At 43.4% G+C, this 144179-nt stretch overlaps 4 protein-coding genes, 1 long non-coding RNA gene and 1 pseudogene across 11 annotated transcripts in view; 3 read left to right on the top strand and 3 right to left on the bottom strand.

Moving 5' to 3' along the window:
* Nucleotides 1-6971: 6971 nt before the first annotated feature.
* On the top strand, nt 6972-7322 carry LOC115299502 (annotated as a pseudogene).
* A 17489-nt stretch (nt 7323-24811) lies between these two features.
* NDC1 (NDC1 transmembrane nucleoporin) lies at nt 24812-65540 on the bottom strand. 2 transcript variants are annotated; one of them, XM_029946165.1, is made up of 18 exons: nt 64865-65540; nt 63520-63640; nt 61189-61290; nt 58103-58277; nt 56814-56952; nt 51839-51947; nt 49419-49470; nt 46372-46507; nt 45497-45589; nt 43686-43767; nt 41682-41837; nt 39981-40226; nt 39765-39880; nt 37433-37483; nt 35638-35701; nt 34763-34863; nt 27939-28099; nt 24812-25551 (listed from the first exon to the last, which is right to left on the bottom strand). In XM_029946165.1, exons 1-18 carry the CDS (start codon nt 64919-64921, stop codon nt 25488-25490), a joined length of 2025 nt encoding a protein of 674 aa, XP_029802025.1. In that variant the 5' UTR covers nt 64922-65540; the 3' UTR covers nt 24812-25487. The 2 variants fall into 2 exon arrangements, with proteins under 2 accessions (XP_029802025.1, XP_029802026.1); XM_029946166.1 differs by lacking the exon at nt 64865-65540 and adding an exon at nt 63822-64677.
* Nucleotides 65541-71580: 6040 nt separating this feature from the next.
* Nucleotides 71581-107726, bottom strand: YIPF1 (Yip1 domain family member 1). 4 transcript variants are annotated; one of them, XM_029946167.1, is made up of 11 exons: nt 107590-107720; nt 107264-107336; nt 106823-106902; nt 102896-103059; nt 99737-99817; nt 99448-99535; nt 92661-92777; nt 89036-89202; nt 88497-88679; nt 83908-84005; nt 71581-72118 (listed from the first exon to the last, which is right to left on the bottom strand). In XM_029946167.1, exons 3-10 carry the CDS (start codon nt 106851-106853, stop codon nt 83916-83918), a joined length of 921 nt encoding a protein of 306 aa, XP_029802027.1. In that variant the 5' UTR covers nt 106854-106902; nt 107264-107336; nt 107590-107720; the 3' UTR covers nt 71581-72118; nt 83908-83915. The 4 variants fall into 4 exon arrangements, with proteins under 4 accessions (XP_029802027.1, XP_029802028.1, XP_029802029.1 ...); XM_029946168.1 differs by having other exon boundaries at nt 107621-107712; XM_029946169.1 differs by lacking the exon at nt 107264-107336 and having other exon boundaries at nt 107621-107726.
* A 523-nt stretch (nt 107727-108249) lies between these two features.
* Nucleotides 108250-109688, top strand: LOC115299908. Its single transcript, XR_003912405.1, has 2 exons — nt 108250-108365; nt 109304-109688. It is a non-coding gene; the product is annotated as an uncharacterized LOC115299908 (long non-coding RNA).
* A 13762-nt stretch (nt 109689-123450) lies between these two features.
* DIO1 (iodothyronine deiodinase 1) lies at nt 123451-140834 on the top strand. The gene is made up of 4 exons (XM_029948584.1): nt 123451-123814; nt 132205-132348; nt 137905-138104; nt 140089-140834. The coding sequence occupies exons 1-4, from the start codon at nt 123493-123495 to the stop codon at nt 140155-140157; spliced, it is 735 nt and encodes a 244-aa protein (XP_029804444.1). The 5' UTR covers nt 123451-123492; the 3' UTR covers nt 140158-140834.
* Nucleotides 140835-142423: 1589 nt separating this feature from the next.
* HSPB11 (heat shock protein family B (small) member 11) overlaps nt 142424-144179 on the bottom strand; it is a 34457-nt gene continuing 32701 nt past the window's right edge. For all 3 annotated transcript variants that reach the window (XM_029947855.1, XM_029947856.1, XM_029947854.1), the window contains exon 5: nt 142424-142717. In XM_029947855.1, coding sequence (XP_029803715.1) covers nt 142533-142717 — 185 coding nt within the window. In that variant the 3' untranslated portion in view covers nt 142424-142532. The remainder of the gene's footprint in view (nt 142718-144179) is intronic.

Below are 144179 nucleotides of genomic sequence, written 5' to 3'. Positions count from 1 at the left end.
ATGCCCAGGTCAATATTTTCCTTTAAAAAAAAAAAAAAGTTTATTTATTACTTTGAGAGAGAGCGCGCGGGGGGAGGGGCAGAGAGAGTGGCGACAGGGAGAATCCCAAGCAGGATCATGCAGTCAGCACAGAACTGGAGGCAGGACTCAGTCCCACTAACCTCGAGATCATGACCTGAGCCAAAATCGAGGAGGTGACTGAACCAACTAAGCAACCCAGGTGCCCCAATATTTTCTAGTTGAATCTGTAAATCTGTCTGGGGACAGAGCCCCAGCACCCAGATTTTCAGCAAGCTCCCAGATCTTTACAGCCTTGTAAACTCATTCCACTGAGTTCCTTCTGGGCCTGGAACCTGGTTCCCCTGCCTTCTGGGCTCCCCTCACAGACAGTAGTGTCTCAGGGATCCCTGTCCAATGTGTAGAAAGAACCCCACACAAAGAACAGGACTTCAGTACGACTGGTAGCAGTGGTTCGGTTCCCTTGTCTGAATTTGTTTCCTCCTGTACAAAGCCAGGTTGTTCAGCCTTGCTGGACTATTTGCCAGGGCTACTGGAAAGGTCCAGCAGGACCCCTGGGGTGGTCTCTGCATTTCATCTCAGTCTGCCCCCTCTGCACTGTTTGCTATGACCTGGGTGGGCTCCAAGGGACCTGTCTTCACACTCTCTGAAGGGAGAGGTCTGGCCTCTTTGGCCCCGGTCTCAAGTTGAAAAACATACACGGAGCCCCTCCCTGTGACACAAGTCAGGTCTCACAATAGAGGATTCTGTACAGAGTAAGAGACCTTGAGCAGCATCCCTGGAATCTTGGGAAACCATGATTTTAGAATCCTAGAATTCCAAAGTCTGATTTCCTATAATTGATTAAATATAGCATCTTACAATTAGAGATCAATAGGGGCGCCTGGGAGGCTCAGTCAAGTTAAGCATCCAGCTTCAGCTCAGGTTATGATCTCATGGTTCGTGGGTTCAAGCCCCATGTTGGGGTCTGGGCTGACAGCTAGCTCAGAGCCTGGAGCCTGCTTCGGATTATGGATCTCCCACTCTCTCTGACCCTCCCCTGCTCACGCTGTCTCTCAAAAATACATCAAAAACATAAAGAAAAAACAATTAGAGATCAATAATGCTAAAGAAGGACCATTCAAAGGAGAGAGGATGTGACTGGCCCACAGCAATACGGTGGGTGTGGCCTAGCTGGCACCAGCATCCAGGCTGCCTCACTCCCAGTCCAGTGCTCTGCTTTCATACCAGTCAGCTGCCTCTATTAGGTATAGGATGTCAACCAACCTGCCCATTACACACAGGTTAAGGGCCAAGGGCTGCATAGGGCATCTCAAGGTGTTATCTCTGTCCAGGGATTTGGAGTTGGGGATTGTTGCTACTTTTTTGGTAGGAGGGAAAGGGATAGAAAGGAGCAAGGGTAGCTCAGCAACCCCTCCAACACACCACTAGGTGCTCCTCCACGCCACACTCCTTCGGAAGTTCCAGGGCCAGCTGTGCCACCAATAGGCTACGTGGCTTTCACAAATCATAGTATCACTCCGGACCTCAGTGTCCACCTCAAAAATCAAGACAGTTGGAAGAAGATGGCTGGCCTTTCCAGTTCTTCCCTTCAGCCAAGTCCTCTGCCCTCCCTCCTCACCATACACACACACACACACACACACACACACACACACACACACACACACACACAGAGCACTGCACGCTTAGGACCCTGAAAACAGTTGCTGAATAAGTCACTTAACCAACTGGAACTTCAGGCAAAGGCTCTTCCAATTTCCAAGGTGCAACAAGAGCTCATTCAGTTATTCTTTACTGAGCACCTACCCTGAGCCAGCCCCCACACCTGAGCTATAGGAATGGAGATCCTGCCCTTGCCCCAGTGAGCTCACAGCTCTGCCTCATCAAAGGAAGTTGGGTTTGTAAAGCCCAGCAAAGCACTGAGAAGGTTAATCTGCTCAATATAACAGGTCTCTTAAACGCTTGTATACTGCAGGACCCCTTAGGGCATATACAGAATCCAATGGGTGCATGAGTTTTTTTTCCTAGAAGGAGATACAAGGAAGTGTTAACAGTGGTTAAGGGAATGGAGGACTTGGGGGGTGGGGTCCTGTACTTTTCATTTTTTACTTTTCTGAACTGTTAGTATTTTCCAAAAATATATATTATCCTCCCTCTCTTTCAGGAGGGGTTATGTGCATATTAAGATTATGAACTATATTTTTTCTTTATAGTTTTGGTATAAAAATAAAACGCATCCATATTTTAATTGTCAAGAATAAAACCAAGCAAAACAAATAAAACCTACTTCTCCCTTTAGCATGCCAGACAATGTTTTTTTTTATACTAACCAGTGTTCCAGCTCAAACGCACTTTTGCTCTTCTAGTTCCACGTACAGCCTAGATATCTACTAGATATCTCCATCAGGATCCATCTGCAAAAGCAGACGTCATGTCTTCTTCTCTGACTTGGGTCATCAGTTCTGTAACTACCTACATGAATGGCCCCATGATCAAGTCCCCCATGTCATAAGTCTGAGACTTGGTCTAGGTCCCTCCTCTCCCATACTCCCATATTTGATTTGCTATAAATCCACCTAACAACCCTCCCTGCCCCCACCCCACCCCACACACCAACATTTTTTCCCAACTCTTCTTCCTGCCTCAGCCTCATCTTCTTCCCTAGTATCCGTTTTCCCCACAGGTCTCTCCACCAGTCTCTAAGACACAGGTTTGACCACCTCATTTCCCTATTTAGGCCAATGATTATTCATAGATCCCAACAGCCATCTAAATAAAGTCAAACCATTTTCTCGCTGTACCACTTGGCCCTATCCTATGTTCCAGGCACCCTAGAATATTTTTCATCACCTAGAACTCAGAACATATATTCATGTCTTCATAGTTTTATATATGATGCTTCCTATGCTAACACTTTCCCCTCTGGTCCTTCTTTATACTCCTTCCTATGAATTGTTTGATACCTAGCTCAAGTGCCACTTTTACCCAGAAGCCTTCTTAGAATCCTCTGGCTAGAATTATTTTCTTCCTGTACACTCTTACAGAAATTCTACTTCATTCCATCTCAGAACTTATACAGTTTTCTAACTACCTATTTAACAGTCTCTCTCTTCCTCTAGAGTGAGAGCTCTCTGAGAGCAGGGGCAGCCTTTTGCCTTTGTAACTCCAGAACCTAGAACAGATTCTAGCACAAAGTGAGTACTAGGTGAGTGTTTATGGGATGCTGATTGAATATTTGAAGACTGACCACTACTTCATTTGCTTAAGTGTATTTCTAGCTAAGTGCTTCTTCAACCTGTCATGACTTCCCCACTCACCGTCTTTGTCCATGGTCATAAGAATATATTCAGCAAATAGTTGAGGCAAAAATATGCATTTTTGTGTATCTAAGGATCTCCTGTGTCCTGAAGATATGAAAAAGGAGAAGGAATAGAGATTTTAAATACTACACTGCTTACCCTGCCTCTGTTTCTTGCAGCAAGAGAATTAACATTCACTGGCGAATCTACTATGTGCCAGACAGCATGGCTGACACTCTCCATATGTGATCTCATTTTATCCTGAAAACTCCAAGAGAAAGAGATTATCTTCCCCATTTTATAGGCAGTTCAAATTAAGTGATTTGCTAAAGTTCTCAGTCAAGAGTGTCTGCCTCCCATACATCCATGATGAACTGATTTTCAATAAGAATGCCAAGACTAGTCACGGAGGAAAAACTAGTCTCTTCAACACATTGTGCTGGGACAACTGGATATCCACATGCAAAATAATGAAGTTGAATCCCCATCTCGTACCATCTACAAAAAGTACCTCAAATGTCCCTAAATGCAAGAGCTAAAAACCATAAAATGCTTAGAAGAAAATGTAGGGGTAATCTTTTGTTACCTTGGATCTGGCAATGGATTGTTAGATGTGAAACCCAAACACAAGCAACAAATTTTTTAAAAAAGGAAAGAGGGGCGCCTGGGTGGCTCAGTCGGTTAAGCGTCCGGCTTCGGCTCAGGTCATGATCACACGTTCGTGTGTTCAAGCCCCGCGTCAGGCTCTGTGCTGACGGCTCGGAGCCTGGAGCCTGCTTCAGATTCTGTGTCTCCCTCTCTCTCTGCCCCTCCCCGCTCATGCTCTGCCTCTCTCTGTCTCAAAAATAAATAAAACACTAAAAAAAATAATAATAAATAAATAAATAAATAAATAATAAAGGAAAGAAAAAGGACTTTATCACAGTTAAAAACTTTTGTGCATCAAAGGACATTAGGAAGATAGTGAAAAGACAACCTACATAATGGGAAAAAAATATTTGCAAATCATACATTTGATAAGTGTTTGGTGTCCAGAATATATAAAGAACTTATATAACCCCAAAACAAAAACTCAGTCCAGTCAAAATATGAGCAAAGGACTTGAACAGACATTTCTTCAAAGAAGATGTACAAATGGTCAACAAGTACATGAAAAGATGCTTAATCTTATTAGTCATTAGGGAAATGCAAATCAAAACTACGGTGAGGTATCACTTCACACCCACTAGGATGGCTATAATTAAAAAAAAACCAAAATAACAAGTCTTGGTGAGAATGCGTAGAAATTAGAATCTTCATACATTGCTGATAGGAATATAAAATGGTTCAGCCACTGTGGAAAATAATTTGATGGTTCCTCAAAAAGTTTAACATAGAATCACCATATGATCCGGCAATCCCATTCCTAGGTATCTACCCAAAAGAACATTGCTGTGGAAACAATCCAAATGTTCTCCAACGGATGAATGAACAAACAAACTGTGCACGCGCACACACACAATGGAATAATATTCAGCCTTAAAAGGGAATGAAGTACTGTTACATGCTAGAATCTGGATGAACCTCAAGACACTAAAGGTTACATATTTTAGGATTCCACTTATATGATATCTTTTTTAAATGTTTGTGTATTTTTGAGAAAGAGAGAGAGACCGGCTGTGAGTGGGGGAGGGGAAGAGAGAGAGGGGGACAGAAGATCTGAGGTGGGCTCTGTGCTGACAGCAGCCAGTCCAATGCTAGGCTCAAACTCATGAACCATGAAATTGTGACCTGAGCTGAAGTCGGACATTCAACTGACTGAGCCACCCAGGTGCGCCATATAATATATTCTTTTTTAATTTTTTTTTAACATTTGTTCATAGAGACAGAGAAAGAGCGCAAGCAGGGGAGCCGGGCAGAGAGAGAGGAGACACAGAACTGGAAGCAGGCTCCAGGCTCTGAGCTGTCAGCCCAGAGCCCAATGTGGGACTCGAACTCACGGACAGCAAATCATGACCTGAGCTGAAGTTGGACACTTAACTGACTGAGCTACCCAGGTGCCTCCTGTATGAAATATTCTTAATAGGTAAATCCATAGAGACAGAAAGCAGATTGGTGGTAGCCAGGGACTAATAGGGATTATCTGCTTAATGGCTACAAGTTTTCTTTTAGGCTGTAAAAAATTTTTGGAATTAGATGCACAACACTGTGAATATACTAAATGCCACTGAATTACTCACTTTTACGTGGTTAATTTTTTTACATGAATTTTACTGCAATAAAAAATTTTAATTTAATTAAAATTAAAGATTGTATGCCTGAGTACAAAGCTTGTGTTTCCTTCACTGCACTTTGGGGCTTTCGTTGAGGACAGTCCATAGAATGACTTCTTCAGTGGTTATAGCTCTGGTGCTGTTAAGCTGAGGGACCTGACCAAGTCACCATCCCTGGTTCCTTGATACTGCATCTGCCAAATAAAGAAGACAGTACCTGACCCACCAGGGCTTCTGTGGAGACTCAATGAGAAAGTGGGAAAAGATGAAATCACTAGAAAATGAGAGGTCATGATGCTGATAAATGAAATACCCAACATACTTGTCTCACAACTTCTAGACTTCATTTATTAACCTGACAATGCATTATTATTATTATTATATTAAGAGGGAGAACACATACACACATGAATGGGGGAAAGGGGCAGAGGGAGAGAGAGAAAGAATCCCAAGTAAGCTCCATGCTTGTGCATGGAGCTCGATCTCACAACCTCAGGATCATGACCTGAGCCGAAATCAAGACACTCAACTGACTGAGCCACCCAGGCGCCCCCAAGATGTTCTTTTTTAGAACAAAGAAAAACCCCTGAAGAATCCCAATACAGAACACAGTCACAAAGGACCAATAAAGATGTTCTAGATAAAATCTCAAATATGATTAGGGAGAATAAGAACCAACTTAAACTAGGGGTGCCTGGGTGGCTTAGTTGGTTGGGCCTCCAACTTGGGCTCAGGTCATGATCTCACAGTCTGTGAGTTCGAGCCCCACATCGAGGTCTGTGCTGACAGCTCAGATCCTGGAACCTGCTTCAGATTCTATGTCTCCCTCTCTCTCTGCCCCTCCCCTATTCGTGCTCTGTTTCTCTTACTTTCAAAAATAAATAAACATTAAAAAAAAGAACCAACTTAAACTAGGAATAGGAGGAACAGGAGCAAACTCTCTTAACTAGAAAAAGCGCACCTACAAAAACAAAACAAAACCTACAGCTATCATCACACATTTACACTATACTTAGTGGTAAAAGCTGAATGATTTCTCCTGAAGATGAGGAACAAATAAGGATATCTGCTTCCACTATTCCTATTCAGCAATCCCACTGGAGGTGCTAAGCAAGTGCAGAAAGGCAAAGGGAAAAAACTTCACACAGACAAGTTGGAAAGTAAGAACTAATATTCTCTATCAACAGGCAACATTCTCATCAATGTATAAAATCCCATGGAAACTACCTCCCCCCAAAAAAACCCTCCTAGAACTAATAAATGATGAGTTTATCAAGGTTGCAGGATACAAAGTTAATACAGAAAAATCCATCATATTTATATATACTAGCAATAAACCATTAGAATATTTTTTTATAGTTTGCCCATTCTCTTTTCCCCATCTTTCAATGCCCCCATAATGGTGCACATGAGCATCCTGGCAGACGCTCTCAAGAGCATTAACAATGCTGACAGCAGAGGCAAACACCAGGTCCTTATTAAGTCAGGCTCCAAAGTTCTAGTCCGGTTTCTAACTGTGATGGTGGAGCATGGTTACATTGGCGAATCTGAAATCACTGATGATCACAGAGGTGGGAAAATTGTTGTGAACCTCACAGGCAGGTTAAACAAGTGTGGAGTGATCAGCCTCAGATTTGACATACAACTTAAAGAAGACAAATGGCAGAATAATCTGCTCCCGGGTCACCAGTTTGGTTTCATTGTACTGACAACCTCAGCTGGCAGCATGGACCATGAAGAAGCAAGATGAAAACACACCAGAGGGGGAAAAAAATTCTGGGATTTTTTTTTTCCAGGAATGGAATACATACATGCAAATAAAATGCCTCAATGGACAAAAATTAAAAAATTAAAAAAATTAAAGTACCATTTATAATAGCACTTAAAAAGATATAGTTAGGGGGCACCTCGGTAACTCAGTCCATTAAGCGTCCGACTTCGGCTCAGGCCATGATCTTGTGGTTCGTGAGTTTGAGCCCCGGCGTCAGGCTCTGTGCTGATAGCTCAGAGCCTGGAGCCTGCTTTGGATTCTGTGTGTGTGTCTCTCTCTGCCCATGACAGCTCTATCTCTCTCTCCTTCAAAAATAAATAAACATTAAAAAAAATTTTAAATATAGTTAAATATAAATCTAACAAATAAATGCAAAATATAAATGCTGAAAGCTATAAAACTCTGATTAAAGAAATTAAAGTAGATCTAAATAAACAGAGGTATATTATATTCATCATTTGAAAGACTAAGTATTAAAGATGTCATTTCTCCCCAAATTAATCTATAAATTCAGCACAACTTCAATCAAAATCCCAGCAGGAGTTTTTTCGTTTGTTTGTTTGTTTGTTTGTTTTTTAATAGAAAGCAATAAGCTAGTTTGAAAACTTATTTGGAAAGCCAAAGGAATTAGAATGGCCAAAACAACTATGAAAAAGAAAAAGATGGAGGACTCACTACCTTATTTTAAAACTCACTATAAAGCTACAATAATCAAGATAGTGTGGTAATAGCAAAAGGAAATTCACATAGATTAATGGAACAGAATATTCCATATTCTAGGGAACCCACATGTGGCAAAGAGATTTTGTCAACAGCACAAAACAATTCAGTGGAGACAGGATAATCTTTCAGCAAACAGTCCTGGAGCAGCTGCACATATAGATACAAAAAAACGAACTTCAGCCCATACTTCACTCACTGTGCAAAAATTAACTCAAAAAGATCAAAATGCAAAGCTGCGACTTCTAGAAGAAAATAGAGAAGAAAATCTTTGTGGCTTCAGATTAGGTAAAGAGTAATTAGATATGATTGTGCCAAAAGCACAATCCATAAAGGAAAAAAAATACGTTAAGTTGGACTTGATAAAAAGTTAAAGTTTTTGCTCTGCAAAAGCCACTGACTATTATGAGAGTGAAAGGACAAGCCACAAACAGGGAGAAAATATTTGCAAATCGTATGTCCAACTAACGACTTGCATTCAGAATATCTGAAGAACTCTTACAACTTAATTAAAAGAGAACAATCAAAGTTTTTAAATGGGCAAAGGATCTGAACAGATTCCTCACCAAGAAAATATGCAAAATAAGTTCCTAAAAAAGATGTTCATCATCATTAGTCGTTGGGGAATGCAAACTATAAACACACTGCAATACCATTACACATCTATTAGATGGTTAAAATTTTTAATTTAAAAATAAAATTAAAAAATATCAACTGCTGGCAAGGATGTGAAGCAAGTGGAACTCGCATAAATTGCTGGTAGAAATACAGAAAGGCAAAGCCGCTTTGGCAAAGGGCTTGATATTCTCTTACAAAGTTAAACATAATACTTACCATACGACCCATACAAGCCAGCAACCTCCTTCCCAGTATGAAATGAAAATCTAGGTTTACATAAAAACCTGCACACGAAGATTTTTTAATAACATTATCTGTAATCCTCAAAAGTAGAAAACCAAATGTTTCTCAACTGCAGAATGGATAAACCATGGTAAATGCACAGAAAGAATACTATTCAGCAATAACATAAAGTTGATTAGTGATATACATAATGACATGGATGAATCAGATGCATCATGCTGAGTAAAAGAAGCCAGACTCTGGGTGCGGGGGGTGGCTCAGTGGCACCTGGGGTGACCCTTGATTTCAGCTCAGGTCATGATCCATACTCATGGCTCATGAGTTCGAGCCCCACGTCAGGCTCTGGACTGACAGAAGCCCTACTTGGGATTCTTTTTCTCTCCCTCACTCTCTCTCAAAATGAATAAATGAACCTTAAAAAAAAAAAAAGAAGAAGAAGAAGAAGAAGCTAGACTCAAAAAACTACATCCTGTATGATCCCATTGATGTAACATTCTGGAAAAGGCTAAATTATAGAGAAAAGATCAATGATTGCCAGGAATTAAGGATTAGAAAAGATCTGACTACAAGAAATGAGGCAATTTAGGGGAGGAAGGGCCATGATAGAACAGTTCTGTCTCTTGATTGTGGCAGTGTTTACACAACTCCATGCATTTATCAAAACCCGTAGATCTGTACACTCTGAATTTTGAGTCAATTTGGGTTATTCCTAAAAGTAGAGTCTCTTCTAAGTGACGCCTCACGTTAATCAGTCTCCCTAGAAACAGAAACTGATAACTGGCTTGGGAAGGCAGGCTTCTCCCTCTCTCCTCTCCTTGCTCTTCTCCTGTGTTTTCTCTTACACGAATGATCACATGACCAAGCTGGCATCCCAGGGGTTAGCCGAGGCTCCTTCTCTCCCTCCACCCACATCTAGACCTCAGGGCCTAGGATGCCTACCTCCGTGTACTTCCTGTAAGCGCTCCTGCTCTCCAGCTCCACACTGTGGCCTCATCATCTCTAGTCTGAATCACTGGACCAGCTTCCCATCTGGGTGTCCTGCCTGGCCTCTCCAGTCCATCTTCCTCCTGGCAGCCAGCGTGGTCTTTCTAGATTACTTATCCCACCATGTTGCTCTCCTAGCTGAAAGCCTTCTGAGTGCCCTCAGCTCTTTGGAGGCAGGAATTTTTTTTTATGTGCTGGTGTCCTGGTGGCCATGCACACTCAGTGGATCATGGTTGTATAGATGCATAAGTTAATAATAAGTTAATAAGTGAATTAAGGAGTTACTAAAGGATGTGAAGACCCTCCAGAAACTCATGCAGAGAGATCAGAGATAGTAGCCTCCATCTTGAACAATACTGATTGAGCACCTACCATGCCCAGGAGCTGTTCTAAGGAGCCAGAGATTCATGGAGTTTCCAACTGGTTGTGGACACAAAGTATGCAACTAATCATACAAATCCATGCACATACATGAATCATACCAATGAACAAAGATCCTGAAGGTCCCATGTGATGAGAGGCTGTGAAGTAGGCAGAAGGGTCAGGGGCCTGATGAAGTCTAAAGGTCACAGAAGGCTTCCCTGAGGAGGCGATGATTCAAATGGAATCTTGGAGGACACACAAAGTCGCTGGTCTCAGAGCTGAGGAATGGCTTCCAGCAGATGGCCGAGCATGTGCAAAAGGCCCGGAGAGGAGAGGAACAAAGATCCCTTCCAGGCAGCAAAAGAAGGGCAGTGTGAATAGAAGCCAGTGAGTGAGGGGAGGGGAGGCCCCGGATGAGGCTGGGGAAGGGAAAGTGCTGGATCCAAAGTTAATGAAGAATTTTAGGCTGGAGTCTGACATGATCAGATCTGTTCTGAAAATACCATTTTGCCTGTTGTGTGGAAAGTGGAATGAGAAAGAGGCAAGTGCGGATCCTGTCAGAATCATCAGGCCAAGTCCCAGAGAGCAGTGATGGGGAGCCTGACTCAGGTGGCCAGGGTTGGTGGGCATGGACCCAAGTGGCCCAATGCAGGTTTATTTAGGAAGTAAACTGGACAGTCCTGGGTGATGGAAGGGAAGGAGAGGTCGAGCATCAGGAAGTTGCAATTTTCAACTTCAGAACTTCCCCCCGGTGGCCCAAGGCATCCCTCATCCTTAATGGTGGCTTCTGGAAGCAAAGTTGCGGTAATTACCAGGCCACTAAGTCACACCCCTTCCTCACTCTCATTACTAGGCAACTGCTCTCCCATAAAAACTTTACTTGGCTTTCAGCACATCATTGTATTTGTCAGGAAACAGAACCAGACAATATAGTAAGTAGCCTCTTAAGTCGTCTCCCTGCTTTCATTCTTACGGGCCACCTCCTCTCCACAGTCTACTTTCCACAGAACAGACAGATTGAATTTTGAAAAAACATAAGTAGGCCCAAGTTACTCCTTTTCTGAGAACTTTCCAAGGGTTGCCTCTGACTGAGAGTAAAAGCGAAGCCCTTATTGTAGCCTACAAGGCCTGACACAAATCAGTCCCCTCCTACGTCTGTGACCGCACCTCCCCCCTCCCTCCACCGGCTGTACCTGCCACTCTGCCCTCTTCAATATCCCTTGAACTTCTCAAGCATGCTCTGGTATTAGGGTCTTGCTTTCCGGGACTCTCCCCATATTCTGTCTCTTACACCATTCAGGCCTCTAGCTAAACATCACTTTACCAGGAAGGTCTTCCCTGAGCACCCCGCCTAAAATGGCACCCCACTCTACTTACTACCTACCTGCTTTATCTACCACATGACGTTGCTTTATATTCATCTCCCCCAACTACAGCCTTAGTCTGCCTACTCTGAGCTACTTGCTATCCCTGTGAAAACGTGTTAAATATTTGCTGACAAAGAAAATAAGCCAGCTCCATCTTATTATTTAATTAAGAAGATCTAAAAGGGTAATATGGTCTTCTGTTCTAATAATAACAATAATTGTTATTATTATCATAGTTGATAGCAACCACAAAAACATTAAAATTTTTGAAATAAGAATGATGGACTTCAGTATTCCAGGCCAATCTGTAAGGCTGACTCCAGATCCCAGTGTCCTTTTATAGAGCCCAAAAGATACAAAGCCTTTTCTTACTGTTCTCACATGACCTCTTCAGTGAGAACGAGGCGGGGCGAACTGACCACTCATTATCTGGTGATGGACACAGCTGTCCTCTCATAACTGTCGAGCTTTGTGGAAAACCCTGGTGACTTATTCATGTTTTAAAACACGAATAAATAAAAGTCCACTAAAACAGATTTATCTTTTCGTTCATAAACAGTACTTCTTTCCAAAGTTGGGAAGTTTTCCATTGGACTTGTACATTGAAATAAGCAATCTTTTTTGTAAAAGTTGATTCAACTAAATAAGTCTTAAGCTTGAGAACTATTTGGAGACAATGTATTCTAATGTTGCATATGCAGGAGGAGAAGGAGCGAAGCCTGACAGAGCACCCGGTTCTGGTTCCGTCTCAAACAAGACAAGGAGTAAAGTCCAGCTTCAAGAAAACCACAGGCTGAAATTTGCGAAGGAAAAAGAGCAAGCTGTTTCTAAGGTTTTGCTTTAACAATACATACTCCTCTGACATATTCTTGGGGATTGTTTCTTCAAGATAAAATATTCTTGGGGGGGAGGGGAGGGGAGTACAGCTCCCAAGAAAATTAAGAGCCTGGCTTTGAAGTCAGATCTCCCTGCATCTGAATCCTATCTCTATTAGCTGTGTGTCCTTGGGCAGATCACATCACCTCTTGCCTCAGGCTCCTCTCTTGGAAAACGGAGGTAAACAACACGACCCTGGCAGATAAATGGCTATTAAAGATAATGTGGATAGAGTGTGGAACCTGGGGTCCGGCACCCAGCAGGTGCTTAATAAATGGTAACAGTTAAACTCACTCTATAAGCATCTATCTACAGAAGCCCACTAAGCCACCAGCACTTTTAAATATAAGATACTAAAACAACTGATTTTAAAAGAACATTTTAGAAAATACAGTGGGAAAAAAATCCCATCAGTACTACGGGTAGTCTCTCCACCCCACCCCCCACACAAATGAGAAGTGGTGTGGACTGCAGACAGCTCTCCCCTAACAACTTTGAAATAGTGACCTCTGCTGGTCAGTGGAAAACCCGAGCTTTCCAGCCAACTCTTTCACGATTGAGCAAGGGTTGAGTCAGCCAGGCTTGGTCCCTGTCCCTGGAACAAAAACCAGGTGTTGCATTACAAGGGACAGAAATCGTCACAAGGGTTACCACGATGTAATTGGGATGTTAACAAAATTAAAGGCCGGCCTTTCCATTTGCTCATCTGCCCAGAAGATTCTTTTTTTCAAACCCCGTGGTCTCCTATTTTTAAAATGTCATAATTGCATGCAAATGTTACAGCTGAAAAACAACGCAAGGAGCATTAAAAATCAATCTTCCATGTAAGCCTCAGATTTTCCAGCATGAAGATCCAAAAGCAGAAGTGGTGACAAATGTGTAGAAAACAGAGTGAAAAAGTCAGAATGCATCATTAAGAATATTACAACAAAAGGAGGGAAAAAAATCTTTGGGAATGAATACATGTCTGATTCAGCTGGGGTAAACAGTCAACTACAAAGACGGCTTTAAAGAATCCTGCAAACTTCTTACAGATATGACCCAGAAAGCCAATTAGGAAGCCGCCATGTCCCTCTGTTCAGTCAGAAATACACTTGATGGAAGAACCTACTTAAGCGTCTGTTGGCTGGAACATTTAGACACGAAACACATTCCTACTGCTTAAGGTGTGAAATAAAACAGAGGTTGAGGGATGCCTGGGTGGCTCAGTCGGTTAAGCATCCGGCTTCGGCTCAGGTCAGATCTCACGGTTCGTGGGTTCGAGCCCCGCGTCGGGCTCTGTGCTGACAGCTAGCTCAGAGCCTGGAGCCTGTTTCAGATTCTGTATCTCCCTCTCTCTCTGACCCTCCCCTGCTCCAGCTGTCTCTCTCCGTCTCTCAAAAATAAATAAAAAGCATTAAAAAATTAAAAAAAAAAAAAACAGAGGTTGAAAACTGGCAGCCATAGGGCCGTATGATTGGGTTCGGCGCTTGCTCTTCTTTTTTAATTAATTCGTTTCCAACGCTTTAAAAATGAAGATTTCACATCAAAATTTGAATTTCTGCCTTCTTGTAAGCAACAAATGGAGAGATCTAGTCCTCTCAGGCCAACATTCTCTCACAGGGACAACCACCTAGAGCCAAGCAGCCGCAATCCTCCCTCCAGATGGGGCGCGTGCTCTCCGGTTTGCTGTTTCCGCTTCCGGTCCGCCTCGCTCATCACATCACCTGCTTAGCTTTTGCAAGAGCTTCAGTCTGACGCCCTGGATTTCTAAAAGCCCAAAGGCACTGACGATGAACCCAGTTCAATTCAAACAAGTATCAACTACATGCCAGGTAATTAATATAGACACTGGGGTTATAAAAGATAAGACACCATCCCTGAACCCCAGCAACTCACGGATTTCAGTTTCCAGTGAGAGCTAGTAAATTGGAAATTATGATACATTTCCACATGTGCACTAAAAAAGGCATAGGAGTGTTAAAGACTAATGTGATTAAATTCACTTTCTAGCCTCTTGAGATGGTACTTAGCTCATTGATTTCAGTCTTTCTTCTTTTCTAATACATGCATTTAAGGGTGTAAGTTTCTCGCTAAGCATAGCATTAACTATACTTCGTAAGTTCAACATGTGTCTTTATTATCGCCCATTTAAAATAATTTTTCCTACCCATGCGGTTTCTTCTTTGACCTATAAGCTATTTAAAAGTGTAGTTCTTAATTTCCAAATATATGGAGTGTTCTAATTATCACTTTGAACTGATCTCTACCTTAATTGTCCTAGGGCCAAACATACTCTAAATAATTTTAATCCTTTGAAATTTGTTGAGACTTGCTTTATGGACCCACGCATGACCAGATTTGTAAATGTTCAATGCAAGCTTGAAGATAATGTGTGTTCTTCAGTTGTTACGTGTCATGTTCCATATGTGCCCATTGAGTCAAGTTTGCTTTGCTGATCATGTCATTTAAATATTCCGCATCCTTACTGATTTCTAAAATCCACTTGTTCTATCAGTTACTAAGAGAGGTATGTAAATTACCTTGTTATACTGTGGACTGATCTTTCCCTCCTTGTAAGTGGTTGTGTCCATTATGTATTTTTTTAATTAAGGTATAACATACACAAAGTACAGAAATCTTATGTAGATAGTTCAATGAATTTTCATATGTATACACCCACATAATCCAAATCAAGATACAGAACATTTCTAGCACTTCAGGATTGCTCATGACTTTCCAGGTCAATATGCTGCCCCTCTCCCCATTATTCTTAGGGTGAAAACATTATTTTATCAGTGCTTGAAATGCATATAATCACAATTTATATTCCTTTATATCTGGCTTCTTTTGCTTACTATTAGGTCTATAAACTTCACTCATGCTGCTTAACACAGCAATAATTAATTCTATTTTTTTTTTAATTTTTATCTTATTTTTGAGAGAGAAAGAGAGAGAGCGAGCGAGAACGAACAAGGGAGTCAGGAGACAAATCCGAAGCAGCTCCAGGCTTCAAGCTGTCAGCACAGGGCCCCATGTGGGGTTTGAACCCACGAACTGTGAGATCATGACCTGACCGGAAGTCAGTCATTCAACCAACTGAGCCACCCAGGCACCCCTAGTTCACTCTTTTGATTGCTCTGTAAAATTGCGTTGTAAAAGTACAGCACATTTATCCATTCTACTAGTGATGGACATTTGAATTGTCTCTAGTCTGCGGCTATTGTGAAAAATCCTACTAAGGATCCTACAAGCATCCTTAGAAAATGAATTTTGGTGAAGAGATGCACTAATCTTGAGATATGCACTAATATCAATTAGTGGGACTGATAGATTCTAGGGGAGGCAGATGCTTAGCTTTAGTAGTTAGTGCCCATTTGTTTACTCTTTCCAGCAAGTCTATGGAGTTTTAGTTGCTCCACATCCTCATCAACACCTGTCATTGTCAGTCTTTTTTTTTTTTTAAAGCCCTTCTGATGGGTGAGTAGTGGGATATTAGTATAAAGTTTTATTTCCTGGGGTACCTGGTAGCTCAGTCAGTTAAGCGGCCAGCTCTTGATCTCCACTCAGGTCATGATCTCACAGTTGTGGGATAAAGCCCTGCATCGGCCTCTGTGCTGTCATTATGGAATCTGCTTGAGACTCTCTCTCCCTCTCACTCTCAAAACAAATTTTAAAAATAGTTTGACTTTTGGGGTGCCTGGGTGGCTCAGGTGGTTAAGCATCTGACTTTGGTTCATATCATAATCTCAATTTGTGGGTTCAAGCCCCGCATCAAGCTGTGCTGACAGCTCAAAGCCTGCAACCTGCTTCAGATTGTCTCCCCCCTTCTGCCCCTCCCCCACTTGTTCTCTCTTGCTCTCAAGAATAAATACATTTTTTAAAAGTTTAACTTTTTACTTCCCTAATAACTAATGGCTCTAAATATCTACCTTGTCTTATAAGCCATTTGAATACCCTCCTTTTGTAAGTGCTTGTTGTAGGGAAGGCTTCAATCAGTACTGTACACCTGAAACTAACACACACTGTATGGCAACTAAGTGTATTATAAATAAAAACCTTATGAGTAGAAAAAAAAAAAAGTGCCTGTTCATTTGCCCAAAATTCTGTTTTAATGTACTTTGAGTCTGTTATGAGATGCATTAACATTTAGAACTGAATCTTTTATTTTGAAGTGCTCCTCTATGTCTCTAGTTTTTTCTGCCTTCCAGTCTTTGTCAAAAATTAATACAACTATATCAGCTTCTTTTGAAAATTTGCATGTTTATCTTTTCCTATCCTTTTATTTTCAACATATCTATCCTTATGTTTTAAATGTGGCTCTTGTTAGCAGTTTTATTTTGTTTTTTATGGAGTTTGATAACCTTTGTGTATTGATTTAGTCCATTTATATTTAATGTAATTACTGACATATTTGGATTTAAATCTACATATTACTATGTGCATTCTCTTTTTCCTATTTTAGACTTTCCCCCCTACTTTCTTTTATATTATTTTTTTGTTATTCCATTCTTTCCCTGCCTGAACTTGAAACGTTTACTATTCTTCCAGAGGCTATCCTTAAGTCACAGTGTACATCTTTGATAGACCAAAGTCTATTGTTGGTACTTTTACTCTTTCCAATGAAAAGACCTTAGGATATTTTAACTCCCAGATATTCTGACTTATATGTCATATTTACCTTATTGTTAGTTTTTATTTCTTCTGACTGCCCTTCCTCCCTCACCCTGGAAAAACAAAACAAAACTGCCCTGCCTTTATAAATTGAGTTCCTTTCAGTGTGACCTGTTGAGATCTCTCAGCTTGTTTGTTCATTTTTATTGCACTATTTTTATAGATTAATGCTGGGTATGGAATTCTAGGTTAGTAGGTATCTTTCAGCACTTTAAAATTGGCACTCTTGTCCTCAGTTGTTTTGGTGAAGTTAGCTGTCTAGTTGGTGCTCATTTGAAAGTAGTCTTTTCTCTTCTCTGGCTACTTTTAAGACTTTGTCTTTGGTTTTTAGCACTTTTACTATGATGTACCTCAGTGTGTATTCTTTTAATTTATCTGCTTAGGGTACATAGAGCTTTTTCAACCTGTGGCTTTAGGTCTCATCAACTTCAGAAAGTTCTCTGCTGTTAAATCTTCAAAACTGCTCTGCCTCATGAGATCACTCTCTCCTTCCAGGACTCCAATTATACGTACCAAGTTTCTCTTCGTATCATCTATCTTAACCTTCTTCTGAATTCTAATATTTTTTACTTTTCTGCTTCATTCTGAATAATTTTTTCTGACCTTTCTTCCAAGGTGTTTTTTTTCAGCCATGTGTAGTCCGCAGGCAAACCTATCCAGTGACGATTTAATTTTAGTTATTCTATTTTTCTGCTCTAGATTTCTGTGGTCCTTTTTCAAATATATATATATATATATACTTACATAGTTCTACTACATATATATGTAGCTTCTAGCTCTCCAACAAATTCATTTTTTAAATCTCACTGAACATACTATCCATTCATTAAAATTTTCTGAAATGAACAAACATTTCTCCAAAACAGACATACAGATGGCCAACAGATGCATGAAAAGATGCTCAACGTCACTAATCATCAGGGATAATGCAAATCAAAATCACAATGTCACCACACACCTGTTAGAATGGCTAAAATAAAAACCAGAAACAACAAGGTTGGTAAGGATGTGGAGAAAAAGAAACCCTCTTGCACTGTTGGTGGGGATGTAAACTGGTGCTCCCACTGTGGAAAACAGTATAGAGTTTCCTCAAAAAGTTAAAATTAGAACCACCCTATGATCCAAAATACAAGAGGGTACTGGGTATTTACCACAAAAATAAAAGAACATGAATTCAAAGGGATACATGCACCCCTATGCTTAGAGCAGCATTGTTTATAATAGTCAAATGACAGAAGCAGTCGATAGGTGGATGGATAAACAGTGGTGTCGTTCATATATATATGTGAATATTAGCCATAAAAAAGAATGAAATCTTGGGACACCTGAGTGGTTCAGTCAGTTACTAATCAGACTCTTGACTTTGCCTCAGGTCTCCCGGTTTGTGAGAAAGAGTCTCATGTTGGGATTATCTCCCTCTCTCTCTCTCTATTTCTGCCCCTCCCCTGCTTGCACATGCTCTCCCAAAATAAATGTAAAAAATAAATAAATAAATCTTGCCATTTGCAACAATATGGATGGAGCTACAGTATAATGCTGAGCGATCCAAGTCAGAGACAAATACCATATGATTTAACTCCTGTGTGGAATTTAAGAAACAAAACAAATAAGCAAAGGAAAAAGTGAGAGAGAGAGAGAAACCAAGAAAGACTCTTGGTATAGAGAGAGGAGAGGTGGGTAGGGTGGGGGTATGGGTGAAAGAGGTGACGGAGATTAAGGAATGCCCTTGTCAGGATGTGTACAGGGTGTTGTATGGAAGCACGGTATCCCATTATACACCCAACGCTAACATTATGCTGTATATTAACTATACTGGAATTAAAATAAAAAGTTAATAAAAATAAAATTTGTCTCATAACTCTAATTAATCTGGAGCCCCTATGGATCTATTCTGTTGTCTATTGCTTTTGTTGTTCTCATTCATGTTGTCTTGTCTCTTCCTGTGCCTGGTTATTTTTTAATTGTGTGCAGACACTGTATTTGAAAAGTTGTTTGTAAAAATAATGGCAGCTTAGAGTGTTTTTCTCCACAGAGGATTTATGATAATTTTTCCCAAAACCTAGAAACACTTACCACAAATCAATTTAATGACGATGCCAACTCAACTACAGTTTACTCAACCTATTTCCTCCTTCCCTTTCTAGGGTACAGCATTTTGGGCCCCAACCCAAAACAAGAGGACTTGACAGGGCCTCTTTGTAGGTCTTGACCCCCAAATTTTGGCCCCTATCTCGGGAGGCTCTGGAAACCGCGTCTACCCTCAATTATGTCCTGATCAACAAAGGTAAGCTTTCAGAAGCTATGTCGGCACTGCATGGCCTTATCCCCCAAGCCCATCTAGACCCTTGAACACTTGATCCTTTGGGCTAATTTCTTTCAATCAAGAATGTGGTTGGCATTCAGAAATGGCCAGTTTCTATTATATAAAACTCAGGCGCTATAAAGCAGCTGGAGCGTGTGATAGGCCAGTAGGGGGAGAATAAAGCATTAACGAAGAAAGAACCATTCAGAGATCCTGAAAACTTTCTAGACTCTTCATGGGACTAGAAGCAAATCTATACTTGTGTTTACCAAGGCTTTATTGTGCCCTTAGGATCAACTCCCCATTTTATGCTTACGCTAAGTTGAGGTGGGGATTGTGTCCTGGCAGCTAAGGGTCATAGTATTAGGGAGAGACTAGTGTTTCGTGTTTTTTCAAGACTGTAGACTACTGTTACTAATAAGCTGAGAAACAAATAGGCTGAGTCAATTAAAGAATCAACGTATCTTTAAAAGACTGTCAAGGTAAAGGTCTGTGATTTAGAGGTCACCTTCTAACATTTGCCTGCCAGGGAACATCCCTTAGGTCTTCCAGAACTGCTTTACCACCAGGATCACTTGCAAGGCACACCCAACATAATCTGATAGGTGTGTGCAGAGAGAACATGAGAAGTTAAGGGCAAGGCAGAGCCACAGAGCTCCTGAAAAATAATGCCAAACCGAGCTAGCACCAGGACACCCCAGGGAATGCTGCATTGAAACTGTTGCACAAATGCAAGCAACAGTTATTGCTTGGGGTAGGCTAGGAACAGAATAGATAATCAATGAACAGCTATAGCAAGTCAGATCAATTTTTGCTTGTGTTTTGTCTTTTAATGTTTATTTCTGAGAGAGTATGAGTAGGGGAAGGGGAGTGTGGGGGGGGTGGGGACAGAGGATCTGAAGCAGGCTCTGCACTGACAGCAAGAGCCTGATGCAATGCTCAAACTTATGAACCATGAGATCATGACCTGAGCCAGTCAGAGGCTCAACTGACTGGGCCCTCTAGGCCCCCCAGGACACATCAATTTTGTAAATAAATAGGAAAAGGTTCTGTGGAAACATGTGTTGCCTCCATTTACTTCTCCCACACAAGGTCTATGACCTTGTAAGATCAGTGCCTATCACAGGATCTGGTATACAGTAGGCAGTGAGTGAATGCTGAATGAGTGAGTGGAAAAAACAACATATTTTACAAAAATGCTACAACACCTTGTCTTAAAGGCCCAAGCCAGATGTTTCAGAATACAGTTTTTCAGGTGTTGGAAAGGTAATCATGATGTGTATTACATAACACTCTCCCGGGGTCTGGGACGGCACCTCATTAGCAAACAGACTACAACGAACGTAAGCATAGTCACACTACATGGAATAAATTAAGTCTACAAAGAGCCTCACATCAGGTCAGGTTTTGCTGCCAAATAAATTTTGTCACAAAACTTACCAATAAAAAATGCTCTAGATTTCAGACTTGTAGACAAAGCTCTGTTAAATATGAAAACTCAAGTAACCTTAAAAAGGACTACTAACTTTTATTTATTGGAAAGCCATGGCTAGTGGAGAACTGAATCTACATAGGTTCACAGATAACTTTAACTGATTAGACTTAGTGGAAGAAAATGATAGATTGAAGAGACTATCCAAAATAAAGCATAGAAAGTCAAAAATATTAAAATAGAGAAGACGAGTTAAGACACAGATGGTATATTGAGAAAGTGTAACTGGAATCCTGGAAAGAGAGGGAGCTCCTAGTCTAAAAGGAGATACATATTATAATCAGTTAAATTAATTACAAGTCAATGTGATAAGTACAAAGAAGGAATGACAAAGCATTGAAAAAGCACATCCAATTCTATCTGGGAGCATGCAGAAGGCTAAGCTTATCCTGGAGAATGGGAAGTATGCCAAGGCACAAACCCAGGCAAAGGGAACATGAGCATGAGTACATAATGGCATAGAAGGGCAATTCATGTTCCATCACTGGCTGCAATGTCAAGGTAAGTATATGAACACCTATTCCTCAGCCTGTGGGGTCTAACCATATTTTTCAAGCTTTCTGATAAGTGAATCAGAAGTTTGCCTTAGAGCAAATGAGAGTTCACATACTTCAGACACTCATCTGAGAGCACCACATAGAAGACAATCCACTAGAGCCATGATTCTCAGAGTGGGGTCTCCTGACTAGCAGCATTGGCACCACCTGACACTTGCTAGAAATACAAACTCTTGGGCCCCACCCCAAACTTAATCAGAAACCCTGGAGGGGGGGCCCAGCTATCTGTTTTAACAAGCTTTCCAAGGGATTCTGATGTATGCTAAGTTTGAGAACTCCTGATCTAAAATAAACCCTTCTCACGTATGGTTCTCAGACCACTACTTAGAATTTGTTGCAAACTACATCTCTTGGGAACCAGTCAAGAAGCATAATCTATACCAAAGTGCAGTTTGGAAGCACTCCCTCAGAGTCTCATGTTTCTGATTCCAAGTTTCAAATGCAACTGCATTAGATTATAACCTTCCCAGGGTGTCTGGGTGGTTCAGTTGGCTAAGCATCTGACTTTGGTTCAGGTCATGATCTCACAGTTTGTGGGTTTGAGCCCCGTGTCGGGCTCTGTGCTGACAGCTCAGAGCCTGGACTCTGCTTTGGATTCTGTGTCTCCCTCTCTCTCTGCCCCTCCCCCACTAATGCTCTGTTTCTGTCTCAATAATAAATAAACATTAAAAATAAACAAATAAATAAATCTCATAATGAACTCAAGGGCAAGCAAGAACTGTCTGATTCACAGTTCAATTGGTTTCCAGTAGTTGGGCTGTAACGACACTCAGGGAATGGTTTGAATGATTAGCTAGCTCCAGATCAACTTACACATCATTACAGCAACCGGCAAGATTGCTCAGGACCGTGACTGAGAACTACAGGGGATACGCTGTCCTCCCTTGTCTTATCCCCCTTAAAACAAGAACAATTTTGTTTATTTTCAAATGGTGGTCAGCGGCTTGCTAATAGATGGATTAACTGAAAAACTAAAGCCATCTTTGTTTTATGCTATTTGGTTTTAAAGAAAGGGAACTATGGGTTGGGAGAGCAAAAGAAGGAGTTGAGGGCCTTTGTGTAGCACCTCAATAACCTTGAGGTGAAGTTCAGACTGAGACTAATTTAAGAAAAGTTGACAGACATAACTGTGAGCCGAGGGGAATATGATCCATTCAGAAACACTATTCCTGCAAGAAAAGAAACTTCTATTAAGAGATGGCTTTCAGCACCTACATCCTTTGCTTAGTTCTGGAAGAAAGGCAGCCAAGACACGAAAAAGACTTCAGAATTCAGGTTCTTTGGTTATCATTGAACACAGGTCACCTACCAAAATTAGCTCAGTTAGGGGCAGTAGCTAATGTATCAAAAAGTTAATCCTTTTCAAGTTTTGCAAGCAACTGAGGCTTGATTGAAATAGCTAAAGGAACACACACGCACCAGATATTAAATAACTTACCTTGAAGATACACATATTTTAATTTATAGTCTCATTTAGAAAAACTGTCAATTTATTTTTCTACCCAATTCAGTATCAATGACATACAAAAGGATATAAACAGATTATCATATTTACAGGAAGATATACAAAACAACTATCAAGGAACAAATCCAGCAAAGTAACAAATTGTTGCTTACCCACATCTACTCAACTGCATGTACATGGTTCATTCTAGGACAGTTTCCCAGTTCCCCAGGAAAGAAGCTACATGAACTTAGATCTCCCAGAAGGTGAAGCAAACATTACACAAGCTGAAAAGAACCATGTTTTGTACTGATAGTCATCAGAGAAAAAAGCCTTTAAAGAACGCTCTAATTTTCAGGCCAATGTTATAAAGCATCACTGGGCTCACAGACAGGACATGACTTCATCAAAGGAAATGCCTCCCTCCTCTTGGCCTTTCTAAGACCCTCCTCCTTGTAGGTCCACAGGAGAAGGAGCTGCCTTTAGTAGCAAGTGGCCGAGCAATGCCCTGCCTCAACAGATGGTGTGTAGGGCAAGCAATACCCTACCCAAACATAATGGGGAAAAGGAACTGCCCCTCTTATCTACTAAACACAATCCAGATTTGGGGTGGCAGTTTCCAGATCTCCACCAGGGGGACATTATGTGACCTGTATTTTGTACACAGCACATTCCCTTGAGAGAAAATAGACATTAGCACCTCTCAGAAATTTTCACATTACTCATGACATATACCTTTTCCCAAAGCATATAGGAAATGGCCAAAACCTAAACCTGGCCAGATACTTTACCCAAGTCACTCAGAGCTTACAGGAACCATCTCTTCGTCAGTCTCAGGGATCCAGTGGGTGAAGTGCCACAATTCTTTAAGGGAAGCAGGTTAAGAATCTTTTTCATTCCCAAAATGCCTCAGCCAGGGACAGACAGCACAGTGAGTGCAACAGAAAAAGCTCAAGGGCTCCAAAACATGGAACTCGACTGTTTTCAGTCAACCTCACCACACTCTTCTGGCCATCTGCAAGGAACTAGCACATTCAAAATTCAATTTTCATATTTAAAAAAGAGATCACTCCACATCAGATGAAAAAAGGAAAGAAAAAATAAAGCAATGGCAATTAGCCTAAATACTCCAAACACTTGACAACTGAGGAACTGTCTCCTCATGATGCTCGGAAGGCCAGCAGGATTCATTTATAATCTGGCATGTGCTGGTTGATGGGGCAACAAATAAAAGGAATAAAGATATAATACATCAAGTAAGGAGACAAATGGTAGACATACATACCACATTAAAGATTCATATACAATACTGTGCTGACTTTAAAGAAAAAACTGGGAGAGGGTGGAGGGAAAAGATAATAGGAAAAGAATTACAAGGGAGCATTTCAGTCCAGCGCTTGTTCAGTGAATACCTACCAGTGGGATTTCCAATCTTCCATCTCGCAAGAAGCTGATCTAATAAATTATAAAATTACTTTGCTCATTTTGGGGACATACAACAAAATCCCAAGTACAGGAAGCCCTCTGACATTTTGGTTTCACTTGCTGTGTGATGACTCAGCTGTTTCTTGTTGTAAAGATTAGCCAGTTAACACAGCAAGGGCTGCTCCCTCTGGGAGGCCAAACAAGCTTCACCAAATACTTCGATCTAATGAAGATGAAGGATGGAGGGGGGGAAAAGGGAAAGTTTCCTGGTTTTTGTTGCAAAAGTTTTTCTCTCACTTAAAAAGCTCTGCAATCACTTAATGTTTTGTTCCAGAATAAGAAAGCAAAACTAGTTGGGAAAATACCCATAGACGTATTGTTTACTAGCATGATACAGAACAAATTCATAGTTATCAGTCAGTCGTCTTTCAAAAAATCAAATGTGAATGTTTAATCTTGTAACTTAAGAACTGAATTTTTCCACATTCCTTTATAGAGAGTTAGCATCTGTAAATTGAGACCTTTTTTGGACAATCATGCAAATTTAATTTGTCCCTGGAAAGAAAAACACAACCTACCAGATTAACAAAACATGTCCTTTAAACAATAATTTTTCTGTGAATTTTTCTCCACTGTTACCATTTTCATCCTTCAGAAAGCAGAAACTACTCTTAAAAAGTTTATGTATTTCGAGCATACAGAGAGTTAAACTCTCACAACAAACAGGGAGACCGAATCAAGCCAATCTATCTTACCTTCTGAATGCTCAAAAGTAAACTCTAAGAATTTTCCAGTTATTATTATTAAACTATAGAAGCTAAAGACATTTCTACTGCCATAGAGGCTTCTGTAAAATTGAATAAAGATTTTATTATACCACACACACAAAAAGCCATCGGTACAGAAAAGGCAGTTTTCGGTTATTCTGTTGAGAATTTTTTTCCATGATTTCTCCCATTAAAGTATAGTCTTCAAAGCAACCACCACGACAAAGGAAGCATCTAATTAGTCCATTTTCTTCTGATCCAAGAATGCTGAACATTTACTGTCCCATCTGTGGCTGTATCAGCAGTGTAATGAACACAGTTTATATTACTGAGCTATTCTTTGAACTCCAAGAACTGTTGAAGTCTTTTCTGATGTTCTGCAGATGCTTGCACAGCACTAAATGAAACATAAATTCAAAGCATAAGCTTTATTTTACATTAAGCATATTAAGTGAACCACAGAACACAGAGTCAATATTTTTCAAAACAATTAAAAAGGAATAGAAATCCTCACTTATTTAGTACTTCTGAGAAAGCTGGATGAAAACCCTCCTTAATCTAATGAGGAGGAGGGCTCGCATTCAGTAACGCCATGCTTCTTACCTTCTAAGAGACCAAAGCAAATTAAGACTGACAAGTGAAAGCATCGATTTTAACCTGCTCTGCTGTGGAACCTGCTGTGCAGAGTTCCAGGCCTTGCAGTAGATTTTCTGGATTTTATTATTTTATTTAAACCAGATTCCAACATTATCTTTGAGTTGTGGAGTATTTGAATTGCCTTTAATATAAAATCCTTTAAACTAAAATGTTTGGTTAAAACACAATGGATTCCACTAATCGTTTTCAAAGGTAACAGCTTGGTGGTTTAGATTTAGTTTTCCCTTTGAACATAAGTTATGTCTTGGATGGGGAAATCGAGTTCTCTCCCTACCTCCATCCCCCACAAAAATAATACATTACCTTGACAAAGTGGAGCAAATATATTCTATAATTACTATAAAACTTCCTTTCAAACTTTTGGGCAAAAATTGAGTACAATTAAAGATTCTGGTTTTCTAGTTGTTGAAGATGGTATTATTAAGTGATAAAAACCCAGGTTATAGAAAGTTTCTACTTTTAAAAGTGCCAAAAAAGTCTTATTACAATAATTCTGCTTCAAATCATCCCAAATCGCCTTAAAAATACACACCTCTGCTTGCTTAAACCTCTAACTGAACCATTTCAAGTACTTTACTATGTGGACTCCCTCCAGGTGCTAGTGAGGCCAGGTAACATACCCTTTTCACAGGAGGGCAAACAGAATCACAAAGGTCAGAGGTTAGGGGAGACAACTCAGCCTGCTGGTTAAGAGTACAGACACTGTTAAACAGAACACTAGGGTCAGAAAGACTGGAGTCTGACTTCTGCTTCTGCGTAATCATGGGCAAGTTAAATCATTAGGTAGCTCGACCACAACCACAGATAGTGAAATAACCATCATCAAGCATCCTCCATGGCAGTTTATACTGAGGCAGTCTATTATACGAGGAGAAATGGTGGGATTTTAAGAGTAAGGAAGACCTGCTTTCAGGTTCATGTTCTAACACCAACTAGACGGTGCTATTAGGCAAGTCCTTAACCTCTTTGAGCCTCAGTTTCCATATCAGTACAGTTATGATAACCTCTATACCTCATAGACTCTTTGAGAGAAGGATATGAAAAAATGTATTTAAAGTGCTAAGTGTATTGTCTTGAACAGTGCTATCTTGATAAGCTTTCTGCAAGGACACAAATGTTTCAGACCTAAGATGTCCAATACAGTAGCCACTGGCCACTAGCCCATATGCAGTTACGAGGACTTAAAATGTGGCCAGTTTTACTGACAAACTGAATTTTTAGTTAACTTAAATTTAAACAGTAATATGGAGTTATCATATTGGAGAGCACAGATCTATAAGGCACTCCATAAATTTTCTTTTGTTTTTAAACAAGTGAGTAAGTCTCTGAAACAGAGAGGATTATCTATTGCTCTTTACATTGCACACAGAGCCAAGTCCCATAAAAACCTGCTATTACTGGTGCATTGTGGAAGTAAAAGGAAACATACTACTCTTTCTAAAAGCAGGCAGTATGCGGAGTTCTAAACTACTCACTGACTGCATACAGAAAACGCAATCTCTTGTGTCTTCTAAAGTTCATTTATAACTGTGATAAACACAGTTTAGTTAATAAACTAGCATCCCTTATCCTGCCGAGCTGGATTATTTCATGAGAAAAAAGCAGTAAACATCAATGAAACTAAATATAAACAAGCCTGGCATTTGTGGTTTTCTTTCTGGTTCTGTTTCCAAAGGTGTCATGATCTGTCACTGTTTTTCCAGCATGATTCACAAAGCGCCAAGGACGCATTTATGGAACACTCTGCTCCCCCCACATCTTAGTTAGCTGACCAAGATGTAATAATCAGAATTATTTTTAATATGCTTTTTGGGAAAGGTACTCCACTTTTTGCCTTTTTTTCCTCTTGTAAGGATGTTTTGGCAATTAAAAAATATACATATCAAATTACATTTGCTGCTTTTATAACTTTCTATCTTTTTTGTCCGTCTGAAAAGAAGGTCCTAAAGCTTATATGATAGGCCCAATTTTAAAATATAAAGGAAGGCTAAATCAAAGCTGTTAATTCTCAGTAGAAATCATGAAATTCACATGTTTAACACGTGCGCCTTTATAATTCTCATACCTGTTTCTTATGGGAACTCCTGAAAGTAGATTATTATCATGGATTAAAACAGGTAAACTTACTTCAGATGTTCCCCAAATGTAGTAGTTATTCGATAGATGGCAGTTTTTAGCGATGCTCTAAATGCAAATCTTAATGTTTTATAAGAAGTGTCCACAAGGCTTCCTGAGATCCGAGGTGGTTTACTGGAAGCATGAGGAAGCTTGAAGTACTTGTCAACTGCCTAGATCAACAGAGAAAGAAGGCACGTTAGTCCAGAATATCAAGAAGGCCATATCAGTCCGAAGAATCAAGGAGATTTTATTTCATATAAATCAGTAGAGACACACACATCCTACAGACTAGAGAACATTTATTTTGGATCGCAGTCAAAACAGTCTGAAAGACCAAGCAGTGGAGGCTGAGCCACTAGAGCGGTTAACAGAGAAAAGTCCAGACCTGTCCTCTCTCTGCAACGGTCTTGAAAATGCAAAGCTGGGAAGTCAAATACAGATAGCCTACTCTGCTTATGGTGTGTGGAGGCTAAGAGTACTTTTATTATAAATCTCAGCAAAAAAAAATTTTTTTTAAAGACCAAAACTTTATACTTTACATAAATAAAATTGTTTACTAAACTACCTCATCTTCATTTCTAGATGACAAAACATCTCTGAGCAAGAATAGGTAGGGAGAAAATTCACAAGTGAAACTGACTTTACTTATACTTGATAGAAAAAGAAATGTAGATTTAAGTATATCTTTTTGAAGGCCAAAGGCAAATACAATTTTTAAATGATAGAACTACATTAAGAAAAGGAAGTGTCTTACACTGCTACAGCAAGATAATACTACAGTGACAAGAAATAATACTGTAAGATTCAGAGTTATGGATATAACTACCAAAAGAACTAAAAACAACAGTTAAAATGATTTCTGCCATCATGTTTTTAATTTCAAGAGCTCCTCTATATGATCTCAGTGATCCTTTCTGTTTTAGCATCCTATTTTTGTCTCAAGGATGCAATATCCTCTCCTATTTCTGAGGATTTTGATGATTGTTGTGGTTTTGGTGTTTTGTTTTTAGTTTCTTCCAAGCCACTTGCCCCACCTTTGCTTCTTTGGTCTCTATCTTCTGCCTTAAGAGACTGTGCTCAAAAATCTAGTGATCCCTGGCTCATGACTGCGAGAGGGGCTGCTAAAAAACTAACCAAAAGCACTGAGCACAGAGAGATTACTGACAACAGGCTTCACAAGAGGTGATCTGCGTGGATTTTTTAGGGTGAGTGCCCAACTCAGTAACTTTGTTTTTCTTCTTGGATTAGTCAGAGAAGAGTTTTCCAGTACCCTGTCTGGAGGGCCTGTGTGCAGGCAAGTATAACCCTGGTGCTTTGAATACAGAACCCACATGCATGTCTGTCGTGTCCTCTCACAACTGCCAGCCCAGAGCGCCCGGTGCTCTACCCTCCCTACAGGGTAGAGCCGCAGAGAATCTTGGGGTCTCACTAACTTTCAAACAGCTCTCAGCCATCATTCTTACTTAGGTGCCTGTCCCTTCATCCTTAGTTCCAGAGGGACCAGGGGCCTGTCCCACTACCAGCTTCAGATTTCCTTCCGGGATCCGCTAAGTTAGTTATCTCAACCGTCTCCATTCCAGCTTGGAAGACTGCTGTTGTCTCCTCTCCTGTTTGTGGATGTATGTCTTTTTAAAAGTCCTTTGACTATGGTTTAGCAGAGTTTGGGGGAAGGAACAAGATTTAATGTGTGTGTTCAGTGTGCCATGACAAGTTCAAGTCCAATCACTTATTCTTTCAACAGTAACTTGTAAGAGTGTTTCCTAAGACCAGAACATACTTGAAATAATTTTAAGGCAGAATGGGAGGTGGTATTCAGTGACGTACCTGAGCAACATTGTAACACTGAGTCATACTGGAAAAGTTACTTCCTTTTCAATTTTCTTGCAAACTTTCTCATTAACCCTCATTAGACCAGGAAAAATAGTTATCATCATTTACCACCTGGGTCCAATGATCCCTTTTTTATAATTTAAAGTCATCTTAGAAAAACATCTACAGAAGAATACCATCAAAACGCAATTATTTTTTAAAACTTTCAGCAGCTTATAATTTTGTTGAAGAGAATTTAGCCATTTTCTTAGCACAATAACTGCAAAATGTTTTCATTCTTAGGTTTATAAAGAAAAATCCAAATGACAAATCTAGTGAGTTTTTTCATTTCAACATCACCTATTTCCTTCCAATCACCTCTGTACACACCTTTGTATTCCTTCAGCATTTATCCACTTATGAACCGTATAACGTAAAGTTGGTGCAAAATATCACAGAAAATGGAAGGATATTGTCACATATACTTTCAAGAAAAGCGGATGATTCACAGGTTCATATTATAAAATATTTTGGGACAAAGTCCTTCCTCTTGAATGACTTACTGAATTGTAATTGTTGGTGGCAAAAGCTGACCTGACCTCATCTGACAGTAGAACCTGACCTGAGCTGACACAAGCTATTTACAGTCTGTATTTACTTAATATGAAGAATCAGCTATTTCACTGCAGAAAATTATTAATGTATCTGGTTTAGGGGATTCTACCTCAGATTTCAATAGGAGTATTATCCCAAACAATGAGAAGGGCAAGCAGGAGGTACAGTACACCATAAACAATATACTCTTCAGGAAAAATTTAAAATGTCAAGAAGGCCTTATGTTAGCCCTTATTGGAAGCCTAAAAAGGGGCTATACTATGAAAATAGGCACTTTTGGTCCATTTATATTTATAGGCACTGTATATGCACAAAAGCCAAATAAAGAGAAAACTCCAATTGCTCTCCTGTGAACATTTATCTACCAGTGTCATTAACAAATTGTCCACTGTGCAGAGCTTAGAAAGACCCGGGTCTCAAGGATCTTACTTACAACCTAGTTAAAATACTGGTTTATTCCACTAAAGCCAGAATCCCAAACAAACGGTAAGGAGAACACCAGATCTGTTAAAGAGCAGAGTTTCTCAACCTCAGCACTACGGACATCTTGGCCTGGGTAATTCTGTTGTGGGAGCCGCTTTGCGCATTACGGGCCGTTTTGCAGCGTCTCTGGCTCCACAACAGACATCGGAACCACTCCCCTCTATCTGTGACAATCAAAATGTCTCCAGACATTGCCCAAAGTCTCCTAGGGAACAAAACTGCCCCTGGCAAAAACCACAGCTACAAGATAATACTATTAAATGATGCTGATAGCTAAATTTACCGGTGGCAGTTACCGTCCGTGTGCCAGGCACTGAGTTAACTGCTTTATGGTACCTCATTTAAATAATAAAATAATTTGCTAACAAAGCCACCAGGCTAATATCACAACCATTTCACTTAATTAATTGTTTTTATAACTGCACCTGCTATTTATTGCATACCTGTTTTATGTTCTCTGATCATTCTGCATTTCTGTACACTGTGGCACTTATCACAATTGTAGTTAATTATTCATAGATTAACTGTCTTCTACTCTGAAAGCTAGAGGGCTGGAACCATGTCTGTCTTTCTCTATTCTGTATCTTAGCATATGGTAACTGTCTGATTATTGCCAGGCAATTGATAACTTGAGACACCACTCTAGACTATACAGATTTTATCTCTAACCCTCAAAATAACCCTGCAAGGCACTATTTCTATTTTAAAGATGAAGACACTAATCTGAAACACACTCAATAAATTATCCTTGATCACTCAGAAAGCACTAGAGCCTGGGCTTGAACTGGGCATCTGTCTGACACTATGTCTCTTGGACTGCTTGCTAACAGAACTGACAGCAATACTTTTTTTTAATCTTGAAAGATCTTTTCTCCTGTACGCTGTAAGAACTCTGTCATACAACATGGTACTAAATGCTCACATTTACTGGGTACTTACTACAGGAGAGGCACCCTGAGTGCTGATCTCATTCATTCTTCACATCCCCAAGAGAGAAGTACTACTATTACTATCTTCATTTTTCAGATACAGAAACTGGTGTGTAGAGATTCCTATATTCACTGGTTATGCAATGCACTCCCTCCCCTCCACCCCCGCCATTTAAAAGTTTATGAAATGGAGACTTATCTTCTAGTTAATCATACCTTAGATTCAATGAAATATGGTAAATGTACTTCTAAGGTTGCACAGCTAGGGACTGGTAGGAGCTAGGATTTAGACACAGGTAGGACTGACTCTAGACTCACACTTTGGTCCTTCTAACACACTGCCGTTCAGTCTCAGGAAAGGAGGTTAGGAAATGCATACCCCTCCAAGCCCTCACAGAGGCAAAGGACTTAGGGTCTGAAAGCCTGGTTTTCAAATCTGACTTGACCATTTACTGAGCATAATCTTAAATAAGTCATACCAATAGATATAGCCTTTTTGAGAGAGATACAATCTATACAACTGGCCTTATTCAAACTTCCGGAGCTGTTAAAATTTTAAAGAATCATTTCTTTGGAATACCACACAAAGGTAAAGCAGCACAGGATTCTAGAGGAACAAAGAATGAACTGCAACTTATACAAAAATATTGGTCAAGGGTCTCTGAGCCTTCAAACCCACAGTTCTACACTGCTAATGCCCTGCAAACAGCTCAGGTTCAAGTCCCAGCTCTGCCACCTATGAGGTTGATAAAACCTGAAACAAGCCTCCTCCATCTATAAAATAAGGCCTAAAATACCTCCATCCTACTTCCTTCACAAGATAGTTAAGAGTTCAAAAAAAAAAAGTGTGAGTGAAATTGTATGGTATTTGTATTTGTCTAACTGACTTACTTTTCTTTTCCAATTTTTTTGAGAGGGAGAGCGAGTGAGTGGGGGAGAGGAACAGAGCGAGAGGGAAAGAGAACCTGGGGTAGGCACCATACTCAGCATGGTGCCCCATGTGGGGCTCCATCCCATGACCCTGGGATCATGATCTGAGCTGAAATCAAGAGTCAGACACTCAACTGACTGAGCCACTCAGGTGACCCTAACCAACTTATTTCACTTAGCATAATACCCTCTAGATCTATCCATGTTGTTACAAATGGCAAGATCTCATTCTTTTTTATGGCTGAGTAACATTCGTGTGTGGGTGTGTGTGTGTGTGTGTGTGTGTGTGTGTGTGTGTCCCCACGTCATCTTTATCCATTCATCTACGGATGGACACTTGAGTTTCTTCCGTATCTTGGTTGTTGTAAGTAATGTAGTAAACACAGGGATGCATATATCTTTTCAAGTTACTGTTTTAACTTTCTGTGAGTAAACACCTGGTAGTGGAATTACTAGATCACAGGGTAGTTCTATTTTTAATTTTTTTGAAGAACCTCATACTGTTTTTTCCATAGAGTCTGTATGAGTTTGCATTTCCACCAATAATGTGTGTGGGTTCCTTTAACTCCACATCCTCGTCAACACTTACTTCCTGGTGTTTTTTATTTTAGCCATTCTGCTGGGTGTAAGGTTAGGTGTAAGAAACAAAACAAACAAAGAAAAAACAGACACATAAACAAAAAAACCCAGACTCTTAACTGTAGTGAACAAACTGGTAGTTTGGTGGTTACCAAAGGGGAGATGGGTGGGGAGATGTGGGAAAGAGGTGAAGGGGGTTAGCGGTACACTTACTGCATGAGCACTAGCAATGTACAGAGCTGTCGAATCACCATATCGTACACCTTAAACTAATAACACTGTACGGTAATTACACTTGAACAGTAACTATTTTAAATAAGATAAAACAAAAAACATATTTTAAAAACTCCAGGAGTCTGGTATTCAGAGAATTTAAAACTAAGTCTTCCTAACTGAACAAAACAAAACACGGTAAGTAACTGCTCTGCAGACTACAAAGCACTGTACTGTTATTGTTATTTTATTGTGAACGACACCACCCGAGTGACCATACACGAACGATGCTTTGCGTGTCGAAGACAGGCCCAAATCCTGGGGATCCTACTGTGTGGTCAGGCAACCCGAATATTAGAAGTTGCGGGGAAATACTACGAAATGATCCCTTCAGAGAAAGGTAGCTGGGAAAAGAGCACAAATAATAAAACTATACACGTGTACACATCTCAAAACATTCATGAGAAAGTGGGCACGAAAAGAACTCAAAGGGAGAAGAAAGAATCAATCACTGGCTCTGATGCCCAAGACCTTCTAAAGGGTAAAATAAATTGAGGGTGAAAGAAAAGGATGGCGAAGCATGTCTTCTTTTCGTCTCTCATATTCCTTCCCAAGACCACAGATGCACCAATCGTGCTCCTTTCAGCCTACTTCAACACCACTCCTCTGAACACCTACTGCACAGCCCAGCTGCCACCTGGAAATGCTTTTGGCACTCAGCGTTTGGATCTCTCACCTGACATACAATGACAATGACAAGACAACATAAAACACAACACCCAAGGTGAAGTCAGCAAAGGCAGCCTATTCAAAAGCAAGAAGCGTATGTTTTATCTCTGTCTTTAAGTCTAGGACTAAAAAGTTCTACTATTTTAAATCTGTGCACCCAGCCTGGTGGCAGGGATCTGGCTGATAGGTAACATTCATCTGCAATAATTTAATTACAGGTCATTCTTAGTAGCTACAAGTTATGAAAGGATCCAAATTTATATCACTGAACATAATTCTACTACTCTAGATAATCTGGTTAATACCAGAGGATTAGTGACTTCCTTTTTCTGTTTCTATAAAATTATTATTTACAAATGAATTAGAAGTTTCTCTTCCTGGTCTCTGTTAGATTAGAATTTTCCATGGGTGAGAAGAGTGCCATATTTTAACTTCTAACATATGTTTTGTTGCTCAATAAATGTGATAATGAGAAACAAACTGAAAAACCTGGGAGGGAGGGAAAAACATGACCATCTACCTCCCCGCAGCCCACACACTGCCTACCTCTTGCAGCGTCAACAAAGTGTTAATAACAGCTGGCAGTGTAGTCTGGACAACTCCGTATCTATCTTCGGTGAACGATGCTGCCACTAAGTGAGACAGACCTCAAGAAGAAAAGAGGACAAAAATTAAAAGGAAATAAAAATTAGACAAATCTATTGGCAATACATCCATTGAGAAAGAATTAATATCCTGAGTATCTAAAAAACTTAAAATAGAGGAGGAGGGTAATATGCTGGAAAAATGGGCAAAAGATTGGAATGTGCACTGAACAGGTGCTCAACTATGCCAGTGCTGAACAAGAGGACGGTCTCCTCATTCTAGTAGGAAGAGAAGTTTTTAAATGATATTGTGTCTGGTAGTGACGAGTGGCAGAAAGAAAAACAAAGCAGGATAAGGGAAAAGAGCGACAGCCGCTGCGGGCACTTTTCACTAGAGTGGTTGGGTAAGGCTCTCTGAGGAAGTACTACTGAAGCATTGAGCAGGCAGTATCTAGAGATGAAAACAAAACAGTTCTTTAACAACTAAGTTTTCATATTCAAGCTAGGTTAAATACGTTAAAATGTTAAATATGTTAGGCCAACGTAAGTTAAGAATTGAAAACAATCTATTAATTGTTATAGTTTTTTGAAGTAGAAAGAGATAGGTAAGAATCTCAGGCTCAGTTTCGCTGCTTATATATAAGGAAAACTTCTGCCCAAATTAAAGCACACCTAAGTATCTAAGAAAGAAAAATGACCCATATAAAACAAAGATATAAAAATGTATCTAAAAATTCAAAGACTGAGATTAAAGTCTAGAATTCACCTTTCACTGATTACACTTCAGTATTTAACTGATAATGAAAATCAGAATTGTACTTCACTGAGATTGCTTACCTTCTAATGCCCAAATATGCATTTGGGCATCTGAAAAAACAGCCTGAATAGATGTCTCTGGGTGCTACAAATACAACAAAAACATTTAAATAAGTTCCCCTAGGCAGTAACTCTGTTATTTCATCTATCATTTATGTAGCCTATAACAATAAAAAATCTACAGCTGCCTCTCAAGAATTAAAATCTGAAATTCTTACATAATATGATTTAACTGCAATAAAGCAGTCTATCACCAGCTAACTGTGTGACTCCTGCCCAATTTCTAAATCTCTGTGTGTCTTAGGTTCCCATTTAAAATAGGAGTTACATACACCAGCCCACCTCAGATTACAGAGTACAGAGATCACTTAAGACAATGGTTACAAATGCTCAGAACACCTAATGCTTAGGCTTTATTAAAACCTCAGAACGTCTAAATACATATTACCGCTCTTAAATTGTCTACCCTCACCCCCACTCCAAAGAAAACACCATCCGACCTTCCTTAATATAGCAAGGTCAAATAGTAAGGAGCAGCAATTGGCCCATTTTAACAAATGCTGACTTTGGTAATGTACCCAATGAAGCCTATTAAATACATCGGAGATGTTACATTTTTCAACATCCACCAGCAATGTCTACAACTCCTCATCTTCAAATAGATCCACTTGCAAAATCAGAATCAAAAGCAGCCGTTCACTTCCGAAGGAAAAGAAGACCTTGTTCAGCACCTACTCTGCCACGTCCTGGCTATGTGCCCTTCCTTAGCCTAGCTACCTGACCCTCCTGAACCTCAGGTTCCCTTATCTGTAAAACGAGGGCAACAGGAAGGCTGTTAGAATTAAATGAGGAAACTTAAGAGAAAAGAGCATGGCATATATAAGACACAAGGGTGAGTTCTCTTCCCATCCTTCGGAAATAAAACTTGGGACATCCCCTCTTCCTCTTGGTGGAAGACAGGACACCTTCCTCAGGGGGCTGATAGTTTGCCCAAAGCTCTAATGGAGAGCCTGAGGTAGATTCTTTCTGGTAAAGGTAACTGCTAGTTCAGTGGATCTTCCCTGCCACCAATGCAAGAAAAAAGTTTTAAGCGCTTAAAATGATTCCTTGTTCTGTGTGCCTGTCTATGTTCTATCAGAGTTACTCAGATCTCTCCCCCCCACAGAATGAAAATGAATAATGTACGCCAGTGCAAACTTCTCACTTTAACTGAGTACATTATTAGCTAATGCTGCCCTATCTTCAGAACGAAAGAAGTTAGATTTAATAGCTAACACAGAAAAATTCTTTCCCCCACATATGGGCAAAAGTTTTGCTCCTCAAAGGATTAACATGCAACAGCTGTAGACAGCGAGAAAGGAATGACTCTTTAGCTTCTGCGATTCAGAGTCCCTCCCTCTCCTGTGGCAGCCGGAGCAGCCGACAGACAAGGTGGAAAGTCATTTCATTTGTGGCCTGATTCACACAAGCTTAACATCTATTATCTAACCTAGCCATCTCTCTTCTGAACACCAAACTGGCCACAAAGATTTGAGCAGGACAGTGAGCCATGAAAGATCGCCATAGATTTAATCATTCTGCAGGAAGAGGCTGCATTTCAGCACAAAGCTGCCTGCAGCAAGGAGACTCCGAGGCCTGAGCTGAGGCGGGTCTCGCGCAGCTGTTCCTAACACGGAGGAGCAGCGCAGCGCCACGCCAAGCCGTCTGGCGTGCTAGGCTCAAGCTACAGATTTTGAAGTCAAATCCCGTCTGGTACTTCATTTTTTATTTCATTTCCTCTTCCCCTATTCCCAATGCTGTAACTATACATTCTTACCTTACTGAAAAAATACATTATCAGCACCCGTTTTGATAAGAAATTCTTAACCTGAGTTGGAAAACAAAAAGGAAGAAATATCACATGTATAGTTTTCAAATCTATTCAAACATAATGTTAACACATCCCTGGTTTCTTCCTGATACTACATTTAATGAAACACTACACATCTTACAGAGAATAGTTACAGTAAATCACGTAAGTAACTGCCTTTGTGCTATAAACTGGAAACTAAGGTGGGCCATCTAACCTAAACTGCATTCTCTAGTACACATGTCTAACCCCACAACAGAAGGAATTTGAACTGGTGCTGATGATATTTTCTTACTCAATTCTTGACAAGTGTCTTGCCCCTTGACCTCCTAATGCCAAAAGATGTTTCCTTAGACAACAAAAAAAAATCTTAAGACATGAAATGGTTTTCTATTAGTTGATACTTACATGGGAAACAATATTCTTGGTATTAAGCTGAAAGCTATTTGCAACCCCAACTGACCTGAAGTGGATTCACGATATGGCGGTACTTAATGACATGTAGGGCAAATGGGATCCTGAGGTTTGTTTAATGCCTGCAGTCCCTCTCTATTAAGCGATCATTTCATCCAAAAAGATGTGAATCCTCCCATCTTAAAAAATAAAACCCATCCTTGACCCCTCAACTCCTGCTATTAATCACCCCATCTCTCCTGGACCCGTCCAATCAGACATTCATCCCCACGGCTGCACCCAGTAGCTGGACAAGGGCTCGACGACCTCCACATTTCTAGCACAACACTTCACTCCTAGTGTGGCTCCCAGGCTATGCCCCACAGCACGTGGCCCTTACTTCCCCTTCTCTTGGTTCTCTTCTCACCTCGAGAGTCACCGGGTCTCCTCTGCTATTCTTTCACATCTCTCGGGCCTTTAGTCATTGAAGAGTCCAGTTCTTACATGTCTTTTCTTTTTAACCGCTCCCAAAGCACTTTTTCATGGGAGTTTCATGACTTCAAATAGTGTCTATATTCTGATGACTTCCAGATTTGTATTCTAGCCCAGAACATTCCCCTGCGCTCTGGATAAAAGTCTTAGTTCTTACTCACTATTTTCAATTGGTTGTCTAATAAATATCTCAAAATGGATGTAAATCAAACTCATAATTTCCCTACCTCATCTCTATCGGATCTCTTCAAATCAGTTAAATTTACTCCATAAATGGCAACTATATTATTTCAGATATTCAAGCCAAAAACTTGAAAGTCAACACTGACTCTCTTTCACACAACCAAACCATCAGCAAATCCTATTACACCTACTTTCAATTGATCTTAGCCAAAAGGCCAAGAAGCGATTACACCTACTTTCAAAATACATCCAGACCTTGATCACATCTTACAGTCTCCATTACAAACACCCTGACCACTGATGCCATCAGCTCCCACCAGATTACTTCAACAGCTTTACAACTGTCTCTCTGCTTCTACTCCTGCCATCGGAGAGCCTAGTCTTGACACACCAGCCAAAGCAGCACTTTCAGAATGTAAGGTTACAACACATCATTCTTGTGAAAAAATCAGCCTTCCATTTCACTCAGAGGAAATGTCAGTTTTCACGATAACAATAACTAGCATGCCTACTGAGCTCTGGGTGCCTGCTGCCTCTGACTTCATCACCACCTACCAGTGTCTATGCTGTTCCTCACACAAATCAAGCACATTCCCACCTGAGGACCTTTGCATTGTCTGTTTCCTGCCTTCCCTTCAGGGTCTCTAATCAAGTATCCACTTATCAAGGAGACCTCCTTTAATGGCTCTATTTTCCTATATTAGCATGTATTAAGACATCAAATTTCTTCCCTGTTAAGACACATATTTTTCATATTTTGAATATAACATATTGGGATATATTTTACAGTTGACAGCATGTCATGGCAAATTCTTTTCTTAATAGCATATGAAGTAAGTCTCACGATAGTATTATATTCAAAGAGATACGGTTTAATACGTTTGAGTGCTCATCTATTTTCCCCCACTAGAATGTAGACATAAGGTCAGGGACTATTGTTTGCTGTTTACACAGTACCTAAAGCCACACTCTGCATATATAAAGAACTCGGTAAATATTTATTAAATAGGAGAATTCACACATCAAAGGCACTGTATTAGGCTCAGTCATATGAAATTGCAATTTATATAGCTCAAAACCAGTCAAATATGGGCAATTTCATATGAGTCAACTTAATACGTGAAGCATCAAAAAAAAAAAGTCCTATTTGTCCCTGTTGGGTTACTCTTGTGAGATTCTTAATGCTTTCAATGTTACATGCAACTATAAATCCTAAAACCTGTAATCCTACCTGTTCACGTTTATTCTGAATCCATGAATAAATTATACTGGGCTGTCTTGCTGTCTTACCCTCCTCACTAACAGAGGGAGATGCAGAAGGATCAGAAAACTCAGTCATTTGCTGATCTAAATAAAAAACAAAACAAAAAAACCCAGGAAAGTGAAAACTTAGGATATCGGATTCTCTACAACTATGACATTTCAAACTTTAGGAAACAATCCTCACCAGGAGCAAAAGTCCATAATCTTGGCCCTCTTCGTATCAGCTGAGAACTTGGAGGGGACCCACTGCAGGCATTTACATCAAAAATTCCAGCCACTCGATTCACTACACTAGAGCCAAACGGGGTTCCGAGGGCACTTGCCACATCCGGTGTACATAATTTTGAGGAAAACAGTGATGTCTTAACTAACGGTGGCACTGACAGCCGAGGCATCTGGCTCGATTTCGGGGTCTGAAACGTAGTTTCTTCTGTAAAAGAACAGATCCAGTGCTGAAGAGGCATTCGATAAATACTTGTTGAATAAATAAATGCTAATCTGAATGTGCAGAACTCAAACACTAGAATCTTTTAAAATCTGACATTTTAAAATCTGACATAGGGTGCCTGGGTGGCTCAGTCGGTTAAGCATCCGGCTTCGGGTCAGGTCATGATCATGCAGTTGTGGGTTCGAGCCCCGCATCAGGCTGTGTGCTGACAGCTAGCTCAGAGCCTGGAGCCTGTCTTCAGATTCTGTGTCTCCCTCTCTCTCTGACCCTCCCCTGCTCATGCTGTCTCTTTCACACAAAAATAAACAAAACATTAAAAAATTAAAAAAATATAATAAAATCTGACATTCATGACCTTACCTAAATTGTTTTTCATTTGTAATCTCTTGTTTTGGTCTATGATCCTTCAGAGCCACGATGTTTACTATGACCCATATAGAGATTTTTTACATATCAAGATTATTTACCAACATTTAAAAAGTGGAAATTTTTGGGTACCTGGGGTGGCTCAGTTGGTTAAGCATCCAACTCTTGATTTCAGCTCAGGTCATGATCTCGTGGTTTGTGAGATCAAGCCCTGCATCAGGCTCCATGCTCACAACACAGAGTTTGCTTGGAATTCTCAGTCTCCCTCTCACCATGTCCCTCCCCCATTCACAACCATGCACTCTCTCAAAATAAACAAATTTTTTTAAAAAGTGGAAAATCCCATCCAAAATATTTTTAGATTTCAGGCTCCTCTTAAAAGGGGGGAAGGGAGTGGGGGCACACAGAGTTCAGATACTAGGTCCAAATTCCTACATGGGAACAAGGGACCAAAGGTAATCCACAGCCTCCCCTTCAGACGAAGCCAGTGCTCTCAGGTTTACCACGGTTCTCACCCAGCCAGTCTGGCCCGTGTCCATTAAAGGCCTGACCCCAAAACGCAAGTGGACATTAAGTTCTTTCATTAGTCTTATATTCCTTGGCATCTTCGACTTAAGGAATTTGGTCAAATAGCCTAGGTTCCTCCAGTGTACTTCTTCCCCTCAGCTTTCATCTTTCAAATATTCTATCAGGCCCTCTGAAAACCATGAATGCAATGCTCCCACCCGGGAATCACTCAGTCACACAGTTACTCTTCCTGGGCATTGACTGGCCAGTGACCTTTTGTCCCTGGGATACTGCAACGAAACCATCAGTTTGTTAGCTTTTTGAACACCAGCAGCACACCAGACTTAATTTCTTCAATCTACAATGATACTCAGGCCTTTTTCTTGGTCCAGTACAATATCACCCGTATTAGATCAATTTTCCCTAAAAATTTTCCCTAAAAATGTAGGATCTCCCTAAAACTCCTTCACGCTCGTGTATGCATATCCTTAGATTAACTGCCATCATCTTGCTTAGGAAGCAAGATGTACACCCTCCACCCCCTCTCAGTAGTACGGGCGTCACCTGGGGAACCGAGTTTCTCAGGCTCCACAGAGCATGAGGACATCATTCTCCCATTCGTAGCAGCTGCCTCCTGGTAGAGAACGAGTTTCTGAGTCATATCATTTAAAAGATTCAAACACTCCCTTGAAATAGCTGTCCAATTGTGGGGATGTCCTCCTAGAGGGTCAGAAAAAGCAGATTTTAAAATGTACGTAATGTTATAGTCCCCTCTCAAAGTGAGGAGAAAACTCTAGAAGACGTGCTACATTACACTGTGCATCAAGGCCCACTTTCTGTGCCTAAGCTACCATTTTATGCACTTGCCATCTAATACACAGCAGGAGTTCAATACATATTTGGACAAAACCATTTTCCAAAAAGTCTATAAGCAAAAACTTGCTATTTTACTGTGGAAAAAAAAAACCCTATCAAATTAGCTGCTAAAATAAAGCCAAACACTAGAGCATGGTGTGAGTGAAAAAGACTAGTGTTACTTCTCCACCCGCATTGAAAAGCCTGAAGACTAAGACAATGTACACAAGCATGTCTTACGAGATGCACCCCATGGCCCCCAACGACCCATAAACTGTGTCTGGCCCACTATGCTTCCTTACATTTTCATTTACAATGGCCCCTATTTGTTATTATGTCCATAGGAAGGACACATTATTTGATAATCATCATACTTTATATACCTATCTGTTATTATTTAACTTAAACTATGATCCACAATCTTGTAAAAATTCCCTCTCATCTTTTCATTTCCTAAGACCTTTCTCCCTCACAGCTGCCACATAAAAATCAACCATGCTTCTTTCTATGTTGAGAATAGCCAAGGAGTCCACTGAAAACTGGTTTCCCATCCTGGGTGCCCAATAACCTTTCTGTCTTCACTTAGAGCCCTCCTTAAACATGTCTGCCATTTACAGTTCAAGAGGAATACTGATTAACCTACAGGCAAACAAAGGACTTCATCAGTAGGTCCCAGAAGGTTTTGTTCTGCTGTAACTCAGGACCACTAAAGAACTATGTGATGGTCCAGTGAGATTTTAATAATATGCCCGAGAATGTAAGTTCTCTAGCGGAGAACATGTCACCCTGTTACAGATTGCGGGAATATCTGGTGAAAATATTTAATGTGTACAGAATTCCTAAGTGAACCTAAGTCTGACAAAAAAGAATTGCTAGTTAATTTTCCACAGCATCAGCTCTGGATTTTTCATGCTACTACAAGGAGAGCGTGGCTCTAATCATTTATATTTTTATGTAACTGAATTTCATTTCCATGTAACATTTAACCATAGAAGGTTTCTTTTATAATGTGGGAATTAGCAAGTTTAGGAAAATAATGAAGAGCTGATTACAGGGATGAGAAGCTACCTAGGGTCTCTGTCCTCCCCTGGCCGCTAGGCTGGAATGCTTTCTAACCGGGAAGCAGCAGAGCACCGGCTCGGCGGCAGTCTTGAGGGATTTGGGACAACTGACAGTGGAACAGTGTCTCAAGGCTACCGAGAGCATCTTGGGTCCCCATCAAACCTGGCACTTTTTTACTTTTCTTTAAATGGGGCCAAAGCAGCATGGCAAAAGGAAGGAACTCTGCACTTGGGAGTCGACTCACAGAATTTCTTATTCCAACTGTGACATTAACTGTATATTAAGTCCCTTAATCTCTCTGAGACTCAGACCCTCCATCTAGGGATTAGACCACCTGATTTTCAAACACTTTGTAATATGAAAACTTCGAGGATACTTAAACTGTACTCTTCTGCTCTAAAACTGTCAATCTACCTCATCATTTCTTCAGGTTAAGGGAATAAGGATGCTGAAGAAAGTTTAATACCTTTCCCTATAAATATAACTTCTAACCACAGCAATGCAAACATTTAAGGTGGATGTCAGTTAAATCAGTATTTCATTTGATGGATTCACAGTTGTGTATTTTATTAAATACATCCCTGTCACCAAAAATTTTAAGTGGAACACCTTGTGGACACCCATGCCTATATCTGATACTTTCAGCAATACCTGGTTGGCTAAGGCTAAAAACTTCTTGTCTTCGTGAGGGAGAATACTGAGAAAGCAACATCAGGTCCTGCAAGGCCAAATACTAAAAGGGAAAAAAATATACATTATTTAATTGTTTTAATTTTTTTTACTGTTTATTTTTGAGAGGAAGAGCGTGTGCACATACACACACATCCGCAAGCAGCAAAGAGACCGAGAAGGAGAGAGAAAATCTGAAGCAGTCTCTGGGCTGACAAGAGCCAATCTGGGGCTTAAACTCATGAACCGCAAACCTGAGCTAAAATCAGACATTTAATGAACTGAGGCGCCTACATGGCCCTAATTGTTTTAACTTCTATATGAAACTTTAGTTATGAATTGGGCTTGGTATTATATATGTAAGGGGAAGTCACTGAAATTTTTCATAAAAGAAATTCAGTTTGTCAGTCACGCTGGCCATAATCTTCCTTTCCAGACTCCCAGAATTTTCTTGCCTCTTCCCTTTGTAAGCTACCCTACCCGCTGTAGGCTCCAGCTACAAGAAACTGTGTTTTCTCCCATCTCTACGGTGGGAGCTTAAACATCACTTCCTCCTGGGACTTCCTGGGCCTCCCCCACATATACTCACACAGCTCTTAAGCATGGCACTTAATTTATTGTAACTGCCTGTTTACTGGGCTCATCTGGTTCCACCCACTACGCTGAGGCAGGGACAGTATCTTACTCGCTACCACATCCAAAGGCACTGCCTGGCACAGAGTAGACACACAACGTATGTTGAACCTTTTTACTGAAAATCTGCATTTTGTTTCCTGGCAAACCCATTCAGTCATCATTCAAGACACCATCACTTCTATGAAGCTTTCTTATTTTGGTTCCAAGCAGAGTAAGTGGTTCCCACTGCACTTATCACAATAAATTTTCCTTATTCTGTGTATCTGCCTTTTCCGTTAGGCTGTGCTACAATCTTATTCATTATTATACCTTAAGCAACTAGCAATGACTGATACCTACCCAGTAAATAAAGATGTGTTAAATAACCAAATGAATACTTGATATTTTTGTATATCATAAATTAGTCATAACTGTTGTTTAAAGGTAATCAGAACCTCAGTGGTCATTTTCTTATTTGTTTACAACTTTTCTAGAATGTATTCCAAACTCTGGGTTCCATTTTCTTTGAATTATTTTTTAAGTACTATGACTTCATAACAGGATCACACATATTATACATAGATCTACTTTAAAATTTCAAAATGCAATTTGAATCAAAACAATTTGTTCTTAGTCTAATTTGTAAATTTATTAGAACTTTAAACTCTTTTGATTAAAATTTAATTTAGGATCACTGTCATTATTCATCTTTTAAGACAGTTCATCATATGTGTATATCCACCGAGCACTACCTTTGATCATAACTGACGATGCTACATGAGTAAAAACAGGTCTTGACTCCATAATAAATAAAACAAAACAGTATTTTGTTTTGCTATAAGTTTATGAAAAGCTAATGCATACAGTTGTATATCATAGTATTTCATGCCAGGAAATATTTTTATGTCTATTCTAAGTATAGTTTAGTTTGCACAAATTAGCTTAGCTTGAGCATACACACTGTAACACAGCCTTGCATTTTAGTCACGTGGCATGAAAACTAAGACAGTGAATGGCATTCCATGCAGCATGTGGTTGATGTTTTACAATACTAGTGCTAGGATATCCTAGGCTCTCAAAAAACAGATCTAAGTACCTAAATACACTAAATGCTAAGTCCATTTCTTCAATAGGTTCAAAATGATTGTGTAAAGACACAAAATGCACAGATCAGGTACCTTGATGATGAGGGGAGGATTGCTGTTTAACACCTTCGGGAGGCATTCATCTGACTCTTCCGAAAATGGTGGCTGAACAGGGAACAGATGAGCCTACCAAATGTAATCAAATAAAAAGACTATGAAAATGATTATTTTCTTGACTTGATTATTCAGTAAGTTAGCATTAACTGAAATTTATTACAACAGGAAACAACACAGCCAAATTAACATCTTCAGTGTTTTAATAATGGACTGCATCAAAATTAGATAAACCTCAACATGCTACTTTCAGAAATGTTACTCTCTCCATTTAATTAAATCTCTGGCTTCCAGTAACAAAGATTCTCTGAAACCACTGAAGGACACAAACCTACAAAGATGGTAAACTGAAACACAAACACTCATTTCCTAAGACAAACACTCGGATGATAAAGACAATGTAATTCCCATTCATTTAAAGTCATTTCTATACAAATTTTAAGACTCTCTTTCAAAGGACAAATACTTTATTGCCTTATATTAAATATTTTCATAGTAGCTATGTCAACAGCATGTAAAACAATTTTAAATTTCAGGTATTCAGTACGTGCTCACTAGAGGAATGAGAATTACACACAGATAAAACAGAGTAAGTTCCACTAGCAGGTCATGCAGTTTAGTTTCCAAAGATCAAGAACACTAACACTGTTCCTTACACAAATACACATACATACACAAACACAGCAAATTACGGTTACAAATGATACATCCCTAATAAAGTCTCAGGAAAGAGACCAAAACCCAATTTATCAAAATGGCTTTAGGCACAATAGCATACTACTTAGTGCTCTGCTAAAAATAAATCTGTGCACTCCAGAACACAAATGTATTAACAAAAAAACCTCAATACCAACCTCTGTGGCAAAGATTTTGAAGAGTATCCATGAGATATACCAAGTCATCAGAAGAAAGACACCACACAGCCAGACATGGTAGAGCAAGGAGAGATTCAAGAGGCCACTCACAGTGTCAAGAGGCCTATGCAACTGCCTATGAAAGCAGAAATTACTATTTAATCTGATGGGGAAATACAATCTCAGCATTCAACAGCCTCACAATGACAAACAAATAAATCTTATTTATAAATAATAATGGTGATATAACGGTGCCTGGGTGGCTCAGTCAGATAAGTGTCTGACTTCAGCTCAGGTCATGATCTCACAGTCTGTGAGTTCGAGCCCCATATCAAACTCTGTGCTGACAGCTCAGAGCCTGGAGCCTGTTTCAGATTCTGTGTCTCCCTCTCTCTCTGCTCCTCCCCGACTCTTCGCTCTGTCTCTCTCTCTCAAAAGTAAACATTAAAAAAATTTTTTTAATGAATAAATAAATAAATAAATAATGGTGCTATAGACTCCCCTCCTTTTGCAACCTATACAATTCTTTCCCTAAAACCTTCTTACAAACTAGATAAGAAAGCCTTAAAGGAAGATTAGACCTAAACTCACGCGCAGTCTCTTGTGCTCCAAATCTTCACTCTCCTTTATTATGGAGAAAGAATAAGCCAAGTCTGCAAGCCAACCCTTAGCAGCGGGGTAAAATTTTACTACTGGTGCTTTGTAGTTTGATACATAACTATTCAGCAGGACTAGCACCTCTCCTGGGCCAGATTTCAGCTCTATCTGTACATCCTAAAAATGAGTCCACAATAGTCGGGAGCACCCAGTACTATCAGAAAATCATAATCTTTACTTTCAAAATAATTTAAGGGGCACCTGAGTGACTCAGTTGGTTAAGCATTTGACTCTTGATCTTGACTTAGGTCATGATCTCATGGTTCATGAGAACAAGCCCCCACATGGGGCTCTGCACGGAGTACAAGGAGTCTGCTTGGATTCTCTCTCTTCTGCTCTATCTGCTCCTCCCCAGCTGGTGCTTTCTCTCTCAAAATATAAATAAAAAAACTTTAAAAAAAATATTTTTTTTAATGTTTTATTTATTTTTGATACAGAGAGAGACAGAGCATGAGAGGGGAAGGGGCAGAGAGAGAAGGACACAGAACCGGAAGCAGGCTCCAGGCTCTGAGCTAGCTGTCAGCACAGAGCCTGACGCGGGGTTCGAACCCATGAACGTGAAATCTGACCTGAGCCGAAGTCGGAGGCTTAACCGACTGAGCCACCCAGGCGCCCCAAAAATAATAATTTAAGACACTCTGTTAGAAGGCTAAATACAGGGAACACTACTTTACCAAACTTTGTGTAGATCAATTAGCAAAGTCATCATAATCTTATAATCACACAACTAGTAATTTTAAAACAGAATTAGAACCTCTGGCGCTGCCATCTATGAGTGTTGTGATTACCTTTAACTGCCTGACCTAACCTGCCTCAATTTCCTTACCCACATAATGGTGCCATAATCTTTCTACTTCTTTTTTTTTAATTTAAAAAGAGGGCTTTTTTAAGTGTTCATTTATTGTTTAGAAAGCGAAAGAGAGAGAGAAAGAGGGAGGGAGGAGCAGAGAGAGAGGGAGACGCAGAATCCAAAGCAGGCTCTAGGCTCCAAACTGTCAGTGCAGAGCCTGACGCAGGGCCCGAACCCACAAACTGAGAGATCATGACCTGAGCCAAAGTCAGATGCTTAACTGACTGAGCCACCCAGGTGCTCCTCTTCTTTCTACTTCTTAGGGGTATTCTGACATTAAAAACACCTTATGTTAGGAGTGCCTAGCATAATGCTTAACATTTTCTAGGAAAATAAAGTTATTTTCAGATTTTAAGTATTTACATATATATTGCCATATATTAAGGACAGAACATTTGGCACTGCCATACAAATAAAATATATTTTAAGTGAAAGAAGGAAAAAGTACTACATTCAATTATAATCAAATGTCATTATCATTTTTCTCTTTTCACTAGACCCAATGTAAAATCCGGGCTAATAAAAGAAATGATCCGTGCATTTGGTTTCATATCTAGCAATTAAACCTAGGGCAAAACTAAATTTACCTAGGAACTTTTAAAAGTTAGAAATTGAGGGGTGTCTGGATGGCTGAGTTGGTTAAGAGTCTGACTCTTGATTTTGGCTTAGGTCATGATCTCACAGTTTGTGAATTCGAGCCCTGCATCGGGCTCCATGCTGACAGTGCAGAGCCTGCTTGGGATTCTCTGCTTCCCTCTCTCTCTGCCCCTCTCCTATTTGCTCTCTATCTCTAAATAAATAAACAAACAAATAAACAAACATTTTAAAAAGTTAGAAATTGAAATACATAATATAGAAACCATAATATCTCAAACACCTACAAATGTCAACATCTCCACTCCTCAAAATGCTATTAGTTAAATCTAAGTGATATAAAAAGTGTCACAAGTAGAAGAATAATTAAAAGAACTAATACTGATAAAGAAATTTCCATTTTTTCCCAAATAAAGATTAAAGCGTTATCTATGTGCAAAGTACATGGGAAATAACTAGAGTAATACACCTAGTGCTGCCACTCGGTTACCACTTATTGACCTTCAACTGGTCACATGACCCTCAATTTTGGTTTCCTTAGCAGCAAAATTCAAATACCACAGCACTGTGCTTGCGTGCCATAACAGCAGAGAAGGATCACTGAGGAGAAAAATAAGAGAGATTCCCATACAACTCAAGAAGTCCACTTTCCTATGCTATAAAAGCTGTATCTAAGAAAAAACAAATTATCACTGCTAACTTCCAGGGAGAGGGACCTTGGTGACTAGAAACAGGAGTAAAAGGATTATTCTTAACTGTATACCCTTATAGGACACTGGAATTTTAAGTTATATGAACTAGGAATATTCTAAAATGAATACAATTGCTTTTTAATTTTAAAAATTTAAAGGCTAAATCTAAACAAAACATCTGGAAAGTGGTAAACACCTAAAATGACGGAAACAACTAATGGGAGTTAAAATCAGACTTTTCATATATCACTTACTCATCTATTTGAAGGTCCATTGCAGTGCTAATCCAAGCTTTGGGAATATGGCCTAACAGGAAAAAAATATCATGCTATGAACATAAAAAGTTAATAAATCTTAATCATACTTTGCAATATGAGGTTGATGAGATGACCAAGTAGACACCAAGACCTAGGTCAAAACGCTAGGTTGTTTGATTAGGAATGGGCAAGAAAAGAGAATAATTTCTAAATATAGGAAGTCCCTGCTTTGCAAAGGTCTGATTGTGTACATATTTCAGTCATATTTCAGTAGTGGTTTAGATAAATCACACTAGTCCCCCAACAGCATAATTCAAATTTCAGTTACCAATGGTATATTTACAGGGAGCAACCAAATATAGGACTCCCAACTCCTCAGCACACGAATCAGTATGTAGATAAAGGATACACACCACCATCTGTGACTAATCACATCCCTACTTTCTAAGTCTGTGTGTGATTGGTCACTGACATCTGTTATTCAGTTTAGGCACAGACAGCAACGCATAAAACTGTGTCGCCTCCTTGTCTCTCGTGAGAAGCCCACATGACATTTTATAAAAATGAATAACTGAAACTGGCCAAAAAGACCCAAGTGCAACAAAGAAATGAAAAGTGCTAACATTTGAAATGAAATCTGGATGGAACATGTACAGAGTTCTAGAAGAAATGGTTGACCACAGAAATAGTGACACAGCTGCTATGTGAGCCCAAATGTACAACGGTGGGGGAACAGTCCAGGCTGAAGATAGTAGGTTAATAAAAAAAACAGTAAGGTGTTAACATCAGAATGACAATGGCAAGAACTATGTAAAACAATGGGTTATGTAAACTACTCATAAAAGCAGTGGACAGCAGAATAGCCCATACCCGGTAAAAATAATTTTGTGAAATGATTCCATAGAAAACAGTAGGATCAGAAAGTTACACAGGTATTCCCTGCTTTTTGAAGGTTCGTGTTATGTCGCTTCACTTTTATGACAGGACTATGCTAGCACGTGTTCTCATTAACTGAAAGAATGTCAATTTATGAAGAAAGCACAGAAGTGGAAACAACATCCAGCATTGCTGTGCGGCACACCAGAACAGTTGCCCTACAGAGGCGCACACCGAGCGGCGAGGGCGGCCCCACCAGGCTCCTTCCCCGGGAACCACTTCCCTGGGAACCACAGACAGCGGCTCAGCCTCCAGCCTCCAAAGCTTTGAACTGTGTCTGTGAGCATCTGCGCTTTACCTCAACTTGTTCTGGGCATCCATTAGCAAGATGTGTCCTAAAGTATCAGAAAAGCCTGAAAGGTTACTTTGGGGGTTTGGGATGCTCAAAAATCTTTCCATATAGGGGAGCAGGAGTGGCTCAGTCGGGTGAGTGTCCAACTTCAGCTCAGGTCATGATCTCAGGGTTCCCGCATTGAGCTCTGTGCTGACAGCTCAGAGCCTAGAGCCTGCATCAGATTCTGGGTCTCTCCCTGCCCCTCCCCAGCTTACACTCTGACTCTATCTCTCTCAAAAATAAACTTAAAAAAATTTATTTTAAACCTTTCCACATAAATTAACAGTAATTGCTTCTTCACATTGTGCCATTTCAGCTTACAAAAGGTTTCACAGGAACACTCCACTTTCGGATAGTGGGGGAAACCTGTAGTATTATTATATGTTGCTATTGAGATTATTTCCTTTCAACTTGAACTGCCTCATGATATTAAATAAGCTGGTGTCTGTGCTTAACATTCATGTTAATAAATTTTATAGGTTTCCCTTAGCAGCAGGCTATTCTACAGTATATCAGTACCAAGTTACAAAAAGTTACAAAAAAGTGTGTTATTTATGGAATGACCAAATGACATATATTTTCTTCTTTTTTTAAAAGAATATTTTTTTAACATGGTAAAAACCACACAACAAAATTTACTGGCTTAACCAGGAAGTGTGCATCCACCACTGCACGTTGTGCAGCAGATCAGAACTTTTTCATCTTACAAACTGAAACTCTCTACCCACTTGGCAACAAGTCTCCCTCTTCCTTCCCCACACAGCCCCTGGCAACCACAACTACACTTTCTATTTCTAAGAGTGTAACTGCTTCAAATAACACTTCCTGTGAAATCATACAGTATTTATCTTCTGAGAACTGGCTTATTTCACTTAGTACGCCGTCCTCAAGTTTTATCCATGTTGTAGCATGTGACAAGATTTCTTTCTTTTTTAAGGCTGAATAATATTCCATTGTTTTTATATACATTTTCTTTAACAATATTTTCCCTTAACTAAATACTCTTAAACAATCTAAATATTGAATCAGTTAGGCTAATCACATACCTATAATTAAGAAACAAACAAAATAAAAAATGTCTTTGTAACTGACATTTTCTGAGCTATGAGCTAACACATACACTATATCAAAAAGCAGAAATTCTTACCAAGAAAATAATACACAATGCAGAAATTTCTAATCAGGAACAGTGATTCCACACAACTATGCTTAATTAGCAAGAGCAGAGATCTCCGGAAGCGCAAGAACTTGTATTGCTGAGAAAAAAAAGAAAAACAGAATCAAAGGACACTTCCAAGTAGAGGTTCTATTTCATTCTATAGCAAGCACTAAAACAGTCCCCATATTAAAAAATAATTGCATAAAAAGACAAAGTTTATTCCAGAGGTAAAAAATCAACAATTTCTGATGTTAAAATATTTAATATTTACATCATAGAACATTTCATTGATAGGATCAGAAATGACAAAATTGACAGTATCAATCTATACTTATGCTAAGGACTATGGAGGCGGCGTATGCATGTATGAACAACATGACAGTCACAATGGCAGCAGCTGACACTGTCAGGCCACTCAGCATGTACCAGGCACTCTTCTAAGCACAATGCCATGAAGGAGATTCCATTATTATCCTCATCTTACCAGTCAGAAAACCGAGGTGCAACTTAACCAACTTAACAGCTAGCCAAAGGAAAATCTGAGATTTTAAACCAGGCAGGCTGGTTTCAGAGACTGCAATCTTAAATATAATACATGCTGCCTCTACACTCAATGTTTTCAAATGCTGTCTGCAAGAAAAATAGGCAGAAGACACTAGACTGAGTCAGGAGACCTGAGTTTTAGTACTTCTCTCTGTGTACCACTGAGTAAGTCATGTCTCCTATTTATCTGTGAGATAAGGCTGACCCGGCTAAACAGGGCTTTAATGGGTACCTTCAATTCTAATCGTAAGAGAAAAATTAAGATAAAATAGGAAACACTTCTTTCCTGGAAAAAAACTATACTTCTTGTAAAACAAGGCCTGTTTGCTCCTCTCCCCTCCCTACCCCAAAAATGCCAGTGGAAAAATATTTTTAAATTATTGGAAATATAAAAACCCTGCTCAGCCCTTGTTTGGGGCTCTCAGCACGGATCCACTGCGCTGGTGAAGTCTGAGCCCGAGCTTGAGCCTGTAATAAAGCCCTTTGTCCTTGCAAAAAACAAAAAAGTATTGGAAAGAATCTAAGGAAATATAATGAAGCAACGATGAATTTCCCAAATTCTGGTCTTCTCTTCTGCTTCTATTATGGCTGATCCTTCTTTAAGGAATTTCAGAAGCTAAAGAAGAGCAAATAATTATAGTACATGGGTGGGAATTACAGCTTCATACCATGTCTGTGAACGCCTACAGTACCTTTCAAAATGCAACCCATAGGAATACTTGGTCACTAACCACACAGCTTCAAGTATCCTTGTTTATTCAGATATAGTCAAAATCCAAGATACGGAGCGACACAATTTCATGCAGCTACTGGGTGCTATCACCTCTCATCTCAATCTCCCAATAAAAAGTGTATAGTTCCTGTACCATTCCTACTGAAGCTCCCGCCTCAACCACTACTCACAGCTGTCCAGAGGCTAGGCAAGCAGGTAGGCACATCAGTAAATATGCAGAGAATAACTAATACAACCTCTTCGTGCTCCCCAATTCCTTAGTGGGTTTCTCCGGTGATTTGGCTATAAACTACCCTTCACTGAGTATTTACTATGTGCCAGGCTCCTTAAATCTTATTTAAGTCTTGTTGGCCTAGAGCTTGCCAAGCTCTGTCCTGATGTTCATCCATTTGTCTCCCACTCCCGGCTAATGTTCTGTTTTTCCTTATCAGTCTATCATTAAGAATTTGATAAGGACAATGGAACTGGTTTTAGTACTGTACACTAGTTTAAAGAAAAAATAGGCTAATGGTAAACTGCTTAGAATTCAATTTTTAAAAAGATCTAATTTTTATAGTTACATGAAAACAGTGTTACTGAATAATGTGTACAATATAAAACTTTACAGAAGCTCCACCTTATAAGATATATAATGTTATAGGTACTATAACCCTAACTATACAGTAAAGAGTTTAGCAGAATACACACTAAACTGGTCACAGTGATCTCTGAGGCAAAGATTGAGATTGGCAACAGAATGACCAAAGGGAACTTTCGTTTTATCTATGGTACAGGAATATTTTATAATAAAAATGTTACCACTCTACTTCTAGGCTGTAAGCTGATAGGCAGCACCAATAATAATGATGATGATGTTGCTAATAATAATGGCTGTTATGCTTGTTAAAAAAAAGTAAGGTCTAACGTTCTCTGGTCAGCTTGGCCAGTAAAAGAAAAAAAAGGAACTAGCTATTACCATCATCTCATTTTATGGAGGTTCAGAAGAAATGGGCCTGATCACACAACAAGCTTGCAAGTTCCTGACCATCCATCTTGCTTCTCTTAGCAACTGCAGTGCAGGAGGAACGGTCACACAATGTGCACCATGCCCCGCAGGCTGGCTAATCAAAGAAAGCTAAGCTACAGCATCTTCCTTCCCTGTCAATCTTCTGATGAGGCAAATCTCAGACAAAGACAGTTACAAACTTAATGGATGAGAAACTGTGATCCTGGGTACAAAGATCTATCATTTCAACTACTCTCACCAAAATCTGTACCTCCCTTACTCCACTGCGCCCACCCACAAAACCCGTTCCAACTGTCCTCAGGTGGGAGAACAGCACCCACCGGGACGGACCAAGCAGCACTACTCCTTTGCACTCAGGGTTACACGAGATGTCCCCAAAATAGATTTTGGCCGAATACAGAATGCCCAAATGTTAAAAGTCAACACTGCTAAAGTTGAATCTAAAGCCAGAGCTAAATATTACCATTAGAAAAGAAACTTCAGGGGCCCCTGGGTGGCTCAGTCAGTTGAGCATCTGACCTCAGCCCAGGTCATGATCCTGTGGTTCACAAGTACGAGCCCTGCATCGGGCTTCTGTGCTGACAGCTCAGACCCTGGAGCCTGAGTCACATTCAGTGTCTCTCTCTCTCTCCGCTCCTCCCCTGCTCAGATTCTGTGTCTCCCTCTCTCTCTGCTCCTCCTCTGTTCCTGCTCAAAAAATAAAAACATTTAAAAAAAGAAAAAAAAAAGAAACTTCCTGGATATAAAAATAAATCTAAAATTTTATCAAAGGACAGAACACCTGGGTGGCTCAGTCAGTTTAAGCATCCATCTGCAGTTCAGGTCATGATCTCATGGTTCCTGAGTTCAAGACCCAAGTCAGATTCTGTGCTGACAGCTCAGAGCCTGGAGCCTGCTTCAGATTCCATGTCTCCCTCTCTCTCTTCCTCTCCCCCGCTCATGTTCTCTCTCTCTCTCAAAAATAAATATGAAATAATTTTTAATAAAATAAAATAGAATTTTATCAAAGGAAACTACAAAAACTTTAGTAGTCAAATTCTACAAAAGTGACATTACACAGCAGGAACCCTCTACCACTTAGTTACTGGACTGTTCCTACATTAAGTTTATTGCGTCAACTGAGATTCATGGGGTAGAGCAAGTAATTTCGGGGTATCTTGTTTTTCTCTAACACTTATATTCTCTATATTCTTAATTACATTTGGATCAAATACAATATAGCATGGATATTTCTGTACAGAATTTTGGGTTTTTTCCTCCTTCTAAAATTTTAAGGTGGCAAAGCTGACACTCTGCTTTTAATTCATCTTCTCGAGATGTGAAGAATTTCTAATCAGGACTTTTTCCTTAACACATTCACAGACTGCAGGGAGGTAAATGCCAGCTCCTTTTCTTTTCTTTTCCTTTTTCATGTTTATTTGTTTTTGAGAGAGAGATACAACATGAGCAGGGGAGGGGCAGACAGAGAGGGAGAGAGAGAGGATCCCAAGCACTGTCAGTCCAGAGCCTGATGTGGGGCTCAAACCCATGAACCATGAGATCATGACCTGAGCTGAAACCAAGAGTCAGACACTTAACCGGCTGAGCCACCCAGGTGCTCCCTTCAGCTCCTTTTCTGTGAGCACTATCGCCTTGCAATAGGTCTATTTTCAACAGAGTGTTCTCACGGAAGCCACAGTTAAACCAGGAGAACCCTAATCTACACTCTCATACCCTCACGACACATCATCCGTTCACACATCCCTCCCTCCCCACCAGAAGGGCTGGCTCTAAGAGTTCTGCTCCAAAGCCCAATCCTCAGCCTGCCCCAGCACAGGAATGAGGCGAATAAGCGCACAGCCGGGAAGAGTGGGAACAGCCTGGAGAGAGCCCTGATGCCCCAGGAGAAATCTCAACCCATCTTTCTCTCTCCTGCCAAAGGAGGTGGTTGACAAGTGCCACAAAAGGCTCCTACCAGATGAGATTTTTAAAAACCTAACTGAAAGACAATTTAAACCATCCAGTCACACCTGTCAAAATTGTTTTATATATACGCCTTGTTCTGGAAAAGATGTGAGACAGTCACTGAGATTCTATACACAAGCCCATGAGTTCCTAGGTGCAAAAAGAAGCCAGCAGCTGCACAGAGGCACTCTGCATGAGTGTCCTCCTCCCCACCAGCCCTGCGAGTCACAGCACTGCCACTACCTAGCAGGGACGGAAAGAGGGGGGCAAAGCGGTATCCTCAGAGTGCCAGTGTAAAGGGCAGCTCTAGGGGCGCCTGGATGGCTCAGCTGGTTAAGCCTCTGACTTCAGCTCAGGTCAGATTTCACGTTCATGGGTTCGAGCCCCGCGTCAGGCTCTGTGCTGACAACTAGCTCAGAGCCTGGAGCCTGCTTCTGGTTCTATGTCTCCTTCTCTCTCTGCCCCTCCCCTCTCATGCTCTGTCTCTCTCTGTATCAAAAATAAATAAAAACATTTAAAAATAAAATAAAATAAAGGGCAGCTCTAGCTCTCAAACATGCTAAAGTCTCACGAAGGCAAATCTCTCTTCTCCAAATGGCATTTTGATGATCTCAGTCCTAAGCTTTGCTGCTCAAATCTTGAAGTAATCAGACGAGGCCAGTTATATACACATACATCAAGGCAATTTTAACTCTTGCTAAATTCTGACATAATGTAACACTCAAATGGTACCTTACCTGTATGATGGGAAATGGGAGATAGTTCATGTTATTAATAAAATACAGGAGACTGTAGCTATAGCCCATAAATGCTCCAGCCAGGAGAAAAAACAGGTGATACTCATTTAAGCAGGTTTGTGCAGCAGGGCTATTTAAACTGGAGAGAAAATTTTAAGTTATTAACTCAACAGTCAAGGACACAAATCACTGTTTTAGAAAGCTCAAACATTGACTTAATCACTTAAGAAATGCCTCCAATTCTAACTAAATGGTTCACTTCAGGTTAAGTATGGGCAAAAGATTAATAAAACCCTTTCCCAGATGCATGAGAATTTGACCTCTCTAAAGGCTAACTCGGTAGCTCTTCCTCTGGAAGTCTGCCACAGCCAAGAATACCCGCTGTGGTAGCACGCAACGCTGCTGACGAGCAGGCACGCTGCGTCTGGACTCGGGGGAACTACAACTGAACGGTGCGTGCCTGCTGGAGACGTCACGCCTTTGGTCTTCTCTCTGTGTTGTCTCTTCTAAAGGGGCAATCCCTCAGGTGGACCCTTTTCACTAAAGAAAATTTATCACTTTACAAAAAAAAAACCAAAACGCCTCACATAACAGCAACAGGAGGGCAAAAGGAAATCAAGTATTCAGTAGTACTCGTGAACCCTAGATTTGAAAGGCAGTAGAAAATAGGGAACTTTAAGATTACTACCATAAACTTTTTTTGATTTTTAAACTCAGAATACCAACCTGAAATTTTTATCAATGCCCTGTGTTCAAGAACTGTATCCATTTCAAAATGATAAAGGTACTACTGAAGAAAGTGGTTGTAATTATTTTCAGGTTTTTTTCTTCATTCTTCCCACACAATCCTTTCTTAAACTCCAACCTAAATGCTACCTCCTCCAAGAAGCCAGGGATCTTCCTGGCTTTCTGCACTGCCACAGGTTTAACGTGTACACTTACTTTCTTACTCCCTCCCATTTCACATAGATCCTTATTTCTCTCCTATCACATCCATTTGTGTCCATGTCTTAATTCCCCTACTGTTCTTAACTCTCAAAGACCTTAGAGCGTTATGCGTGAATCTCTCTCACAAATCCAACAGCACCTAGCAGAGCACCTTGCACAGAACATGGTTTTTAAAAAATACTAAAATTCAATAAGCATAAATATCAAAAACATCTCATGTTATGCATAAAAGCACCTTCCATACAAGTCTAGAAAACAAGAAATGCCCACAAACTTTTAACCCATACAGGTCACCTCTGGATTAGAACTGAGTTCAATAGAGAGAACATACTTAACATTACCTCTCAGCGGCGGTGCAGGGAACCACAAGAAAACCGTATCGACCCTTGGCCATCACTGCAGCACACCAGGCCACCATCATCCCCATCGCAGCATGAACAAACGAGTGCATGAGCTGCTGAGGGTGAATGATCTTCCCGATCAGTGCCAGTCTGGAGCAGGGAATGGAAGGCACAACTGCAAACAAAGCACGTTACTGCGGCTTTATAGTCTGTAGCATGTGAGGTCAGGGGACACCAACTATTACTCCCGCTCATCCTTGTACAAATACTCCCAAGGGCACGAGGAAACCCAGAATCAATGTGAAGTACAGAAAAATTCTACGTTAAGAATTCTAAGTTAAAATAACTTGAAAAGACTGAATACAAAGAGATGCATACAAAAAAGAAAATCCAAAGATCCTAGAGAGGTGAAACCTAAGGACAGCATGATTAAAATTTCCTGATAGCTCAAACACTGTCTACCCTGCCAATCTCGTAGATGCCATAAAAGAACAAACAATGATAATTTTTGAAAGATAGTGCCTGCCCTCTGACAAATTACCTTCACTTCAGCATTTGAACTTGTCAATATATATATAGTCCAACTGTGAAAAATAAACCACAAATGAGGTAAATGACAATACCGAATACTAAAATAAATGTTGTACAATTATTTCTAATACCTCTCTGATAAAAAAGTTTTCAGGAAGTGTGCTAGGGCAAGTGAGTGTAGGTAGGAGGGATACTAACCTCTGAAAACAGCTAGCAGAGAGTTTCCTGACCTACCCATACACACTTTTTTTTTTACTCTTTATTTATTACTTTTGATAGAGAGTGTGCGATGGGGAGGGGCAGAGACAGGGTGGGACAGAGGATCCAAAGCAGGCTTCATGCTGACAGCAGAGAGTCTGATGCAGGGCTCAAACTCATGAACCATGAGAACAGGACCTGAGCCGAAGTCAGATGCTCAACCAACCGGGCCACCCAGGTACCCCTACACATTCTTTTAAAAGACTCCAAGTAAAGCTATAGTAGAGGGGTGAAAAATTCCTATGAAGGGAGTGGGCTTAGGTACTTTACATTTTGAGAAAAAGGTTGCTCTCTCCTCTCTCTGCCCCCCAGAAATGCCATGAGACCCACTGAACATGCAACTGACTTATAATGCTCTGAACATACCAAAGCTTCTCATGTCTCTAAGCCTTTTATTTAAGGGAGCACATGAGTGAGTGAGAGGGACCTAGCAAGAGGGAGACAGAGAGTGAGAGAGAGAGCAAGAGAGAATCTCAAGCAGACTCCACACTCAGCACAGAGCCCAACATAAGGCTCGATCCCACGACCCCAGGATCATGACCTGAGTTGAAACCAAGAGTCAGGAGCTTAACCGAGCCACCCAGGCACCCCTAAGCCTTTCTATGTGCGATATTTCCCCCTGAATCATCATTTTCCTTCTCTAATTAATACAACTCATCCTTCAAGGCTTGGTATAAGCATCATCTCCTCCAGGAAGCTTCCCACGCTGGGTGAATGGTGCTCCTACATATTCTCATACTATCCAGTGTATTGTTATTGAATATGTTTGATGAACTGTGATCCTCTGGGGACAACCGGGACCATGATACTTCTCTTATCCTCACACAATGTATAGCCCAGAGAATGCTTTTGAAGGAATGATCCAAAGTGACTAATCAGGCTTTAAATGACAAGCAGAACAGCCCTAGTGTGGCATCTACATCAAAATAACCTGGGTACATGGGGTCAGATAAAAGAGCACAATGCTACAAGCTAGGGAGACTGGTGTATGGTTTCAACAGAAAAAGAGATCCATCAGCTAGGAGTGAGGGACTAGGAAAGCAAGGGAGAAGGGTACATATTATAACATCCAGAGGAGGACCTGAATTTTATACCATCTCTAAGAAGCAACTACTGAAGAGCTAAAAAGACGGACGGTATTATAGTCAAAAACAAAACAAAGAAAAAGAAGTGTCAGAAAAAGTTTCTTACTGTACCAGAAGGACAGATGCAGGAATCAGAAAAGGCATAAAGAGTAAAAAGAGAAACTGCGAAAAATAAAAAGCTCTGGAATCTAGCAGGTGATTTTCCCAAGGCAAAACAGAAAGGCTTTTTGGTATTTTTTTTTAACTACAGAATTATAGACTTTTATATTTGAAAAGGACCCTAGAAATCATCTGGTCCTGATCGCCTACCCTATAAAGGAGTTATTTTTATAATACATCTGCTGAGTCACAGCTTTAACAGCAGCTGTGAACTATTAAAAGGTCTAAATTTTTTTATTGTGGTAAAATACACAGAAGTTGACCATTTTAACCATTTTCCCCCATTTTAACCACTTAAGCATACAGCTCTGTGGCCTGAGTTCGCTCACACTGCTGTGTATCCACCACCACCATTCACCTCAGGACCTTCCCATCTTGCCCAACTGAAACTCTGTATCCCTCAAACAAGGGCTTCCCAATCCCTCCTCCCCCAGCCCCTGGCAACCATATTCTTTCGGTCTTTATGAATTTGACTCTAGGAACCTCCTATATAAGTGAAATCATACAACATGTGTCCTAAGAGCTCTAAATATTATAAACAGGCTTCATGCCCAACATGGGGCTTGTCCTCATGACCCTGAGATCAGGAGTCAGGTGCTTAACTGACTGAGCCACCCAGGTGCCCCAAACTTCTAAATATTTTTGAACACAGAGAAACTGGCATTCAAATAAATTTTTGGTTAGAACATTCAAAGCAGATGATTCTATATACATATCTTAAATGGACTCAAAACAAGCCTCTGTTATATATACCCACATACAAAATGCTTTGAGTATGCCTTTATTAGTATAAATTCATTTTTTTAATTTTTTTAATGTTTACTTATTTTGAAAGAGACAGAATGCAAATGGGGGAGGGGCAGAGAGCAAGGGAGACACAGAATCCAAAGCAGGCTCCAGGCTCTGAACTGTCAGCACAGAGCCCAACATGGGGCTCAAACTCACAAACCCTGAGATCATGACTTGAGCCGAAGTCAGCGGCTTAACCAACTGAGACACCCAGGCGCCCGTAAATTCACATATTTTTAAGACAATTCACATTTGAACACTCACCTGCATAGAATTCCACATTAAAAATACTTATTATCACTTCTACCATCGACAGCAGCAGGAGGTAAAAAATTACATAGGAACTATACAGATCATTGAAAGAATCTAAAAACAAGAGAGATGAATTAGTAAATCATTCAGTCATGTAGTCATGATCAATACATTGCAATAAAAAAGGGGTTTGAACCACAACTGGAAATTTCATTCTAAAAGTTATCTTTTCTTCAAGAATTTACTCATACACTGCTGACAGGTCCTAAGGACATCAACTCAAGAACTGCAGTGTGGGTTACATACACCAAGCTCTGGGCCTTTAAAATTATACTAGAATTTCCTTTCGATGACCCAGATGTTAACATCAGACAAAATACTACCATATGCAAATGTATTTCATTGTGTGAAACAGAGAAGTACCACATTTAGTAAAATACCAACAAGATTTCTTTTTAAAATGTAAATAATGTTTTTCAGATCTCTTCTTAATAAATGAAACTAGTTTCTACCGCTTAAGTAGTAACATTTCTGGAAATAGCATAATCCATGCAAGTGAGCTGAATTAAAAAACAAAAAAATCATGATATTCTTGTAAAATACTAATTTTTTAGAGTGGACCAAACAAGCAAATATTCCATTTCAAAAATATGGCCACGTTAAAATATATATGTATATAAAACACCTAAAAACATAACTAAGAGAAATAACAACAATAAAATATATTTCCTGTATAGGCTGAGACTTATTAATAAAACCTGTAATTTTTAGAAGTGTAATTTATTGACCAAGATTAATAAAGAATATTTATTAAGCATTCACAATTAAAGCCAAACATTATACTCAACTAAAAGAAGAACTGATTCATGTAACAAGAAATAAGGGAAGGGCATAGTTTCTCTGAAAAGACTGCGAGCAAAGGTTGAAGGAGATAAGTAACATCTGAAGAGAAAAATGGCACAAATCAAATCCCATTTGGAGAGAAGGTGTTATTAGGATTAAAAAACCCTTGCCATGAAATGGCAAAAACTTTTTTTAAGTGCCAGTTCTGAACAACTGGGAATGGTTCTTGATCTCACTACTGAATACTCAGAGGTTGGGACCAGACGGCCAAGATCAATGAGCGATGCTGACTCAGTCAGGCAAGGTGCTTACAGAAATACTTGCCATCCCTATGCTGGCTGAGGGCTTAATTTTATCCACCTTACAGGACCCATGCAAGAAGTGACTGAGGCATCTCAACAAAAAACTTAACACGACTATAATTCTTCAGCAGCAATGTCTCCAAAGGCCACAAGGTAAAACTTCTAACTCCTCAAAAATTGGCATTTTCTTCTGAAAATTAAATTAACAACACACTTTCTACTTCCCAAAGCAAAAGAAATTCACTGTTATGGTTGTGGAGAGGGACATAAAAGAATTTCAAGAGTATTTGTGCTTCTTAGCCTTAGGCAAGACTTTAAGGAGTTCAAAACCTATCCTGGCAACATTTCTGTCTTTCTAATTCTAGTGTAGCATAGTGGAAAAACACAGGCTTTGGAGTCAGAGACCAATGCTCAAATCCTGGTTCAGTTACTCACTGTGTGTCTCTGCACAGACTTATACAATGTGAGTCTCAATTTCTCATTTATAAAGCAGGGATAATATCTCTTTATTATATAGCTTGTACGAAGGATAACAGCTAATATACTTAAGGGGCTCAGTACAATGCGTGGCACAGAGTACACGACAGTAATTGGAAGCTATTATTAACATAATCATATTGAGATCAATTCAATAATTTTATTTTTGTCTCTACAGACGCTGAGAAACATTTAACCTGCTCTAATCTTTTCCTCCTCATCAATCTTTGCATTTAACTCTGTTTCTTAGTCTTTAACTCTTTCCTCCTTTTCTCTTTTTCTTATTTATCACAATATAGAAATAAAGTAGTCCCAAAGTTTTTTTTTTCCCAATGTTAAGTTTTTTAAAGAAAGCGATGTTATATTTTCTATTACAAATTTTTAAATAGATAAATGGAACAGTTCCGGTCCTTTAAGACAACGTCAAAAAAAAAAGCAATAAAAAAGACAAATTAACAAGAATTAAGGTAAGTTTTCATCTATGTAATCTTCTAATTATCTTTTGCTCATGTGATAATACAGTCTCTGACAGGCTTACTACCATTATTATATAGTGAAAAAGTAATTCATAAAGGGAGTGCCTTAAGATTACCTCAAGGTGAATGTTTTGCCATATCAATATAAACAGTGATTAAAAACAAATTATTTAAAACAGAACATAGTTTTTATGCTGAGAAGTAGGTCCTGTAAATTTGATTTCCCCAAACTGAGTACCACTTACCCGACAGCCACTGAATAGGATGAAATAAATCAATGCTGCTGAAGATTATAAATACTGTGGTACAGATTGGCAGAAGCAGCACTGACCAGACAATACTTGCAACTATCCTCCAGCCCAAAACCTATAATTAAACAAAATCCTTCAATCATGAAGTCAAACTATTTCAGTTATTTCAGTTATGCAAATCCTATCTTTTCACACAGGATGTAAATCACTAATATTTACACCCAGATCATAATGGTTACTCATATTAATAACACTGAATACAACTACAGAACCTTGTATTATCAGTGAACTGATACCTGTGTTAGTCCAGAGTCAAATGCCACGTTAAACATCACACTTTGGGGGAGGGCAGGAATTATCTAATTCTACAACTGCATTTTACAGCAACTTGTACTTGTAGCTCTAGGTTTAATGCATAGATAAGTCAGAAGAGGCATACATTTTACAGAAATCATCTGCATATTATAATTGTTTCCATTTTTAGCTATGGCAATTACGAGGCAGTTACTGCATTGTATTCCTGTGTAATCTCCAGTGCCTGCCACTTAAGAGACACAAGATAGAATGCTGAGTAAGTCAATGAGAGAAGAGATACTGAGGGGTTTAAAGAAAATGACAAACAGATTTACATTTTGGAAGGTAAAAACACTCTTGTGTTTATAAGGTGGCTATAATGAAGATGGACCCACACAAGACCCACACGAGAGACAGTGAGGAGGAAGTCTACCACAACTGCCCAAAGCCAAAATTTACAGTCTGTATCTGAAGGAAGGCAGTGGCAACGGGAAAGGAAAAGAACTGCAGCCATATTTTCTGTCTACTGGACATCAGTCATTGATAATATATAGGTGATAAAGAACAAGTAAAACTTAAGGACTCAAAAGTTATTAGCTAGGAAAACAGCCTCTGCCAAGGCCACACCACATTCTTTCCAATTCTGGACATTCCTTCCCATTTCTTACTCCTAGTAACCAATAAGCTCTTTATTTTGCACCTACTAGGTAGACCACCTCTGCAAAAAACTCTTGCCCCTTCCCTGCCCCAATTCTCATGCTGGTCATCCCTCTCCTTCCGACCAGCTTCCTCTTGGGACTGCTCTCCCACCCCATCAACTAGTCATCCGCTCCGCCCACCCTATAACCAGATTCCATTCGGGACGCCCGGCACATTCCAGTAATCAGTTCCTCTGGTCGCCCCCCCCGCCCCACGCGCGCTCCCCACGTTACACAGGAGCCGCCCCCCAGCCACCCGCTCATGGCGCACGCGCGCTTAGCACCCGCCCGCCAGGCCCGACTGCAGCAGCGGGCCGAGCGCGCGCCACAGTAAGCGCGGCACTCACGCGCCACAAGATGTCCCGCGACCCGCCGGCGCCGGGCCGAGTCACAACCGTGGCCATGGTGATGGCGGCCCTGACTCTGAAGGGTTCAGGAGACAGTGCGCCCGCCCGCCACCACAGTTCAAAGGGAGAAAGGCCCCAAGAAGACCCTGTTGGGGCTGCCTCAAACGCTGCCTGAGCGAAGTCCGGCCGGGGTCCCAATCAATCTCTTCGAGGCTTCTTCTGGACAGACCCAACACGCTAGAACTGCCCCACGGACACGTCCCCCAAAGGGAGATGGGACTTCAGGACCCGCCCCCTGGCGTCCAAAAGGTCTCTCCGAAGCAGGGTCCAGCGGGACGCCAGAGACTGGGGGCGGCGCTGCATGCTGGGAACTGTAGTCTCGACCGCGCTCTAGGCGCAAGGGGAGCGTTGCATTCTGGGACTCAGTTCCAAAGTGAGGCATGCCGAGAGTGGAAGTCTTCCCAGAAGTACCTTGTGGCATGCTGGGAATCGTAGTCTTTTATGAAGCCGATAATAGTAACAGCGTCAATTGATGGGAATTTTGCAGTTAGAGCTGGCAAAATGATCGGCCCTTATTTCTTCCAGTTTTATCGACTGCCTGAAAGTGAAATCAAAGCATGGTGTGGCCTTCTCCACAGAGGTACTCACTAATTTTACTGATACAAAAAAATGTCTTTCCATAAAGGTGATTTGGTTTCCTGAGATCTAGTTCCTAGTTCCAGGTCTGCCACTTGCTAAGTGGAATGTTTTGACCCTCACTTAGGCTCCATTTCTTCATCTATAAAGATAAAAATAAAAGAGCATCCAGTGATGTTGCGAAGATATAATAAAATGCTATACAAATATTATCATTAATTCCCTGCCAGTAAGGAAAAAGGTTTTTACCAATCCAAGTCCACTTCATGAAATCTCTGATTCCAACAGCCCTCAGTAAGATCCCTGGAAGCATACTGCTAACACCTTTTAATACCCAATTACATACCACAGTCAATGTTCAGTACTCTAGCAGCAGAGAGTTAGTGATTTACTGACTCTGGAGAAACTCCTAGTCTAATGAGAGAAATTGAGATCACACATAGCACTTTGTAATGTTTGCTAATGATGGTTTCCTGAGTTGCATTAAGATTATATTCACTTCCAAAAACTTGTTAATATCAATCATGTCTGAAGCACAAGAACAAACTGGGAATGCAAACGTAGGTCAAGTACCTGCCAAGCTTCTATTTGGTGGTAGACAAAGATTATAAAGAATCATTCTAAATGAGTGTCCTTAAACACACCCCAGAGGGATGCCTGGGTGGCTCAGTCAGTTAAGTGTCCTACTTCAGCTCAGGTCATGATCTCACCCTTCAGTTCTTGAGTTCCAGCCCCACGACAGGCTGGCCTGGAGCCTGCTTAGGATGCTGTTTCCCTCTCTCCCTGCCCCTCCCAGCTTGCACTGTCTCTCTCGCTCTCAAAAATAAGCAAACATTTAAAAAAAATTAAACAGACTCCAGGTTACTTGCGATCAGATTACCTTGTTTAGTTCCTTTAGTATCTCCTTTAGACTACTAGTTGTCTAGCCCAGTCTGTCTATCCTCCCCTTCTTAGAAGTAGAACCCCCAGTTTTTAACCAGGCATGTGGCTACATTTCCTAGTCTCCCTTGCCTCTAGGTGGAGCCAGGTGACTGATGAGTTCAGGTCAATAAAATGTAATCAAACTGTGGAGTGGTAGCTTCCCAGAAACTCGCCTTAAAGGAGAGCTACCCAAGGTCTTTGCCCCTTCTTAATCCCTTCCTCCATCCAGCTGCATGGAATATGGATTAAAGGAGACTTGATTATTTGGAGCGACTAAACCAATCCTTAGGCTACCTGCCCTTACCTCCTGACTTCATTTACACAAGAGACAATTATTTGTTTACACCATGTTTATTTTCAGAGCACTTACCACAATGTGACATCATCATGTGTAAACTAATTATTTCTTGTCTGAGTTCCTCACATATATAAGCTTCTTATGGGCAGGGGTCTTGTCTATCTTGTTTATCACTGTTGTGACATGCCATAATATTAGAAAGTAGTCAATGAATGTTTGTTAAATGAACAGAAGAATGAATGCAAGTAACTACATCAGAAAGTGTCTGTTCAGGACAACAAACTTTGTTATCTTAATCAAAGAGGGACTGAATGTGGAGAATTGATAACAAAAGTATTGGAAGGGCTGAAGAGCACAGGGGAGAAAGAATAGGGTTGTTGTATCAAAAGGGAGAAGGGAGTTCTTACCCAAATATCATGAATGTGCTACTCCTTCTGTATTAGTGCCCATGTGCGCATGCACACACACACACACACACACACACACACACATACACACACACTAAGGAAACACCATGACTGCTGTTAGAACTACCCCATAGCTAACCAGCAGGAACTTGCACTTTTTCCTTAACTTACTTTAGCTTATTTTTGAAATATTAAGTTAGATTTTTATGTGGTTTTATTGCCATGTCTTTATGGAATGTTTTCATATCATTGGGGATACCATTCTGCTCTGTATTTTCATTTTTCTAATAATAACATCATGCTGAGATATGACTGCAGTCCTTTCTGTTGCTCATTTTTATAGGAAATTAGTTCTCCTGCACATTTAGGAAGGATGGGTGACTTAGGATAGCTTTGCTAAATTCAAGACTACAGCTTCTTTTTCTATTTTCACAGTGTTCAAAAATATGGCTTCATATTTTGAGATCTCCTTGCTGTGTGCCCTTCCCCTACTCTCATCTGACTTCCCTTTCCTGTGCCCCAAATATCCCTGGCCTACTCTAGCTATATTCTATTCCCTGCAGTTTCTGCTCTGATGGCCTGAAAGATACTTTGACTGGTTTGGGAGTTCACAGGACCTGGGCCACTCCAGCTTCTCCAGACCTTACTTCAGACCCCCTGCGCTCATCAGCTGCAAACTGGGTTGTACAAAACTGCCCCCCAAATCCAGCCGCCGTTCTCCCACTGGCCTACTGTACTCTCTAGGGAGCACCTCTTGGCTATTTTGAGGTTCTCTCACTTTTGATTTCTCAGAAACCGAGCTGCTTCCCTTTGCTTCTTTCCACAAAACTGTGAATACCATGCAAGTCTTTGAGTTGCTAGTGGTTTCCACCTGCTTCGATTTCAGGGTTTGTGGTGATATCCTGTCACCCAGTTTTGTTGTAGATGTTGTCCATAGGTTTTGGTTTTGCTATCCCAGATGCTCTGTTTTGAATGGAGGAATTTAGGGAGATTCAAAAATGCCACTGCCATTGTCTCAGAACTTTTTTCCCTTGAACCTTCGTATGATGCCAGCCAGTGTCAGGAAAAACCACCATCCAATAACTTTTCTAAAAGTAGGGGTTCCAAGATGTAATAGTTATCCATCTAAAACTCATTCTGGATTCATTCAGGGTGGCAGGGTGCCCAGTTAAAGAGCATTTCCCAGCCTCCCTTGCAGCTAGGGGTGACCATGTGATACAGTTCTGACCAATGAGATATAAGCATAAGACATTAAATGGAGTTTTGGAGAAAGCTCCTTAAAAGGTGGGTCCAACTGGTCAACCTCTTTTGCCCTTTCCCTTCTTTCTGTCAAAAGCTGAGCTGAGCTGGAGAGAGCTGAGCTGCCAGGTGTCTGAGTGAACATGTACAGTTACAATCAAGCCTTTAATCATTTACTGTGATGGTGTAAGCAAGATACTAAATAGGAGAAAGCACTGGCTCCCCTAATGTTCCATTTTTCTCTGTGGAACAGTGACAGGTAAGGGTCAAGTGGATTGGTACAGATGTGGACAGTCTTACTGCCAAAGGATCCCTAAACCTGCCGTTTTACAGCCCTGAAGGGTAGGAGGATGGAGAGGGGAGGGGCTATTGGTGGAAGAGTACTGAAGACTGGGTCAGGATGGAGAAAACATCTTCGAGGCCCTCCACCTCCCACCCCTCCCACCCCCAGTATATTGGTCTAGCAGAGGCACCTGGGAGAGGCCATGGCTAGGGCCCTCAACCCCTAAGCTCCATCAGGAGGCCTCCAAAGAAAGGAAGCTGGGCTAGAAATGCAGATTTGCATAAGAACAAAGCTGAGGCGATAGTAAGGTGAGCCCAGAACCCCTGAGTGCAACTCCCCTCAGAGAGTACAGTGATAAGGCTGTGCACCTAGTCTGGTGTGCAGTGGCAGCTTTCCCAGAGGCCTTTCAGGTAAAGCCCTTTAGCCACATAGCCCCTAACTGCCTATGGTCAGGTCAGAAAGACATAAGGTTCTGGCTTGGAGCTGGACTCCTTACCGCCTACACTTTGCTGGAAGACAGCAGACATCTTGGGATCAGATGATGGCAAATTCATGCTTAGGTTTGTGGAACCGAAGAAAAATGAAAATAAGTCAGAATCCCTAAGGGCGTCAGGGAGCAGCCATATTAAGATGGGGCCATCTCTAAACTTCTATTTGCATGAGAAAAGTAAAACTGCTAATTTGTTTAAGCTATTGCTTTGCTTTTTAGAATTCTTTTACAGGTGAATATAATTTATAAGTGCTTCACAGGGGGTCCCAAGAGCAGGGGCTCCCAAATGGCGGTGCCAGTTGGTTCATGAAATTTTCACTGGTCCTTGGTAGGTGAGGAAAAATGAACAAAGCATTCAGCTTCCTTACTACTGAGATTATGCCCCTCCAGAGTAGTTGATATTATAATGTCCTCTCTTTTATAAGATGATGGTGCTAATTTATGATGGTTGTCTAAAATTCTTACTTAAGTACTCAGTGGTAACTAATTACTCCCTCAAACGTGGATATTTATAGGTGCCTAGAAAAAACTCAGTACTCTCCTTCACTTTAAAACTTACAACGCTTCTGTCACCAGATGTATGGGTTTTCCACACTAAGCAATTCTGCCACTCACTATGTGAAGGTAGTATAGAACCCGAAGGTCAAGGGCACAGTCCCACGTGACCGCCCTGCTGACCTCAATCATCAGTTGTGCCTAGTGGGTTCCCAGGTTACCGATGATTTCTGTCTGACCTGGCTTCAAATTGTGGGTTCCCATGAACCCCTCCCTTAGTTTGATCATTTGCTCACAGTACCCAGGAAAAGTTTACTCACTATTGCTGATTCACTACAAAGAATGTTTTAAAGGATACAAATAAACAGCCCAATGGAGAGATACATAGGGCGAGTTGTAGAAAGTCCCAGGGGCAGAAGCTTCTGTCCCTCTTGGAATTGGGGGTGCACCACCCTCCCAGCATGTGGATGTTTTCACCAACCTGGAAGCCCTCCAAACCCATCCTTTTGGGATAATTATGGAGGCCTGATCACGCAGGCATGATTAATTATTACCTCCATTTCCAGCCCCTCACTTCTCTCCAGAGAATGGGGAGGGGGGCTGAAAGTTCCAAGCTTCTAATCATGGCTTGGTCTTCCTGGTGACCACCCCCTCCAGAGCCTCCCAAGAGTCACCTCATTAGGAAAAAAGAAAAGAAAAAAGATGGTCTACTACCTAGGAAATTCCAAGAGATTTGGGAGCTCTGTCAGACACTCTTTATCACCCAGGAAGTTGCAAAGATCTTAGCAGCTCTGTCAGAAACTGAGGCAGAGACCAAGATACAGATTTATCATTTCACAGTATGCTTCTATTCTTCAATCAGAGAAAAGTCCTGCCACTCTTGCTAGGGGACAGGAAAGGAAGGTTGCAGATCGCCTGTCCAGGGAATTCACAGGACCCACATGTGGAAGAATCACTGCCTTGGGCAGCAGGAGTTAAGTTTTAAAGAAAGAGCACCAGGGTACCAGTTCAGAGGGTGACCAGAAGGTATAGACACCAAGTTCTTTGAAGAGTCCTTGAAGATAAAAGAAATCTTCACTGGAGAAGATTCAGGCAGGGGGTGCAGAACAGCTGTTTTCAAACATCCGAAGTCAACAAAGGGAAGAAAGCTCAGACCTGATCTGAGAGGCCCAGGGGTAAAGCTGGGACCAAGCAATGAAATCTACAGAGAACACACAGGAGTTGTTCGAGGAGATGGTGGCCTTGGAGAGGCCAAGGCTGGCGACCACCTAGCAGTGATCATGTGACTGTGGGATCCAGGGGACCAGGGACCTTGTCTGTTTTGTTCACTGCTCTAGTCCCACTATCTAGAATGGTGATCAGCACGTAGTAGGTGCGCAACCTATATGTGTTAGGTAAATTAGTGGGGGGAATACTCCACATTTGATGGGAGGTTTGCAGGGGGACCTTAAGCTCACTGTAGCTGGAATTTGTACACATCTTCCTTTTTCTGTGTGATCAGCCTTTTAAGTCCAAGTGTGTCTTTGTAGCTGTCTCAGAAATACATTGGAAATTCCTGTCCTGAAGAGGGTTAACGGAAACAGTAGGGAATCAGCAATCCTGCCTTGGCAGCAGCCCAGCCTCCCAGGTGCTAAGCATTCTGAATACGCAGTATCTAAAAAGTTATCTGTGAGGTGTCACTGGTTTCTCCCCTTAAGGCACCTTAGCCAGGGGTCAGGCCACTTCAAAGAGGCACTCAAAGTGCCCTAAAAGTTTCTTCTAAAATCTGTGTGTCCGAATAGGTTGTAAGTGAGCATGTTCTTTAATCCTTCTGTTCCATGCTCGTAGGAGGAACAATTCCAATGTCCATTTTAACTCCCACACCCCAACAGCTAGCACATTTAATAAATCTAGATTCCCAGCAGCTTCCAGCATGCCAAGGAAGAACTTGAGATCAAACTCATGAAATGCAGACAGACATTCTATGAGGTATTTATTTGCAACAATTACCAGTAGCCCAGTGTCAGGTCATCAAAGACAAATGTTCAGGCTCCCAGTGAACCTGAACCAAAGTTTATACAGTTTGGCCACTTTAGGACGGCAAGCATTTGGAGAGGAGAAGATCACCTTAGAGGAACATCTGTACACCATTCAGAACAAAGACATCAGGAGTTTGGGACAGATCCATGTCACGTATTAAGAGCAGACCTCACGCGGAGCACGTCACGTGACAGTGAGAGGCAAATGACAGGCACACATACCACGTTCCCTCGGATTTCGTTCCAAATCAGTGTATAGTCCCGAGGATGATCGACAGTTGAGAAAGAAGAGCTGAAAGACACAGGTACTGAACAACATTTAATTAACTGTTGAATTAGGTGACTGGGCTTCAGTGTGACACCTTACAGATGCCAGAGGGTGGCGCCATCCCATCAGCTCTCCCGCTGCTTTCCTGCAGGAGATGCCACGTCCAAGAGAGACACACTCCAAAGCACATAAAAGAGAACTGAAAAACACAAAGAGTAACTTTTAAGACGAAGAGTCCCCCAGACAGAAAGGAGCTAAACTGTAGGCCAGGGTACTTATGTTTAGAGGTATAGCTTCAATACCAGCCAGCCTTGAGCCCTGATCTACAAGCTTCAAGACTTACCATTGGAGGGGAGATGAGGTTTCTAAAAGTCCTCCTCTATTTCTTTGGAAACCCAGTGATTTTTCTCTGCCAGACCCCAAAGCTACCTTCCCCCATCCTTCGTCCCCTCGCCTTTGTGACAGCTGGGTTAGGTGCTAGCGGAGAAAGAAAGTAAATATGGAGGCACATAAAAGATTGGGGAGCGGGGGAACTGTTTGTGGTGGTTGAAACACGAGGTTATGCAGGGGACAGTGGCAGGAGATGAGGCAGGACAATTAGATTAGGGACAGATCCTGCTATCCAGGGAGTTTAGATGTGGTCTTGTAGACAATAGTAGACCAAAAAAAAAAAAAAGTTTTTAAATAGAGGAATGACACAGCTTTATCATATTTTGAAGACTGCTTTGGCTACACATAGGATAGATTGGAAGAAAAAAAAGAAAAGAGATAGAAAAACCCATCAAGTTATTAACCACAGTCCAAATGTGAGATGATTGGATCCTGAACACAGCATGGTACTGACAGGACAGATTTGAGAAACATTTCCAGTTGTGCTGATAGATAGGATGTAGGTGGTAAAAGGGAGGAATCTACATTGATGGTGGGGTTTCTAGCTTGGGTGACTGCATTGGATTTCTTAATTAACCCAACAAATACTGACTGAGGACTCAGGTGTCAGATGTGTAGGGCCCTAGGTACAGTGATGAATAAGGGAGACGTGGTCCTAACTCTTAAGAATCTTACAGTCTAGCAGAGAAACTACAGAGGAAACAAATCCATAAAACATTACCTATGTAATCACAATTGTAAGGTAACCGTGAGAGAATATGATACAGAATTTACCTAGTCTGAAGCCAGGGGCAGTGTGGATGGTAGTGCCAGTCACTGAGTCAGGAAAATACAAGGAGGATCTGGTTGGGGTCTGGGGGGAGTTTAGCTTTGAACATAATGAATTTGAGTCATCTGTTGGTACACCTGGTTGGGGATTTGCAATAGATGGGAATTTGGAAAGAGGAGCTAGAGATATAGTTGGGGGCGGGGATTAAGAAATGCGGCAGAGAGGGTTTCCTAATAAATGGCCTTGAACCTAAAACAACGTGCCAGGCCTTCTTAGAAATTATCACAGGCAGTATCACACCTAGATGTTGGCATCTGACCACACTAGGAAGGTGGGGCTAAGGCAGGTGTATCTGCCTAAATGGCCCCACTCTAGAAAAGGGAAATGTCGGCAACAATGTATCCGTGAAAAGTGGCTGGAGAAGAGTGAATGCCGGGATTTGCTGGACTGCTAGAGCCTAAAGTGCTGGCTGGCCTTCTGGTAAACATCAACTCGGGTTTCTGAAATGCTAAATAAAGGTAGGGACAAACGAGCCCACAGGCACTAAAGATTTTATTTTCATAAACACACTCTCTTTCTCTCATCTCTCTAGCTGTCTGTTCCAAATTTATGTCAAGACTAGATGGAGGAGGAACTGCGGACCGAAAATTCCCTTGCCCTGCTGCCAACCTTTATAGGTAGCCTGTGGGACAGAGGCTGGGCATTCCTGAGGCTTAGGCCAGAGGGTGCAAGTTAGATGATACTGCCCTTTGTGCCAGACTTGGCCCATAATGCCACCAACAGCCAGAGCTCCCTCCCCTCTTCCCTGCCTAACGGCCGATTCCTGTCCACTTCTGGCTCCCCAGCCTGGTGGCCCCTTATGGCACAGGCACGCCCCTTGTCCCGTTCATGGCTGCAGCCCTGCACCCAAGTCTGATTGGGGATGCTCCAATCAGAAGTCCCCAAAGTTAGGATCCTCTCTTTAATTTAGCAGAGCCTTCTAGTCTGTCTGAGTGCATGAGACAGAAAATTGGGGTGCAAAATCTGGGATGGTAAGGGCTTACCACTATTGTTCACCCCAGTCACCTAGCAAAGGGTAGTTCTCACTGAACGAACAAGTAAAAAGTTCCTCGGTAACCTGGCCAACGAACCGAGGGTATATGCATGTGATAGGTGTATCGACCGTCACTTGTTCAAAATCAAGCTTTCCCCAAATGCCTGCTGGATGCTGTGGGCATACTGGTAAATACCTCCCCACCCTCAAGGAGTTCTCAGTCTCGATGACAGTAAATAGGAAGACTTCCGTTAACAGAGGAACATGCAAGGAGCTGTAGGACAGCACAGAGGAATAAGTAATATAAATGTCCCCAGGGAGAGGGTGTCGGAAGTGGTCCTGAAGAATAAACAGTGAGCTGCCCAGCAGGCAAGCCAGGGAAGGGAATTCCAGAACTTAAAAAAAAAAAAAAATACTTAAAAGGTTTTAAGGCAATATTTCCAGTAAGTAATGGTAGTGCCATTGCTGTTACAATTAGACCGTTGTGAGTGCCTGGATACAACAATTAAGTTTGTATGCGACGGGCCAATTCTACGGCTGCTGGTGTCACTGAAAAGCGAGATCCTCGATGGGTGAGAAAGGAGATGCAGATAGAAGATGAAAGCAATTTCGTGAAAACTCTGTAATGCTAAATAAGAGTGGACAGGCTGGGTATTAATTCACAAAGTAGCTTCATTAAAAAAAAAACCAAGCAAACCACCAATCTATTTCCTGACTCCGAACACTGGAAAGGCCTGTAAACAGCCAAGACCGCTGCAGTGAGGGCTGCTAGCATCCGGACCATGAGCTGGTGTTTTACTGCCTCCCCACTGACCAGGGCTGAGGCTCCTTCGAGGCATGGCTCACATCTGGGTCTGGGACAGGACGTGTTCAGAATGAGCCCGGAAAATGTTGGTGTACCAGATGACAAGGCAGTTATCAGAGACTCTTAGGGGCATGCCAACAGACTCAGGCCAATATGAAGAGTTCCCATTAGCCAGAGATGGGGCAATTTGAGTACTGATAAGCATAATGCTTGCGATGGACTGAAACTAGTTGGTCACTGTTGCCGAGTGCTGGTGAACCAACTACTATTTTGAAAATAGGTGAAAAAAAAGCATTTATCCTGTTTTTCTATAGAAACCATGTCACTGCATAGCCAAGTAGTAAATAAAGGGAAGTTTTTATAAAAGAAATATCTAGGGCGCCTGGGTGGCTCAGTCGGTTAAAAGGCTGACTTCGGCTTAGGTCGTGATCTCATTGCTCATGGGTTCAAGCCCTATGTTGGGCTCTGTGCCGACAGCTCAGAGCCTGGAGCCTGCTTCAGATTCTGTGTCTCCCTCTCTCTTTGCCCCATCTTGCTCATGCTCTGTCTCTCTCTCTCTCTCTCTCTCTCAAAAATAAATAAAACATTAAAAAAAATTTTTAAAGGAAATTATTCTAGTTAGTAAACAAAGAAGCAAAAATGGAATTGAAATATCACCATTTTGGAATGCCTAATGAACGAACAGATGTAGCATTGCTTATTAGTGGTCACTAATATCAAAAAGTAAAAGAGATGCGGCACCTGGGTGGCTCAGTTGGTTAAGCATTTGACTTCAGCTCAGATGATGATCTCACAGTCTGTGAGTTCGAGCCCTGCATCAGGCTCTATGCTGATCGCTCAGAGCCTGCTTCAGATTCTGTGTCTCCCTTTCTCCGCCCTTCCCCTGCTCATGTTCTCTCAATAATAAACATTTTTTTTAAAGGTAAAAGAGAAAATTACACATTGTGAATTTAGGGATGGGCGAATTTACCACCATATATCAAGTTGTCTTGCCAAAACCAACCAACCAACCAATGCTGAATCTGTACAAACCATGAGATACAACCACCAGTTCCCAGAAAACAAAAGACACAGCAACATGTTAAATGACACCATACAGACACAGTCAGCAGAATCCAGACAGTGAGAAGCTACAGCATAAATGATTCTTCAACAAATACATGGTTAAGGGAAGGGGGGTGGGGGGAAATGAAGTAGGAATCAAATCTATAATTTAAAAAACATTTAAGATACATCAATAAATTGCAAGATGAAATTCAAACATTAAAGTATATTTGATACAGGTACAGCTCAGAGATATGGTGGAGATATTCCACACCATGGCAATAAACACCACAATAAGGTGAAATCAAATGAACTTTTTGGTTCCCCAGAGCATATAAAAGTTATATTTACACTATACTGTAGTCTATTAAGTGTGCAATAGCATTAGGTCTAAAAAATGTACATACTTCAATTTAAAAATACTTCATTGCTAAAAAATGTTAAGCATCATCTGACCTTTCAGCGAGTCGCCATCTTTCGCTGGTGGAAGGTCTTGCCTCAATGGTGCTGGCTGCTGAATGACCAGGGTGCTGAAGACTGGAGTGGCTGTGGCCATTTCTCATAGGACAGCAATGAAGTCTGCCACCTGGACTGATTCTTTCCACAAACGATTTCCCTGTAGCGTGTGATGCTGCACAATAGCATTTCAGTGACAGGAGAACTTCTCTCAAAATTGGAGTCAATCTTTTCAAACCCTGCCACTGCTTTATCAACTACGTTTATGCGATTGTCTGAATCCTTTGTTATCATTTCAACAATCTTCACGACCAGGAGGAGATTCCATCTTCAAGATACCACTTTGTTTGCTCATCTGTAAGAAGCAACGGCTCATGCACTCAAGCTTTATCATGGGATTGCCGCCATTCAGCCCCACTTCAGGCTCCACTTGTAATTCTAGTTGTCTTGTCCTCTCCACCTGTTACTTCCTCCACTCAAGTCTTGAACCCCTCAAAGTCATCCATGAGGGGCCGAATCAACTTCTTTCAAACTCTTCCTCATGTTCACATTTTGACCTCTTGTCATGAATCACAAATGTTCTTAATGGCATCTAGCATGGTGAATCCTTCCCAGGAGGCTTTTCATTTACTTTGCCCAGACCCACCAAGGAATCACTAGAGCCTTATGAAATTTATTTCTTAAGTAATAAGTCTTGAAAGTCAAAATTACTCCTTAATCCATGGGCTACAGAACGCATGTTGTGTTAGCAGGCATGAAAACAGCATTCGTCTTGTACATCTTCATCAGAGCTCTTGGGGGACCAGATGTACTGTCAATGAGCAGTAACGTTTTGAAAGGAATCTTTTTCTTTTCTGAGCAGGTCTCAACAGGGGGCTTAAAATATTCAGCAAACCATGTTGTAAACAGATGTGCTATCATGTAGGCTTTGCTGTTCCATTTATAGAGCACAGAAAGTGGAGATTTAGCATAATTCTTGAGGGTCCTGGGGTTTTATTAATGGTAAATGAGCACTGGCTTCAACTTAAAGTCACCAGCTACCTTAGCCCCTAACAAGAGAGTCAGCCTGTCCTTGCAAGCTTCGAAGCCAGGCACTGACTTCTTTCCTTTATAACTATAAAAGTCCTAGACACATCTTCTCCCAGCATACGGCTACTCCGTCTGCACTGGCAATCTGTTTTGAGTGTGGCCACCTTCATGAATTCTCCGCGCCTGACCTCCCAGAGAGCCTGCTGCAGCGTCTGCATCAGCACTTGCTGCTCCGCCTCGTAATTTCATGGTATGGAGACGGCTTCCTTCCTTAAAGCTATAAACCAACTTCTGCTAGCTTCCAACTTTTCTTCTGCAGCTTCCTCTCAGCCTTCACAGAACTGAATAAAGTTGGGGCCTTGCTCTGGATCAGGCTTTGGCTTCAGGGAATGTTGTGGGCGAGTCTGATCTTCTATCCAGACTCCTCGAACTTTCTCCATATCAGCAGTAAATCTATTTTACTTTTTTATCCTTCACGTGCTCATTGGAGTAGCTCACTTTTTATTCCCTTCAAGAAAGAACTTTTCCTTTGTACACACAACTTGGCTAACTAGCATGACAGGCCTAACTTTCTGCCTATCTCAGATTTTGACATGACTTCCTCACTAAGCTTAGTCATTTCTAGCTTTTGTTTTGTTTTAATATTTATTTATTTATTTTGAGAGAGAGAGAGAGGCAGAGAGAGGGAGACAGACAATCAGAAGCAGGCCTAGCACTGTCAGCACAGAGCCTGATGCGGGGCTCAAGCTCACGAACAGTGAGCCACCCCGGCACCCGTCATTTCTAACTTTTGATTTAAAGTGACAGACATGTGACTCTTACGTGAGCACTCAGGGGGTCATTGTAGGGCTATTAATTGGCCTAATTTCACTGTTATTGTGTCTTTAACAGAGAAGCCCAAGAAAGAGAGAGAGGAAGGAAGGGGCAGTCTTTGGAGCAGTCAGAACACACATAACCTTTTTTGGTTAAGTTCACCATCTTATATGGGTATAGATTGCAGCACCGCAAAACAACTACAATAGGAAGTAGCATCAAAGAGCAGTGGTCACAGATCACCGTAACAAATATAATAATGAAAAAGTTTAAAACATTGCAGGAATTACCAAAACATGACACAGAAACAAGAAGTGAGCAAATGCTTTTAGAAAAATGGTGCCAATAGGCCTGGCTCAACACAGGGCTACCACAGATCTTTAATTTGTAAAAGCACAGTATCTGTGAAGCACCATAAGCAAAGCTCAGTAAAAGGAGGTATGTCTGCATTAAGGGGCTATAATTATTTTGGATGTGACTATGGTATTATGTTTATGTTTTTTAAAGTATCTTCTATAGATTCAGAATTTAAATATTTGTGGATCAAATGATAGGATACCTTAGATTTGCTTCAAAAGAATAAGAGGGAAGAGATGGGTGTATGGATGAAATAAGACTGACCACGAGCTGACAAACTGGAAAGTGAGCCATGAGTATGTGGGGATTCTTATACTGTTCACTCTACTTTTGCCCGTGTTTAAGGACTTTCCACTAAATAGGTTTAAAACGGAATAAGAAGTTATTGTGTTGACCCACTCTCCATCTAAAGTTCTCCCAACTTAATTCAAAGAAAGAGAGCCAAGAAGAAGAGCAATGAAAAAAAACAGCACAGAAACTGAAAATAGATTCTCTGGGCAGGGACTTTTCAGACATGGTGTGGAAAACAATAAGCGGCCGGCACAAAACAGGGTTGGCCACGGTATAAAGTCCTGCTGTCTGGACGCTCTGCTAAAGAGGATGCAGCACGACGTTAAAGCTGATTTCAGAACAAAGGACACTCATGACCAGAGTGAGTGAAAGGATGATTGCAATAAAACCTATGTATCAAATCAGGAGGGTTTTAATTACAAGGAATCTCCTCAAGTCCTCGGCTGATCTCTTATGAAAGCCCTATCACACTGCAGTGGAATTATCTGCTGGCCACCTTCCTCCATTTGTCACTGCTCCTCGGAAGGCAGCCCCGTCTGAACGCGGTCCTTCAGATACTCCCTCCCACGAGCCGAAGTAAGACTCCCAAGGTACAGTTTCTAGGCTTCCACAGGGTCTTGGCTCAGAGAAGAAATGGCACTGGCCCTCAGGTGACAAGTTAATTTTTAAAAAGGAAAGAAAGAGCATAGGAAAGAAGGAAGGAAAGGAGGGAAGAAGAAAGCCAAATATTCTCTATAATATCTCGATGACTCACATAGGGGCAGTTTTCCAGATCACAAGTAATCGGAGGCTCCTCTATGATCCTGAGTTTCCAGGCAGAGCTCTCCCCATTATCCATGCCAGGCTAAGCCCTCCAATGCACAGATTTACATGAGGAAGGTTATCTGCGAGATTAGAAGCCATTCTTTTTCAGTGAAAGCTGGGAGGTTGGAGATTACAGTAGAAGGCAGCCAGCTCATAAATCTGCAGTGCCTGGGGCTCTGGACAGCCCTCTCATTGGCAAAGCAATTGATGCTTCTGCCAGGGAAGGTCCATAGATACTGTTCATCACTATCTCATTTGTAGACATGACGCCTAAATGGAGACACGGACACCCAAGTTTATAGATCTGAGCAAAGGCCAAAGGCGTCAAATTTGTATAAATCAGGATGGGAGGTCTGCAAAGGCCCTGAGGTCCAGACTTTTCTCAGATGACAGCTTCTGACTCTCTAAAGGTTTACAGCTCCTGGGACATTAGTCGGAGCCTTTGTAATAAAATGTAAGGAAGGAACTCAAGTGCCAGTGCAGGAGCAGGCAGAAAGAGCCCCTCGCCAGGCTGATGTCAGGTATTCTCGGCCAATGCAGAGACCCAAGCAACTGCTGCCCCTGCAGTCTCTACCTCTATCCTCCAGCTGGGCTCAGATTTTCTTGTTCTCCACAATGTGAGCCCACATCGCATCACTGTGTCCCAATGAACTACCTATGACTTCACCTTCCCAAATGCTATGGGAAGCTGACTACTCGCTTCAGAAAAACTGGTAATTGCTTGCTTCTGATCAACCTCCAGGTCCTGACTCAAACAAGACCCCTTCTGTGAAGCCTTCCCTCAGGCCAAATGAGCCCATGGTTCTGTGCTCTCACCATGCTCATCAATTCACAATTTGGGTAGGGCCCTTCTCACATAGTCTGCTTATGATCTGTTTAGCTATTTTACCCATGGACCAAGGCTCCCCGCGGCAGATTGCATCTGATTTTCTAGGTCCCCAGTGCCTGGCCCGTGGGGGCCAGCGTCGCCTCAAGTAAACACTGAGCGAGAGATTACATGGGGCCTAGGACTCCGTGAGCCGAAACACCTCTGGTAAAAGCCCACATCCCACTCTTGCCTTGACTTACAAAGGGTCACGTCCAACCACCCAACGGTAACTGAGCACTTGCTCTGTCTGTGCCAGGCAGGCGTCAGGCCAATCAAACTCAGTCTCTTCCCCGTAGACCTCAGTCTCGGGAAGAGACCCACCTTGTCCCAGGGCCTTCTCTGCCCACAGTCAGTGAAATCCATCTGTAAGAGAAGCTGAACGAGCGTGCAGACCATCAAACTGTGAGGCAAACAAGCTGCCACATGCTGGTTCTAAGGCAGTGGGCTGCAAAAACAACCCACTGAGGTCATAGAAAAAAATCTCAGAACTTCTATTAATATCTATTTCTTATCAAAAAAGAAGAAACTAAGCTCTAATAGATACTATACGGATTGACAACAAAACACATAAACACTTTAAAGACACACATATTACTAGGGTATGTGCTTGCGGCAGACAGACTGCAAAACGGCCTTCACACAATGTATACGTGTATCAAATCATCATGACGCACACTTGAAATATCTTACCATTTTATTTGCTAGTGATAGCTTAATAAAGCTGAAAAATAAAATGATATAAAAATGCCCTCCAATGATCCCTGCCTCCCGGTATTTATGCCTTTGTGTAATCCCCTCCCACTGAGTGTGAGCAAGACTTGTAACTTGCTTCTAACCAAAAGAATACAGCAAAGGTGATAGGTAACATTTCCATGGTTTCTTTAGGTTACAGATCTTCTGTCTTCCGAACAGGCCATCAACTATCTCCATTTACAACTTTGATGGTGTCGGTCATCCTATGGAGAGGCCAGGGGCAAGAAACTGGGGACAGCCTCCAGGTGACAATAGCAAGGCCTTCAGTCTAACAGGTCACACGGAGGTGAACCCAGCCACCGACTATGTGAGCTTGGAGGAAGATCCTTCTCTAGTGCAGCTTTCAGACGAGACCCCAGCCCCGGGCAGCACTTTGAGTGCAGCCTTGTAAGAGAGCCTGAAGGTGAGAGCCAAGCTGAGCCATGCCCAGATTCCTGACCCACAGAAACTGCAAACTAATAAATGGGTGCCATTTAAGGTGCTAGGTTTGAGGTAATGGTATTAGGCAGCAATAGATAATTAATACAGCCCTCAAATCCTTAAATTCTTAACTTGATTGGTTGTGCAATCAAAGAAGTATGGATTTTCTGAACTGAAGCATCTCTAGACCAGCAAAGGAGGGCTTCAGAAAAGAGGCCAAAGGCTAGCAGTGGTAGCCTGCAAGTTTTATTGGTAAAAAGAACATCAGCCTTAAAGGTAGGAAACTGGAAAGACCTCAGGAATTGGCTCCAGAAAACATGTGTTTGAGTCCCAGCTCTGCGTCTAAGAGGTAGGTAAACTTAGTCAACTCAGACTTCATAAGTCCAACTTCCTCACCTATACAATGGGGTCAATGAGGCTGTGAGAGTGGACAAAGAGAGAGTGGTCTGGAAAGTATTTTGTAGAATGAAATGTGATATACACATGTTGGTTTGCTACAGAAGTCTAGGATGGCCTTGGGCAAGGCCCTGTCCTCTCTTGGCCTCAGCTTCCTTATTATAGAAAGGGGAGGGAAGCCCATCCTATATGCAAGGGCTCTGACCTTTGATTCTAACATCACATCCCTACATGAAGAGACGAAGAGGGGAAGGTGGCTGTGACATGTACAATAGTTCCCTAGTTATTCCGTTGGTCAGGGCAACTGTCTTACCAACAACCCTGCCAGAGATGTCTTTGACCAACCATATCTTGTCAATTTGCAAGGCCTGCAACCCAAATTTCTCAATGAAGAGAAAAAATTTGGTTGCTTTACAGAAGGTAAAATCAGTGAGAACCACCAAATTTCAACACAAATACTTTCCCACTCTCGGAGGGGCGGTAGCTTTGAGTCCACCACTGAGTACCTTAACTGTGTGCCAGGAGCTTTTATAAACATGATCTCTAACCTTCACTGCAGTCTTAGAGTGTGGGTTGTATCATCCTTATTTCACAGTTACATTGGCCAAGGCTCCAAGAGAGTAAGCTCCTTGCCCCAGGTATATGGCCAGTACAAGGTAGAGCTGGGGTCTTATTTTAGTTCCACTTGACTCTAAAGGCCCTGGTGTTTGCACCATGCTCAGTGACTCTGGGAGAGGAGTCACCCAGTGATTACAAAACAGATTAAAGGTTCTTGGCTCACAGGGAGCTCATGGGCAGAGTATGGCTTCATTCATTCACTCCACAAACATTTAATGAACGCCCCCTGGGTTGTGGTGAGCAATGAAGATAAAGGGTAATACCCATTTCTTGTCCTCATGGAACTGAGTCGAACAGTTCATTCCTCAGGAGGACATACCAGTCCGTGGAGGACAAATGAATCAATGAATGAACAAATGAATAGGCAGATGGACGCACAGTGAACACTTAGTGTTTCAAGCACCATAAGCAGTGATGTATAATACAAGCTATACTAGGATCACAAGGCAAGTGATGATGGTTGGAAGAGAGGGAACATGTCAGCCATCTGGAACAGCAAGTGCAAAGGCATATGTGCTCTGGCAAGGGCCAGAAGTTCAGCATGGCTGCAGCCTTGGTACACGGAGGAGCTGGAACAGGGAGGCACAGAGTAAGCCATGGAAGAATGGGCTCCTATCCCTGTACTCTTCCCAAAGGAGCTAACCACAGAAGTGGAATCATCCAAGAGGCCAGAGAGCAAACCATGCATGAGATGTGTAAGCTTTGGAGAACCCCACAAGTAATTCAAGAGAAGTCACACCCCGGGTCTGAGGCCATGGTGAGAAGTCACAGGAAAACTAGAAAAACCACGAGGACTGTAACCAAATAGAACACCTCCACACTGTGCTCCTGGGAAAGGGGGTAGAAGGCAGAGGGGAGGGGATGCTGGGACCAGAAGGCAGGAGCTCCTCTAATAAAGAAGCTTAGAGCTCACACCTCCCAAGTCTATCAAACCAGGGCCACATGGATTTCACAGCTGAGGCCTTCAGCTGGAGGGACACAGATATGCAGACATGCTCATGCACAAACACCACGGTGAATCGTATGGAAAGACAAAAGGGTCTTGCCCTTTTGGTTTAGATGCTAACAGGAACGGAAGTGCTGCACTTGCCCATTTCTGACTGTATCAAACAGTAAAAATATAATGAAAAAACATCTCTTACTTTCCTTTTTAGCTGGCCTTGGCTGCTACAAATGTTTGGTTTGGAGCAGCTGTCACTGTGGGGAGGTGGTCCATCTCCGGTGCATCAAAAAAGTATGCCTGCAGGAGGAGGAAACCCATGAGGGGAGTTAAAACAGCATGATCTGCTTGAGTGTTCTAGACTTCATGTTTATAGTACCTCTGGGCTCAGGTGGGCCCCACGTTTCCCTCTGTCACACCTGTCATCCCACTAACCTACAGTCGGCCCTGTTTCTGTCCATCTCACTTACTCTACTGTAACTTTCAAAAATTTAGCCACTATTTATTGGGCACTTACTACACATGACTTCATCTGCATAACAATCCCAGGAGAGTGCTATTGCTGTTCTCACTTGACAAATGAGAAGCTGAGGCTCAGGGAGGCGGTCATTCAATCAGGCGCACATGGCCAATGAGTGGGAGAGTCGCGTCTTTTCTGACTCCAAGCTCCTCGGGCTTTTAATCACTACCTTACAGTCCCTCCTCCAGGGTGAAGACTGCGTCCTTCTTGTCCCGGTGCCACTACCTCTGACTCAGGGCCTGGCACATTATGTAAACAGCCAATACTTAATGAACTGAACTATGACAGATCGCTTCTAAACCCGCTGGCTCTTGGTCAAGACCTTTGAAAGAAAGCGCCAGGCAAGACTTCTCATAATTCTTCAGCGTGGAAATGAAAGGTTTGATAAGTGCTTCCACTCAACATCTACAATTTAACTGTCAAAAAGCAGGAAAAGATGGAAGAGGGAAAAAACCAAGGAGGATCGTCTGACCTGTCTCAAGGTCTGCGCATCTTGACTTTAGCCCAGGAAAATACCTGGGTTGTTCAAAGGAAAGGTGAACTCTTAATAGATCAAGGATCACTGCGCACTTGTGATTCCCCTTGGAGTCAGGGCATTAGTAGTAAATAGATAAAAAGCCAAGTCAAGAACCATTTCACCATCTCTGCTCTCTATCAGCCAGAAGGGGGCACCAGGATGACACACTAGAGCTTTCCCCAACACATTCCTATTCTGTGTTAGCTCATCAACATTCCATTTCAAAGTTTCAAGCTGCAGAGCGCCTCTAGTTAGTCACATTCCCTGAGCAACTCTGTTAGCTCTAAAAGCCTTCCTCCCAGGGTCCCTTCCGGCACTTGTTTTCTGAGGCAGGGAAAGAATGGTCCCTAAATTAAGGTGGGTCGAGGGGCCATGCTGCTAGTGTTGGGCCCTTCCAGTGTCTTGAAGGTGGAGCCACAAAGCCCTCATGAGGCAGAAACAGTGCCTTTCTTCCAAGCTACTGGACAAAACCCTCATCAGAGGGAAGGAGCCAAGAGGCCAGGTTCTAAACTTGGCTTTGCTAGTAACTCATACAGTCACCCTGGACAAATCACTCTATCCCTGTGAGTCTCAGTTCTCTAATCTGTGAAATGGAAGGAGTGGAAAAAATGATGTCTAAGGGCAAACTATAATTCTATGACTCATTCGCTCATTAATTCCACACTTAGTAATAGCCACAGCTGTCATTCAGGGAGTGCCTACTGTGCACCAAGGGCATAGACCACTAATCTACTCGATAATCCTGGAATAGGCAATTTTATCCCCATTTTAAAGATAAGCAAGTAGAGGCTCAAAAAGATAGAGATTTTCCCAAGGCTACACAACCCTGTGTCTAAGGGCTTCAACTGGTTGTGTCCGGCTCCAAGATCTATGTTCTTCTCTTTTCCAGTGCAGCCTGCAATTTGGCATCTACCTCTATGCCAAGTCTAGATCAGAGGAGATCAAGCATGTTCAGGGTGGTAGACTGCACCCAGTCTAGATCTAGGCACTGTGGAGGTCTCAGGATGAAACATCACAGTTTTCTAGGAGTAAGGCTCGGAGTGTACCCTGGCAGATTTAGGGCACAGGACTGACCACTATCAGCAGTAACCACAGCAAACACAGGCTCGTCCATCTCAAATACACCAGTCAAGGTGCACCGGAAGGGTGCATCCTTAGTCCGCCCCACCAGGAGTGTCCTACTACCAACTTAGCATACAGCTGTGAGCCCTGAGGGGCCCTCAGCACATAGAGGGCTGTCATACACTTTAGTATATTGAAGCTTTAAAACCAGCAATCCGCGCCTCCTGGGGGCAGAGTGCAGAGCCAAGTTGTGCGGGCCAGCCAGTGCCCCTCCCCTGCCAATTCTTCTCCCTTCTGCCCTTCCAATAATAATAATGTCTGCCGTTTGCACGCCTTGTATTGCTCATGTTGCACGTATCACTCCATCCTTACAAAAGTAAAGATGTTCCTGCCGCTCCGTTTTCTAAGTGAGGAGGTAGGGTCCAGAGAGGGGAAATAACCACAGCAGGGAGTGACGGAGCTGGGACCAGATCCCGTCTCCTAACGTCTGCTTCAGCCTCTTGCACTGCACATCTCCAGAAGAGACGAGAGGAAGCCATGTCCGGCATAGAGAGCAAAACCCCAGGGACAGGGGGCCCCTGGCTAAACACCTGATCACAGGATGGTTCCCTTCCACGAGGAGGAGAAAACTCGCCTCCCTCCAAGAGGGGGTCCTACACCTGCAATTCCCTCCCTGCTCCATCATCCAACGTGCCCGGCTCCTCGGAGTTCCGTAGAAGTGAACGAGAGGCCTTCTCTCTGCCTCCTTCTCTCCTCCAACTTCCCAGCCAGGTGTATGAGGGAAGAGACATTCTGGAGAGAGGCGGGAAGATGCCGGTGAGAGGCACCAATGGAAGGGCCCGGTCTTTCGAGCTGTGTGACCTCGGACTGCTCTCACTGGGGCACTCAGGAGGAATAGGCGTCAGAGTGGCCTTGGCAGCCTCGATCACGCAGGCCTCTCCTGGTAACTTACTTACATCTGAAGAACCCCTCACCACATATGAAGGGCTCTCAGAGCCATCTCACGGAGTCTCCCAAGAGCCTCCAAAATATGAATCTCCATGACAAAGAAGGAAGGAAGCCAGAGTTCTGAGAATGAAGTCACTCGCCTAGGCCCACAAAGCTAAGCTCAGTCCAGTGCTCTATTTCATTATAGAAATTATAGTGCCATAATTTCTATACATTTATAATATATAGTGCATTACAGTGCTCTCTTCCAGCAAGTTCCAGCGCAGCAAGACGGGCAGGTAAATCCTCACTTCAGTGTCATTTACTCCAAAAGGGAGTAACAGGCATAGGAGGTAAGAGATCCTGCCACCCGTACCAAAGGAAACAGGTTCTCAATAATATTACCCCCACCACCCCTCCCTGCCCCTCTGTCTGATCGGCCACGCCCCTCTCCATTCTTCACAGAACTGAACACAGCAATGCTTCCTGTCTTGCCTCCTCCTCTCCACCAACTCCTCAACTAGGTATATGGGGGGAAATTTTCAAGAGAGACATGGGGAGACACCAGAGGAGGGCTACAGTGAGAAAAGACATCCTCCCTCAGCAGACAGAAAGGTCAAGAAAGGCCGCAGCAGCATTACAAGGGATCAGCCCAGGGACTCCAAGTGCCCAAAATTAATGGTGTCACTCTGCCACGAGTCAAACCAGTAGTGCTCTGTCTCGAGAATTTAAAGCTGAGACATGTAAAGTGCACATAAACCAGGTCTGTGTTTCAGAACCTGGCACTTTTTATGAGACGTATTCAATGATCAAGTATCGGGATCTTATTAATGAGCCGGGTTGTCTACACAAAAATATCATGGATCAAATGGTGCCAAAGAAATATTTACTCCCACAATGGTAAAACCTGTCCAAGGGTCTGGACACACACAATATGGAGATCCTCCTGTGGGCACATCCTTTCCTTCATCAGTGACCTTAACATTCTTGGACTCCGTGTTCTCTACAAACCCGTGTCAGGCCTTGTTAAGACCATGGACAGCAATTTTCATGTGCAATGTGCACAGAAGATATAAAACAGTGTTTCCTTAGGACCAAGGGAAAGGTACCTAACTTATGGGCATTTGTGGGACAAGTTCAATATCAACTGTTTTATAGGTACTATTTTATTTTACCCTCAGAACAACCCTAGGTGGCAGGAAATTTTATGCCCATGTTACAGATTAAGACGTCCAGATTCAGAGGAGTTAGGCACCATGGCCAAGCACACACAGCCAGAGAGTGACAGAGCTGGTCTTCAATCTGGGCCTGTCTGACTGAAAAGCACATGCTCTCCCTAAAAAGACACCAAAATACGTGAACTCAAAACTTCGTTTAAATGTTATTCACCTTAAAAATATCTCATTTTTCCTAACTTGACTCCATCCTCATGCTTTCCACCTATGGAACTTGAAATTTCAAAACTCTTTCTAGGTACATGCAGAGACCTTCCCCCGACCCCCGCTCCCCGACCTCTCACAGACACTCATCCACCCCACTTCCTCTGGCCAGACTCCATACCTTACCAAATTTCAGAAGTTAGGTAAAGCCAGAGATTACCATCAAATTCTCATCAATTTACCACTTCTCAATGAGGACAGTCTATTTAAAACAATATTAATTTTATGGAGCCCGTCTTAAAGACTGTTCGTTGTGAATAACACGTGGACATCCTTCAGCATCTGTATCTAGCGCACACAGGAGGACCGCAGCACCGAGACCGTACCAAGCAGCCCACGGAAAGCAGCGTGTGAAGCAACACAATTGCCACGATCGTGGCCAGTGCAACGCGCCGGTTATCCTCCCGGACAGCTGGCCAAAATGTCATCGCCAAGACCGAGCCTGAGATGCCCAGGGCAATCATGACTAGAATCCAACGAACCGCTTTCTGGGGGATAATCCACAGCACCTGAAAGACAGGAGGATGGGGAGAGCTTTTTGGGAGGCAGTTCGGAGAGGCGTTTGTTCATTCCAGGCGCATGTGTTTGTAAAGGCCCCGAGCCAGTGAGCAGCTGGGCCCCCTCTGCCACTGGGGTTTCTCAGTACAGCTGGAGAAACACCCCAGCACGCAGACTGAGGTGCGTGCTCTCACAACAAAGGGCTCCGGATCCAGCGAAGGCGCCTGGCTCCCTCTCCCCCTGCCCGCTGCACTCCTAAATTCAAATGGTATTTTCCAGGTGTGCATCGGTGACACGCTAGAAATGATGACGCCAGCTGAATGTCCGGCAAGCCCAGGGCATCCTGCAGAATGAGTATAGTACTTACTGCTGTGGGGATATAAACGAAGAGTGAGTATCCGTAGACGCACACAATCTCCAAAAACGAATAGGAAACGATGTTCATGACCTTGCTGTTTCTCCACACGAGGAAACCCCAGAGTGCGAGAGGAACCAGCCAAGCATAGGCATAGATGATTGTGGCCGCTATGGACACTGAGGAGGACAGGACACAAGTTTTAATCCGCATCATGCCTTTCACTACGATATGAGCACTTCTAATGCCTTACTGGACTTACTTCCTAGCATGTGCTCCTGCATCACTGGATCGCGGGATCGGGTCTTACCAGCCCCATTCCCTGGCCCAGTGTGCCACAGAGCAGGCACTCTAGGGCTGTGTTGAGTTAGCCTTTGTGGGAGGACCAGTGGTCTCTCACTTGGTGTTTGTAATTTGTTGAAGAACAACTAACAGTACTAAACAACTGAATTGTGCAACCAAAAGACTTCAGAGGGCCTCAATACAAGCGTTTAAACATACCAAGCATTTCAATCAAATGAAAGCCAACTATCCCCTTGGAAGAACACATCCTCTTTCCTAGTATAACAGGAGCTGACACTGATGTCTTGAGCAAATGTATTAAAATGCCCTGGGTACAGATTAACCTGCTCTGCGTGCTATTTAGAGAGCCTGCGGTCCCTGAAATAGGGAGTTGTAGTTCATGGATGAGTTGCTCGACAGATTCTTCACTTTTACTTTCTTCTTTAAGTAATTCTGTGTCTGCGGTAGAAATGCTACCTAGCGGCTCCTCAGAACAGCAATGTTCAGTCTATTACAGTCCCTTCCTCCTTCTCCTCCTCCTCCTCCCCCTTCCCCCTCCTCCTCCTCCTCCAGTAGCACCGTGCTCCACAATATTCATTTTCCCTCTTCTGGAGTGGAGAGACCATAAAGTGTGGCTAAGCCCTTGGCACCAGCCCTGCCTATGAGAAAATCAGTAAGTAGTGCACTTAACGCTCTTGACAAGCACAAAGGCACCCTAAGCAATTGTAGCCAGACTCTGGTTAAGACATGTGATTGGGGAGCGCCTGGGTGGCTCAGTTGGTTGAGCATCCGGTTTCAGCTCAGGTCATGATCTCGTGGTTCGTGGGTTCGAGCCCCACGTTGGGCTCTGTGCTGACAGCTAGCTTAGAGCCTGGAGCCTGTTTCAGATTCTCTGTCTCCCTCTCTCTCTGACCCTCCCTTGCTCATGCTGTCTCTCTGTCTCTCAAAAATAACAAAAATAAAAAACAGAAAAAAAAAGACATGTGATTGGTCCAAACATTTTCAGCTCCCAGATGAGATCGTTCATACTGGGAACTCTCTCATCAAGCCAAACGTAATTCTCCTGCTATACTGCCTTTTTTTTTTTTTAAATAACTAAAGGAAGGGGAAGGGAATTACCTATATGCCTACAGCCAACCACTGGGTGTAGGCATTTCACAGAGCATTTTATTGAGAGGCAACGCTGTATAACAGTTAAGGCCACAGAACTCTGCATGTGGATTCCAAGAGTTCTACCTAGCCCTGCCACTTACAACTAAGTAACACTGGGTGGTGAATTACTTAACTTTCCTGCCTCAGTTTCCTCATGGGAATTATCATAGTATACTACCTTCTAAGATTACTAGGAGAATGAGGGGCTCCTGGGTGTCTTAGTCAGTTAAGTGTCCATCTCTTGATTTCAGCTCAGGTCATATGAGCTCATGGTTCATGGGATTGAGTGCCTATCCAGGCTCCACACTGACAGTTCAGAGCCCGTTTGAGATTCTCTCTCTCTCCCTCTCTCTCTGACCCTCTCGAGCTCACATGTGTGCACACCCTCTCATACCATCAATCTCACTCTTTCTTTCTCTCTCTCAAAATAAACAACTTAAAAAAAAGATCACTAGGAGAATTCAATGAATAAAAACAAATATACTTGTAACACTGATAAATCCTCATTCAAGAATTAGCTTTTCATATCATTAACTGATATGTAAATACATTATTTCACATAATCTACATCTTCATTTTAGAGATGAGGAAATAGGATCAGAGAAGTGGTTTGGTCAAGGCCAAATAACAAGTGGTAGAAGCAGGATCTGACCTTGGATGTGTGGATGTATACTCTTTACATAAAATGGGAAAATGTTATTGATAGAGTCGACGACTATCTTAATTGTAGCTTCATCCCGTGATTCCCTTATACTGTCCAACCAAGGAGGATGAGAAAAGAAAAAACCTCTCCTGAGCTTCCAAACCCTCGGCAGGGAATTCACTCCTTCTTTTATGTCAACATGCCTACACATACCCGAGATAGAGAAACTGACACACACCATTCACAGCAATATTCATTTACCTGACTTTCCTTACTTAATCATTGTTTACTTAACCTGAAGGCAGGGTCTGTATCTCATGAATAACATTTATTGAGTTAAACTCAAACCAGGATCATTTGACAAATGGGGCTGGAAATAAAGCAGGACTGACTCCATGAAAGTGGGCATGGAGGGTAGAGGGATATGTGGACACACACATACACACACACACACACAGAAGGGACCACATATCTTCCTATACACACGTACATGTGTATGTGTATGAACTCTTTTTTGTACAAGGCACTATTCCAACCTCTTTACACACAGCAACTCTTTATTCTTATAATGGCCCCATAATATAAATATTATTGTTCCCATTTCACTGATAAGGAATCTGAGGTCGAGAGAGATGAAATAACTTTCCCAACAAGTAGAGGCTAATGAGTGATGGAAATGGAACTTGAAGCCAGTGACCCGATTCAGAGACTGTGCTCTCAGACTCTGCACACAGCCTCTCAACGGGGCCGCAGGCAGGGGGGCGGGGGAGGGAAGGAGGGGCAGTGTTACACATCAATCTCCTATAAAGCCCAACTTCCTCATTTTAGGGTGGCTGTCACCTACAAGTCCCTAAATAGCTGTTTCTTTCATTTTTTCTTTCTTTCTTTGTATGATTACCCAATACTGCCACAAGAAATAAAGTTTTAAAACAATGTCATCCAGAGGCCCACCACTAGGACAGATTCGTTTCTACGTTCTCCCTTCTAGCCCCTGACCATTTGCAGACTCCTCTTTCACAGAGTCGCTAACAGCACAGGCATCATTTTGAATTATCAGTTTTCCACATGGTTCTAAGCGCTTCATAATTAGTGGCTACAGACCCAGCTAGTTGAGTCACCATGACTTAAACAACAATGCCCGCATTGTTCCCAACATCTGGGCAACACAAATAATGCAACAATGGAGACTTTCATGCACACTGCTTTTTACTTACTTTGCACATTTTGCTTTGAATAAACTCCAACTGCTGTTTGGCCTGGCCTTACAGCTTTCCAAAAGATATGTGGATTCACAATACTGTGAACGTACTCAATGCCACTGAATTGCACGCTTGAATAGGTAAAATGGTAGATTTTATGTTATGTGTATATTACCACCATAAAAAAGGATCATGTCGATCTACACAGACGGGTGGTAAACAGTGTAGTGATAAGGATGTCTGAAACCTTTAATACAAAAAGCAGGGGCTGCGGCACCTAGAGATGGGGCCCGAGAATCACTGAAAGGAGCTCATGGTAACAAACTGAAAGCATTCCAAGTGAGTCCAGCTATTCACCAACCTTTTCGGAATTCGGGCACATAATGGTAGGTCCTCTCTCCCAGATGGATTAAGAAGTTGGAAAGATTCCCACTAATTGCTATGGCAAAGACCAATGTCGCGCATATCCAAAAGGGGCCTGCAAAGAAAACCAGAAAACTCAGACCAAAAAAATGAAGCACCAGCTTATAGACTCTTACTTACGGAATTTCTTATCTCCCTCGTCCTATTCATATAAGCAAGGGAAAATGAATTTTAGATGCAATCAGTACTCACTTAATGGGAATTTTCTCTTATAAAAGGTCAAACACACAACTCAGCAATTAGATGCATTAAAGACAGGGGAGACTGGAATGAAAAGGCCAAAATACCTTCCACAATTAGCTGAATAAAAACACTAATTTGTTTATAGCTTCTTTTATTAGAGGATTATCCAGAAACTCATGGACATTTTGTTAAATCTTCACCATCGGGATACAGAAAGCAAAGGTTAACTTCCCTTATCTAAGTGCCAAATGTTAATGAACGCCAGCAAAAAAAGAACTTAAATCAGACAGGTTCTTATGTGGTCTAAACGAAAGAGCAATGTAAGCAGAACACTTTGGGGAAGAGTTCATTTAATCTAGCAGTTTGTCATGGTTGTATGTGAGCATGTAATATGTGTTTAAGGCTTTTCTTTTTAATGAAAAAGCAATAGCTGCACACGGTTCAGTGTTCAACAGGTACAAAGGGAATATATAGAAAAGTAAATTCCTTCTCTCTCTATTCCCTGGCTCTGTACATTTCTCCTCCCCAGAGCTCGCTCCCATAGCCAGTTTCTGGTGAATCCTGCCAGAGATTTCTATTTTGTATGTGTGTTTATATAAATGATTAGTACTATTTTCACTTTAATATATTCTACGGATTCTACCATAGCTATTCATAAAAATCAGCTTATTCTACGGTGCGCCTGGGTGGCTCAGTGGGTTAAGTGTCCGACTTGGGCTCAGGTCATGATCTCATGGTTCATGGGTTTGAGCCTCAGGCTGGAGCCTGCTTCAGATTCTGTGTCTCCCTCTCTCTCTGCCCCTCCCCTGTTCATGCTCTGTCTCTCTCTCCCTCTCAAAAATAAACATTTAAAAGAATCAGTTTATTCTACTTTAGTGATTATCGAGTATTCCACTCAGTGAATGAGTATACCATGCTTTGCAAATCCCTTTTGCATTTCATTTGATTTCATGAACAGTACCCTTGTTTCTCCTTATCTAGAAAAAATACTACAAAACAAATAAGAACAATAAATAAATACTACAAAACAAATAAAGAATTTTAAATTGAAATGTGTGTATTACAATTCTAATAAACTGTATGAATTTTATTTTTTGATTTCACCAATACTTTGCAACACCTTTTGGAATAACTGCAGGCACCCTGACCTATCACAAAGTTCAGAAAATTACTGTGTCGCAGGATGTGACTAGCAGAAATGGGTTAGCACTTCTCAAAGCAAGCTGGCTTTTGAAGGGGGAAAAGGGAGCCCAAGCAATCAACTGGGACACTCCAAAGAATCACCAACCCTGGCTTTCCATATACTGCTGTTGACTCACTAGCCTGCAAACTCTGCTACAGCCAAGGACTAAATCTTGTTCACTGTATTATTCTGAGTACCAACCATATAAAAGATGCAACAAACAAATAAGGCCAAAAAAGAAAAATTCCTACAATTCAATGATTTAAAAAAATCCCCAGGGGCGCCCGGGTGGCTCAGTCGGTTAAGCCTCCGACTTCGGCTCAGGTCAGATCTCACGTTCGTGGGTTCGAGCCCCGCGTCAGGCTCTGTGCATTAGCTGTGCTGACAGCTCAGAGCCTGGAGCCTGCTTCCAGTTCTGTGTCTCCTTCTCTCTCTGCCCCTCCCCCTCTCATGCTCTGTCTCTCTCTGTATCAAAAATAAATAAAACATTAAAAAAAATTTTTTTAAATCCCCAAAAGCTTTGTTTGAAAAAAATGAACAAAAATGACCATGTGTTGTCAATGGGCTGAGACCATCCAAGCATATGACCACAAGTGGCCAAAATATTATAGTGCCTATAACTAGAAAGCAGAGGGGGCAACCGGGTGGCTCTATCGGTTAAGCGTCCGACTCCTGATTTTGGCTCCGGTCATGATCTCATGGTCTGGAGACTGAGTTCCACGTCAGGCTCTGCTCTGACAGTGCAGATTATGTGTAAGAACCCACTGTCCTCCAGACCCTGGGCCAGGTGCGACGGACACAATGATACCCAACAGGTGTAGTCGCTGAGTCCTGTGCCTGTAGGCAAACAGGAAGCTCGGATTCCAGGGACACACCACCTCCTACTCATCCCAGGCCCTGCCAGGTTGCTTTGTACGCCTTCTCTTTCCCTCTTTCCTGCCAAATTCTACTCTTATGAGAGTAGGGTGGGGTGGGAAGGAGTGTTAATGTAGCCTGTATTGTGCATTTTGATATTATAAAATATTTCTAACATACAGAAAAGCACAAAGAATGTTAAGACAGACACTGGTGTGCTCACTTGCTACTTTTTCAAACCTTTCTAATGGGATCATACTATCACATCCTTCAAAAACGTGCCTTTCTTCATCTACCCCTGTTCTGAGAGTTAGCCACATTGATGCCCACAGATCTCATTCATTCTTAAAAACTACAGAAGTCTATGTGTGAATACACCACAATTTACCTTCTCCTGCTGATGAACATCTTGTTTCCAAATATTTGCTATTACAAGCACTGTTGCTGCAGTGAATAATACCCTTCTATGTATCTTCTTTGATGTCTGTGTGTTTCTCTAAGACCATACATCTAGGCGTGGAAATGCCAATTTGTAGGCTACGAGCATCTTCAAATGGCTCCCATTTGTGTACCACTTACCCACCCACCAGACACACATTAGTTCCCACTGCTGCACAATCTTGACAACGTTTGGTACCAATGTTTCTGAAAACCTGCCTGAAGGGTGTGTCATTCTTCTGCTCAAACCCTCGAATGGCTTCTCACTCAAGTAAAAGCTGAAGTTCTCACTGTGACCAAGATGCTACACAACTTACCCCTCCATGGTGTCTCTCCAACCTCATCTCCCGGCTCCCTTCTTCCCTCTGGCCCCGTCACACTGGTCTCTGCTGTTCTCTGAGCATATGAAGCAAATTCCTGCCTCAGGGCCTTCGTGCTGCTGTGTTCACTGATTCAGACGCCTTCCCCTTACATATCTACACGTGTTGCTCCCAATCTGTCCAGGTGTTTACTCAAAATTCACCTCTTAAAATTTTTTTAAATTTCAAGTCCATGCACCTACACAAGTATTACTTGTCCTTTAAAATTTTCACCTTGCCATTTATCATTAGCATACTATGCATCTGACTTATTACATTTACTTATCATTAAGCTCAGTGGATTCTACTGCATCAGAGCAAGAAGTTTTGTGTTTTTCTCACTGCTATATGTGTGTTCAATATATATTAAGTGAATGAATGAAGACAAGCCAATTTGTATGTTTGCTAAAATGCGCATAATATAATCTCTTGTTTTGTTTTTTTTTTAATTTTTTTTATGTTTTTATTTGTTTTTGATACAGAGAGAGACAGAGCATGAGAGGGGGAGGGGCAGAGAGAGAAGGAGACACAGAACCGGAAGCAGGCTCCAGGCTCTGAGCTAGCTGTCAGCACAGAGCCTGACATGGGGCTCGAACCCACGAACGTGAGATTTGACCTGAGCCGAAGTCAGAGGCTTAACCGACTGAGCCACCCAGGCGCCCCTCTTGTTTTGTTTTTATTTCCTTAATTATAGGTGGGGCTAAGTATCTTTTCATATATTTGTTAGCGATTTGGGTTTCTTTTTCTGTGAATTGCTCATTAGCCCTCACAACTTATAATTAGTTTTATTCTTATAATTGGTAGGAGTTCTAAAAATACTCTTGCTTTTCATTCTTTGTTGCTTATGATAATTACAAATATTATCTCTGGTCTGTGGTTTATTTACTTATTTATTTACTTTGCTTGTGTTTATTTTGTGGTGTAGGAATTTTTTTCCCTTTTTTTAAAGTTTATGTATTTATGGGGTGCCTGAGTGGCTTAGTCAGTTAAGTGACTTCAGATCAGGTCATGATCTCATGGTCCATAAGTTTGAGCCCCACGTTGGGCTGTGTGCTGACAGCTCGCAGCCTGGAGCCTGCTTCAGATTCTGTGTCTCCTTCTCTCTCTGTCCCTCCCCTCTCATGCTATGTCTCTCTCTCTTTTGAAAATAAATAAATGTTAAAAAAAATTTAGTTAAAAAAAAAGTTTATTTAATTAATTAATTAATTTATTTATTTATTTATTTTGAAAGAGAGAGAATGACCAACCAGTGGGGGAGGGGCAAAGAGAGAAGGAGACAAAGAATCCTAAGGAGGATTCTCTTTCCACACTCTCAGTGCAGAGCCTGATGTGGGGCTTGATCCCACAAACCGTAAGATCACAATCTTATGAGCTGAAATCAAGAGTCGGACACTTAACCAACTGAACCACTCAGGCTCCCCTAGTAATTTCATAGTCGAGTTTAAGTGCCATCAAATTCATCAGTCTCACCCTCTGATTCGGCAGACTGGCGCTTCAGTCCTCTTTTTCCTGACGGCCTGCCCCCAATCTCCCCCACGCGGCCCAGTTCTCTCCATTATCAAACACCTTACCAAACAACACCTCTTTTATGTTGTCTTTAACCATGTCTATGAGCTCCTGAGGCTAATGGTGTTGTGGAAAGAAGCAAACTCTGGGTCCAAACCCTGGCTTTACCATGAGCGGCAGCATACCAGAGTGAGAAAGAGTGCGGCTTATGAGCTATGGTGCTGATCTGAAAACTGAGCTCAGCCACTTGCTAGCTCTATGATCTCAGGCACGATGCCTGACATATGTGTGACTCAGTGTCCTGTTCATACAAGGGCCATAATAGTACTTACCTCCTAAAGTCGGGGCCTCCTAACAGGAGGATTCAGTGAGTTACTATGGGTCCTACCCTAATAACAGGGCCACACAAGAAGCACTGCGTATGTTTGCTCGTGTCATTTTCATTGCCAACTCTGTGACTCTGGGCAAGCTGTCCTCCCCAAACTTTCATCCTCTCCTCTGTAAGATTGAGCCTGCCTCGGGGTGTGGGAAGTAAAACTATAAAACAGTAACACGGTGCTGAGCTCTTGGCACTAGTGAGGCACATAGCACAAGCTGGTTCTCTCGTTTCTTTCTTCCTGGGGATGGAGATTGACTTTAACTTTGCATCCTCTGTCTGTAGCACGGAATACGGTGCTCCAACACTGCTTGCCTGCTCATCTGTGCCAGGCCTTCACCGGGCACCGATGACGTGAAGCACTCAGACCCATCGCCTGTCTCTCAAGATCTCAGGCCAGAAGAATAAACAAGAGAGGGAGGAAGAGAACCCACCTTGGCAACATTTAGACGAGAGGCATGGGCCAAGGCAGTGCTGCGCACATGGCGTTCCCTGGGCTCCGGGCATTCCGCCCACATCTGGATGGAACTTTCAGTGCTGCCAGAGAGAAGAGCTATACAGAAGGGTCCCTCTCCCCAGCCTCTCCCATGGCGGCTCCACTTTCACTGGTTCCAAGTACCGGACCTCCATGCCAGCTGATGAAAAGGTTCTGCAGCTTAAAACCACCAGCAGAACAGAATATGGGCTTCGTGTAACACTGAACTAGTTCTAGCTCTGCTTTTTCAGTTTGACAACTCTCGGCCCTGGTCTCCTCACAGGGAAAAGAGGGACAATCACACTTAACATAGAGTCTTGTTGAAAGGATTAAACAGTGTACACAGTCATTGACACACAGTAGAGCCTCATGAATTCCTTCTCTTATAATCAACAAATGAACAAAATATGTAACATATGACTCTAATGCTTATTCAGGATGGAACGCACATATTACTGAGCCTCACCGAGTCAGCTTCCTCATTTGAGAAATGGGGAGGAGAATACCCACCCCAAAGGCTGCAAGAATTACACGTGCCCACGTATAGTCTTTTGTAGAGCATCTGCACGCAGGAAGCACCCAGAGCCGGTGGCTCCCTTCAAACGCAGAAGGCCAAGGCTGTGGGAGCCCTTTCCCTTCAGGAGTACCAGGTGGGCCTCTGACCTCTTCTCAGACAGCAGGGACAGACAGTCACCCCTTGGTCCATCCCTCTTACAGACCTCCAGTGCTGCTGGCTGAATCCCAAGGGGAGCCAGCTCCTCCGTGAGCAGAGCTGGGACTCAGCACAATGAGGAAGTGTGAGGGCACCTTCACACTGATCCCCACCCTCAGATCCTCTCAAGTTAATCTTTTTTTAATGTTTTATTTATTTTTGAGAGGGAGAAAGAGAGAGAGCACGAACAGAGAGGGCAGAGAGAGAGAAAGACAGAATCCAAAGCAGGCTCCAGGCTCTGAGCTGTCAGCACAGAGCTTGATATGGGGCTTGAACTCATGAACCACAAGACCATGACTTGAGCCAGAGTCAGATGCTTAACCAACTGAGCCACCCGAGCACCCCAGATTCCCTCAAGTTAAAATCAATAATCTCCTCTTGGACAAAATGACTTAATTCATCTCAGGTTCGTAGTGTCATTTGAAGACTTTCAAAGGACATACCAATTACTTGTCATCACAACATTCATAGAACACAGAATTGTATTTCCCCAAATTTTTTAGAAGGGTTGTTACAGAAGTTCAGAAGGGTTGAGTGAAATGTTGCAATCCCCACCAACAGTGCCCTTCTCCAACTTTTCAGGCAGGCCACATGCTCACCTGAACTCAACTGGTACATGGTAAGGAATCAGAACATACCATAAAGATCTGGATTGCTGCGGATATATAACCTCACAAAGTTTTTTCCTGGTATTGGCAAAAGGGACCCCTTTATTCTGTCAAAGACCTGGAAAACAACACAGCGGTAAGTCTCCTGAAGATTTCTTACAGCTTTCATGATGATAGTATTTTCAAATGCTTTAATAACCCTTTATTTTTGTAAGGCCATATCCAGTCTATAAAAACGTTCACATCATGTGATTGTTTAACTACAAAAGACACAAGTCTCCATTACGTGTAAAAGGCAAGGTGAAACGAGTTTACGAACCTGGTAAGTGTCTACGTCAAAGAACGTTTGATAGTATTCAAATGTCCAGAAGGGGGAGCTTTTCTTCTGGCCGGCAAGTAACTGTCAGAGGTGAAATAAAACATAAGGAACACGAAAAAACGTCCTTATATCAGCGATGCAGACGGGGAGCTGCTCTAATGGAAAATCAAGATATATCAGAGACCAAGCTCTTCTGCATTCATCAACTGTGCATCAGCCATGCCCGACCCAGCCTGATAGAAAACAAGCATCTGTTTTGAAGTCAGACCAAAAGGTTTCAATTCCTGGTCCGTCCACCAGGGGGAGACTTTGTCAAATCACTAGACTTTGACAAGATCCACCTCATAGAATTATAGGAAGAATTAAATCGATTATACATAATATGTATCAGGTACAATAACATACATATGCATTTTTACACACACAAACCTATACAGACAGAAGGCAGTCAGTGTCAGATCTTCCCACTCCGCAAGATTCTTACTACTATCACCACCTCAACTCTCAAAAATCGGATACACTGATTCACTCTAACATCCTACAGACTTAAAATATACTCCTCTAATCAAAAGAAAACCCACAAAACTCCAACTTATGAGCAGCACATATGGGGCTCTTCTATCTCAACAGCGCAGCTATTCGACAGCAGAATGCAGGCCCCCGGCCAAAAACCAGGACTGCCACTCAGATACTTCATGAGGATTCGTACAGCAAAAGGTACAGATGGCCTGGGAGGAGCTTTGCAGGACAAGGTGCAGATTTTTTTTGTTCATGAAAAGGAGAATCTCTCCGTACTTAAAGTTTTCCAGCAGTGGCAATGCTGCTTTACGTGGTAATGAGTAGCCTCCAGAAGGAGAGATCCCAGCGCTGCTTTCTGACCACCACAGACAGCATTAGTGTCTGGGGAGGGAAGCTGACATTCGGACACTGAAGGCTCTTTCGAACTCTAGTGTTAGAGGATACTGAACTTCAGAGATGGAGCTCTGTCCTCTAGGCTAGGCCAAGGAATTCAGTATCTATCCTAGGATATTGGTGACTTCTTCCCAATTCCCAGACAAATTAAGATGATGGATAGAATGTTTTCAATTTTAAGATTTTTCCCCTCTCATACATTTCTCAAACTTTTGACACCTGCTATTGCTCAGTGTGATGGTTAATTTCATGTGTCAGCATATCTAGGCCATAGCGCCCAGGTATTTGGTCAAACATTATTCTGGATGTTTCTGTGAGGGTGTTTTTAGAAAAGCTGTACATTTAAATCGGCGGGCTTTCAGGGCACATGGGTGGCTCAGTTAAGCATCCAATTTAGCTCAGATCATGATCTCACGGTTTGCAGGTTCAAGCCCCACGACAGGCTCTGTGCTGATAGCCTGGAGCCTCCTTAGGATTCTCTGTCTCCCTCTCTCTCTGGCCCTCACCTGTTGGTGCTCAGTCTCTCTCTGTCTCTCAAATATAAATAAAAGTTAATTTTTTTAAATTAATTTGTGGGCTTTCTGAGGAAAGCAGATTGCCCTCCATAATGTGGCTGGGCCAGAGCCAATCAGGTGAAGCCCTGACTAGAACAAAAGGCTGACTTCCCTGAGCAAGAGGGACGTCTCCAGCAGACTGCCTTCGACCTTCATCTGCAACCCCACCTCTTCCTGGATCTACAGCAGAATGCCTTGGGACTCAAACTCCAATTCCTTCCTGGGCCTCAGTCTGCCAACCACTTCCAGCAGGTTTTGGACCTGCCAAGCATCCACAATCACAAGAACTGACTTTTAAAAATAAACCTCTTCTCTCTATATATACACATCCTGTTGGTTCTATCACTCTGGAGCATGCTAACTGTGTGTTATTTAACAACTTATTTAAACTTTGTGCCTCATTTCTCCTCTGTAAAAAGGGGATAAGAATAGCTCCTGCTATCCAGAGCTGTTTTGAGGGTTAAGTGAGATGATCCCCGTAAGGAACTTTAAATGGTGTCTGGCAGCTATTAAATACAGAATAGACATCGTAATGATGATGATGGCAATCATTAATTTCTTATATTTCAGATGAGAAAGCCCAGTCTTAGGGAAGTTCAAGTACCTCACTCAAGACAACATGGCTAGGACTACTGACTGGGCCAAGATTCAAAGTCAGGCTCCTACTCTAAGCTCTCGCCGCAGCATCTAGTATCTATGGGTATTTAACTTAGCACAAGCTTTGGCACTTATTTGGGTGTCTCATGGAGTTCCACAAAGAGCACCTGCCACAAAGAATGCTGTAAACTGGGTGCTCTGCTAGAGCATCACAGTCACATCTGCATTAATAAAACAGGAATAGAAATACTCTTTTCTGGAACACACGAACAGTGCACATGAAAGTAAATCTTTGTGATCCAAAACAGGCACCTGCTATTCACCGTCCAACCAGATGCAGAAGCCTAGAGGTCTCGATAGAACCTTGGCTCTCTCTCCCTTACCCCTCGTCCGCCAGGTCCTACCGAGCCCACCTGCTAGCCACCTGTGTCTGCCTGGAGTTCCCGCTGCATCGCTTCTAGCCGAGACCGCCGCCGCGGTTTCCCACTGGCCTCCAGCCTGTCTCCTTCCAATTTCTCCCCACAAGGCCGCCATACCTTTCTCTTTAAACTCTCTGGCCATATCATCTAAAATCTTTCAGTAGCTCCTGATAGCTTTCAGAACACAATTCCTACTCATTTGGTTGAGTCCTTGCCGAGCTGGGTAGCCTCACCTCCTGTCTTCACCTGCAGTTTGCTCCAATGTACGTGAAGATGGGAAACGTGCTGTGTGCGCCACGTTCTTTCACGCCGCTTTGGCTTTGCTGAAACAGTTCCCTTTGCCTAGATCACCCTTCCCTGCCTTCTTCCCTTGGCCACCTCCTACCCTTGTGCCAGGACTCAGTTCAAGTGTCACTACCTGCAAAGCACCCTTGCTCTGCCCCCACAACCCTGGTGTTCCCTCCCCCAGCACGCTCCCTGTGGGTGACAATGGCCTGCCTGCCTGTCTCTCCTGCCCCCCCCCCACTCCGGCCCCCCAGGCAGAGGCCACATGGGATCTACCTTTGGGCTGCCACTGCCTGGCACTCTACGGGGCACACAGGAGACAGTGTATAAATGCATGAAGAAGCTTTTAAAAAAATTAAAAGGAAAAACCAATGTCAAAGACAAGTTTGAACCTCTGTTTTGTCGGAGTCCTCGTTTCCCAGCAACTCATCGTCCTCTTCTCCCCCTGAGCCTCTTGGGGGTCCTGGCTGGTGCATCGGGCTTTCATCAGGACCCTCAATATTTATCGTAGTGGCATCTGGGTTTTCTGCTGGAGTAGTGGTCACATTACCAAATTCTGGAAGCAATTAGAACATGAGGGCATCGGAGGCTTTACCCACAGTGGAAATGCTACACTTTTCACTTAAAGACAGGCTGTTACAGCCCCAGCTTTGCTGTAGGCCCTACATGATATAAATGGCAAAAGGCTCTGAAAAAAGCCTCATCTAGACATCAAGCTGACTTAGAAGAGGGGTTACGAACACCACAGAATTTGGAGTCAGATCTGGGTTTTAGTCCTGGCTCAGCTACTAACTCTAGGACCTGAGGATGTAACTCAACCTCTGTATGCCTCAGTATTCTCATCTACACAATGGGGAGAATAGCATCTACTTCAGAGAATTTGGGGAAAGTTAGGAATGCTACCTAAGTAAAGTCCTTAGCAGAGTGGCTGGCCTACACCAAGCACCCAATCTATACCTGTCTTCTTTGATTCCAGTTCAAAAAATTTTAACGGAAGTTATTTTTTCCAAGGAGTCCAATATAATCACTATAGAGACTATAGGATCAAAAATGAAAGTAGAAACCATAGAATAAAACTCAGTCCTGGTCCTACCACATCAAGGCCAACACTAATAATTTTTGGTATGCTGCCTTTTCCCCATACAGTAACTCTCTGATTCATGCCAGTGATTAACATTCATTCATTGAACACACACATACTGGATGCCTCCAATGTACCAAGTACTGACGTGATACCATATAAACAATTATGTATCCTGCTCTGTCGACTGGAGATTATAGAAAAATGATTTTTTCCCTTTACATCCGTCTTTACAATAATCCTTTTCATAACTGCATAATATTCCATCAGCTGGGAGGGGGAGGGAGTAGGAGAGAGAGACTGTAAGTTGGATGTTTAGGGTGTTTCCAACTTTTCATTATAAAAATAACACTGGAAGGAGTGTCTGCAAAGAAAAAGCTTTTGAGTTATTATCTACAAACACCTATCAGTGTCATCATCAGGCCAAAGGGTTAGTTAAGACTAATACTCCATGACCTTGGGCAAATGACTCTATATCTCTGAGTCTCTGTTTCTAAAATGTAGGTAATTGGGGCGCCTGGGCGGCTCAGCCAAGGGTCAGCTCAGGTCATGGTCTCACAGTTCGGTGAGCTCAAGCCCCACATCAGGCTGTGTGGAACCTGCTCGCAATTCTTTCTCCCTCCCTCTCTCTCTGCCCCTCCCTCACTTGCACTCCCTCTCTCTCTTTCAAAAATAAATAAATTTTTAAAATAAAAATAAATAAAATGTAGGTAACACCTATCTTACAGGGATATTTTGAAGATGATATGATATAAAACTAAACATTGTCATAGCTATCATGTATTGATGGAACAGGACAATAACATTTAAAAAAATGATCACAGTGGGGAAATCAGACAGAGGAAGATACACTTAAGTCTCATATTTAAATCTTTTTTATGTTTATTCATTTATTAAGAGAGAGACAGAGTGTGAGGGGGGAGGGGCAGAGAGAGAGGCAGATGCAGAATCTGAAGCAGGCCCCAGGCTCTGAGCTGTCAACACAGAGCCCGACATGTGCCTTGAACTCACAGACTGCAAGATCATGACCTGAGCTGAAGTCAGACACTTAACCAACTGAGCCACCCACATACCCCAAGTCTCATACTTAAATTCAGCAGGCGGGAGGGCCAGAAGGAGGGACAGAGGGTCACTTTAGAAGTACAAAGGCCAAAGATGTTCAAAGAAGGATGATAACTTGTCTGTCTGATGGGCTTAGGAAAGGGTGCCACACGAGGAGGATGGGCAGATGTGTGGGGATGGCATCGGGCACAAAGGGCATGGGATGGGCAAAAACCAGAAGATGGAAGATGTGTCCCCTATTTGAGAAACAGCAGGTGGCATGGTCTCATTGGAATGTAGCGTGTGTGTACATCTCACGGGATCACTTGACCACACTTTCTGCTCCATATGCATTACTGGTGTCCATCCCAGCTCCCAGGGGACGAGACTGGCACGTTCTTTATCCCCACCACCACCATCCTCTACTTCTGCATACTGGCATATCCTATGCTAAGTGTGGCCTCTGATCCTTTCCTGACACAATGTCCTCCACCTGAAGGATCCCAATCTCCACTTTCTCACCTGAATCCCCATCTTCCCCAGGGAAGCCCTCAATGACCCCCACAGCATCCTGCATTCCCTTCTAAAGAGCACAAGGTCCACAAAGTCCTCTGTGATTTGGCACCTGCCTCCTCTCTAACCTCACCTTGTGCTCCGCCGCCCCCGCCCCCCCCCCAGGAAGGCTCTGGCATATTAGCCTTCCTTCAATTACTGGTGGGAAAAAGTCAAACAAACTTCCTCCCCCTTCAGGTACTTTGCATATGCTGTTTTCTACACTGTACCTTCCCACACTGTACTTGAAAGGATGGCCAAGGAGGGCCTCTCGAGCGAAGTGAGATTTGAACAAAGTGAGGGAGCAAGCTATGAGGCTATCTGGAGAGAAAAGTTCCCAAATAGAAAGATAGCACAAAAGCCCTAAGCTGTGAGTGTCCTTGGTATCTAGGAGGGACAGTGACAGGCCTGGTGTGGGTAGGGCAGAGAAAGAAAGGACAAGAGTAGAGGAGACCAGAGAGCATGGAGGGGTGGATCAGGTAGGGCCTCCAAACACAGAAAAGGCTCTGGCTTTCCTACCTAGCGATATGGGAGCCACTGGAAGGTTTTGAAAGAATGACATAATCTGACTTCATTTTAAAGGACCACTGGCTGCAATATACAGACTGTAAAGGAGGAAGCAGAACGACTAGAAGGAAGGGAAGCGCTCTAATTCATCCGAGAGGTGCTGCTGACCTGGAGCACGGTGGGAGAGAGGTCGTGATGAGAGGTGGTAAGATGCTGATGCGCGTTGCAGATGGAGCTGACAGGACTTGCTGGGGAGGTGGGCTTCCCTTTAAACATCCTATCTCTTCCTCAGACAGCGGTGAGGGAGCACTGGGCTGCCTGGGTTCAAACCCGGCTTTAAAATGTGCTATGTGGCCTTGGGCAAATCACTTCATTTCTCGGTGCCTCAATTTCCCCATTGGTAAAACAAGGAGAGTATTTCATAAAGTTAACATAAAGATTAGATGAGCTAATATTTATAAAGCGTGTAAACTAGTGCCTGATATACAGTAAGTGCTGTGCAATGTTTAGACAAATAAGCATTCATCAGTCCCAGTCTAGGTTAGGTTCCAGGCTATGAGTGATGAACTGTTCCTCCAGCGTTTTCATAATCTGTGGCTATATACTGAAGTGATCCTTTACCAAATTAATGTCTCCCTCACCAGACTGAAAGCTACCTTAGGGAGTGAACTATCACTCTTCTATCCCTGCAGTAAATAACTGCGTGGTTCATAGTCACACTCATGAGATACTTACTGATTCAGTGAATGAATGACCTGATCACATTTCATCATAATTAGCTTTTTACATTTTTTCTACTCCAGCAGAGTAAAAAACTCCCCCTTTATCTTTTTTCCTGTATCTAGTAAGTTCTAAGCACAAAGGAGATGCTCAGTAAATATTTGTTGAACCAAAGCAGTAACTCTATAAGCAGTTTTTGTAATCACGGTATTAAATTAATGATGTTACCAATCTGAAGGGCTATTCAGCAAAAAAAGAACAGCTGATGTGGACAAACAGAAAACCCTGGATGTGGCCAACATACTTGTACCAAAATGTTTGAAGTAATCTCCTTTAATATATATGTCAGTATGTCAATGAGAACCCATTGCTGTGACTGTGAGACTGATCATAAAAGGTGGGCACCCAACTGATGTACCTTCAAACTGCAAGTCATCTACAGCTGCCATCCAGCCAGTGGGTCTTCTCCCAAATTGTAAGAAGAAAATATGCAGAGGTCTAAAAAGGAAAAATAAAGAAATTTCATAGGATAGCAGAATAAACTATATGCAAACAAATCTTGTTTCAGCATCAGAAATGGTATTGATTTTCCTTGCCTCCTTCTTTAGTGGGGTGTGATAGGTCTAAGGATAACTGATCAGCGTCAGATATCATTAAAATGATCACAAAGAAACTATCCCCAGGGAGTCCAAGGGTTCCATCCAATCTCACTCTGTGTTTGAGGACCAGGTGCAGCCTGGAAACGTAAGGGTGAGGAAGAGGAGGCTGGAGTTTGAGAGGTGACTATGAGCACAGTGAAGAGCAAAGACAGTTAAGCCTAGCCAGTGGCTAAGGACACAGGCTCTGGGGTCAAACAGACCTGGGTTTGATTCCCGATTCTGCTTCTCCTCGCTGTAGGACTGTGGGCTCCTTGGGGCCTCACTTTTTCTCATCTGCAAAATGGGTTCATGATGGTACCTACTCACACGGTGTTGAGGGCCATTAAAGGAGACAGTGAGTGTAAGGCACTTTGTGCACAGCTGAGCAATTAGTAAGCGTAGGAGTGACGACGACCCTGCAGCCTGAGACACCCTAAGCCCCAACAGGCCTGGGCAAGAGCTGCCCAAGAAGCAAAGGCAGAGTTGCAGGGGGAGAAGCTGGGGCACAGCGGCCCGGCGGTCAGGAGATAGCGGGCCCCCTGCGTACCGGGCTGTCCCTGCAGGCCCGGTCGCCTCACCTCGGGGGGTGGGGGGGCTCGGCGTCCAGCTGGTCGGGGGACTCCAACCTCAATAGTTCCAAACAGGTTCAGGTCCAGCCGAGTAGCCGGAAGCCGTAGATCCGGGAGGCGGAACTTCTCCGCCTCCTCCGGGCCGAAGAGCCCCGCCTCCTTAAAGAGACCAAAGCGTTGCTTCGGAGATTTGGCAGCAGCGGCCTACAGAGCCGGCTCCTAACCCCGCCCCTGCGAGGTGGAGGCTCGGGCTCTTAAAGAGACAGGCGCAGCCCGCGGCGGTGGTGGGGGCGCGGAGTGGAGGGAGGAGGAGGGGAGGCCCAGGGAATTCTCTAGAGTGTGGGGTCTTTTTTCTGTTTATTTATACCTCTATTCTTATTGAAATATAAAATAGCGTAACGAAGGACAGTTGTCCAGAGGCAAAAAAGTCATCAATCTCTCGCTTTCTTTTCTGGCTAAAAATTTAATGAAGCGGTGAGAGAGTGGATGAGTAAAATCCTTTCTGGGTTGTGAATGAGTGAGCGAGGGCAGGATGACGTATTTTCTGGTGGCCGCTCCCCAGTAAGTGTGGTGATTTGTTCCTTCACTCCCGCGCCCGCCTCCCTCTGCCACCCCGGGTGGGGGGGTGGGGGGGAGATGGGAGGAGGGACCTGTAGGCCGTGCTCCCGCACCCCTCTGTCCCCCACGGCACAGACCATCACCCGGCCCGCGACGGGGTCCAGTAAACGGTGGCGGGGCTGCACTAGCGAACCTGGTGAGAATCGTTTTGCCCTGCACCTTCCGTCTTAGCCTGGTTAACGCCTACCCAGCCTTCCAGGTTTTGGTACATTTTCTCCTTGCAGAAAAAGCCTGCCTTGCTCTAGCACTGCGCAAGGACTTCTTGGCTCCCCCGGTCCCCAGGGCTCTCTTACCACCGCGATTGCCGTTTTCAGCCCATCTTTACCAGCCTGTGAGCGCTTTGAGAACAAAGATCAGGAATGATTCTGATGTCTGAGTCCCCAGGACCCAGTCCAGGGCCGAGCACGCAGTGGTTGCTCACTAAAGGTTAACTGTGGCATGAACAAGGTCTCGCTGTGTGAGCAGCAAAAGCCTAATTCGCGGCTCATACAAGGTGGAACGGGTGACTTCAGCCTCACCACACTGGACCCTTGTGGTCAATTGGAAAGACTTTACATCTGACTCTCTCTCACACACACGCATTTAGTGTATTTGTTGAGCTGACATCCTAATCAGGCTTTCTACATGCAGGATCTATAAGTCTCCAAACAATCCTGCAAGCTTGAAGTGATTATCCTCATTTTATAAAGAAAAGGCTGAGGCTTAGAGTATGAGAAGGGTACTTTGATTGAATAGGATTCGGGAATGAGTCGCAATGGACAGTTCAGGTAGGCAAATATATCAAACACCTCTATGCCCCGTTTCAGATCCTCTTGGCCTCACCTGCTACTTATTTCACCACCACGGATCCTACTCCCCTCCTAAGTGGGCTTCACCTCTGCCCCATGCCTCAGGGTTCTCATCTGCCTCATGGCTTGTGTCTTGACTCCACCGGGTCCTGGGGCTGTTGGAACTGGTCAGCACCAAGACAGGAACGGCCCAGAAGTGCGGGGGTGGGGAGTGGTTGATGCCTCATGGGACACATTTTTGAAAACATGGGGTCAACAACTGATGCTTCTCTCTTTTTCTCCGCAGAAAGACTCTCTTCAGAGATTTCACGTAGCTTTTGAACTCTCTTGTATCGAGCAACAAGTGCCTTCCGAAGTGGCCAATTTGACAATGCATCCTTGCAGTGGCTCTCCTTCCTTCCCTGCTTTATAACCCCTGTCTGTCACTCCTGGTTCTTGGACTCACACTTGTCAATGCAGTACTCACCCGAGGAACCTACACTAAGGCACAGTGGTAGTACCACAGTGGTCCCAGTAAGCAGCCCTCAGCTTGGAATTTTAGAACTGGACTGCCCAGCAGTCAGATGGCAACAGTCCCATCGGTGGTGGTAAATGTGTGTGTTGGGAAGAAGTGATAACACCGAGGCTATATACTTCTTCTCTTGGAAACAGAAATAAAGGTTATATCAGTATATTGGTTATAATGATATAAAAGTTTTGGCTCGAACTGAGATAAGAATCAAAGATTTCTCGTTTAACTAAAACAGTGATTCTCAACTGTAGGATATTTTGCTCCAAGGGGATATTTGGCAATGTCTGAAGTCATTTTTTTTAATTTTTTAAATTTATTTTTGAGAGACAGAGACAGCACGAGCAGGGGAGGGTCAGAAAGACAGGGAGACACAGAATCTGAAGCGGCCTCCAAGGCTCTGAACTAGCTGTCAGCACAGAGCCTGACACAGGGCTCGAACCCACGAACCATGAGATCATGACCTGAACCAAAGCTGGATGCTTAACTGACTGAGCCACGCAGGCGCCCCTGAAGTCATTTTTGATTGTTAAAGCTTGTGGGGTGCTACTGGGGTGCTCCTGACCATCATACTTCTAAACATCCTACAGTGCACAGGATACCCCTTCCCAACAAGGAATTTTCTAGTCCCAAATGTGGACTCTTTGGTGTCAAAGTTAAAAAACTGAGCTCAAATGTTCAATGTTCAGATGCCCTTGTCTGCCCAAGTATGATAAAGTCGATGAGCTCAGCCGCCAGTGCTAACTCCACCTGTACTGCTCTGAAGGGGAATGAACCAGTGAGAGATGGACCAACTCCCCCCAGCCCCCGCCTCCTTAGATAGAATGAGGGAAGCATGAGAGGGGAAGGAAAGCTGAGGAGCGACTTGCTCTGAAGGACAGGGATGGAGGAGGTGAAGGGGACACTCTCCTTAGATGTTGCGTGTGATCCTGACTTGGGCCCCTGGCTTTTGGCCAGTGACTATAGCCGAGCCATGCTCCAGCAAACATCTCCACCACCCCCGCGAGCAACCCCAGTCACAAGGAGGGGGCTGCTGGTGCTGTGGGAGCATCTCGCTCTGTCTCTAGGATCGCTTTAATCTTTTTTTTGGATTTCCTAACAGCCCTCTTGTCCTTTTTTTAATGCACCCAGTGTTAAGGGCTAAGATTGTTTGAAGACACTGTGCGGGCAAGGGGGACCTGACCTAGGCTGCCAGCACTTGCTCAGGGTAGGCCAGAGACATCCTGCAACAAACAGGACACAAGACTCATGTAAGTGTCCCGCTCCCCCTACCAAAATTTGATTATAAAAATTTGTAAACCAACTGCATGCGTTTTAAATGATGAAACAAGAGATTTCAAAGGCTTTGTAAACTGAAGGGGGTAGTCCCAGATACTCAGTAGTTAGCAGAACCTGGAGACAAGGTGGAGAAGCATGGCTTGGCCTGCATTCTATCGCGTGCCCAGTCTGATAGAGAGGGTAAGTGGCCAGCCGCGGTCAGGGTGGTCAGGCCAGTGGTGTGCTGGAGCGTTCATGAGAGCTGGTTGTTGAATTCTCAGGAACCCTGCGAGCCGGTCACTAAATCCAGCCATCATCAAAGTGAAATTATATAAACTTACAGCGAAAGAAATTATGTGAACACTAAATTATTTTAACAAAAGAGGCAATAATGTTCAAAACATCGCTTTCTAAGCATTTCTCTACATTTCACGATTATCTATTCTCCTGAAGCCGTATCTATCTTAGACATGTAGTGTGCTTCTGCCACTCTCTTCCCAACTCAGTGATGTCACATCGGTAGCTTAAAATTAGCAGTGGTGGAATTAATTACATCACAGACCTGGCATTGGTTTATTGTTATGTTAATTGTCTAGACCAGGGCTGGCAATCTTTTTTCTAGAATGTCCAGAATAGTAAATATATTTCAGAATCTCCTGTTGCAACTAGTCAAATCTGCTGCTGCAGCACAAAAGCCGACATAGGCAAAGGTATAAATGAAAGACAGGCTGTATTCCAATAAAGCTTTATTTATAAAAATAGGCTGAGGACCAGATTCGACCATAATTAACCACAATTTACCAGCCCCTGGTCTAGATTTAAGAAAGTGATGGAGAAAACAAAGTGCAAGTTAAATATAAATATGTTGTGTCTGTAGTAGTATTATTGTGAATAACACACAAAAATAACACAGGACTCGAACTTACAAACTGTGAGATCAAGTCATCTAGGTTTTTAAATTTATGGACATGTTGTTCAAATGTCGTTTTATTTTTAAAATCTTTGTTGTGTCCTTTTTAAAAAGGTTTATTTATTTATTTTGAGGAGGAGAGGGAGAGGCAGGGTGGAGAGAGAGAGAGGGAGAGAGAGAGAGAGAGAGAGAGAGAGAGAGAGAGAGAGAGAGAGAATATGCCAAGCAGTCTCTGCACTGTCAGTGTGGAGCCCCACATGGGGCTCAATCTCATGACTATGAGATCATGACCTGAGCCAAAATCAAGAGTTGGATGCCCAACTGACTGAGCCACCCAGACACCCCTCTGTTATGTCCATTCTTACTAAGTTTATTTGAAATTTTTTTAAATCATGGGGCACCTGGGTGTCTCAGTCGGTTGAGTGTCCAGCTTCGGCTCAAGTCATGATTTTGCATTTGTGGGTTCGAGCCCTGCATCAGGCTCTGTGCTGACAGCTCAGAGCCTAGAGCCTGTCTTCAGATTCTGTGTCTCCCTCTCTCTCTGACCCTCCCCTGCTCACGCTGTCCCCCCCCCTCAAAAAATAAAATAAATAGAAACATTAAAAAAAGAAAAAAGAAAATTTAAAAATCATATTTTGTTAGAGATTTATTAATCCCAGTAATCATTTCAAGGAAAAAGGTTTTGAGTTCTTTTTTCCTTCTAGCTCTCTATTGCTGCCCCCATCCGCCTCACCTGCTAGTTCATTCTCTTCTTTCCTTACCTTTATGATTTCCTTGTGAGGGGGACTTACTCTATTGTCCTTTTTCTCATCATACATTTGAATCTTTAGTTCATTCCTTCATCCTTCTGTGTTTTATTTAGAAAATGTATTTATGCTTAGTTTTGTTTTACCTGTGACACACATTATGCTTTCATTGTTATTCAATTCTAAATATTTTATAATTTCCCAAGTGATTTCTTCTTCAACCCAAGGCTTATCTGACAGCCTATCTTATAGTTTCAAGGTGTAAGGGATTTTTTAGCTAGCATTTTGTTCCCAAATTTCTAATTTAATGACGATGCACATCTCGGTAGTTATTAGTCCGCTCACAGAGCTGTGTACCCAATCCCATTATCTGATTTTAGAATACTTTCATCACCCCAGAAGAAACCTTGTACCCATTAGCAGTCATTCCCAATCCCCATCACCACCCCCACAGTCCCTGGGAACCACTAACCCACTCTGTCTTTACACAGTGGTCTTTTCTGGGTACTTCATATAAGTGGAAAAGTATATAGGTTTTTTTAAAACCTTTCAATATATAGTTTTAAAGACTGGCTTCTTTCACCCAGCATCAGGATTTCGAGATTCAGCCATCTTGTAGCATGTATCAATATTCCATTCCTTTTTATTGCTTAATAATATCCCATTGTGTTGATATACTACAATTTGTTTATCATACCCTGGTTAACAGAGTTTAGGTCATTTCTACTTCTTACCTATTATGGATTATGCTGCCAAAAACATTCATGTACACGTTTTGTGTGAACCTGTTTTAATTTCGCGTGGGTATGTACCTAGACATAGAATTGCTGGGTCACATGGTTCCTTTCCTGAACTAATGCTGTAAAATCTGGGTTCTTTGTTGTGTGTGACTACTGAAGTCTCTGCTTGGTTGCTGTAGAGGTTAGCTAATGATTACGCAGGTTCCCTTAACTGCCTAGAATGAAGAAGCCTCTCAGACTTTGCTGAAGGGCTCTGGGGAACGTCATTCCTGCCTCCAGCACTGAGCCAGACAGGTGACAGCTCTCAGCCTTCACTTCCTGCTTGTGCAGAGCCTCAAGGTCAGCCAGAGATGGAGATGAGGGCCTTCTTGGGCCTTTCTTGTACATGCCCACAGCCCCTCCCCACCACACACATGGCCTTCTGGGTTTCCAGGAACACGATGGAGCTTTGCGAGACACGCCCCCCCCCCCCACCAATGGACATAACATTCCTCAATTTTTTCTTTTGAATTATTTTAGTCAACTTTTTATCACCCCAAACTTGCCATCACCTCAGACAACTGTAGTGTTAAAGAATTGCCATTGATATTTTGACAAATGTCCTGCTTTTGTAGACTTGAGCTCTGACTCAAGTCAAATAAAACCAAGACCCAAGAGTGGGGCTTTCCAAGGAAGACATTAGACAAGTCAAGTAACAGCAGTTCTTTGAGGACAGGACTTTTTTTGAAGAGCTCCAAACCCATTCTTCCACCTACGGTGTCTACTTGATGGGTGGTTTTTACAGCAGCCGTGGTCATGAAGCTGTTGGTTTTCAGGTAGAGCTGGGTGGGGCCATAGGAATGGAGTGAGTTAAAACATCACAAACTCTTACCAAGATTCAGCTGTTTTTCTTGAAGAGACACTTTTCAGATTATTGCAAGCTTTTCACTGGTAGTTTAAAGAATTCTGAAAAAAAGTTGATTTTGACAATTTTTTTACTGTTGTTCTCATCACCTTTATAAAGGAGTGGGTTTTCCAAGATCCTTACCCTCCCTTCCCTTCCAGAAGTGCTTCTGACTCATTTACATTAAATGCAATTGTTTTCTATATTTAGACACTTCAGTCATCATTTTACATATTAATCACTTCCAAGCCTTTTTTATATCTCCTTTACTATCTTTCATTAGCTAGGTTAATATTTTTCTTGCTAATTCAAAATTATGCATCCATTTTATTTTATTTTGTTTGTTGCTTCTAACTGATTTTATTTTTTCCTATCAGCTTATTAAACTTATACATACTATCCCACTGGACAAGAAAATATCCTAGTACATTCTCTAGAATCTTATTTCTGTATTGTTGTTATATACATTGTTCTGATACTTGCTCATTTAGAAAAGCATAAACTTTGCAAACAAACATACTCCTTCTTATTTTCCTTAGCTCATTGCATTTTCCTGGCTTCATTTCTCTTCTTGCTGAAGAAATTCCTGTGATAATGTTTTCAAGATGTGTCTCTGTGGCAAGCCTTCCAATGGCTATTCGTGCCTTATAGTATCTCAAATTTATTTTACCCTCATGTTTAAATATTGATTTAACAGAACATGAAATTCAGTTATTTTCCCTCACCACTTGACAAATATTATTCCCTTTTCTATTGCTTCCAATGGCTCTTATCATTATTTTATCCTTTTGTAGCTAATCCACTCATCTTTCTAGGTGGGGCGGACTGCTCATCTTTCTAGCATATTGTGTTGTGTTGTGTTACTGTATTGTATTGTATTGTTTTTTTTTTTAGAGAAGCTTTAGATTCCCAGGAAAATTGAAAGGAAGGTACAGAGATTTCTCCTGCACCCCTGCCCTACATATGCCCAGCTTCCTCCATTATCAATATACCCCATCAGAATGGTTCATTTGTTAGAGTTGATAAACCTTCACTGATACATCTTAATCGTCTGAAGTCCATTTTTACTTTAGGTTTCACTCTTAATGTTGTATATTCTTTGGGTTTGGACAAATGTGTACTGACATGTATCCACCACTATAGTCTCATACAGTGTACTTTCAATGCCACCCCCCAAAATCCTCTGTGTTTCTTCTATTCACCCCACCCCAAGCCCTGGAAACCCCTGATATTTTCACTGTCTCCATAGTTTTGTCTTTTTCAAAATGTCATATGGTTCAAATCATCCAAAATGTAGCCTTCTGAGATTGGCATCTTTCACTTAATGCTACACTTTTAAGGGTTCTCCATGTCCTTTCATGGCTCCTTCCTTCTTAGCACTGAATAATGTATTCCATTGTCTGGATGTATCACAGTTTATTTACCCATTCACTTACTGAGGGAAATCTTGGTTGCTTCCAGGTTTTAGCGGTTGTGAATAAAACTGCCATAAATATCTGTGTGCCGGGTTTTGTGTGGACTTAGGTTTTCAACTCCTTTGGGTAGATGCCAAGGAGCGGGATTGCTGGGTTGTCTGGTAAGGGTATATTTAGTTTTTTAAGAAGCTGCTACACTGTCTTCAAAAGTGGTCATACCCTTCTGCATTCCCACCAGCAAAGAATGAGAGACTTACTGTGCACCCTTACCAGTATTTGGTGGTGTCAATGTTCCAGATCTTCGCCTTTCTAATAGACGTATGGTGGTGTCTCATTGTCATTTTCACTTGCAATTCCCTAATGACATTCAAGGTGGATCATCTTTTTATGTACCTATGTGTCATCTGTATGTCTTCTTTGATGAGGTGTCAAGGTTTTTGCCCATTTTTTAATTGCATCGTTTATTTTCTCCTTGTTGAGTTTAAGAGTTCTTTGTATATTTTGGTAACAGTTTGTTATCAGACGCCTCTTTTGCAAATATTTCTCCTGGTCAGTAGCTTGTCCTCGCATTCTCTTGACAGTGTCTTTCGCAGAGCAGAAGTTTTTGATTTTAATAAGTCCAGCCTATTCTTTCTTTCATTGACAGACTCTTTGGTGTAACCTCTAAAAATCATCAACAAACCCAAAGTCATCCAGGTTTTCTGCTATGTTGTATTCTAGCAGTTTCATAGGTTTGTGTTTTACATTAGGTCTGTGATCTACTCTGAGTTAATTTCTGTGAAAGGTGTAAGGTCTGTGTCTAGATTCTTTTTTGTTTTTGTTTTTGTTTTTTGTGCATGTGGATGTTTTTGTTTTTATGCATAGCTTTATTGTAAGTCTTGAATCTGGGTAGTGTCAGTCATCTGACTTTGTTCTTCTCCTTCAATATTATGTGACATCTGCTTTTTCTCCCTGGAAACTTACAGAAATTTCTCTTTGTAACTGATGTTCTTAAATTTCACTAGAAGATGACTAGGTGTGTTTTGTGTTGTGTGTTTAATGTTTATACATATTTGAGAGAGAGAGCGTGCAAGCAGGGGAGGGTAGAGAGAGGGGGAGACAAAAATTCCAAAGTAGGCTCCAGGCTCTGAGCTGTCAGCACAGAGCCCAATGTGGCGCTCGAACTCACAAGCCCTAGGACCTGAGCTGAAGCCGGGTGCTTAACCAGCTAAGCCACCCGGGCAGCCCTGGGTGTGGTTTTGTAAATCTCCCTTTCAGTCTGAAATCTTATATACTTCTCTAATTATAGTGGTTTTTAGTCAGGATTTCACAAGAACCTTTTTCCCTTTATTTGTTTCCCTCCTAGATCTGTGAATCAGGATAGGCCAGGTCATGCTGCACTAACTGATGACCCTCCCCCCACTGCGTCCTTTGATATAGGTTGTTCAATTGAATCTTTTCCCTTAAGATGGCGTTTTATCTTTCTAAATGAACTCTTGCTCTTCTATGGGTTCTAACCCCTGTACTGGCAATGAATACCTGAGAGAAGAGCCTAAAAACAACCTGTGTTCTATGTGATGAATTGGGAGAGAAAGGTGTGGAGAGCTACCTAAGAGTGGAGAGAGCAGCTCTGTTTTACTCTGTGTCAGTGTCCTGGCACTTTGTCTTTAGCTACAACCACCCAGGCCTTGGAGATGTGGAGCGAGACGGCAGAAGGGGGACCACTTAGGACTGGCCAGTCCCCCTGAAACTCAGTTAACCTTGCCCGTCCCCGCTAGGCTGGTTTAAGCAGTAGTGATGAGATGGCTACTGCTTTTTGTTGTTTTTAATAAGAGGGTCTATCAGTCGAATGTACAGGACAGCAAAGGACACCGGGAAACATGGTAGTCCGGCCTCTCTCCAGTCCCCAGAGCCCAATCAACTTGTCATAGGTGATGCCAGCTCCATCCCATGCCTTCACCTAGACCTCCTCAACCTCTGCTGCCCAGGAAGTTACCTCAGTGTCCCCATTAATTTGACAGATTGACCAACCACCTTGGCTCCTGGGTGTTTCCAAGTGTCTCCATCCTGTTAGGAACTGCAACCTTTCCCTCTAAATTGATCACTTTTGGGTGGGGGGAGATGATGCCCAACCCTTTATTTCTGTTCTTATTTTTCTATTCAGAAAATATTTATTTAGATTTACTCATATGTTTACTAGTTTCATTGCCACTATGACTGCTTGCATTTTAGACATTCCTCCTGAGAGCATTTTCCTTCTTCCTGAAAATCTGAGAAGGAATTTTAATGAAGCCTGGGATCGTAAACTCAGTTTTTGTTTATTCAGAATACTTTCTCTCATCCCCATTCTTTTTTTTGTTGTTGTTGTTGAGGAATATTAGATAGATTCTTTAAGTTTTTATTTATTTATTTTGAGAGAGAGAGAGAGAGCGCGCGCGAGAGAGTGAGCGTGGTCAGAGAAGGAGAAGAGAGAGAGGGAAAGAGAAAGTTTTCCAAGCAGGCTCTGCACTGTCAGCACAAAGCCCAATGCAGGGCTCAAGCTCACAAACAAAACCATGAGATCATAAACTGAGCTGAGATCAGGAGTACTGAGCTACCCGTGCGCCCGCCCGCATCCCCATTCTTAAGGGACAGTTGGGCTGAGCACATGGTTCCTGATGGCCAGTTTTGTTTTCCCTCAGTACTTTGAAAGCATTACTCCACCACCTGCTGAGGACTCTGCTGTTGCAGTTGGTGCCCCACCTAGATCTCCGTGACTTCTGGTGCATACATTCCCCAACTTCGGGAGTGACTACTCAGGGCTCAGAGCTCCCTTTTCCCCTGGAGAATTACCCTCAGCAGAAGGATGCTACTGTAAGGATGCAGGTTTGAGACAACAGAAGGGCACACATTGCCCAAGGCAAGAGGGACCACCCTTGTAATACCCTTAACATTCCTAAGGGCAGGCCTAGAAATGGAAGCTATAGGTAATCAGTTATTGCTTAAGGCTAGTTACACCCTATGTGAGGGTCCTGGGTCCTGGGTCTACTCTGTGATTGGTTAACACTCTAAATGTTGTAATTGGATAAACCTGCTGTCAATAATATTGTGTAATAATAATTGGATCACTGTACCTGTGTCACCATTTCCTGTAACTCCCCCTTCCCAAACTCATAAAAGCCCTACCCCACCTTTGTTCGGGGTTCTCAGCATGGATTCACCACGCCGGTAAAGTCTGTGAGCCCGAGTTTAGGCTGGCCGGGCCTAAATTCGTAAAAAAGCCCTTTGCTTTTGCATGCGTGCTTCGGTCTCCCAGGTAATCTCTGGTTTTTGGGGGCGATATTAAAATCTGGGCATAACACTACTTTACCTGGAAATGTCTGGGAGGTGACATCTGCAGCCAGTAATTGAGTGATAGGAGTATACTAATGGTTGACCCCTCTTTGCCTCAGATTGAGGTGCCTTCATGATCCAGAGCATCCTCATGGGATCAGGGAAAGCCTGGACTTCATCTGAAACCACATTTTACTTAGCTTCTTCCCTTGCCCTATCCTGCTTTCCTATTCCTTAGATGTTCTCCTAAGAGCACTCTCAGTAAATCATGTGCCAAAGGATCAGGTCTCAGGCTCTGCTTCTAGGAAAGCTGCCTCATGATTGCTGTCACTATGATTCTCATTTCTTTGTAGATGGTTGTTTCTTCCCTCTGACTTTTTTTTTTTGCTTGCTTCATTTTATTTACTTCCTATCCCCCCCATGCCTACTTGAAGATCTTTTTTTCTTGTGGGGGGTGTGTGTGTGTGTGTGTGTGTGTGTGTGTGTGTGTGTGTTCGTTCCATAGCTTCACTAAAACAGCAGACTAATGTCTTTTTGTAAATGTCGCTCTGAATTGCTTTAATGTCTCTTTCCTGTTTCAAATAACATTTTTCCATGTTTTTCAAATCCTTTGATCTGTATGGCATCCCAAGGTATTTCTTTCTATATCATTCTAGTTTATTAATTCTTCAGGGGTTCCTAATCTGCTAAAGACCCTCTGAGTCTTTAATCCAACTGTTATGTATTTATTTTCTAAAAGTTCTGTTTAGCTCTTTAAAAATCATTTTGGACAACCCATAAATGCTTTTTTTCCCAATAATCCAGGAAGGCAAATACTTAATAGCTTGCTGGTAGAAGCTGATCTTTGTCGTCAGGGTTCCCCGGCTCCTGTGAACAAATTAAACCTTTAACACATAGTTATGATTATTTAAAGAGTCTATTTGATAATTCCACATCTGAAATTCTTAAGGATTCCTATGTTGCTTTCTGCTGACTCTCACTCATGGTGGTTTGTTTCTTTGTTGTTTCTTTGTACCACTCATGGCGGCAATCTTTGCGTGCTCATATCAGTTTTATCCTAATCTGTGGAAATCCCGAAGTTCTGATTTTTTCTTTTCTAAAAGTTCTATTTGGCTCTTTTTGCAAATGCACACGGTCATTGTTGACACCAATTTACACGGTTTCAGAGAGAGTTACTATTGCTTCTTCCAGAAGCCAGAAGTCACTGCCGACACAGGACCGTTTGCATATCCTTCCAGGAGTCTGTGTCTTAATGCAGGAACCTCAGAATCAGCTGCTCTGTCCTATAGCACATTCAGGACTCCTTTGCACAGTCACAGAGCTCATATGGGCATTTTCCCTCAGGACTCCTCTTACTTTTACATTGGCCCAAACCATTTTGTCCAGTTCCCCATTTTGGTTTTACCCAGTGATATTTTTTACGCGTGTGTACACTTACATGTGGATGTTTGGAGATTTTCCTTTACCTCCTGTGAAAGTGGTGCGTTAAAATAGCTTTTTAGGGGCGCCTGGATAGCTCAGTGGGTTAAACATCTGACTTTGTTGGCTCAGGTCCTGGTCTCACAGTTCATGGGTTCAAGCTTCACATCAGGCTCTCTAGCGCAGAGCCTGCTTTGGATCCTCTGTCTCCCTCTCTGCTGTCCCTCTCTCCCTTGTGCACTTTCAAAATAAATGTTTATGAAAAAGCTAGTTGTTTTGTGAGCAAAAGGCTGGAATGCTGCTAGAAATTAATTTCTTAACTATTTTTTCTATTATTCAAAATTCAAGCATACACACAAAGTAAAGGACAACTCTGAAATTCCGTATACCATCACCTATGTTCACCTACCACAGTTTTGCCGTCTGTCCTTGTTTTCCTTCTTTTTTAAATGGTTTTGTGAGCTCACTCTTTAAACTTAAATATATTTTTTAATGTTTTTTTTTTTTTAATGTATTTTGAGAGAGTGCGAGCAGGGGAGGGGCAGAGGGAGAGAGAGAATCCTACGCGGGCTCCACTGATGGCATGGAGCCCAATGTGGGCTCGACCTCAGGAACCATGAGATCATGACCTGAGCCGAAGTTGAGTGTTCAACTGACTAAGCCACCCAGGCACCCCTAAATATGTTTATTTTAAAGAGAAACTTTATATCAAGTCCATGAAATGGAAAACCATGATCTCTTGCCATTAGTAGAATGTAGGTATACTAATGAGTACAATGAAAATCAAAGTCATTAAAAATTAAGAAAGTGGGGCACCTGGGCGACTCAGTTGGTTAAGCGTCTAGCTTCTGGCTTTGGCTCAGGTCATGATCTCACTGTACATGGGTTCGAGCCTCGCGTCGGGCTCTGTGCTGACAGCTAGCTCAGAGCCCGGAGCCTGCTTCGGATTCTGTATCTCCCTCTCTCTCTGACCCTCCCCTGCTCACACTGGTTCTCTCTATCTCTCAAAAATAAATAAAAAACATTTTAAGAAATATATAAAAGTAATAATTAATTGATTTATGCAAATACATATCCAAAAAACTTTTTAGCAAGAGTAATGGAACAACACATGATCAATCAGTAACACAGATATATTAAGTTCATTTTTATAATGTTTATCATTCATTTTTGGGAGAGAGAGAGACAGAGGCGGGGGTGCATTAGAAAGAGAGGGAGATACGGAACCCAAAGCAGGCTCCAGGCCCCAAGTGGTCAGCACAGAGCCTGATGTGGGGCTTAAACCCATGAACCATGAGATCATGACTGAGCTAAAGTCGCACGCTTAACTGACTGAGCCACCCAGGCGCCCCTCATTGTCTCTTTATTTAAGATAAAGATTTGTCTCTAGAATAATAAAATGATTCTGTTGTTTGGTTTCAATGTTATGGCACCAAGAATGCCAACTCCCAACACACATCTGCAATAAGAAAGGAAGGGTGAAACAACTAGTGTTGGCAAGGATATGGAGAAATTGAAATCTTTGTGCACTGTTGGTGGGAATGTGAAATGATGAAGCCTCTGTGGAAAACACTTCCTAAAGAAATTAAAAATGGAATTGCCGTATGATTCAGTACTTCCACTTCTGGGTATACACCCAAAAGAATTGAAATCAAGGTCTTAAAGACTTATGTTCAAGCAGCATTATTCACAATAATAACTAAAATGTGGAAGGAACCCAAGAGACCATCAATAGATGCGGGATAAGCGAAGTGTGTTATATACATACATTGGAATATTAATCAGCCATAAATTGGGAATGAAATTCTTCAATGTGCTACAACAGGGATGCACCTTGAGAACGTTATGCTAAGTGAAATATGGATAGTAGGGGAGGTTGTGCATGTATGGGGACGGGGTAATTGGGCACTCCTATACTTTTGGCTTAATTTTGCTATAAATCTAAAACTGCTTGAAAAAAATACAGTCTTTTTAAAACAAACAAACAAATGCTTTGTATGAGAAAATGCTATGTACACATTAGGGGTTATTACTGCTCAAACAGGCAGGTGCTATAGTTTGGGAGCACGGGTTGGCATTTACAGTGAGATGCTTAGAAACAGAACAGCTTTTGGAGCTGTTTTTTTCTTCTCTACATAGAGTTAGTGTGCTAGAGGCCAAGGAAAACACTTTGACTGGGGCAGTCAGCTTTCAAGTCTTTGTCCCCTCTGCCCTAACACACAGGTATGCAAATGCATGAGAGAGGGGTAAACTTCAAGCTTTGTTAACTAACTCCCCGCACGTTAATTGCAAAGCTGGCCTTCAGTCCTTTCCCCTCTCTGGGCCTCAGTTTCCCTGCTTAAACGGAAAGTAGTTTTAGATGTTTTCTAAAACACTTTCCAGCTCTGAGCTTCTAGGATACTTCTTTTAATTTTTCCAGTGGCCCATGCTCTCTTTGGCTCCTAGGTCTTTGGACATGTGGTTCCTTCCACCAAGACCAAGACCCCATTTACCTGGCTTACTGCTTGTTCTGCTTTTCTGGTTTCAGCATAGATATCACTTTGGGGGACCTCCTCATGACCTCTCTAAACAGAATTGACTGCCCTCCTCCATGCTTCCAGACTGCCCACCCAGCTTGTTTCTGTGCTTAATATGCCAAATGATAACTTTTTTGCTTACTTGTCTCTTCCCCACTCTAGACTGCATCCAGTGCAGAGTGTGGTAGTTACAGCGCGTGCGCACACACACACACACACACACACACACACACACACACGTCCAGGTTTTCTTGGCGGATAACCCAGCTCTGTCTCTGCCTGGGGAGTTTCCAGGCCCAAAATCCTCTGGGGAGGCTATGCCCCCAGAAACATTCAACCACCAGGTAAGAAGCTGTGAGTGGGAAAACCCTCTTTCACTAGTAAAGAAACCGTTCACATTATTCAAAGAACAATTAATGTTAGAACTTACTCACTTTCAACAGAGCCTTTCTAAAGGACCACAGAGTCCCTTGAAGTGTGATCTTTTTAAGTATTGGTTTTTAAAAATGTATCAGAGGGAGGATTTAAAATCTGAAGTCTCCCAGTCCTAGGGTCTCTCAAAGGTTAACGCAAAGGATCAGAAATGATAATAATTAGAAGAGACCTTCTAGCAATCGCTTTGGAATTTTCCATTCCATTGACAAGGAAGGCAGACACCTTCTGTCCCAGCACCTTCCTGCTGTCCTGGGTTGGCTACAACCACCCTGCACCTTTGTTCAGCTCCGCCCATTACCGCCTGGCTGTGGCCTCTCTGCCCACCGGCGCCAGAGCCGGCTCTGGCTGTGCCAAGATGGGGCTGCCCCAGGCAGGGCTGTGGCTGAGGAGGCTCTGGGTCCTCTTGCAGGTGGCCCTGCAGGTGGCTGTGGGCAAAGTGTGCCTGATACTCTTTCCCACGAGAGTCAAGCAACACATCGTGGCCATGAACCGAAAGAACCCCCACTTTTCCTATGACAACTGGGCCCCGACCCTGTACAGTGTGCAGTATTTCTGGTTTGTCCTGAAAGTCCGATGGCAGCGACTCGAGGACAGGACTGAGCCAGGAGGTCCGGCTCCCAACTGCCCTGTGGTCCGGCTCTCAGGACAGCGGTGCACCATCTGGGACTTCATGCAAGGTCAGGAGACGGCTCCGAGCTTGAGACGTGCTTGGAGTGGGGGTAGCAGAGGTGGATGGGGAAGTGGGTTGAGAAGTCGTGAATTCTCTTCTGGGTGCTCATTTTTTGGCTTCTTGTCTTCTCACTTCCTGCAACTAGGACTTCTACATTCTGTTCTTCTGAGGGGCATCACCCCTTCCTAGGCCCTTCACCCACAAACCAGCTACACTGACCTTCAGCCCCTTCCACATGCTCTTTATTTTTTTATGTTTATTCATTTTTGAGAGGTGGGGGAAGGGCAGATAGAGAGGGAGACAGAGAATCTGAAGCAGGCTCCATGCTGTCAGCACAGAGCCCAACATGGGGCTTGAACCCACGAACCCATGAACCGTGAGATCATGACCTGAGCCGAAGTCAGATGCTCAACTAACCGAGCCACCCAGGCACCCCTCCCACAGGCTCTTAGGCTCTTAGAGTCCCTCTGCCGGGTCAGCTCCTGCTCATCCTTCAGACTTTTGCTCAGTGACACTTCCTGCAACAAGCCAGCCCTGGCTCCCCGTAGGCTAGGTGCCCTCCTCTTCCATGCTGGACATCCTAAGCTTTTCTTTACTGCACCTGACCTGGTAGGCAATTCTGTGCTGCCCCTGCTAGCCTGCACTCTCCCTGCAGGTGGAGCCCGCAGTCGAACCCACTTCCCACCCTGGTAGCCGGGGCTGGCCCATGACCGGTGCTCAGTAAATACATGTTGAAGCACTGTCTCTCCCTCTCCTGTGTATCCCAGCTCTATCGATATGGGTCTTACAGATCTCTTTTTTGTCCTCACAGCGGTCCCTCCTAGGAAGACGTCCTCCTCCTCCCCCTTTCTCTCCCTTCCCACCCAACTTGTGACTGGCTTTGAGATCACCCCTCCACAGGCACGTCCCCAGCTCACCAGCCTTGGCAGCCGCTCTCTGCACTCGGAAAGAAGCCCGGGCCCAGCCTTGTGCTCAGGGTCCTCCCTGAGCCAACTCCCACCTTCCTTCCCCATCTCACCTGCGGGCTACCCCTCATGCTCTGGCCTCCAGACCAGTTCTCCGGCCTTGCACATCCTTTGTGCTTTCCCTTCTCTGCCTTGGTGATGTTGTTGGCTCTTCCCGCTCTATCAGCAACAGTCCAAACCTGCCATCAGTGGGGGGTGGGATTGGGGTGGGGGGGCTGCTCTCACACACACCCCGTTCCATGAGGCCGGCTCAGATCCCTACAGCTAGGCATGCGCTCTCTCTCCTGGACTCATGGCTCTGCATCTGCACCTCTCCTGTGACACTGAGTCTGTCCCCCCAGCATCTGGCTGCCCAACGGGAGCCTCATGACGGCACAGTGTCTGATCCATCTCTGAATTCCCAGGGCCTAGACCCAGTGGAGAGAGAAGTTCCCTGAGGTGAGTGGCTAATCTAGTGTTTTTCAAAGCGTGTTCTTTGGAAGCCAAATTCCACAGATATGCTTTACCACCTCAAGTTCCCTGACTGAAGTCGTTTGAGAAACCCTGCACACCCAACCCTTCCTCCTGGAAATGTGTAGAGCCCATGAATATTTTGAAAGCTCTGAGAAGCCCTGAAGCTTCAAAACAAACAAACCTTGAAGAAAAAGAAAACCCTGACAAAGCACTGACCGATTTCCCTCTTACACACACAACCCCCAGCTCTCCCCCCTGAGGAAATGCCTGTCATCGTCACACATGATCCAAAGAACACCCTTTGGGACAAGTTGACCTAGTCCAGTCCTCTCACTTTAGAAGGGAAAACGGAGAACACGGAGAGCAAAGGTAACAGAGCCAGTGAGCGAGCAAGTCAGACCCAGAACCGGGGCTGCTTCATCTCATTTTTTTCAATGAGTCTCAGCAAACATTCCAGAGCGCCTCCTCTGTGCCTGGCCCCCAGCCAGACGCCAGGGACGCAGAGTTGGGTAAGAGCTTGCTCCTTCACTCAAGGAGGTTATGCTTTCACAGCACAGATGGACATAGTAAATGAATCCTCACAGCTCCATGAGATGGGGGAGGCTGCAAAGGTATAAAGTTCGCCTGCAGGACTTGGACTGTTTCCTGGAGGAGGTGGTTTTGGAACTTGGCCTTGAAAAATGAGTAAGATTTTTGCAGCTTGGGAAGGGAAAAGCGTTTCAAGCAGAGCAACCGGCAAGAGTTTCTTGCTCATGACTTTAAGCTGCGGTGCACAAATGACCTCTATTTATCCAACATTTGCTAAGGGACCACCGATAATAAGAACCCTGAGAATAACAGCCTACTTTTATTGAGTGTCCACTATGTGCCAAGCACTGAGCTAGAAGCAGGCTGACTTGACGAATGCCATTATCTACTGACCCGCTCCCTGAAAGCCAACTTGCTTCACGGCCAGTTCAGAGTGTACTCGCCTCTTTTAACTGTTGGCTTTCAGTTTACATGTTAAAGACTGTTCTAGCTGCCTCTGCTCCCTGCCGTTGCACCAGAGACTGAAGAATGGAGAGAGAAGGAGCCCAAGAGACAAAAGATAACTCTACTTATAAAAGGAGTTGGCTTTCAGCACATGGACCCAGAAAGAATGGTACTGAGCGGTCCTGAAATAATAGACACTGGTGATACAGAAGTCAACACAACTAGTATCTGCCCTGGAAAATCTCATAACCCAGAGGGGGAGATGGTGTAGTGAAAGAGGGAAGCAGAGGGTTCTGGAAGCAGTGGGGTGGGGTAGGAAGGTGGTCAGAGGAAGGCTTCCTGGAGAAGAGGATGGTGAGCCAATTGTCTAAGGACCGTGAAGCCTTGGAGTGTGTGGGACAAGGAAGTGGGGAGCAGAGCAGGACAGAGGGGAGGAGCCTCAGTTTGGCAGAAATGGGGCTGTGAGAGGCATGAAGAGGTGAAAGATGAGGCTGGAGACGTCACCAGCACTTAAGGGACATGTGTCTTACTAAAGGGGGTAGACTCCATCCTGAACATATTGGTGACTTCCAGATGGATTTCCAAGCAGGATGTTCACATGATCAGTTCTGCTTAATAGAAGGATATCCTATAACTGCTTTGGAAACCCACCAGACCACTAAAAATCTCTGGTGTACGCTTTAGGTATAAATATGAACTCATTTCCAGCCACAGACTGGAAGATCTAGAAGACTCTATGGATAATCTAAAGCAGTTCTTTCATTTTTTCAGATGCGAAGGCCCAGAGAGGTAAATTGCTTGCTCAGAGTCATTTAGCAAGTTCTTGTAGAGCCTGAATTAGAAGTTGTGCCTTCTGACTCTCAGCTACTGTGCTTTTTGTTGTTGGATAAGACAACAGAGGCTCAGAGAAATTCCAGCCACCTCCTATCGTCTGCATCACACACACACACACACACACACACACACACAGCAAAACATTGATGAACTGGTATGTTGTGGTAGAAGGCAATGCTGAGTATTTTATTGTCTAGGTACTTGGGAGTTAATGTGAAACAGAATTTATTTCAGCCCCTGTTTCCTATCCTCTAAAATCTCTCCAAGTATACTTAGGTGGTGTCATCTAGCAACTATAAATGCACTTTCTCTGCTGAGAGAGCCTGGTATGGGGGTTAATTTACTGGCATGGAGGTCATGATGGTGGGTTCAAGTGCAGCAGCTATAGAGCTGTCTCCCTGTTTACACAGACAAGCAGGACTTGACAGTGCTTGGCCGACATCTGAGATGGTGTTCTTTGCACCGTGGCTTGTGCACACAGGCAGAGTGCCAGCCCTCCGGACCGCTACCCCCTGCACCCATCCTTCCTCTCTGCTACCACAAAAGTGGGGAACTAAGTTTAAACTTTGCCCTCAATACTGATCACTGCACCCAACCCCACTATAAATAATTAAACAAATGTCTCTGTCTCTTCCAATGGCCTAATCAGTGAGTGTCGAATTTTGTTCCAATTAAAAACAAAATTCCAGACAGCTAATATTTAGCACTGGTCCTGACCTTAAGTCTTTTGGGTTCTTATCTAAAGCATGACTCTCTTGGGTCATTGGAGGCCAATGGCTGACCACTTGGCCTTGACTTACCTCTGAGCCTAACCTGATGAGACCTGGGCAACCCTGTCACATGGGTGAGGACTTGTGTAATCAACCAGCAGGGACTGAGGCCCACTCAGTGCCCCGTAGGGCCTCCTAAGGGAACATCTGTGAGCCAAGCACACGGAGTGCTTTGTATCTCCTGGTTAACCTTCTCCTCAGCTACTGAAAAGTGAAGACTATAAAAAAAATTTTTTTTAATGTTTTTTCTTTTACTTTTGAGAGAGAGAGAGAGAGATTGAAAGCACGAGCAGGGGAGGGTCAGAGAGAGAGGGAGGCACAGAATCCGAAATAGGCTCAGGCTCTGAGCTAGCTGTCAGCACAGAGCCCGACACGGGGCTTGAACCCACGAACCATGAAGTCATGACCGGAGCTGAAGCCAGACGCTTAACCGATTGAGCCACCCAGGCACCCCTAAAAAATGAAGACTAAATAACCAATTGTTTCTGTCTTTACTTGGGCAGCAGGAAACTCAGTTATAATGAATGCATAGGACCTTAGGACTGGTTTATTTGTCTTTGCTAGTTCCCTCCTGTTCTGTGCCTCCCAGAAAGGCATGATTTAAAAAAAATATATACATATATATGTTTTACTGTATGTGGAAGCTGCTTCAATCCCACTGCATAGCAAGGTGAGGGTATAACTAATGGAAGGAAGCATTAGCAAGTTAAAATGCCCTCTGTTCCCCTCCATCAGCAAGCTCTATCTTTCCCCTTCTCCGCTGCCCACATACTCGCCCGGGCTCCCATGGTCCCTCACATGCATTTCTCTGACGCCCCCTAACTGGATCCTGCCCACTTCCATTCCCATCCTCAGCCCTCTCTCCAAAGAGTGATGTCCAAGTGTAAATCTGATCGTGTATCATTATACACCTCTACCTAACAGTCAAGGTTCTGGCTTGCAAGCCACAGAAACTGACTCTGGCTTTCTTAGGCACACACATACGTGTACAAAAGAACATATTAATAAGGTGTTGCAAGATTTCCAGAATCAACCACAGCTGGAGCCCTGGGCCTGGACTGTCTTTTAGCACCAACAGTCAGGCCAGGATGCTGCTGTCCCAGTAGTTGCCTTGAGAACCAAGCCCCGCCCCCAGGACCCCCCCATCCCTGACACGGGCACTACCACTGGGCCATGGATGAACTCTGCCGTCTCAATGGCTCCGCAACCAAAGACCTAGGTGGGAGGGTCCAATCAGCCCCGCCTGGGTCACTGCTTATGCCTTGGCTGCTCAGGACAGAGTACAGACCTGGCCCCTCCGTCCTCCACAGAGGCATACTCTCCCATGGATAGCCTAATAAAATAGGAAATTCCAACTAGGAAGGAGGCTTGGAAACTGGGCAGCCAAAATTGCAATAAATATCCGCCATCCTTGGTTTATATTTCTAGGATGTCCCTTTGTACCTAGGATAAAATCCAGACTTTTCACCAAGGCATAGGATAGCCTGCCTCCCCTGGCCCATACTTACCTCTCCAGTCATGCCTCTTGTTTCCCACCCCCCACCCCTCCCCAGGCCTGGCTCTGGTCACAGTGGCCTTGCAGGTCCTTGAACACGCCAGCTGTCTCCTGCCTCAGGGCCTTTGTACGAGTTGGAGTCCTTTTGTCTGGAATGCTCTTCTCCCTTTGCCCTTGGCTGGCTCTTTCCTAGCCTTCATTTCGCAGGTGAAATGGCACTTCCTCAGAGGCGTTTCCCGACCCAACTGTCCAAAGTAGGTCACTCCTTTACAGTCTCTTTCGTAACACTTATCACAAGGTGACATTACCACATTTATGTGTTTACTTGTTTTTTTGCCATTAAATAGACCTCAAATTACATGCAGGCAGGTGCCTGCTGGCCTTGTTCTCTGCTGCATCCCTGGTGTCTGAGAGCCTTGCACATGCGAAGTCAGAACAGCTTGCGGCACCTGGGTGGCTCAGCCGGTTAAGTGTCCGGCTTCGGCTCAGGTCATGATCTCGTGGTTCGTGGGTTCGAGCCTCGCGTCGGGCTCTGTGCTGACAGCTAGCTCAGAGCCTGGAGCCTGCTTCAGATTCTGTATCTCCCTCTCTCTCTGACCCTCCCCTGCTCCCGCTGTCTCTCTCTGTCTCTCAAATATAAAGTAAAAACATTAAAAAAAAAAAAAAAAGAACAGCTTGCATGTAGGTGGAATGAGGGCGAGCTTGGGGACGTGAGGATGAATGAAGAACAGGGCCCGCCCACAAGGGGCAACAGTGGCCCGGCCTGTACGTTGTGACAGATGTGAGGGAAGGGCTCACAATGTCAGCTCAGGCCACAGCTAAGCACCAGGTGCTGGCAGCTCCCTGCAGTTACCCCATCTAAGGTAGGAGGGTTGCAGAAGGCACCCACCTGGGGCCGTTTCCATGGGTGTGGGGCCAGTGAGTCACACAGGGTTCCACGTTCAGAAGGGCCCCATGTTTGGGGTTCAATGGCCTGCAGTAGTTGTGTTGAAATCCTGAATCATTGTATCTTTGAATCTGCATTTTAAACTGAGGCCTAGGGGCTCCTGGGTGGCTCAGTTGGTTAAGCTTCAGACTTCGGCTCAGGTCATGATCTTGCGGTTTGTGGGTTCCAGCCCCGCGTTGGGCTCTGTGCTGACAGCTCAGAGCCTGGAGCCTGCTTCAGATTCTGTGTCTCCCTCTTTCTCGACCCTCCCTTGCTCACTCTCTCTCTCTCAAAAAATAAATAAAACATTAAAAAAAAAAAAGTGAGGCCTAATGGGACAATGGAATGTGCCAGGGGACTTGGAGACTTGGCTCATGCAGGATCCTGCCTCCCTCCGCCTTCTTGCTCCCTGGGACATGTTCTCCACAGCCTCTCTTCCCACCTCAGATGCAGGGCTTGCCCAGCCTCCTTCCCAGTCCTAGCCAGTGACTGCTGCCACCTTTGACCCCAGAGAGGGTCTGGACGCGGACATGGGGAAGGTTGAGACCGGGTGTGCTCATCTTGCCTTGTCTCATGGCAGGGTGTGGAGGTGGCCGTCCCCCTCCCGAGCTGACAGTGCCTTGTGCAGTTTGCCGAGTGTGTGGGGTAACGAGGTGGGAGAGGCCTCTTGCCCACCTACCCCCCACCCCATCAAGGAGCCTGGCATGTCCCTGAATGGAGGTGGTTATATGCTGTGAGGTAGGAAGTGGGCATGATGGGAAGGGTAAACGTCCAGCTCAATTTCTGTGCTCCTAGCTGGGCACAGTGTGTGGATGCAGTGCTACAGGCAGCCACTGGCCACACACATACATGGACACGAGCACCGAGTTTTGGGGGTTCCTGGGTGGTCATGAGAGTCTGTGCAGTCCATGAATACCCCTCTGTCCATGGGAGCATGGCATTAAGTAGTAGCTAAAAAAATACCATGCCAGTGCCGGAGAGAGACCACAGAAGAAAATCTTTTGATTTTAATATATGTAGGGGCACTCCCCTTCCCCGCTTTGTAAACAAGCGCTCAGCTTTTTCATTTTGCACTGGGCCAGCAGGTTATGTAGCCAGTCTGGTCTCACCCGTCCCTCCTCTTGGGGGCATCCCTTCTCCGCCCCTCCCCGCTTCACAGCTCAGGAATGGACAGCGGATAACAACGGCTCACATTTATTGAGTATCTGCTACAAGCCAGGCACCGTTTGAAGCCCTTATCTGTATTACCTTCTTCAATCCTTATAATGATACTATAAGTATTATTATTATGTCTATTTGCGAATGGAGAAACAGAGGCTCTGCATGGGAAGAGTACTAAATTGAGAGTCTAGGAGCCAGAGTATTAATTTTAACTCCACCACTGACCTGCTGTGTGGCCTGGAGCAAGCCTGTAAACAAGGAGAAAAGTTGCCTCCCTCACAGTATACTGACCTCACCGCATGCGAAAAAGGATGTGAGCCCGCCTTGTTAACTGCGGGAGAGGGACTCTCCTAGTGGCTGCAGGTGGTCCACAGAGACCCCTTGATAAAATCGCCTCATTGTGGAGAGGAGTGAACTGGTTCCAGCCTCTGTTAAGTCTTGCCTTGTAGGCTTCAGCCCCCCACTGTGACCTGGCTCCATCTCTGAGGGAAAATAAAAGTGGTCACAGAATTTGGGTGCCTGGGCGGCTCTGTTGGTTAGGCGTCTGACTCTCTTGATTTTGGCTCAAGTCATGATCTCACAGTTTGTGGTTTCAAGCCCCACATTGGGCTCTGCTGTGACAGCGGTGAGCCTGCTTGGGATTCTCTCTCCCTCCCCCTCTCTGCCTCTCCCCCCGTTTTCTCTCTCTCCCTCTCTCTCTCAAGATAAACATTAAAAAATGGTTTTAATGGGGTAACCGAAGTGAGGGCAGGAGTGAAGATGGTACTGGCAGATCAAGGCTGTATGGATGATGGGCTGTTGACGGTTCCGTTCCTGTTTCAGGCAACAGGCCATTGGTGCTGAATTTTGGAAGCTGTACCTGACCTTCATTTCTTTTCAAATTTGACCAGTTCAAGAGACTTGTTGAAGACTTTTGCTCCATAGCAGACTTTCTCATCATCTACATCGAAGAAGCACACGCATCAGGTAGAGAGAGACTCCCTGCCCTTCCCTCTTCCTACCTTCTCTTTTCTCTCCGGCTTCTGGAAGGCCCTGGCTCAAGGGTGGGGGTTGGGGTGGAAGAGGAGGAGTGAGGGAAGGAGCTCTACTATTCACAGGTAAGTCCCTGCTGGGGTTATCCACCACTGCTAACTCCGCCACGCGTGCCTTCCACCGGGCCCACCGAGCAGAAGACCTGGAGGGTTTAGCTGGAGAGCACCCGCCATTTTGAACGGATAAATAGAGAAGTCAAGGGAGGGGAGCTAAGAGGAGGAATTCAGACTGGAATGACTGCGTACAGCTACTTGTGATCCAGCCTGAGATTCTCGAAGCTCAAAGGGACATTGGTTCGTCTCAGCCAATGGTTCCCAAGCTTTAGTGAGCATCAGAAGCACGTGGAAGGCTTGTTTTTTTTGTTTGTTTTTCAATTCTTTTAATGTTTTTTATTTATTTTTGAAAGACAGAGAGAGACAGTGCGAGCAGGGGAGGGTCAGAGAGAGAGGGAGACACAGAATCTAAAGCAGGCTCCAGGCTCTGAGCTAAAGCACAGAGCCCAACACAGGGCTCGAACCCACAAACCATGAGATCATGACCTGACCTGAAGTTGGACGCTCAACCAACTGAGCCACCCAGGTGCCCCTGGAAGGCTTGTTACAACAGACAGCAGGGGCCCACCCCAGAATTTATCAGTTAGGTCTGGGGTGGGGCCTGTGGATTTGAATTTCTGACAAGCTCCCCGTGGAGCTGGAGCCGCTGGTCTGGGGACCACACTTTGAGAACCGCTGCTCCGGGCTAACGTTCATCTGGGGCAGGAATTCTTCCTTCAGCCCCGAACAGGCATCACTCACCTTCAGTACTTCACGTTTAATCTTGTTCCTTTCCTGGGGAGTTCTGTCGGAAGAGCTCTCCTGGAAACTCCTACAGCTCCTGTCTAAGCCCTCTGAACTTTACGAAATGGACAGACACACCCCTATCCCCCGATTTTCAAGGAGACTGAACCCATAAGTGTAGCCCAACTCTCAAACCCGAAGGCTGAAGAAGGCAGGAGGGACAAGTGTCATTGATTCGCCCGTCTCCCACACGATTTTTGTCGGTCTCCCAGCACCTGGCAGAGCCCGTGTCACAGGACTGGAGCTCGGCCAAAGCTGGGTGAATGAGTGTGCTTAGGCCAGTATTAGCCTTGCTGGTTTATCCGTGTGCTGGAGGCTGCTGTGAATTATCAGCGAAGTTCGTCCAGAAGTGCTTTCTCCAATATGGCCCCTGGGTCCCTGATGTCAGAGCCATGTGGGTTGCTTGTTAAAAATGGACATTCCAGGGCCACCTGGGTGGCTCAGTTGGTTAAGAGTCTGACTTCGGGTCAGGTTAGGTCATGATCTCGTGGTTTGTGGGTTCGAGCCCCGCATCGGACTCTGTGCTGACAGCTCACAGTCTGGAGCCTGCTTCAGATTCTGTGTCTCCCTCTCTCTCTGTCCCTCCCCTGCTCATGCTCTGTCTCTCTGTCTCTCTCTGTCTCTCTCAAAAATAAATAAACACTAAAAATTTTTAATAAAAAAAAGGATATTCCAGGGCCCCACATCAGGCCCATTGCATCCTGATTTATTCCACCCAAAGGTTTGAGAACTTCTTTCAACTTAATACTGTGTTCAGTTAACTGGCAGCTTCTGTCCTCATTAACGGTTTGGGACAAGATGAAATATTAGCACAGGGGACCAGGTACACAGAGGTTCATCATCCTGTTCTCTCTACTCTTCTGTTCTTTAAACCTTTTCCATAACAGAATTTAAAAGACTATAAGTCACAGGAGAGCAAATGCCAGCGCAGTGTGTCTCTGGGTGAAACGCTCCTTGGGGGGAGCAGCAGCCAGGAGTTCCAGAGAGAGATGCTGGGCGCCTTCAGGTGTCAGTGGTCTCCCTGGCTGAGAGGAGACACTGACTTGATGTCATCACAGCTGGCAGCTGAAGCACAGCCAAAGCCCATTTAACTGACCTGGGGCAGCACTTGTCAAACTTGACCTCGCGGCAGCGACCTGGGGACCTCGCTGGGCCAGCGGTGCTGCGAGCTCCCAGGTGAGGCAGAGGCTGCTGGTGCAGGGACCACACTTGTGGTGACAAGGACACGGAGGATCCAGCTTTACTCTCTAAAGGAATAAGCTGTAAACTGTCACAAGATGGCTGGATCGTCAAGAGAACTTGTTCCTGGTCCCAGTATCTGCCCTGTTTCTCCTGGAGTCAGCCCCAGCAGGTTTAACCCTTTCAGAACCTCAAGCCTTCGAGGAAGGACTTCCTGACCCTGTTCTGACACAGACTGTTCTCTTGCTTCTGTGCTTTGCCACTCCTCATTCAGTCATTTCTTTCCCCTCTCCGTCTCCTTCCCCGGGGTACTTGTTTCTGTCAACCAGACAGAAGTGAATATGGCATGAACCCCACAATTAAAATGCACGGAGCCAGTGTCCGCCAATCCCTCCAGGTCTGGGGCCTCTCACCCCACCCAGTTGGCTTCCTTTTCCTCCACACGCCACGTCTGTCCAGGTAAATTATAGGGAGGCCTGAGGCCTGGTGGGAAGAACACAGACTTTGGAGCTTCAGACCTGAGTATGGCTCCTGGCTCCATCACACGCTGGCCACGTGAGCTTGGACAGCTTCCCTTCCGTGCCCACTTCTGCGACACTAAAGTAGGATGGCAACACCAACCTCACACTCATTCGACAATGTTTAATGAGTACCTGCGCTGGGCCCAGGGATATGGAGACACATGAGACACATGAGACACAAGTCCTGCCTCTCAGGAACTCCCTGTTAAAGCTGGGGAAGCAAGTCACTGCTCCTCCCTGGGCCTCCATGTTCTCAGCTTCAGGACAAGGACGAGAATCCCGCCTGATCTCCGTAGGTGGCTGTCGTGAAGCCCCGATGAGCTCATTGTTGCACAAGCCTGACTGCCTGGACATGAGACCAATATAGGCTGGCATTATTGTCATCTACAAAGTTTTGATGTCTTGGGGCAGGTAATAATTACCGTAAACTACGGCCAGGCACTTGTATCCTGGTGTGAATTTCTCCTGAGAGCTGGTTTTTCTTTGAAGCCCTGAGGAGGTAGAGCCGTTTCTGCCGATAGACTTAACCACCTTGTATTACCCGGGGAGGCAGCTACTCCCGTAAACACAGGCCACGTGGCTTCCAAAGGAACCTATGACCACATTACTTGGGTCCCAGGCTCCCCAGAAAGGAGGCAAGTAGGAAGGCAAGGCCGGTAACACTTTACGGTTGTGGGTCCGTTAACTAACGTGTACCACTTCCTGTAAGTAGGCAGAGGGGCGCCTTGGCAAATGAGGCCAATTGAAAATCCCCTTCTATTTCAAGCTAAGCAGCCTAAAAGGCATCTCGGGAGGAAAGTAGCCATAATCTGCGTTACCGAATAAACACTGGGTTCTTTCTCACCTGTCTGTTATTTAGGGCACACGGGCAAAATAAACCAGTATTTTCCAAGCAGCTTCTATGAAGGAATTTCCATACAAATTATGCCATCCAAGCCATTCCACCAGCCCTCTGCAACATAGGTTCTATTATTCCCACAGCAGATGGGGAAACTGAGAATTTAAAGAGATTTCAGGAGCACCTGGGTGGCTCAGTTGGTTGAGCATCCAGCTTCGGCTCAGGTCATGATCTCACTGCTTGTGGGTTCGAGCCCCGTGTCAGGCTCTGTGCTGACAGCTCAGAGCCTAGAGCCTGCTTCAGATTCTGTGTCTCCCTCTTTCCCTGCCCTCTCACCTGCTCGTGCACTCTCTCTCTCTCTATATATATATCCAAAATAAATAAACATTTAAAAAAATTTTAAGAGATTTCAAGATCCTACCCAATATCACACAGCTGAGTGTGTCAGGGAAGGCTTCCTGGAGGAGAGGGTGTTAGAGCAGTGGTTCTCAACTGAGGGTGATTTTGTCCCCCAAGGGATATTTGGCAATGTCTGGAGAAGTTTTTAGTTGTCACAAAATGTCAGAGCAGTGCTACTGACATCTAGTGAGCAGAGGCCAAAGGTGCTGCTCAACATCGGGGAACATTCAGGATGGCACCCCCACCACCAAACGCCAATAGTCCCAACGGAGAGAAGCGCTGTGGTAGAGGTGAGCCTTTAATTTTTTTTTAATGTTTATTTATTTTTGAAGGGGGGGAGAGAGAGAGGGAGAGAGAGAGGGAGACTGAATGGGGGAGGGGCAGAGAGGAAAGGAGACACAGAATCTGAAGCAGGCCCCAGGCTCCGAGTTATGAGCACAGAGCCCAACACGGGACTTGAACTCAGGAGCTGTGAGATCATGACCTGAGCTGAAGTCAGACTGAGCCACCCAGGTGCCCCAAGGTGAGCCTTAAAAAGACAGGTAGGATCTCAGATGTGGAAGAGATGGTAAGGAGACAGGGAAGAGAGGGGTCCACATCATTGGAGGAGGAGTCACTCTGGCTAGATGCGGAAGGACCGGGAGCCGTGACCAGAAGTACTTGTGGAGAGAGATGGTCGGGATCATTACGCGCTATGCCACGGAACGGGTCCTGTAACTGATTTGTAAGCAGAGGGAAATAACCTGATTACATTTTGTGTCAGTAGCAGTGTCAAAGATCTTTGGAGGAGCAAGATCAGGAGGCAGGGATACTTCTTAGGAGGGGCTGAAAGTAAGGGTCATTGCCAGGCTGGCAGTTGTACTTGGCTACGGGCTCACCCTGAGTGGCAGGCACCCCGAGGCTGTCGGGACAGCTAACACCAGCAGCACATCAGAAGTTGTAGGAAAGAGAAGATCCTGTTCCCCTCACACCGTGGGTGAAGGCAGCACTGTGAAAGGGTGGAGGTGAGAGGCGGCTTGGGGGTTGTGAGTCCAGGGGTCCCTGGTACCTCACCCAGCTGGCTGCAGCGAAGGCTGGAGGAATGCAGGTGAGACAGCCCAGGTCAGTGGGGAGCTTGGGATTTATCCTGAGGATCACAGGGAGCCATCAAAAGCCATGGCAGGAGAGTGCCATGGTCAAGTTTGCATTTTGGAAAGAACATTCTGATGTCGTGCAAACGTGATGTGATAACCTCTTACAGAAACTGTCGCTAGGGAAGAACATTCTGGTGGAGAATAATCAGAAGAAGGAGATTGTCTAGACTCTGGAATGGTAGTTCTCAAACTTCGGTATGTGTTAGAATCATTAGGAAGGCTGTGAAAACAGATTGGTGGACCCCACTGCCGGTCAGTCTCGGGATCTTTCTTTAACAAGGTCCTCGTGAGGATCAAGTGCACATTCATGTTCGAGAAGCACTGGCCTACTGGACTCTCGCAGGCTGAAGAGCCGAAGTCTGGGAGTCAGGAGCCCTGGGCTTCGTTTTTGGATCCGTCAGTACCTCCGTGTGTGATCTCATGCATTCGTCCATGATAGGAAGCTGGGCCAAATCATGGCCAAGGGCTCCTCTATCTGGGACCCTCTGTTACAAAGGGGTGGGTGGCGGTGGGGATGGGGTGTTTCATCTGCAGGAAATATGCACCATGCCTGTGAGGCCCACTGCTCGTCTGTCCTTTTGTAGATGGCTGGGCCTTCAAGAACAACGTGAACATCAGGAATCATCGGGATCTCCAGGACCGCCTGCAGGCAGCCCGCCTGCTGCTGGACAGGCGCCCCCAGTGCCCCGTGGTGGTGGACACGATGCAGAACCAAAGCAGCCGGCTGTACGCAGCGCTGCCCGAGAGGCTCTATGTGCTCCAGGAGGGCAGGATCCTCTACAAGGTGGTGACCGGGGGCAAGGGGTGCTGGAGGGGTGAGGGCAGAGCGGGCTTTGCATCAGACAGATCTACATTTGAGTTGTTGCCCAGCCATTTACCAGCCATGTGACCAGGGGCAAGTCCTTTCCTGTCTTGGAGTTTCCCTTTCCTCTTCTGCAAAATGGAGGTTCTGGCTCCCCACCTCATGGGAGGTGAAATAATGGGACTTTCCTATCCCTAGCATTTGGACTGGAGCTGTAGCCTCCTGGCAGCCTTCTGAACCCGGAAGACTGGACCCGCCCCCATTCGGTCTGAAGCTGAATGAGAGAATATAGTTTTCATTTCAGCAGATAAACAGTGCTCAGAGAAGGACATTGACTTGCCCAGCGTCACACAGCACAAGGCTCTGATTTCAGTTCTGAATCCTTTGAATGGGAGGGGCCAGGAGTGGGAGGCTCTGAAGCTGCACTTGTCAGAGACAGGCCTGAACCTGGGGGCGGGTGGGGGAGGTGGGGGGAGGGAAGGAGTGGGTGTAGGACGGAGAAGAGATCGAACCCTGTAGTTAAGAGCTGGAAATGCCGAAGCAGGGATTCAAGGCAGGAATTGAGTCTCGGCCTCCTTTCTGGTGATTGTGTCCCACCTTAGGGCTTCCAGCCTGGCCAGAGTGGGGAATGTAAGCATAGCCTCTGACCACTCGGGCACTGTTGGCCTCCCCAGGAGGGCAGAAACTGTTTCATAGCTGCCGAAGGGATTTCAAGCCTTGGAGGGTGCATGAAGCCCAGCCGTGTGGATACTCCTCTGCCCACGGGTCAAGCTGGCCCTACTTCTGTGGGTAAAATGAGCAACAATTTGCAGATGAGTCCCCAGGCTGCCAGGGTCACAACACAAGAATCACATCCTTCTGCCTTTCTCCTCCCTGGAGACATGGCCCTAAGATGGCATGATTGAGGCCAGCAGGGTCAGGCCCTGCACAAGTACTGGCAACACAGAACCGATTCGAAAATGACCCGCCCCTTCCTTGGAGGTGCTCACAGTCCGGAGGACGAGGAAGACACATCGAGTGTCCAGTGTCCCAAGTGCTGTGAGACTCTAGAGCAGAGATCAGCACACCTTTTCTGCAAAGGGCCAGACTGTAAATATTTTTGACTTTGTGGACCAAATAATCCCGATTACAACCACTCAGTCCTGTGTTCTAGCACAAAAACAGCTCAGACAGTATACAAATGGAAAAGTGTGAGGCGTCAGAACAGATCCGGCTCTCAGATTCCCCGACCTCTGAGGAAAGGTGGGCTCTTTGGAGGTGGTGAAAACTGCTTGGGCCTTAAAGGCTAGGAAGCCAGCCATGTGAGCGTGGTGCATGAAAATCATGGCAAATACAGGGAAGGAGCTGAGCAAAGGCATCGAGGCATGTTAGAGAAGGGTGTGGATGGAGAGTTGGGGCATTCAGGTGACTGGGGTCTCATTCCGGGCCAAGGAGTGCAGCCTACCTCTTAGGGCATGCCATGGATGAGTTCTGAGCAGGATACAGGCTTGATTGGATTTGTATTTTAGAAAGATCACTGGCTATTGGGGGAGGCATGGACTGGAGGAAGCAGGGGCTGAGGACTGCGGAAAGTCAGGAAGTGGGACTTGGCTGCCCAAGCAGGGGCCGAAGAGGGCTGAACTAGGGCAGCGGGACTGGAGAGGCAGAGGTGGTTCTGATGTAGAGAAGATAAGGCCTGTCTGAAGGTCTAATTATGGAAGAACTGCTTATTTGTAGAAACCCCTTTCTCCTTTTGAAACAATTCCCTTTACCTCCTCTGGTTCTCCCGGTACTTCTCTCTCCAGTCTGCCCATTAAAAGTGAGTGCCACTCCATACCCTCTCCCTGCGTGATCTCATCTGCCATTGTCTATACCGTCCTGACAACGCCCGTGTAGCTATCGCTAGCCCAGTTCTCTGAGCTAGGCTCCAGACGTACTAATTCCTGCAGGTCGGACATCTGGGAATGCTGATTTATTTTTCTTGCAGGGTAAACCTGGCCCTTGGAACTACCATCCAGAGGAAGTTCGTGCTGTTCTGAAAAAGCTTCACAGTTAGCCTGGGCAGGGTTCCCCGCCCGAGGTGATCAACAGGAGGAGTCCTCAAGTCCCGGCTCTCCACTCCCCCAACCCATGTGGCTTTTACCCCTTGACCTGTATCTGCAAGCTGAACCACTAGCTCAGATCTGTCTGATCTACCCAACAACTGTAATCGGAAAATGGGGCAGCAAGGTTACAGGCTGTACAGAATGTCACCCCTGCCCCTGTGGCGGAGACCACATTCATTGCAAGTGGTCCCCATCTCCAGCCACTCTGATACAAAGTGGTTAGATATGGCAGTCCTTACGTTCGGTAAATCCATTTTACCAAGTTTACCATTTATGGAATTGATCATCTAAGATACCGAATTGGTTTTTGGAACCAAGCATGGGGAGCACTCCCGTTGTTTAGAGAGAGAGAGATGAGGGATTGAAAGCTGTCATTAGTTTATGCAGAAGCATGTATTTGAAATTGTTTCTCTGATTTCTTTGCAAGTCTCCTGATGGTCATTTGGGTTAGAGTACATCAGACTAACGGATCACCATTGGTATTCATCTGTTTTAACTCTGCTTCTTTTCATGTTTGTCTATGACGGCCACAGCCTAAAGTACACACAGCTGTGACTTGACTTGAAAGAAAATGTTTTAAGATGCAGCAAGCTAATACAGAATGATTAAAACATAGCAGGCGATCTGGGATGGTTTCGGTGTGATCTTTACATTTTCTCTTCCAATTTGCGTCAGCCTGCTTTATCTTTTATTCTGGCCCAGTGTAATCTGACCTGCAAAAATACCATATGCTGGAAGAGCCTCATTTGGTGGGAAAAACATTCATTCCCTGTGGGTTATGTATCAAATGTTTCTTTGTCTTGTGAACTCTTGCTGAAGAATGTTTCACGTTGGAGGGGCGCCTGGGTGGCTCGGTTGATTAAGTGTCTGACGTTTAATTTCAGCTCTGATCATGATCTCATGGTTCGGTTCGTGGGATCAAGTGCCTCGTCAGGCTCTGTGCTGACAGCATGGAACCTGCTTGGGATTCTTTTTCTCTCTCTTCCTCCCTCTCTGCCCCTCCCCCACATGTGCTCTCCCTCTCAAAATAAATTTTTAAAAAATCAGGTAGAGACTTCAGTGACCATTGCCTTTAAAGACAAAATACATTTTGATCCACATTAGGATCAAGCTACCTTCACAACATGACATAAAAGAATGCATTTGGGGAGATATTTTTCTTTTTATTTTCTTTAAATTTTTTTGAATACTTTATTAATTTTTGAGAGAGAGCAGAGGAGGGGCAGCAAGAGAGGGAGACACAGAATCTGAAGCAGGCTCCAGGCTCCGAGCCATCAGCACAGAGCATTGAGATGGTGACCTGAGCCAAAGTCAGGCACCCAACGGACTGAGCCACCTGGGCACCGGGGAGACGTTTTTTTTAATGATGAAAACAAAGGCTTGGCTCTGCCTTAGTTGCCACAATGTTAATACTATTAATGTTGCAATTTTAGTCTTTTTAAAAAAGTTATCATTAATCATCTACCAGGTACCCACTTTCAGATATGTTAACTCATCTAACCTTTATATATTTCAAAGAAGGGATTTTTGTCCCCATTTTATAGATGAGGAAATTAAGGCTCAGAGTTAAGTAACTTGTGGAAGGTCTCAGAAGTAGTTAAGTAACATGCGGAGATTCACACCCCATCTCTAACTGCAAGCCAGAGAGTCCTGGCTGTGCTCCCCGCTAGCCACATGACTTTGGCTAAGCTGCCTTGGTATCCTGAACTATAAAATGGGGTATCAGCAGTGCCTGCTGCATAGAAGATTCATGAGTAGAGCACTCAGAAAGTGCTACTCTCAGAAAGAGTAAGGCACTGTGCCTGCCTTGGAGAAAATGCCACGGATGTGTTGGCCATTATTATTATTATTGTTTCACAACTGCCTCCTTGGGCCCCCCTTTTAGGGAGTGGGGGATGGAGGGAAGGCAGGACAGTAGGGACACAGAATGAAAATTCTTCATCCTGCTAAAGAAGTGCTGGCATGAGTCTGTGAGGTTATACCGAGAATGAGCCGCTTGGAAAACGGCGGGGCTAAGGCACAGCTGAGCGCTGTTCTTCCTAAGTGCCAAGTTCCACAAAAGGAGACAGCGGCTAAGACCATGCCCGTCTGAACCCCTTCTCAGATGGTCCCGGATTCATGCCTATAAATGCACAGAAAGCTCCCAGTTTTCAATGAACAATAGTGGCTGGAACGGAGGAGGCTTTAGAATGTTAAAATTGACCCCAAGCGCTCCAATTCAATTCTCTTCAGTTTAATGCTTCAGACATGAATTGAGCATGGATTCTTCTTCCCTGTGCTGAGAAATGCATAGACAGACGAGGCCCAGCCATTGCTCTCCAGCAGCTTACCCTCGTGGGGGACTAGGCGTACATGGCAATGACCATAACTCAAAGCAAATACGATGGGGACGGCGGAGATAAAGACAATCTGCCCAGGGAGTACAGAGCACAGAGCAATCCCTCGAGCTGGGCGGGCAGTTGGGCTTGGTCCTCAAGGAGGCCCAGGCCTTCCATAATCTGCGATGGGAACCTGGAGAACGCGGGAAGGGAAAAGGGTATTAAAGTGGAGAAACCTCGAGGCACCTGGGTGGCTCAGTCGGTTAAGCGTCCGACTTCAGCTCAGGTCATGATCTCACAGATTATGAGTTCGAGCCCCATGCTGGGCTCTGTGCTGACAGCTCAGAGCCTGGGGCCTGCTTCGGATTCTGTGTCCCTCTCTCTTGCTGCCCCTCCCCCACTCACACACCGTCTCTCCTGTCTTTCAAAAATGAATAAACATTAAAAATAAATAATCAAGTGGAGAAATCCACACGGCAATGGTGGGAAAAAAGAACAAATGCAGAGCACTCAAGAAGTTTGGACCTAACTCTAATTCTCCTGAACAGGTCACAAACTATTTCATTTCTGGTAAGCTCAGCCATGAATTTAAGGAAGTATGTTAACATATTTCATCCAACATAGTTAGGGGTTTGATTGAAGAAGGATTCAGGACACCTATTCTGCCATATCGATTACATCACTGAGAGTCTCAAGTCAGGGGCGCCTGAGTGGCTCAGCCAGTTGAGTGTCTGACTCTTCATTTCAGCTCAGGCAGGATTTCAGGATCGTGGGATCAAACCCCACGCTGGGCTCTGCACTGAATATGGAAACTGCTTGGGATCTTCTCTCTCCCTCTGTCCCTCTCCCCTGCTCACACTTGCTTGCTTTCTCTCTTTCTCTCTAAAAAAAAAAAAGGAGGGGGCACCTGGGTGGCTCAGTCGGTTAAGCCTCCTACTTCGGCTCAGGTCAGATCTCACATTCGTGGGTTCGAGCCCCGCATCAGGCTCTGGGCAGACAGCTAGCTCAGAGCCTGGAGCCTGTTTCTGGTTCTGTGTCTCCTTCTCTCTCTGCCCCTCCCCCTCTCATGCTCTGTCTCTCTCTGTATCAAAAATAAATAAAACATTAAAAAAAATTAAAAAAAAGAAAAAAGGTCTCAGTAGTTTTTTTCAAGAAGAGCGCATGGATCTTGTATTCCCTGAAGTCTTACATACTTGGAACTGCCAGTCTATGGTCTGTAAGCCTGCAGGACACCTGGCTGGGGTTGACTCTTGTGTTTCAGTCTCTACCTCAGAGACTTGCAGACATTGCTCTGTGTTGTCTCGAAGCCTGAGAGGAGAAGTCTGAGGCCAGCCTAACTGATTACTCCTAGCACTACCTGAATTGCTTCTATTCTGCCCAGAAACCTGTCACATTCTTTCTTTATACTTGAGGTTCAGTAATTTCACCAAGATATAGTCCAGTGGTGATTGTTCTAATATCGAAATTTCTTGTAATACCTCTATAGTCTGAATATTCATATCCCTCCCCAGATTCACAGGCTAAATCCTAAAGCCCAACATGAAAGTATCAGAGGAGGAATGCTGAATGAGAGGGACCTCCTTATGGATGAGATCAGTGCTTTAATAAAAGAGGCCCCAGAGAGCCAGTGGTCTCCCTCCACCAGAGGGAGACAC

Source organism: Suricata suricatta, chromosome 8 (genome assembly GCF_006229205.1).
Source record: "Suricata suricatta isolate VVHF042 chromosome 8, meerkat_22Aug2017_6uvM2_HiC, whole genome shotgun sequence".
Lineage (NCBI taxonomy): Eukaryota > Metazoa > Chordata > Mammalia > Carnivora > Herpestidae > Suricata > Suricata suricatta.
The sequence above is the reverse complement of the archived record's forward strand: the minus strand, read 5'-3'. Positions and strand labels throughout refer to the sequence as shown.

Excerpts from the sequence above, each read along its gene's own strand:
- NDC1 (XM_029946165.1), bottom strand. The coding sequence starts at position 64,921 with ATGGCCACGGTTGTGACTCGGCCCGGCGCCGGCGGGTCGCGGGACATC. Across the intron at positions 61,291-63,519 it reads TCCTATTCAGTGGCTGTCGG|ATTCTTTCAATGATCTGTAT; the intron begins GTAAGTGGTACT and ends TCTTGTTTTTAG. Across the intron at positions 56,953-58,102 it reads CCCTGCACCGCCGCTGAGAG|TTTAAATAGCCCTGCTGCAC; the intron begins GTAATGTTAAGT and ends TTTTCTCTCCAG.
- YIPF1 (XM_029946169.1), bottom strand. The coding sequence starts at position 106,853 with ATGGCAGCTGTAGATGACTTGCAGTTTGAAG. Across the intron at positions 103,060-106,822 it reads AGATGACTTGCAGTTTGAAG|AATTTGGTAATGTGACCACT; the intron begins GTACATCAGTTG and ends AATTGCTTCCAG. Across the intron at positions 99,536-99,736 it reads TTGACGTAGACACTTACCAG|GTCTTTGACAGAATAAAGGG; the intron begins GTTCGTAAACTC and ends GTTGTTTTCCAG.